The 144,179-nt window shown below is 35.7% G+C and overlaps 2 protein-coding genes across 5 annotated transcripts in view; both read left to right on the top strand.

Annotated features, from left to right (window-relative positions):
• The first annotated feature begins 36,716 nt into the window (after window positions 1-36,716).
• On the top strand, window positions 36,717-113,009 carry HBS1L (HBS1 like translational GTPase). 2 transcript variants are annotated; one of them, XM_063097239.1, is made up of 18 exons: window positions 36,728-36,934; window positions 38,943-39,008; window positions 47,755-47,883; window positions 50,735-50,929; window positions 83,535-83,643; window positions 87,799-88,055; window positions 88,512-88,677; window positions 91,367-91,484; window positions 94,149-94,295; window positions 96,005-96,079; window positions 96,629-96,746; window positions 97,129-97,197; window positions 99,815-99,919; window positions 103,111-103,201; window positions 103,589-103,697; window positions 108,475-108,575; window positions 110,998-111,142; window positions 112,356-113,009. In XM_063097239.1, exons 1-18 carry the CDS (start codon window positions 36,892-36,894, stop codon window positions 112,365-112,367), a joined length of 2,055 nt encoding a protein of 684 aa, XP_062953309.1. In that variant the 5' UTR covers window positions 36,728-36,891; the 3' UTR covers window positions 112,368-113,009. The 2 variants fall into 2 exon arrangements, with proteins under 2 accessions (XP_062953310.1, XP_062953309.1); XM_063097240.1 differs by lacking the exons at window positions 83,535-83,643; window positions 87,799-88,055; window positions 88,512-88,677; ... (9 more) ...; window positions 110,998-111,142; window positions 112,356-113,009 and adding an exon at window positions 52,163-53,682 and having other exon boundaries at window positions 36,717-36,934.
• Window positions 113,010-133,147: 20,138 nt separating this feature from the next.
• Window positions 133,148-144,179, top strand: part of ALDH8A1 (aldehyde dehydrogenase 8 family member A1) — a 17,749-nt gene continuing 6,717 nt past the window's right edge. For 2 of the 3 annotated variants that reach the window (XM_063098102.1, XM_063098100.1), the window contains exons 1-4: window positions 133,148-133,285; window positions 136,744-136,891; window positions 138,302-138,457; window positions 140,067-140,216. In XM_063098102.1, the coding sequence (XP_062954172.1) occupies window positions 133,148-133,285; window positions 136,744-136,891; window positions 138,302-138,457; window positions 140,067-140,216 (592 nt within the window). The remainder of the gene's footprint in view (window positions 133,286-136,743; window positions 136,892-138,301; window positions 138,458-140,066; window positions 140,217-144,179) is intronic. The other variant, XM_063098101.1, reaches the window with a different exon arrangement.

The following is a 144,179-nucleotide window of genomic DNA, read 5'->3' as shown; positions in this document are numbered from 1 at the left end:
TTCCTATATGTGACTGATACTTTAAACTTTACTTCTAATTAGATTGTTTTCATGGCTATTACATCATAGTTGAAATATATTGATTTTCAGTAAATATTTATTTAGGATTTTCTTTCTGAATGGGTGAAGGGTTGAGCAGCTGTAAATAAAGCTACAATATATTTAAGGAAATATTTGTTTTTAAGCCATCATACTTATTGAAATTAGCTAGTTATACTAATCAAATCTATGAAAACACTCAATAAAATTATTTTTGTTGATTTCCTTCACAGAAGAAACCAAGTTGATATCTTTAGTGACTAGACTGAAGGATTGGTTACCTTGTGTATTAGCTCAATAGGTACCTCTAACAATTGTGAGCTCTTATAGGAACACCTTGTAGTCTAGGATCACTGGAGAAGTTATTTATCTCTGATGAGTGTACTTGGCACTAATTTGAAGTTTATTCCTATATGAACTCCGTGTTCCATCTCAAAAGATGGGGAAATATAATAAAATGTTTCTGAGAGTGGAGTACAACTGTAGACATTCAGGACAGTAAACCAGAATAAGGACATTTCAGGCAAGAAGGTATTAGGTAAAAATAAATAAATAAATAAAATAAATAAATAAATAAATAAATAAATAAATAAATAAATAAATAAAAGTAGTTTCATTATAATTATTGATTTTTAAAAATTAGAAAGAATAATCAGCTCGTTTTCCCCAGTGCATGCTGTGTATTCCTCTCCAAGCCTGACAATACCAGCTTGCAGCCCCTATTTGAAGCATTTGTCACTGCTTTGACTTTCCTCTTTGATGTTTTAAATAATTCTTTATAAGAGTATAAGCCATATTCTCTGCAGTTAATGACAATGCAAAAGTGGCTTATTTTTTGAGTTTCTCTATATCTTTGCATTTTTTTTCCTTCTGCTATGTCTTCCAGATAGTAGTTGTTCCAAGAATCTGCTATAAATCATTCCTCTCATGTGTCAAGCTTTAAGAAGATAACCATGGTATGCTGTTGATTGCCTTGCCAAAGATCTGACCATAATACTTCTTTACTTTACTTCTTTACTTTTACTTTTAAGACAAAAGTATTTGTGCATTTCTCCAAAGGACAATAAAGTCTATATAGCAATCAAAAGGCATTTAGTATGATACACAATGATACAATGGATAATTTCAGGTTGCATCTAACACAAAGCATGCTCAAAAGAATGTGGTACAAGGAGATATGCAGAAATCATAGCAATTTCATCTCCTCTGTCATAAGAGTGTTTTCTTTGTTACTGTGTGTTTGTTTTGCTTTTAAGGGAAATAATAATGGAGAAGAGATAATCAGAGTTGTTTTTTTTTTTTTAAGTGAGTAGTAGGTTAAATAAACAATAAAGTTCACTGATTCTTTCTTCTGCCAATTCAAATCTGCTATTGAGCCCCTCTAGTGAAAATCTCATTTTAGTTTTTGTACTTTTCAACTCTAGAGTCTCTATTTGGTTCACTTAAAAATAATTTCTGGGGGCTGGCCCATGGCTCACTTGGGAGAGTGTGGTGCTGATAACACCAAGGCCAAGGGTTCAGGTCCCTATATAGGGATGGTCGATTAGCTCACTTGGGAGAGCGTGGTGCTGACAACATCAAGTTAAGATCCCCTTACCGGTCATCTTTAAAAAATAATAAGAATAAGAATAATTTCTACTTTATCACTGATGTTTTTTATTTGATGAGGCATTGTTCTCATACTTTCCCCTAATTCTTTAGACATAGTTTCCTTTAGTTCTCTGAACGTATTTGTAATAACTCATTTAAGATCTTTATCTAGGCAGTCCCATGTCTATGTTTCCTCAGGATCAGTCATTATTGACTACTTTTTTTCAGTGAATGAGCCATACTTTCTAGTTTTTTTCAGTGTCTTGTAGAGTTTTTGGTTGTTGTTGTAAAATGAACATTTAAAATACTATAATGTAGCAACTCTGGAAGTCAGATTCTTTTCCCCTCAAGGGTTTGTTTTTGTTGCTGCTGTTTGTTTGTTTAGTGACTTTCCAAACTGTATTAGTCTGTTTTATTGCTTATAACACAATACTTGGAACTGGGTAATTTATAAGAAAGTGAAATTACTTGCCTACAGTTTCTGAGACTGGGAAGTCCAAAGTCCATCTGATGGTGGTGACAGTGACCCAGGGGTCTCACATTGCAAGATGGTGGAAGCAGAGAGAGCAGAGAGAGAGAGAGAGAGAGACAGACAGACTCTCCTTTTCTTTTAAAGCCCTCAGAACCATGACCTTGATCACCATTTTTAATTCATTCACTACTGCACGGTCCTACAATCCAATCACCTACCTCTTCAAGGCCCCACCTTTCAATTATCATAATAGGATTTCCCACCCTCTTAACAGTCACAGTGGAGGCTGTTTCTACTACATAAAACTTGGGGGGCACAATTCAAGTTTCAATGAGTTTTGGGGGACATAATTCAATCTGCTTCACAAACTAGTTCTGTAAAATCTGTATTTTTTTGTTGTTTGTGGTCACTAAAGTCTCTGCTTGGTTAGCTTAATGGTCAGCTAATGATTGGTCAGAGATTTGTTATTGTTCAATAACAATACCTTGAACAGTATATCTTCTACCCTTTGTTGAGGGGGGTGTGTGTGTTTGTGTTGAGGCACACTTTCAATACTCAGGCAGAGAGTTTGTATTGTGCAAAAAAATAATTCCTTTTTATACCTCATATTTTCTGTCTTAAATTAAAAATAATGTAAAAATCCCTAAAACATTTTTAGAGAACAAATCTCAACACTGCTTCTCTGTAGTCTTTGCATTGTTTGTTTTCTAGTTTTAAAAAATGACTGTCTTACTGTGCTCAGATATCCCAAGGACCATGTGGCCATGCTTACAAACACCTTCTTTCCACCGTAAAATACTGCTGTTCACAGAAATAAATGTGTCAGGCTTACATTAGATTTCGAATGTAAACAATTGAGCAGGCACAAGTCTTGAAGAGACTGCTTAAATATCATTGTCAGTATAAAAAGTATTACAGTGAAACCGTGCTTCCACCAAATCACTAATACTGCAATATGCCCTTCAGCATGTGGACTGGCTGTGTTTCAGAACATTTAAAAATATTCTGTTGCATTTGACGTCTTTTTGTGTATACCCCAAAGCATGATTAGACATTTAATGTTCTTTAGAATTAGTAAAATGAAAATATGAATAGCTGGACAGTGAATTCCTCACTGAGAAATCAAAATGTAACTTCACAATTCATTTGTACGGTAGAAAATAATGAGGGAAGAATCTAGCATTTATGGATGAGCTTATCTTCTGAGCTATTCTTTTAATTCTGCTCCCTATTGGACACTTGCTTTTTCTGATTTTTAGCATTGCAGTGGCAGTGTGTGCTGAGCACCACCACATGCAATTTAGATTTTATCATGCCAGTGTGACCATGTGTGCATCTCAGAAATGGGGGGAGGGCACTCATTTTTACAGTTTGTGATCTACGATATATCCCTAGTGCCCTGTGTTTTACAAAGTTCCTCATGGAAATGGTCTCTTAAACTTCTTTACAGTCTCTGTCTCCCTTTAAGGTTCAGAATTTATCAGAGACCAGATTGGGAATTAAATGCTGTGCTGTGATATTTATTCTCCAGTCTTTCTCCCTAGTCAGTTGGTGACCTGTTTCCTCTTCCTGAGCCACTAAAACCTATTGCCTCCTTGAGCCCAAACAAAGAATCAAGCATACATACAAATAAGCAAGCAACAAAAATAACAAATAAATATATCAACTGCTAAAGAACTGACTTCTCAGGCTGGCCAGTTAGCTCAGTTGGTTAGGATATGGTGCTGATAACACCAAGGTCTAGAGTTCGATCTCTTTAGTGGCCAGCTGTCAAAAGAGTTCATGGAAAAAAGGAATTGAAAGATAAAACATTGACTTTTCCTGGTCCAATCTCACAGGCTCAGTAAATGTGCTTAGATTTTCTTGAGCCACAGTAGTGGACATAGTCAAGGCTCAAGCTGAGATTTCCTCTCTACCTGCTGTACCAGCCAGGCAGCACCCCACCTTACAGTCTGAGTCTCAGCTTCATGAACCTCTCCCTCTGAACTTGTGGGACAGCAGCACTAGCCCGGCAGTGACCCCTCCTCAGAGGCCTGAGTGCCAGCCATGCTGGTCCTTCCTCTAGGATTCTAGATTCTGGTGAAGCCCCCTGTCTTCCTTTTTGCCTTCGGGCGGTAGCTGCTTCCTGGGGTTACTTATCTCTGTGATATTTCAGTGCTCCCTTTTTGCTTTTTTAGTTCCGTAATACCTGATCAATCTTTCATTCATTATATTAAATGGTTTCTACTGATATAGCTAGTGTAGATTTCCTGACTAGACCGCCACGGCACCAGTGTGGGTGCACCACGAAGCTGAAGCCGAGAGTTCCGAAAAAGTCAGGACACAAGCACTGCTGCCTCTGCCAGGCTGAGAGACCTGTGCCGAGACAACGTTAATGGAACAGGAAACAAACAGGAAGGAGCAAATTCTTATTTCTGCCTTTCTGCCCCCCTCCAGCATTTTCTATTGGCTGAGCCTGACAGGGAGCCAGATGGCAAAAGAGTCTCAGCCCCAGCACTGCAAAACAGAGTATAAAGGGTGAGTTTGGACCTGAGAGATAATAGCACATGTAGTTTGATCACTGCTTTTAAATATTAGAAATCTCAACTGGACTTTTTTTTTTTTTTTTAGAAAAACCTATGTATTTTGTCTCTTGTTTGTTTTATAACTTCATTTTTTTTAAAAAAGGATTATTTTATTTTGTCAATATACACTGAGGTTGATTATTGTGGCCCATTACTGAAACCTACCTTCCTCCTATCTCTCCCCCACTCCCTCCCAGCAACCTCATATCTGTTCGCTTGTCGTATCAACTTCAAGGAACTGTGATTGTTATGTCTTCTTCCACCCCCGCCCCAGTTTATTTGTGTATTTATTTATTTAATTTTAGCTCCCACAAATAAGTGAGAACATGTGATATTTCACTTTCTGTGCCTGACTCGTCTCACTTAATATAATTCTTTCTAGGTCCATCCATGTTGTTGCAAATGGCAGTATTTTGGTCTTTTTTATAGCAGAGTAGTATTCCATTGTGTAGATGTACCACATTTTCCGTATCCACTCATCTGATGATGGACATTTGGGCTGGTTCCCACTCTTGGCTATTGTAAAGAGTGCTGCAATGAACATTGGGGAACAGGTATACCTTTGACTTGATGATTTCCATTCCTCTGGGTATATTCCCAGCAGTGGGATAGCTGGGTCATATGGTAGATCTATCTGAAATTGAGGAACCTCCATACTGTTTTCCATAGAGGCTGCACCATTTTGCGGTCCCACTAACAATGTATGAGAGTTCCTTTTTCTCTGCAACCTCGCCAGCTTTTATCATTCTCAGCCTTTTGGATATTAGTCATCCTAAGTGGGGTGAGATGGTATCTCAGTGTGGTTTTGATTTGCATTTCCCGAATGCTGAGTGATGTTGAACAGTTTTTCATGTGTCTGTTGGCCATTCATATATCTTCCTTTGAAAAATGCCTATTTAGCTCTTTCTCCCATTTTTAATGGTTTACTTGTTTTTTTGCTGTAAAGTTGTTTGAGGTTCTTGTATATTCTGGATATTAATCCTTTGTCAGTTGTATATGTTGCACATATTTTCTCCCACTCTGTTGGTTGTCTTTTCACTCTGTTGAGTGTTTCTTTTGCTGTGCAGAAGCTTTTTAGTTTGGTATGATCCCATTTGTTTATTTTTCCTTTGGTTGCCTGTGCTTTTGGGGTCATATTCATGAGGTCTTTACCTACTCCTACGTCCTGGAGGGTTTCCCCTATGTTTTCTTTAAAGAGTTTTATTGTTTCAGGATGTATATTTAATTATTTAATCCATTGTGAGTTGAGTTTAGTATATGGTGAGAGGTACGGGTCTACTTTCATTCTCCTACATATGAATATCCAGTTTTCCCAGCACCATTTGCTGAAGAGGCAGTCTCTGCTCCAGAGTGTAGACTTGGTGCCTTTATCAAAGATCAGATGGCTATAGGTGTATGGGCTGATTTCTGGGTTCTCTATTCTATTCCATTGATCTGTGTGTCTGCTTTTATGCCAGTACCATGCTGTTTTGGTTATTATAGCTTTGTAGTATAGTTAAAAGTCAGGTAGTGTTATGCCTCTAGCTTTATATTTTTTGCTCAGCATTGCTTTGGCTATGCGTGGTCTTTTGTTATTCCATATAAATGTCTAGATAGTTTTTTCTATTTCTGAGAAAAATGTCATTGGAATTTTGATGGCAATTGTGTTGAATTTGTATATCACTTTGGGTTGTATGGACGTTTTCACAATGTTGATTCTTCCAATCCAAGAGCATGGTATATCTTTCCATCTTCTTCTGTCCTCTTTAATTTCTCTCAACAGTGGTTTGTAGTTCTTATTATAGAGATTTTTCACATCCTTGGTTAACTCTACTCCTAAGTATTTTATTTTTTTTGGTGGCTACTGTAAATGGGCAAGCTTTCTTGATTTCTCTTTCTGCATGTTCACTATTGGAGAATAGAAATGCTACTGATTTTTGTGTGTTGATTTTGTATCCTGCAACTTTGCTGAAATCATTTATCAACTCCAAGAGTTTTTTTGTAGAGGCTTTAGGCTATTCGATATATAGGATCATGTCATCTGCAAACAAGGACGGTTTGACTTCATCTTTTCCAATCTGGATGCCCTTTATTTTCGTCTCTTTTCTGATTGCTCTGGCTAATACTTCCAACACTATGTTGAGTAGGTGTGATGAGAGTGGGCATCCTTGTGTGGTTCCTGTACTTAAGGGAGAAGCTTTCAGCTTTTCCACATTCGGGAAGTTTTTGGCAGTGGGTTTATCATATATGGCTTTATTTATGTTGAGATGCTTTCCATCTATACCTAACTTGTAGAGAGTCTTTATCATGAACGAGTGTTGAATTTTATGAAATGCTTTTTCAGCATATATAGAGATGATCATATGATCTTTGTTTTTGATTTTATTGGTATGGTGTGTCATATTTATTGATTTGCATTTGTTGAACCAACCTTGCATCCCTGGTGTGAATCCCACTTGATCGTGGTGTATAGTTTTGTGTATGTGTTGCTGTATTCTGTTAGCTAGTATTTTATTGAGGATTTTTGCATCTGTATTCATCAAGGATGTTGGCCTGTAGTTTTCTTTTTTAGTTGTTTACCTGGTTTTTGGTATCAGGGTGATGTTTGCTTCATAGAATGAGTTTGGGAGAATTGCCTCTGTTTCAATCTTTTGGAATAATTTGTAGAGAATTGTTGTCAATTCCTCTTTGAATGTTTGGTAGAATTCTGCTGTGAATCCATCTGGTCCTGGGCTTTTGTTTGTTGGGAACCTTCTGATAACAGTTTCAATTTCTATTATTGTTATTGGTCCCTTCAGATTTTCTCTATCTTCTTGGCTGAGTTTTGGTAGTTTGTGTGTGTTCAGAAATTTATCCATTTCCTCCAGATTTTCAAATATGTTGGCATATAGTTGTTTATAGTAGTCTCTAATGATTCCTTGTATTTCAGAGGTATCAGTTGTAATATTACCTTTTTCATTTCTAATTTTTGTTATTTGTTTTTCTCTCTCTTCTTTTTTTAGTTAGCCATGCTAATGGTTTGTCAATTTTATTTATCTTTTCAAGAAACCAACTTTTTGATTCATTGATCTTTTGTATCATTTTTGGGGTTTCAATTTCATTAAGTTCTGCTCTGATGTTAATGATGTCTTTCCATCTGCTAACTTTGGGTTTGGATTGTTCTTGTTTTTCTAGTTCTTTAAGGTGAAGTATTAGGTTCATTTGCCATCTTTCCAGTCTTCTGAAGTAAGAATTTAATGTGATAAATTTCCCCCTTAATACTGCTTTTGCAGTATCCCACAGGTTTTGGTATGATGTATCATTGTTTTCATTAGTTTCAATAAATTTTTTGATTTCCTGTTTGTTTTCTTCTTGGACCCATATGTCATTAAATAAAATGCTGTTTAATTTCCATGTGTTTGTATAGTTTCCAGAATTTCATGTGTTATTGACTTCTAATTTTAATCCATTGTGGTCTGAAAAAATACATGGGATAATTCTAATTTTTTTGAATTTGTTGAGACTTGATTTGTGACCTAACATGTGATCTATCCTGGAGAATGATCCATGTGCTGATGAGAAGAATGAATATTCTGAGGTTGTTGGATGGAATGTTTTGTAGATATCTTCCAAGTCCAATTGGTCTAGAATGTTGTTTAGATCTTGTGTTTCTCTGTTGATTCTTTGCCTAGATGATCTGTCCAATATTGATAGTGGGATGTTCAGGTCCCCTGCTATTATGGTATTAGCATCTATTTCCTTCTTTAGGTCCAGTAGAGTTTGCTTTATAAATCTGGCTGCTCCTACATAGGGTGCATATATATTTATGATTGTTATTTCTTCTTGATGGATGAATTTTTTTATCATTATGTAGTGGCCCTCATTATCTCTTTTTATGATTTTTAGTTTTAAGTCTATTTTGTCAGATATAAGAATAGTTACTCCAGCTCTTCTTTTATTTCTGTTTGCATGGTAAATCTTTTTCCATCCTTTCACACTTAGTCTATGTGAGTCTTTATAGGTGAGGTGGGTCTCTTGAAGGCAGCATATAGTTGGGTCCTCCTTTTTAATCCAGTCAGCCAATCTGTGTCTTTTGATAGGGGGATTTAATCCTTTTACATTAAGAGTTGTTATTGAAAAGTGTTGATTTACTCCTAGCATTTTACTGATTTTTGTTTGGATGTCTTAAGAGTATTTTGTTCCTTTCTTTCTGATTTACTGTTTGTCTTCTGTATTTGTTGGTTTCTTGGGTTGTAGATAAGCTTTTTTTTTTTTTCTCTTCATTGTTGGCATTTTTATTTTACTAGTGGGTTTTGATTTTTCTTGAGTTTTTATGGCAGTGGTAGTTATTTTTCAGGTACCAAACCCCGTACTCCCTTGAGAATTTCTTGTAAGGGTGATCATGTGGTAGTGAACTTCCACAGTTTTTGTTTGTCTGAGAAATATACTATTTTCCCTTCATTTCAGAAGGATAGCCTTGCAGGGTAGTGTATTCTTGGTTAGCAATCTCTGTCTTTTAGTATTTTGAGTATATCATCCCATTCCTTTCTGGCTTTTAGAGTTTGTGATGAAAGGACTCATGTTAGTCTGATTGGGGCTCATTTATAGGTGATTTGACGCTTCTCTCTTGCAGCTTTTAAGATTCTCCCTTTGTCTTTGAGTTTTGCCAATTTGACTATAACATGTCTTGGAGAAGACCTTTTTGGGTTGAAGACAGTTGGGGATCTTTGAGCTTCCTGAATCTGAAGATCTGTGTCTTTTCCTATACCTTCTGCCACTATTTTGTTGAATATGTTTTCAATGCAATTTCCTTTTTCCTCCCCTTCTGGAATACCCATGACTTGGATATTTGAGTGCTTAAGGCTGTCTGATATCTCTCTTAGATTTTATTCAATGTTTTTAATTCTTTTTTCTTTTTTTTTTTTTTGTCTGCCTGTTTTATTTCAAATAGCCCATCTTCAAGGTCAGAAGTTCTCTCTTCTGTTTCTGCAAGCCTGCTGGTTAAACTCTCCATTGTGTTTTTTATTTTATTGAATGAATTCTTCTTCAGCTCAGCAAGCTCTTCCACATTCTTTTTCAGGCCATTGATTTCCCTGTACATTTCTTCTTTCAGGTCCTGTATACTTTTCCTTGTTTCATCATGTTGTCTAGCTGTTTTCTTGTGTCTCATTTAGTTTCCTTAGAGTTATGACTCAAAATTCCTTGTCAGACATTTCAAGAGCTTCTTGCTCTATAGGATCTAGAGCTTGAGAGTTCTTACCCTTTGGTGCTGTACTTTCTTGATTTTTCATATTTCTGGTATCTTTCCTTTGATGTTTGGTCATTGTGACAAGGGATTTCATGGTCCACTGGTTTGACACAATTGTCTGATTAGGATGCTGCTGGGGCTGCCAATTTGACACGGCTGCCTCAGTGTCTGCTCAGTCACCTGCCGGCACCTCAGGAGCATGGTCACCTCAAGTCTTGGACCTCTTTGGGAGGCGTCTCTCTGGTCGGCATGCACTCGGCCAGGCTGGGGATTGGGTCCGCCTGTGGTGAGGCCTTCCTGCTAGGTTGCGTGCTGGCACCATGGGGCACGTGGTCTCCACAGGACTCAGGCCTCTCTGGGGGTGGGGGGGTGGGGCGCCTCTCTGGTTGGTGTGCACTCGGCCAGGCTGGGGATGGAGTCCAGCGGTGGTAAGGCCTACCTGCTTGGTTGTGCGCTGGCACTGCCTCAACTGGACTTTTGATTAATGTTGGGGACTTAGTGGTTCTGTGTTAAGTACTAGGAAGAAATGCATTCCACAGTATCCAAAGCATTAATTTTTTTTGTCTTGAATAAGTATAGAGATATACTTTGTTATTTCTTTACTAACAACTTTCATGTAGTCGAAAGAAAGTGTGAATATGTGCCCAAACTTGATGGTTAAATAATCTAAAATTAGGAATCAGAAAGTAATAAAGATGGAATTGTAGAACCTAGTTTTAAGATACCATTGAGAAAGACTTAAAAGTTCATATGAATTGTGAACAGCAAGCAACAAGTTCTAACACTGGAGTCACAATTCTATCATATTTTTATCTTTGCTTTCAAAATATTTCCTGTTTTATTGTACCTATTTATTAAAAAAATACACCTTTTCTTTATAAATATTGAGTTGCATTTATTCATTCATTTATTCATTCAAAAAGTATTTACTGAGCACCTAATGTGGGCCCAGAAATGTGCAAGGTGTTAGGGATATGGTAGTAAACAAAATAAAGATGTTTCCTGCCTTTAAGTCCCCAAAGAAAGACGTTAAGTAAGTAATGTAATAGAATTATTGGGTATTATTATATGGTAAAACTGCCAGTTTATAGCTAGTGTACTTATTCAAGTCTATGAAATTGGAAAAGGTCTCCCTGAAGGAGTGAGGTTTAAGCTGAAACCTGAAGATGGGAAAGGAGTTAAGCAGGTGATGGCAAGTAGGATGAGTCAAGAGAAAGAAGGGTGAAGAATATTCTAAGTGCAGAGCAGGTCATATCCAATGACAACATTGTTAACTCCTTTTGTATTATTATATTTTTTCCTTTTTATTATTTTTATTTATTTTTTTCAATTTTGCATTTCCAGTTTCCAATGAAAGGCTTGTCACATAGTAGGTGTTCAAAAATACATGAAAAATATATGAGTGAATGTATTTTTCCTTTTCCCAAAATACTGAACCTCATCAATTTTCCTGAAGACCCAGATTTCAACTACTAGGCACTCATACTTTTAGGTTTAAGCCTTTCAGTTTTAGGAAGCTCAGTTTAAAACTTGGCAATCCTGTTTCTCTAAAAGAAATGATGCATTGAGTCACAAGTAGTCAATAATAGAAAAATTTCAGACAACACTTGTACTAGTATGTGAAGGTTCACTGATGCATTAGAAGCCTAGAACCTCTAAAGGGGACATCAGATATTGTCATGTTTTAGCTTTACCTAAAACACTCAAATATAAAGTACAAAATCATTTACTCAGTTCTCTAAAATGGAATTAGAAAGCATTGCATTTAATTTATTTAATATTTTTTATGTTCACATTTTTAGTGCCCATAGGAATGGAAATCTATTTGTTAGTCTATACATAAATTTTTCTAACAAAATTCTTAAAGATGGGAATGTGAAATGTTATTCTATAAATATACTAATAAAGTAGCATATGAGTTATTTCACAAGTCTATAATTAAATTTCTAACTAGACTAAACAAATTAATACAAACACATAATAACCAATGAAACAAAAAAACCATGAAAAAACAAACAAAAAAATAAGTGTCCTAGATAAATTTCTAACTTTTTTAACTACAGTAAGTAATGAGAAGGAAGGAAGTTTAAATTATATTTTTGCCACCTAGTATCATGGTAAAGTCAAGCCAAGGTCAAGCATAAGTGAGAAAAGTCAAGTCGAGAGCAATGAATTATCTGTAAGTAAGGATAGATTCCAATTTAGTATAATTAGAAAAAAATTTAGGTTTTGAGAATAGTAGAGCACCGTGACCAATACATTAGATAATCAAATGTTCTTTGGTTTGTGCATGCATGGGTCTGGCTCTGAGGTAAGGAGGGGGGCTGGTTGAATTAATGAGGAAAATGTGGCTTTTTAGGGCCGGACTTTGCAATTTTAAAAAAATATTTCTACATTGGAATTGTTTAATTAGATTTCAAAGGAACAGTTTCTCATGTGAAATTGGACATAGTTAAATTAAAGTACCCTAATAAAGTATTAAGGAATCTTACCTTCACTTTGAATTACAGGCTATTGAACTTGGCCAGTGGTTTCTACAGGTAAAATTATATTACAAATATATTCATAACTAATTAAAGCCTCTGGGGCAAGAAAATATGAGGAAACTGGGAAATGGTGGGAGACAGAACACAATTTTTGCAAGTAAAGTTAAGAGACAGCCAGCCCTTCCTTCCCATTAGGATACAAAGTTGACTACAGTATTTGAAGCAAGGAGAGTTATATTTCCAATTCCACTTGAGAATGGGTCATGACAATATGTATAATCTCAATTTTTAAATAACGATAATGACCAGAGTAAATAAAAGCTTTTCTAAGATGTACTAATTTTTCAGGCAAATTGACAGTTTGCCTCTTTGCACTCATGTCGTAAAGTCTGAAAAACTCATTAGGCAATTTTTTGCTTGCAACTTTAAAAAATGTTTCTTCTTTTCATTTTGTGGCTAATGTTTTTCTATTATCAAGACTTTGCATGCTTTTAACACCCACCCAGCCCCATCTCTCTATTTTTTTTTGGTTGAGTTCTGAGTGACAAGTACATTGATACAACTGAATCATCCTTCTGCAGGCATGTCTTTGTTATCAGATTGGTTTTCAAGTAGATTTATACATTTTAAAAGTGCATCCGTTGAACAAAAATAGTCTTTGTAAGATGTGACATTTATCCTAGCAATGGGATAGAATTTTGTACTTTTGACATGTGAACCGAACTAGATAATAAGCTGACATATTGTAAAGTAGTTCTTTTCTTACTGGTTATCAGATTAAGCCACAAAAATGAAGCTGAAAGAGTGTTATCATCAAAGTTTATTGGATTAAGGCCAAGTTTTCACCCTCCTGTGATGCCAGGATTTTCCAACAGCCAAGCCAAGTTAGGTCTTGCCTTACTACAGAGAGAATTCAGAAAAACTGACAACCAGAGGTGAAGTTAAGAAGCAAGCAGAAGTTGACGTTTTCTTGCATGTCAACTGTAAGCCTAAAAAGCATTTAAAAGACACCCATATAAAATACTAGCAAAACTGGAAAGATGCATTCTATCAGTGTAATTTTAGAAAAGATGTCACATTGCTATATAAAAATAATTATATTGATTTATATTCTCTAATCATGATGCTTTATAAATATATATTAATAACATAATAAAGATCCAAAGTGTTATTGCTGGGGAAAATGCTAACAACCAAAATTTAAAGAGCCTTTTTTGAGGGATAAAGAGTTTTGCGGACATTTAAAAATCTAAGAAACCCATTATACCACATAGTATTAATAGTGTGAACAATTCCAGACATGTTTTATTAACTTTTAAGGAAGTGGAGTGACTTCCCAAGATTAAATAGCAGAGAATTTAGGAAGATAGAATGAAATTATTTGACTTGGAATTTAACCAAGGTTTGGGGATATTAGCACACCTTCGCCTTGATGTAGTGATCAATCCTTAATAAAAACAGATGTGTAAAGGGCCCAGATTTTACTCATTTGTCCAGAAAGGGATTCCCTTTCACTTTGTGGAGAAGTAGTATCATTGTATAAAAACATGTATAAACTCTGCAAGCCTTTTGGAAAGTTCTCTCCCTTACTTTGACACCAGCTGCATGCACCTCCGTTTCTACCCATTTCTCTCAACTTCTCATTTTCCTCTCCCTTCCCCACCACGTACATCATTACCATAAACTACACAAAAACAAATGATCAAGAATTTAGTCTACATCCTTGTCTTTTCCCACCTAAATTGCTATAATCTCAAAGCCACTGGAGGCCTACCTACTGGGCATGTTTTAACAATCCTTAAACACATACCTCTAGGGGGTCATAACGACTTTCTGATATGTCCCCTTTCTTTTCTGGTTAATCTATCAACTTCTGTTGCATTTTGTTTATTTATTTATTTTTAAAATTTTACATACACATTATGTTTATTAAAATAGGATGGAATGATACATAGTGCTCAACAGCCCATTTTTTACTCGAGGTAACTTAGATGGCTTTCTGTGCCCGAACATCTACAAGGGTACTCCAACAAGGTGATGTAAAGATTCGTATTATCTTTCTCTCTTTTTTTTTCTTGTTTTAACTTCTCAATATACATCATAGTAGATTTTTGTGTCCCTTTACCTGTTCCTCTCCCCCCACCACCTCTCCCCTACCAACTACATCATATCCGTTCACTTGTCTTAACAAGTTCAAGGAATTGTTGGAATTGTTGTGTCTTCTTCCCTACCCCCCACCCCACCATTTATTGGCTTGTATATGTATTTATTTATTTATTTTTAGCCCCCACAAATAATTGAGAACATGTGGTATTTCTCTTTCTGTGCCTGACTTGTTTCACTTAATTTTCTCTAAGTCCATCCATGTTGTTGTGAATGGTAGTATTTCATTCTTATAGCAGAGTGGTATTCCATTGTGTAGATGTACCACATTTTTCTTATTTACTCATCTGATGATGGACATTTGGGCTGATTCCATTTCTTGGCTATTGTAAATAGTGCTGCAATAAACATGGGAGTACACATATACCTTGGGCCTGATGATTTCCATTCCTCTGGGTATATTCCCAGCAGTGGAATAGCTGGGTCATATAGGAGATCTATCTATAATTGTTTGAGGAATCTCCGTACCATTTTCCATAGAGGCTGCACCATTTTGTAGATTCATGAACAGTGAATTAGGGTTCCTTTTTCTCCACAAGTTTACTAGCATTTATCATTCTCAGTCTTTTGGATATTAGTCATCCTAACTGGAGAGAGATGGTATCTCAAAGTGGTTTTGATTTGTATTTCCCGAATGCTGTATGATGTTGAGCATTTTTTCATGTGTCTGTTGACTATTCATATATCTTCCTTCAAGAAATGCCTATTCAGCTCCTTTGCCCATTTTTTAATTGGGTTATTTGTTTTTTTGCTGTAAAGTTGTTTGACATTCTTGTATATTCTGGATATTAATCCTTTGTCAGTTGTATATGTTGCACATATTTTCTCCCACTCTGTTGGTTGTCTTTTCACTCTGTTGAGTGTTTCTTTTGCTGTGCAGAAGCTTTTTAGTTTGGTATGATCCCATTAGTTTATTTTTCCTTTGGTTGCCTGTGCTTTTGGGGTCATATTCATGAGGTCTTTACCTACTCCTACGTCCTGGAGGGTTTCCCCTATGTTTTCTTTAAAGAGTTTTATTGTTTCAGGATGTATATTTAATTATTTAATCCATTGTGAGTTGAGTTTAGTATATGGTGAGAGGTACGGGTCTACTTTCATTCTCCTACACATGAATATCCAGTTTTCCCAGCACCATTTGCTGAAGAGGCAGTCTCTGCTCCAGAGTGTAGACTTGGTGCCTTTATCAAAGATCAGATGGCTATAGATGTATGGGCTGATTTCTGGGTTCTCTATTCTATTCCATTGATCTGTGTGTCTGCTTTTATGCCAGTACCATGCTGTTTTGGTTATTATAGCTTTGTAGCATAGTTTAAAGTCAGGTAGTGTTATGCCTCTAGCTTTATATTTTTTGCTCAGCATTGCTTTGGCTATGCGTGGTCTTTTGTTATTCCATATAAATGTCTAGATAGTTTTTTCTATTTCTGAGAAAAATGTCATTGGAATTTTGATGGCGATTGCATTGAATTTGTATATCACTTTGGGTTGTATGGACGTTTTCACAATGTTGATTCTTCCAATCCAAGAGCATGGAATATCTTTCCATCTTCTTGTGTCCTCTTTAATTTCTCTCAACAGTGGTTTGTAGTTCTTATTATAGAGATTTTTCACATCCTTGGTTAACTCTATTCCTAAGTATTTTATTTTTTTTGGTGGCTACTGTAAATGGGCAAGCTTTCTTGATTTCTCTTTCTGCATGTTCACTATTGGAGAATAGAAATGCTACTGATTTTTGTGTGTTAATTTTGTATCCTGCAACTTTGCTGAACTCATTTATCAACTCCAAGAGTTTTTTTGTAGAGGCTTTAGGCTATTCGATATATAGGATCATGTCATCTGCAAACAGGGACAGTTTGACTTCATCTTTTCCAATCTGGATGCCCTTTATTTCCTTCTCTTCTCTGATTGCTCTGGCTAGTACTTCCAACACTATGTTGAGTAGGTGTGATGAGAGTGGGCATCCTTGTGTGGTTCCTGTACTTAAGAGAAAAGCTTTCAGCTTTTCCACATTCGGGAAGTTTTTGGCAGTGGGTTTATCATATATGGCTTTATTTATGTTGAGATGCTTTCCATCTATACCTAACTTGTAGAGAGTCTTTATCATGAACGAGTGTTGAATTTTATCAAATGCTTTTTCAACATCTATAGAGATGATCATATGATCTGTGTGTTTGATTTTATTGATATCGTGTGTCATATTTATTGATTTGCATTTGTTGAACCAACCTTGCATCCCTGGGGTGAATCCCACTTGATCGTGGTGTATAGTTTTGTGTATGTGTTGCTGTATTCTGTTAGCTAGCATTTTATTGAGGATTTTTGCATCTTTATTCATCAAGGATGTTAGCCTGTAGTTTTCTTTTTTAGTTGTTTACCTGGTTTTTGGTATCAGGGTGATGTTTGCTTCATAGAATGAGTTTGGGAGAATTGCCTCTGTTTCAATCTTTTGGAATAATTTGTAGAGAATTGTTGTCAATTCCTCTTTGAATGTTTGGTAGAATTCTGCTGTGAATCCATCCAGTCCTGGGCTTTTGTTTGTTGGGAACCTTCTGATAACAGTTTCAATTTCTATTATTGTTATTGTCCCTTCAGATTTTCTCTATCTTTTTGGCTCAGTTTTGGTAGTTTGTGTGTGTTCAGAAATTTATCCATTTCCTCCACATTTTCAAATTTGTTGGCATATAATTTTTCATAGTAGTCTCTAATGATTCCTTGTATTTCTGAGGTATCAGTTGTAACATCACTTATTTCATTTATAATTTTTGTTACTTGTGTTTTCTCTCTTCTTAGTCTGCCTTGTTGCTAAAGGTTTGTCAATATGATCTATCTTTTCAAAAAAACAACTTTTTGTTTCATTGATCTTTCATATAGTTTTTCAGCTTTCTATTTCATTTAGTTCTGCTCTGATCTTAATTATTTCTTTCCATCTACTAATGTTGCATTTGGATTGTTCTTGTTTTTCTAGTTCTTTAAGGTGAAAGTTCGGTTGTTTACTTGCCATCTTTCCATTCTTCTGAAGTAAGCATTTAATGCAATAAATTTCCCCCTTAGTACTGCTTTTGTAGTATCCCACATGTTTTGGTATGTGTGAATAATGATGTGTCATGATTTTCATTAGTTTCAAGAAATTTTTTGATTTCCTGTTTAATTTTTTCTTGGACCCACATGTCATTAAGTCGAATGTTGTTTAATTTCCATGTGTTTGTATAGTTTCCAGAGATTCATATGTTATTGATTTCTAATTTTAATCCACTGAGATCTGAAAAAATACATAGGATAATTCCAATTTTTAAAAATTTGTTGAGACTTGATTTATGACCTAACATGTGGCCTATTCTGGAGAATGATCCATGTGCTGATGAGAAGAATGAATATTCTGAGGTTGTTGGATGGAATGTTCTGTAGATATCTGCCAAGTCCAATTGGTCTAAAGTGTTGTTTAGATCTTGTGTTTCTCTGTTGATTTTTTGCCTAGATGATCTGTCTAATGTCGAGTGTGGGATGTTCAGGTCCCCCACTATTATGGTATTAGTGTCTGTCTCATTCTTTAGGTCAAATCGTGTTTGCTTTATAAATCTGGCTGCTCCGATGTTAGGTGCATGTGTATTTATGGTTGTTATGTCTTCTTGATGGATAGATCCTTTTATCATTATATAGTGGCCTTCTTTTTCTCTTTTTATGGGTTTTTTTGGTTTAATATCTATTTTATCTGATATAAGGATAGCTACTCAAGCTCGTTTTTCATTTCTATTCGCATAGTATATCTTTTTCCATCCTTTCACTCTTAGTCTATGTGTGTCTTTACAGGTGATGTGGGCCTCTTACAGGCAGCATATTTTGGGGTCCATCTTTTTAATCCACTCAGTCAGTCTGTGTCTTTTGAGCAGAGAATTTAATCCTTTTACATTTGGAGTTATTCTTGAAAGATGTTGATTTACTCCTAGCATTTTATCACTTTTTGTTTAGATGTCTTAAGTATCCTTTGTTCCCTTTTTTCTGATTTTCTGTTTGTTTTCTGTGTTTGTTTGTTTCTTGGGGTGGTAAACTATTTTATCTCTTAATTGTTAGCATTTTTGTTTTACTGGTGGGTTTTGTTCTTTCTTGAGTATTCATGACAGTGATGGTTGTTTTTTAGGTACCAAACCCAGCACTCCCTTGAGAATTTCTTATAAGGCTGGTCGTGTGGTAGTGAACTCCCACAGTTTTTGTCTTTCTGAGAAATATACTATTTGTCCTTCATTTTGGAAGAATAGCCTTGCTGGGTAAAGTATGCTTGACTGGCAATTTTTGTGCTTTAGTATTTTGAATATATCATCCCATTCTTTTCTGGCTTTTAGGGTTTCTGATGAAAAGTCTGATTTTAATTTATTGGGGCTCCCTTATAGGTGACCTGACGCTTATCTCTTGCAGCATTCAAGATTCTCTCTTTGTATTTGAGTTTTGCCACTTTGACTGTAACATGTCTTAGAGAGGACCTTTTGGGGTTGAATATGTTTGGGGATCTTTGGTTTCCTGAATCTGAAGATCTGCAACTTTCCCTATACCTGGGAAGTTTTTTGCTGTTATTTCCTTGAATATGTTTTCAATGCCATTTCCTTTTTACTCCCTTTCTGGAATACCTGTGGTTTGGATATTTGAGTGCTTAAGGTTGTCTGTTATCTCTCTTAGATTTTCTTCAATTTTTAAAATTCTTTTTTCTTTTTTTTGGTCGGCCTGTGTTAATTCAAACAGCTGATCTTCAAGGTCAGAGATTCTCTCTTCTGCTTGTTCTAGTCTGCTGGTTAGTATCTTTGTTGCATTTTTAATTTCGTTGACTGAATCTTTCAGCTCCACAAGTTTCCTTAGAATTGTTGCTCTAAATTCTTTATTCATCATTGCAAGGACTTCCTGTTCTATAGGATCTAGAGCTTGAGAGTTATTATTTTCCTTTGGTGGTATCATACTTTCTTGATTTTTCATATTTCTGATATCTTTCCTTTAGTGTTTAGTTATTGTGGCAGCGGGTCTCATGGTCCAATCATTGCGCCCTGATGTCCGGCCCAGATCCTGAAGGGGCTGCCAATTCTGGGCAGTGGGGACTGGCCTGAACTGGGGGTCCCATGGCACCTGCCTGTTCCGGCATGGCTGGCTCAGGGTGTGTGGGTCCAGTGGCTCTCACGCCTCCCTGGATGGCAGGGACTGGCTTGGGCTGGAGGTCCCATGGTGTGCAGCACCTGCTTGTTTCTGCACGGCTGTCTCAGGGCATGTGGGCCTTATGGCTCTCAGGGCTTTCTGGGCAGTGGAAACTGACTTGGGCTGGGGGTCCTGCTTTACCTGCCTGTTCTGGCTTGGCTGACTCAGGGTTTGTGGGCCCAGTAGCTCTTGGGCAATGCTGGGCAGCAGGGACTGGTCTGGGCTGGGGGTCCTTCAGCACCTGCCTGTTCTGGCATGGTTTTCTTGGGGCATGTGTGCCCAGCAGCTCTCCGGCCTCTCTGGGTGGCGGGGGCTGGCCTGGGCTGGAGGTCCTGTGGCATCTGCCTCTTCTGGCATGGCAGACTCAGGGCGTGTGGGCCCAGCAGCTGTTGGGTCTCTCTGGGCAACAGGGACTGGTTTGGGCTGGGGATCCCATGGTGTGCGGCGCCTGCCTATTCTGGTGTGGCTCTTGGGCCTACTGTTGTTGCTTTTTAATAGTTGTAAACTGGTTGATTTTTGGGAGAGAGTGATGCTAGAAACTATCTATTCTGACATCTTGACTGGAATCCTTCTGTTGCATTTTGGATCAAGGCCCCAATCCTCATCCTGAAGGTCCAAATGCTGTTATGCTGACTAAATATCTTTACTGATCTTGTCTTTTCCTATTCCATACTCTCATTTTGCTTAATTTCCTCATTTATACCCTATTATATTCCCAGTGCTGAATTCTCTTTCACTCTCTATTTTATGCTTGAAATGTTTTCCTGACTTAGCTTACATTTTAATTAAAAATATAATCATAGATTATATAGAGTTTCATGAACTCTTAAGAGGACATCTGGTTCAATCTCCACCCAAATAAAGTAATATTCTTAAAAGTTTCTCAACATGGCTTCCTGTCAAGATGGCAGAATAGACGGTCCCCAGCTTCACTCTCTCCCACAAATCAACCAACTTACAACTATTAAAAAGCAACGACAGCCAAGCCGGGGCTGCTAGAGCTCAGGGGAAGAGGAGGCGAGACTTGAAGTGCATGAAGGCAGGAAAAGCCATAATGACAGAAAGAAAGAATCACTCTGATTGTTTTGAGCCCCGGCCACTTCCAGGCTGGAGCTGCTAAGTGTACAGAGCAGGAGCCGGCAAAAGCCACAGCTGTACCCTTCTGATGAAGTTACTTGGAGGAGGCAGGTGAGAAGAGGGCTTTGGTGGCCCCCAGGCCAGCAAGACCACTAATAGGGTTCCTGTGGACCCACATAGGAGAGAGGAGCCACAAGAACTGAAAAAAAGGAGCCACTCAGAGGCCGTGAGTCATTGCAAGGGATTGGAGCATGGCCCGTCTGATGGGAAGTGTTTAGAGCATGGGCAGTGGGGGAGGTGGGCCACCAGGAGAACACTGAGGCACAGCAAGGACAGCTGATCTGCCACCCAATCAGCACAGAACCACTCAGAGGAGACTGGTCTGGAATATAGAACTGCAGGGGGTGCAGTTTGATGAAAAGACTGAAGCCCAGACCAGAGTTTCTACACAATCCAGGTGCATTGGATCTCTTAAGAGCCAGAAGTACCTATAAAGTCAACCATTGAAACCTGAGCTGCATGAAAAGCCTTCCCCAGGGAATCAGCAGCAAAGCAGCAATTTAGCTCAGCTATAGAGTTCAAGTGCTGGTCCCCACAGGAAGTTCCCCCATTTTAGAAGTAAGCAAAGGATAACAAATAAGTTCCAGTGCAGAGTTTAAGTGGTGGCAACAGCAAATAATCCAATGCAGAGCTCAAAGAAAAAACAAAATACTCACAGATCAGAGACGAAGTTTGATTTTAACTAGTAAAGGTCTCATTTCACCAAAGAACACCTATAAAACCTAGAAGGACCAGAAGTCCACTGGGCTACTAATCCAGGGAAGGGGGAAGGCTGGGGACCTCAGCCAAGCCCCCTGATAACTGCAACCAGCCCAACAACAACTACCAAGCTGCCTCAGGAAGTGCAAGGGACTCTCCCAAGCTGGGGTGGTGGGGGGGCCTCAGGCCTCGTCTGTGACCCCCTGACACATGCAACCAGCCCGGAGATGACCACCGAGCCACCACAAGAAGCACCCCAGGATCCTGAGCTGGGGTGAGGGGGTCGAGGGCTTCAGCCACACTCCCCTGACATCTGCACCCAGCCCAGCAATAAAGAAGCCACCACTGGAAGCCCCCTGGTCTCCCCTGAAGGAATGATGGGGGTGCCACAGGCCTCAACCCCCTCCTCCCTACTTCCTCCTTTGCCCTCCCTATTTCCTTCCCCTTTCACCTCTCCGCCTCCTCCCCAACTGCTCCACAACAACATCATAGAATGTTCCAAAATAATAATAATAATAATAAATAAACTTAAAATAAATGTTTCTCAACAAGATCCTTCTCATAATAGGAAATTCACTATCTCTTTAAGACACTCTATTCCATTGCTGGAAAATTTTGTGTATGTTGTCTTCATATTCTGAAGACAACTGAAACTTTTCTACTTATGAAGCCTACCCTTCTAGGGCAACACAAAATAAAGTGATTCTGTAATGTATAGGACAGTTCTTAAAATATTTAATGATAGCGGTCATGTCTTCCTTTGGTCTTCTCTTCTCTAGGCTAATTACCTCCTAGGCATTCATCCTGTTCGATCATCTTGGTCCCTAACTCTCAGTCTTCATGTACTCTGTGTATACTCATCTGATTCCCATGGTTCTCTGTCTTAGTCCAGGCTGCCATAACAAAAATACCATAGACTGGCGGTTTAAACAACAAATATTTATTTCTCACAGTTCTGGACGCTGGGGGAGTCCAATATCAAGGCGCCAGCAGATTTGGTGTCTGGTGAGAGCCCACTTCCTGTTTCATAGACAGCCAACTTCTCCCCATGTCCTCATATGGCAAAAAGAGGGCTGGAGGGCTCTCTGGGATTTTTTCGATAAGGACACTAATCCAACCTCATGACTTAATTACTTTCCAAATGTTCCACCTCCTAATACCATCACATTGGGGGTTAGGATTTCAACATATGAATTTTAGGGGGATACAAACATACAATTCATAACATTTCCTTTCATTAGCTTTCCAGTAAGCATTTATTTCAACATTAACATTTATTTGCTTATTTAACATTATTATTTTTGCATTTTGTCTCATGTCCAAATTTGTACATATTGCTTATAATCAGTTTTGAAGCAGGAACTATGTTGTCCCTTACATTTCATTTGTATGATATGTATTACAAGACAGAGAGAAATGGGCAAAATTTTCAATTCCAAAATAAGTATTAAGATAGATATCAATATAAGAAACATTTCAAACAGCTTTCTGTACATGGAAATCAGCGTCTATAATACAGTTTATTATTTGCTGTAATCTGTAAGGATTTCTTAAAGAGACATGAGGTCACATCAGCATTTGTTGGCTTTGGATGAACTATATGCCTTTAAGTGTAGAAGCTAGAAACTTGCTCATGTTTCTAGACCTAGTGAAGAACGCTATGTATGTACTTTCTGCTTTTATATTAAAAATTCATAGATGCTGTTATTGCTGTGATTCAAGAATCACAAAGACCTGCTGTGATTCAAGAATCACAAAGACCTGGAAAGAAACTTAGAAGTCATGTAGTAAAATCTGTTTAAAGGGGCTGGCCTGTTAGCTCAGTAGGTTAGAACATGGTGTTACAACACCAAGGTCAAGGGTTTGGATTCCCATACCAGCCAGCTGCCAAAACTGAAACAAAACAAAAATAACCCTGTTAAAAAACAAACAAAGAGAGGCGGGCAAAGTGAGTTACCCTGGCACACAGTCACTGTTGAGTAGTAACTTGGAACAGAACTAGAGTTCCTAAATTATTGTCAGATATTCTTTCCCTTGCACCAAGTTGCTCCTTAAAAGGAAGCAAACAAAGGAGTATTTCCACACCTTTCTTCATTACAAAGTTTTCCCCAGTCATTGCTTGTATTGGTAAATGAATTTCTGTTTTTAGGTTCCCTGGGACAGTGCTAAATACTGGTAATTTGCTGTAATATGGAAGATGCCAGAATTTGGTCAGACCATAGGCTCTAAGTTCCTGATTTACCCTTTACTCTAGAGTGTCTGTCCTAAGGTGTATGAAGAACTTTGAAATCTCTCCCTCTGAAAGATTCTTTTCCCTGAGTAGAATGAGCAGTCAGAAAGGCAAAATCCATATGAAGGGAATTCGATATTCATCAAGCCAATACTCCTGGGTCCAGGGCTGAGAAGAAGAAAGATGGGCCAATATAAAGGCAGCCTACGTTTGACTCTTCCTGTTGGTCTTGTTAACCAAATTGTGCTAAAAAAAAAATAGAAAACATAATTTTTAATATCATTTTTCTCTTAAGTTTTTCATTGTTTTCTCTTTTTCATTGACTGTCAATAGGCTATGACTAGTGGAGAAAGCAATACTTACCTACATATTAAAACAAATTTATGTACACAGTATGTGCTGAGTATGAGAAGAAAATTATCATAGCATTTGCCTGGTCTAAACACCTGGAAGGGGATAATTAATTCTTAAACATTTTGCTAAAGGTTTAAAAACATTCTTATCGAGAATTCATTCTGTTTATTGAATTTGATTAGGACTATCCTAATGATGTAACTGGTTGCATTCTGCTTAATTTCCTGCCCTCTTTCTCATTTACTGGTCAAAAAATGACTTGAACAAACAGTCTTTGGGATAATTCTGAATCAATTATCAGTGCATTTGAAATGTAGTAACACTGTAGTAATTTTTAAAAAAATCATAAATGACCCATAGTAATATTACTTGGGAAGAGAATATTTTATCAAGTTTCTTTGTTGAACTGTGGTTTTTTTTTTAAAAAAGGCATAAACCTTTGAATAAAACATTTGTTCCTTAGAACCTTTCTGGCAATAATGTGTGGGTAACACCTGAAAGAGTGGAGACGACAGAATTTCATAACATATATTTTCCAGTTAGAGAATCAAGTCCTTGTTACACTAGCCTTCCTGAGTCATTATAGTATACAATTTCAATGGGATGGAATAAAAAGATCTTTTGTGATTATTTATGGTATACCTAGGATCAGTTTTCAGAAATGTGGCTAGTGAAAAAAAAAATCCCACTTAAAGCAGACTTTCTAAACTTTCATTCTTTTTCATAAATGCAATCACAATCAATAGTGTTTATCATTAACTCTATTTAACTATCATTTGCATTTTCATGAATTATGAGAGTCTACAGGCATGGAGCTCTTTATTGAAACATACAGGTATTCATTACTGCCTCCTGTGAAATGTTTTTTAGGTTGATGATTATTCTGGTTATCTATCGCTATGTTACAAAATAACCCCAAAACTTAGTGGCTTAAAATAAAGATAACATTTATATTTGTTCATAAATCTGCAATGTGGGTAGGATCAATGAGGACAGATTGTCTCTATTCTACTCAGTACCAGCTGGGGTACCAGAAGTCTGGGTGCTGGGATCATCTGAAGTCTCCTTCATGCATGTGTCTGGTCGTGGATACTGGCTGTCATCAGGAACCTCAGCTAAGGCACTGCTGGAACATCTGCAGATGGCCTTTCCGTGTGACTGCTTGGCTTCCTTGCAATATGGTGGTTGAATTCCAAGGGTGAGCATCCCAAGTGGACCAGGTGGAAGTGGATCACGTTTTAAAGCTCAGTTTTAGCAGCTACATAATGTTTCTTCCACTGTAGTCATCGGAACACCTAATTTTAAGGGGAGGAAATATCTCTCAGTGGAGGAGAGTCAGCATCATGTGGTAAGAAGAGCATGTTGGATGGGAAATACTTGTGTGTAAAACTCAGGAAATTCTAATCTACCACAATGGTGATGAGAAATCTATAGGATCAATTGTTGCTCAGTGTTCTACTTGAAACAGACTATTGTCTCTTTTTATCTAAATGCAACATGGCTATAAAACTTCTAGTTATATCAATGTGACTATGTGTATCTCAATCAGAGTCAAAAGTAACTCTTGCCTAGTTAAATCATGCCCTAGAATCACAACTCAGTAAATAAGGAAAATAAAGAAGAAAAAAAAAAAAAAAAGAAAAAGAAAATGATTAATCACATTGAACCCTCTCCTGAGAGAAACAGAAATTAGGAGCCAAAGTCTTCTAAATGAACCCTGGTCAAATTACATAAAAAGTAATCAAAAGCAAGTGGCCTCTTCTCAGTGTGATTTTTAGTTTTTTTTGGAACTGCGAGCAGATTTTACCAGATAGTTTGCAAAATCTGTGGTCCAATATACAGGCAACACTGTTGTGTGACTATCCCGTTTTCCAGTTTTCAAGATAAGCAAGACCTCCACCCCTATACACATATTGTGGTGAGGAGGAAAAAAACTTCTTCTCTTCGACTTTTCCCATTTTCCAACTTGCCTTACTTAAGAAAATCTAATAAGAACCACCTCAAGTAGCTTACGGTTTTGACTTAAATTATTTTACTCTCGTCTTAGAATTTTTCTAGATTTAGTTTTCTAAACAACACATTGCCACCCTGCCCTATATTCTGCCTTTTCAAAGAAAACAGAGCATGACAGGGCAAGGAAGGGAAATTCCTTAAACAGATCACTGTTCTAAGTGACTTCTAATGAGAGTCTATTTTACCTTTTTAAATCCTATCTTTTATGTTTATGCTTTTTTCTCTTTTAAATTTGATTTGCAAATTTTCTTTGCTCTCAATTTTCCCTTGGGATTTAAAAATGCTTTGCCCTTTGATTTGTCATTAATAATTTGTTGGTGCCTTGGGGCATTTTATACTGTAGACACAACGACTTCCCACTGCTGAAGAGGTGTATGTGTCCCTAAGTTATACATACACAGGGATCATTCAAGATGATACCTAGAAACGGACAGTTTATAGATCCTAGAAGAAGTTGTGTGTACACCAAGGTATGTCCAGCAAGGCCAGATTTAGACCAAAATGGACCCAGAAAAATAAGTATTTCACCTTTTCTCTGAAGTATTCCCACCCACCTTTCTTTCTTAAAGAATATTATGTTCAAAATGGATGGTGTTCTTCAACCAGGGTGGGAGCTGTTGTATTAAAGATTTCCAGATGGGTTGGATAAATCCAGGAATATTGAGAACTATGCTGTGATTTCTTAAGCATAGCCTGATGTATTAGTCCATTTTGTGTTGCTATAACAGAATACCTGAGACTGGGTAATTTATAAAGAACAGAGGTTTATTTGGCTTATGATTCTGGGACAGCTGTATCTCGTGCAGGCCTCAGGCTGCTTCTACTCATGGTGGAAGGTAACAGGCAGCTGTCAGGTACAAGCAGATCACATGGCAAGAGGAAGCAAGAGAGAGAGAGGAGGTGCCAGGGTCTTTTAAACAATCAGCTCTTGTGGGAACTAATAGAGTGAGAACTCACTCATTACTCCCCCACCTAGGGGGAGCATTAATCCATTCATGAGGGATCCGCCCCCGTGACTCAAACTGCCACACTGTGGACCAGATTGCCATGAGTTCTGGGAGGACAATACATCCAAACTCCATCACCTGGAGAGGCCGAGAGTCTGTCAAAAAAGCTTCCTACTTGACATGGTTCAGAATCCAGTGTTGAGGATTGGGTAAGAGGGTGGTGTGGTATTGGGCAGGGGCTGAGAGCAGTGACTGAGAGCAGACTCACTGAGTGTTGCATGCTGCAGCAATGAGCTGAGAAAACATTTGAGAATCATCAGTCCTACCAAGGAGGAAGAAACTGCTAAAAGTTCTGTTGGACCAAGAGGCCTGATGTAAAGATGGGAAGGCCTCCTGGGGCCTCACCACTGGAGGCAGTGATAAAGTTCAAGGGCATCAGTAGTGATGTCAGCACCCAGGCACCAAACCAGACCAACCTCATTTTGTAACATTCAAGGACCCGATGGAATCATCCCACTATAAGAGTGGGAGTGCTTTCTATGTATCAGGAGTTGCTCTAGGTGCTTTCATGAATGAAGCCATTCAAATCCTCACGACTGCTTAAAGTAGTTTAATTTTTATCCTCCATCTTATAGTGATAACTAAGGCACTGAGAGGAGAAGCAATTTGCCCAAGATTACATAGTTGGTAAATGGCGGAACAGGGCTTGTCACCCACATGGCTTGTACCCACTACAGTAAATTGCCACTGTGCCAGACATTTCTCCTTCTCTGCCTCCAAGATACAGAAGTTACAGAAGCTTCTCACTGCACCTATATTTTTCAGAAGGCAGAAACTCTCTGCTTTCAAACTGACTGAATATTTATCTGAAAGAGATTGAGTTTCACTGAAAAAGACTTTTTTAAAAAAATAAGAGCTTTATTGATATATAATTAACATATATAATTATATGTTATAATTATATGATTTTGTACCGGCCACTATACTGGATACTAGAGATACAAGAAAAACTAAAAAGTGTCTGTATTTGTCCGTTTCTGTTGCTTATAACAGGGTACTTAAAACTGGGTAATTTATAAAGAATTAAAATTTACTTCTTACAGTTTTGGAAGCTGGGAAGTCCATGGTCCAGGAACACATCTGGTCAGGGCCTTATTTTTGGTGGTGACACTCTACAGAGTACAGGGTATCATATGGCAGAAAAGGCTGAGCAAGAGAGCTAAACACCTCATTTGCTCTCCTTTTAAAGCCATCAGAACAATGTCCATGACCACTCATTAAACCATCAGTGGATTAACCCATTCATTTTTCTTATCACCTCTTAAAGACTCTACCTTTCAATTACCAGAATAGGATTCCCCACCCTCTTAACACTGTTAGAATGAAGATTAAGTTTCCAATACACAAAATTTGGGGGGACACATTTGACCCACAGCAGTGTCTCTGCCTTTAAGGAACATATATCTAGTTGGGGAGGAGGAGAAGGATAGAAGCAAACATAGACAATTAGAATATTATTAATATGTGTTATAACAGAGACAAACAGAGGTGTTTTGAGCACATAGAGAAAGGAAGCTTTTTCTGCAGAGTCAGGGAAGGCACTGCATAATTTGTGATGCTTGTGTGGCTCCCCCCAGTAATGAAGAGAGATGGAGATAGAAGGACACTCTGAGCAGAAAAAAACAGCATGTTCTAATGCCCTGGGGCAGGGAGAGCATGGCTGGACTTGTAACCATAAGAGTAGGAGCTGGGGCAGAGAGTGCCTTGGGTAAGTTGGTGGAGTGGTGGCAGGTGAGGTGGGAAACTGGGCAGTGGTAAAATCACAGTGGAACTCTTATGTCTTTCCAAGGGTTTGGACTGATTTTGTAATTAATGTAGTTCCACTGGAGGATTATTACTGGAACATTGAGAATATGAACTTTTGAGAAAGTGAGTCTTGTAAAGAACTCCTGAAATATCTTTATTATATTTCCTGATAGAGTGCTTGACAGCCAGAGAGCCTAGGATTGGTGGTTGAAAGAACCTACCTGAGGAGGAAGAAGGGTTTGCTCTGCTGTTATTGTTTTGCTGGTATTTCCCATTTAGTAGTTCATGTCTTTGACTTCTATTTTGTTCTTAAAGGAGATCACTCTCCTTTATAAAGTTCATGACCCCACAATTACCTTTCCAAGGTTTTGATGTGTTCTGCATTAAGCTCTACAATACCACACAGAAATTAAAAATCAGCCACTGAGTCTTCTTTGAAGATCTGTTTCAGCTTCCCTGAATACCTTATTGTTTGTTTAGTTATGCTGTCAGCACTTCTGTCAAACACTGAATCCCAGGATGGCCTCAAGTCCTTTGGGGGCAAGGCTTTGTCTTCATGAAGAACCTGTTTGAAGGATCTTGCCAATTTTTACTCAGCTGGATTTCTGCCCTAAAAGAAAGAAAAACAGAAAGAGAGAGAGAGGGAGGGAGGGAAGGAAGGAAGGAAGGAAGGAAGGAAGGAAGGAAGGAAGGAAGGAAGGAAGGAAGGAAGGAAGGAAGGAAGGAAGGAAGGAAGGAAGGAAAGGAGGGAGGGAGGGAGGGAGGAAGGAGGGAGGGAGGGAGGGAGGGAGGGAGGGAGGAAGGAAGGAAGGAGGGAAGGAAGGAAGGAAGGAGGGAAGGAGGGAAGGAGGGAAGGAGGGAAGGAAGGAAGGAAGGAAGGAAGGAGGGAGGGAGGGAGGGAGGGAGGGAAGGAAGGAAGGAAGGAAGGAAGGAAGGAAGGCAGGAAGAAAGAAAAAGAATATGTGAGGAAAGTCAGGGGAAATTCTACAGAGGAAGGTAAGAATATCGTTAGTTCAGATAGAGGGTTATAGAGCTAATTAGGAAGATCAGGAGAAAAATAAAGTCTTCTATTTATAGATTTCAGAGATATTTGGTAACAATAATCAAGCTGAATAGATTTAAATTATTAACATATAATCACAAATCCTCAAAACAGTCACAGAACTGTAAAGGACTCCAAAGGGCTCTTTCTATACACCCACAACATTTTATAGTTTGTAGTGTAGGCCATACTTTCCTAGACATTTAATTAGCAAACTCCAGAACTTTTCTTACATGATGCTTCTAATGTCACAATTACAACTATCCTTCCTCCTTCTCACTCTTTCTTAATAATTAAGATCAATTCCTTCATTTCTTTTTAATAATTATGGAGTACAGAAGTCACTATAATTTATTTACCAAAATAAATACTCATATGAGTATTTGAATAGTTGCCAAAGGTAGTGCTGTTTTGGAAACAACAGAAAATTTTTAGTTTAAGTCCAAATAGATTAGTAATTTTTCAGTTTAGAATAGAGAATAGATAACAGAAAACAGACTGTACTCTGGGAAATATGGATATATTGCTGAGCAAATTCTAACCCATATATATCAAAGTTCTTAGTTTTTATTTATACTCATATCTTTAAAATAGGATACTAGGAGGGCATAAAGGAACCATTTGAAATACATATATTTAAAATATATATTTTTCCATATCAAAGATAGTTATGAAAGTTTCATTTAAGGAATTTTTGCACTTTTATTTTTATTTAGTTTTTAATTAAGGTACAATCTACACTCTGCAAGGTGAATAAATCTTAAACTTACAGCACTATAAACTTTTAAGTATCTATAAAATTTTATAACCTCATCCAGAGAAATATATAGAACACCTCCAGCACCTCAGAAAGCTTCCTTCAGTTTTCTCTCTCCCAACCCTATTAATATCCACCTCAAAAATAACCACCATTCTGACTTCTGTCACCATAGGATGATTTTGCCTGTTCTAGAATTTCAACTAAATGTAATCAAATAGCACATACTGGCTTCTTTTGCTCATACTATGTCGATTAGATTTATCTATATTGCTGTAAATATCTATTTGCAATACCTGGCCAGATAGTGTTAGTCCTCCAATTTGATTCTTTTAGAGATTGTCTTGGCTATTCTAGGATCATTGTATCCCTATTTAAATTACAAAATCTGACTCTAATTTCCACAAAAAACCTGCTAGGATTTTGACTGAGATAGCATTGAATATAGATTAATTTGGGAGGAATTGACATCTCTCCCATTTAACATAATAATACTGACTCTACCAATCCATGGACATGGTATATCTTTACATTTAATGTGATTTTCCTTACTTCTCTCAGCAATGTTTTCTAGTTTTAGTTTAGGCCTTATGTACCTTTCCTTATATTTATCCTAGGTATCCTAAGATGATATGGTTAATGCTAATGTAGTTAATTTATTTTTAATTTTTATTTTTCTACTGTTTATTCTTATTATATATAAATTATTATATAGTTTTATACAATTATATAGACTAGTTTGTAATTTTATACAATCGTATACAATTATACATAAATTATACAATGTATAAGATATACAATTTTTGGTTTTATTGATAGTATTACTTTATTAATTTTACTAGTTTAATTGCTTTCCTTTACCCTGAAGTTTTAAAAATGTTATTCACAATAGTATCAAGACATACATGGAATACTTAAAATTAAATCTTCAAAAGTTGTATAAAACCAGTCACTGAAAACTAGAAAGCAGTACTGAGAGAGATTAAAGAAGACCTATATGAATGGAGACATGATGTGCCTGTGTTGAAAGCCTCAAGGTTCAAAATATCATTTTCCCCAAATTGATCTATAGAAAAACAAAATACCAGTTAAATTTCCAGAAGGAATACTTGTAATAATTGATAACTTTATTTTAAAATTCATATGGAAATGCCAAGGACTTAAAATAACCAAGAGAACTTTGAAAAAGTAGAACAAAATTGGAGGGTTAAGCTAGGTCAATAAATCAGTAGAGTCCAGAAATAGACTCACACTGGACAATTAATTTTTGATAAAGATGTAGATGCAATTCAGTGGAGAAGGAACCTTCTTTTCAGCAGATGGTGCCAGAACAGTTAAATATCCATACGCAAAAAATAAACTTTGACCCAACCCTTGTACCATACACAAAACTCAACTGAACATGTATCATAAACCTAAATGTAAAATCCCAAACTGTAAAGCTTATTTAAAAATAGGAAAAAAAATTGTGACTTTGGATCAAAAATTTCTTAGATAAGAAATCAATAGCACAATCCACTAAAGAAAAAATTGATAAATTGGACTTCATCAAAATGAAAATTTCTATTCAAAAGACACTGTTAAGAGAATGAGAAGATGAGTCACATGCTAGGACAAATACTTCCAAATTATATATCAGATAAATAAATTTTATCCAGAATATAAAAAGAACTCTACAAGAAAACATAGGGGAAACACTTCAGGAAATAGGACTGGGCACAGACTTCATGAATACGACCCCAAAAGCACGGGCAACCAAAGGAAAAATAAACAAATGGGATTATATCAAACTAAAAAGCTTCTGCACAGCAAAAGAAACAATTAAAAGAGTTAAAAGACAACCAACAGAGTGGGAGAAAATATTTGCAAAATATACATCTGACAAAGGATTAATATCCAGAATATATAAGGAACTCAAACAACTTTACAAGAAGAAAACAAGCAACCCAATTAAAAAATGGGCAAAAGAGCTAAGTAGGCATTTCTCTAAGGAAGATATCCAAATGGCCAACAGACATATGAAAAAATGCTCAACATCACTCAGCATCCAGGAAATGCAAATCAAAACCACATTGAGATACCATCTAACCCCAGTTAGGATGGCTAAAATCCAAAAGACTATGAACGATAAATGCTGGCGAGGCTGCGGAGAAAAAGGAACTCTCATACATTGTTGGTGGGACTGCAAAATGGTGCAGCCTCTATGGAAAATGGTATGGAGGTTCCTTAAACAATTGCAAATAGATCTACCATACGACCCAGCCATCCCACTGTTGGGAATATACCCAGAGGAATGGAAATCATCAAGTCGAAGGTATACCTGTTCCCCAATGTTCATCGCAGCACTCTTTACAATAGCCAAGAGTTGGAACCAGCCCAAATGCCCATCATCAGATGAGTGGATACGGAAAATGTGGTACATCTACACAATGGAATACTACTCAGCTATAAAAACGAATGAAATACTGCCATTTGCAACAACATGGATGGACCTTGAGAGAATTATATTAAGTGAAACAAGTCAGGCACAGAAAGAGAAATACCACATGTTCTCACTTATTGGAGGGAGCTAAAAATTAATATATAAATTCACACACACACATACACACACACACACACAAACCAGGGGGGTGGGGGAAGAAGATATAACAACCACAATTATTTGAAGTTGATACAACAAACAAACAGAAAGGACATTGTTGGGGGGGAGGGGGGAGGGAGAAGGGAGGGAGGTTTTGGTGATGGGGAGCATTAATCAGCTACAATGTATATCGACAAAATAAAATTAAAAAAATAAATAAATAAAATAAAACACACACACACACACACACACACACACACACACACACACACAAAAGAACTCTACAAACTCAAATATAAGAAAACAAACACCTCATTAAACATTGACCAAACATTTAAATAGATGCTTCACCAAAGAGGATATAGAAATGTGAAATAAGCTCAAAATCTTTAGCCCCTATGAAGTGTTGGCTAGCAGTATGGAACTACACTGCTGGTTGGAATGTAAAATGTTAACAATCACTTTGAAAAACAGTTTGGCAGTTTCTTAAAAAGCTACAGATAAGCTATTATATCATCTGACCATTCCACTCCTAGGTATTCAACCAGGAAAAATCAAAGTTTATGTCCATACAAAGATGTGTATATAGATATTCATAGAAGCCTTATTTGTAGTAGCCAGAATTGGAAACATCCAAATATCTATCAGTAGGTGAATGGAAAAACAAACGATATATCCATACAATGGAATTCCCTTCTGCAATAAAAAAGAATGAACTATTGTTGATTCAAGAACCTACATGGTTGAAGCTCAAAATAATTGTGCTGAATGGAGACATATAAAAAAGAACACATACTGTATGATTTCACCTATGTCACATTTGGAAAATGCAAATAAACCTATAGTGACAGAAAAGTGATCAGTTGTTGCCAGGGGCCATGGTGTTGGGGAAGTGAGGGGGAGGAGACATCCTTGAATATTCTGGGATTTTATGTTCTGAACATGAAGGTACTTGAGGAAACTTTTGGGAATATGGATATGTTCGTTAACTTGATTGGGTTGATGTTTTCACTGGTGTATACATATGTCAAAATATATCTGTATTAGTCTATTTCTGTTGCATGTAATGAAATACCTGGAACTGGGTAATTTATAAAGAAACAATATTTATTGCTTACATTTTCAGAGGCTGGAAAGTCCAGCGAACACATCTGGTGAGGGCATTGTGCTGGTGGTGACTACAGTGACTCAGGGTATCACATGGCAAATATGGAGTAGCAGAGAGACAGTTAGCCTTCTCAGTTTGCTCCTTTTAAAGCTATCAGAACCATGCCCATGACCACCATTCACTAGGATCAATCCATCCACTAGGCATAATCCTCACAATCTCATCACCTATTCAAAGCCCCACTTTTCAATAACCATAATAGGATTTCCCACCCTCCCAACTGTCACAGTGGGGATTAAACTTCTAATACCTAAAACTTAGTGGACACAATTCAATCCATATCAACATCAAAATGTATCCATTAAATATGTGCAGTTTATCAACCATACCTCAATAAAGCTGTTAAATTTTTTTCAGTAATGTAGTTATGCTACTTTCACATGATTTTTCCACAAATCAAAATAAAAATGAATTATTTGTATAGTTGTTTATGATGTTTAACTATCCCATAGCAAGAGACATATTGCTATATTTCTTTTCTTTTATTCATTAATTCATTCAGCAAACATTCAAAGTGCCAAACATTTAGGGTGCTAGAGAAACAAAGATAAAGCTTTCTAATTGGTGGAGTAGAGAACTAGCATTTATTGAGTACTTTTTACACAACAGCTACTGTTTTTCCATACATAATTTCATTTACTTTTCACAAAATAGAAGACACATATTTTCATATATATCCATTGTACAGATGAAGAAATTAAACACAAAGAAGTTAATTAACAGAAAGTGGCAAAACTGGCACTGAAATCAGGGTCTGTGAGACTCCAAAGTCATGGTACTTTCCATCAAACCGCAATACCAAACTTTTACAATCACACCTAAGGAGTTCTGGGGGCAGTGGATAATAACCCTGACACTTTCTGAAGAAGTCAGTGAAGGCTTTGCATTTGAAGCCCTACTGCTTGAGATGCAGTGGAGGTTCTCAAGTACTTAGAATTTTAAGGGAGTGCATTTTTGATGGCCCAGAGACAGATTACATACTATCTCTCAGGCAGAACAAATGTTTTCTTATTCGTTGCTCCTGTAGTACCTTGTTCATGTGGTCAATTTATAACTCATTCACTTCATACCTACGTGAGTTATATTTAAGCTTGTAATTGACAATTAATGTGGGGTAGAATCTGCCATTTGTATTTTAATAACACATAGGTAACATAGGTAAATTATTATTCACAACTCTATGAGTTAAATAGTATTATTATCTCCACCTTAGAAAGAAACAGGTTGTGACATAAAAATTATATAAAGGTATAAAATAAGGAAAACACTTAAGCCATATAAAATTAGCAACTACTGCGATTTTTGTGCAAAATTTTGTGTTGGAGCTACATTAAATACCAATGATAGTTAAGAACAACCATTGGTAGTCAGACACATTCAAATGCATGTATAAATTACATTCCAAGTCACTTACAAGTATGAATTAAATTTGTATTACTCTCTTTCTATTGCAGATAATAAAAAGCTGAGTAAGCTTTTAATTCATTTCTAGAATTTGACATTTGCCCTTGATGTAAAGTATCACCATTTCAAAAACACAAGCTAGAACTTAAGGAGTCTGTTCAGTATGATTATGAGGTTGGTTTTTTACATAGCATTATTAACTTCATGTTCTAAGAAATGAGGACATTTAATAGGTTATGGATTTATGCATCAACAACATTCATTACCACCTAATGCCAGTGCTATGTCTAAAAAGCTATATTTAATCCTCTTAGCATGTTACACATGATTATGTGTTCAATGAATGCTCTATGACTCCTTCTCTAAGACGCTGATAAAGATCATTTACATAGCTGAGGGCAGATAGTTGTTTACTAGAGGTATTCATATAGGATCGAGTGCATACACAAAGCCAAGAATTACACGAAAGCATGGTGACCTATTGAGCCAGGTTCTCAATTCAACTATATATACGCATTTAAAAATAGCCGTTTCTCCCCTTCTAAAGCTTGGACAAATCATTATAGCAAATTTACTCAAATTTGTTGAATGCCTATTGTGTGCCTAACTAGGCCTTTAAAATGAAAGTTGAATAAAACAAGGTCCCTGCTCTTATTGAACACACAGTCAGCTTTTTCAGTTGATTATCAGAAATTAATTTTTGGAAATAACCTGGAACACTAGTACAGATCCAGGATCGCCATTCTTAATATTTTGCCCAAACCAATAAATTATAGGTGACGGGATTTCCCCTTTTGGAAACCCTATCAGTCGACGAGCTCGTGGGCGGGGCCACGGCCAAAACCCATCCCCCATGCGCTTAAGTACGCATGCGTCCCCGGGGAGGCGGGCAGTGACCCCGGGCGTTGTCGTCGCGCAGTGCGCGAATAACACGTCGCGCGTGCGCAGAGGCCTGCCGGAAGCCAAGATGGCGCATAGGTGTTCTCCAGGCCGCAGTTGGCGCCTTATCAGGATCTGAGCGGGGTGTTTTGGAAGGGGTTGTGATAAACGCCCTCTCCGCCGCTATGGCCCGGCATCGGAATGTCCGAGGCTATAACTACGATGAAGGTAGGAGGTAGGGTCATGTCGGGACTTCATTTTCGCTGTTCCAGCTGGGATCTCAGCCCATTGGCATCCACTGCGATCTATACTCGTCAGTGGTGCCAGGCTGGAATTCTGGGAAGCCCAATTGGGGAAAATAACAGGACATCTGGGTGCCATAGAATGGCGTTGTTTTAAGTCGTGATTTTTTCTCTCTGGGATTGATCTTAGGTTGGGAGGGGAAGGTGCTGCACAGCGTCATATGGCCTCTTCCCAGTTAGGCTCTCCCTTGGAGTCTCAGAATAATAATTTAAAAATTCTCGGAATTCATATAACCTTATCAGAGAGGGTTTGTACCCTAAAACCTATTGGTTTCTCCGTTTAATTCTCACATTGTTTTTCTCTGTAATTTTGATAGTACTTTACACGACTGCCTCAGCTACTAATTTAAAAGTCCCAGTAAGGCGAAGTCTATACTTAGTTTTATATTTACTCCAGTAGCTGACACAATGTGTTCCATTTAGTAAATAATCAAAATTTTGTTGTAGAAACAAACTGCTTTACAGTGATCGCAGGAAAGATTTCTCTTCATCTTTTCATATTGTGGTACTTTGGTCTCAATTTCAGTATTGACAAACTGACCTAGTAAAAAAGATTCTTGTCTTTAATATCTAAAAATACATTTTTGTTTGTGAATGATCTCATTTATTTGCTGATAAATTATTATTTATTAACTCAGATTGTTATGTAATAATTCATTGCATGTTACACATTTTTATCCAATATAGCATATATCTAATTATTCTTTGCCATAAGCATTTGGTCTCAGCCTTTGAGCATGCTGTTCCTGCTGCATGAGTATGGTTAGAAACTATACCTTTGGATATTATATTCTTGTGAATCTTTCCTTAGCCACTGCACTCCCAATTCTAGTTTTGTTCTTCATGTGTCTATTCCCAAATTGCTTTGTATTTCTCATGTTCAGCTCTTGTCATATGGTTTTGTAATTGCACATTTTTTTGTCTGTGTTCCCCAGCAGATTTTAGGTTTCAGGAGAGCTGGGAATATTCTCGCTGTTGTACCACAAGTGTCTCTAATAGTCCCTGGAATAGTGTTAGTATTTGTCAAATCAATGAATAAATACATTTAGGTAAATATATGTATGTTCCTTGTGGGTTTTTAGTTTTAAATAATTTGATTCATTAATTTATAAGAAAACAAATATTAATTTAGTGCCGAATATGTGTCAGGTAGTTGGCTAAACCAAGTCTTGTCCTGAAGGAGCTGATAAGCTCGTGGAGTGAAACAGGTGTTGTGCTTTGAAGACAATAAATTGGAGGAGTGTGCTAGAGGGTAAAAGTGGCAGGGGGACTTGCTGCTTTACCCAAAGTGGTCAGAGAAGACTTCTGCAAAGAGGTGACATTTGAGCTGGAACCTTAACTAGGAGAAAGAAATAGCCTTTGGAAAATCTGTCAAAGAGCATATTCCAGTCAGGAGGAAAAAAAAAGCCAGTTAGCCTTCAGTGTGGTGATCACAAGGGAGTTTAGGGTAAGCTTGTTTTTGTAGAGGTTGCCTCACTCTACATGAAGAAAAACTACTTTCATGGTCTGATTGTATACCCTGTGCTAGTCAGTTCTGTGGAAAAGAGGTTCTTTGGCTATAGAGGGCACTTGGTGAAAAAAATGGATGGAAGCTTATTTCAGGTTTTTGTCAACACTGGAAAAACAATTCAAGTATATTGTTTGTAGGATTATTATTATTTTTTGATCATGAGGTGAAAACTTGGAGAAATTTAATAAAAGTCAGTTAGCTTAAAAACTGAAGAACCATGTATGTCTTCATAAATATAGAAATGTCAGTAAATATCTATTTTTGTGGGTGAAATTTTTAGAATTTTTTGGAAAATAGACACTCTAGATTCCTTTAACTTTGATAAACAGTTTAATTTTCTTAGGAGAGAATTCAGATACTTCCTCATTAATAACTAATAATATAAAAAAAGTTTGTATGAATTTATCTCTTGTTTTTATTTTAGATTTTGAAGATGATGATCTCTATGGCCAGTCTGTAGAGGATGATTATTGTATTTCGCCATCAACAGGTGAATTTTTTAAAAAAAATTTTATTTTAAGATTTACTTGTACGTTTTTGTGGGGTACAGTGTGTTGTTTCAGTACATATCTATACTGCACAGTGATTCTCACTTAGGGTAGACAGCATAGTTCTGTACCTGTTAGTTCACAACTTCTCCTCCCCCAACCCCCTCCCCTCTTGGTCTCTGGTAACTGTTCCACTATTCTACTTCTTACTTCGGTGAGAAGCACTGTTTTTTGTTTTTTTTTTTAGATTCCACATGAGTGAGATCATGTGGTATTTGTCTTTTTGTGCCTGACTGACATCGTTTAACATGATGGTTTCCAGTTCCATCCATGTTGCTGCAAATGATGTTATTTCTTTTGTAGCTGAATAGTGTTCCATTGTATGTATTTGCCACAGTTTATTATTTATTTATTTTATTGAATTGTGATTGATTATACATATTTTTTGGGTTCAACATTAACATATGTTGGTCAAATCAATATTATTAGCATATGTATTATTACAAATTGTACTTACCCAATCTCTCCCCATCCCCCTTTTTCTCCCCCCTCCCAATTTTGATAACCCTAGATTTCTTCTCTCCTTCTGAAAGAGTAACGGCCCCATGGCAATGGTGGTGTGCCTGGCTACGGGAAGAGGGGTTGGTCCCTGGCTCCACACCTCAGGACCCTGGGCGGGCCCCGTGCCACAGTTTTTGAATCTATTCATCCATTGATTGGCATTTAGGTTGATTCCATCTGACTATTGTGAATATTGTTGCAATGAACATGGGAGTGCAGGTGTCTTTTTGATAACCTGCAATTAACCTAAATGTACTAAAATGGTAATTTAGTCAATAATGAAATTCTAAAACTTCTGGAGGCAGGCAGCAGTTAATTTTATATCCCTAAGTATCTTTTGAATATTAGAAACATTGGGTGTTATGCATGGACTTCCATTATACAGTACTTTAGTTTATCTACTGTTAAATAGTTTAGCAAATAAACCAAATATGTCTAGTTCAGACATCTGGTGAGGCCACAGAGGGATTTAGAGTTCAAATTCGTGTATGATTCCATATCATAGCTGCATGTTCTATGTCTCCTGCCCAAAGATTTTTTCTCTTCCACAATGTAAAGAGAACTATCATGTTTCTTTTTAGCAAAGACTGAGTCTTTGATCTGCTTTCTCTTGGTTATTTCCCTACCAATACATTTGTCTTCAAATTTTAACCTACTATGTATACAGTTGGTTTGAATGCCCCACTAAATGTCAATATGGCATAAAAGGGGGTACAATTAACATGTACTTACATATGGCATAAATATAATTCGTAAAAGTCATTTTTCACAAGTTTAGAGGTTTTATATAATTAACATTTCCTTCAAAGTCCTCTGCTATGAACTGAATGTGTTTCCCCAAAATTCATATATTGAAATCTTAACTCCCAACATGATAATATTAAGAGGTTGGGCCTTTTGGCGGTGATTAGGTCATGATGGCAGAACTCCCATAAGTGGGATTAGTGCCCCTATAAAAGAGACTCCAGAGAGATCGCTCACCCTTCCACTATGTGAGGACACAGCTAGTAGGCACCCTCTCTTAAGCTGGAAAGTGGGCCTTCACCAAACAGAATATGCCTTGATTTTGTACTTTCCAGCCTCCAGAGCTATGAGAAGTAAATTTATTTTTATGTTTTTAGTGGCTTCTTTTTTAAAAAAATTTGTTTTTTATTAGCATATGCATTGTTACAAATCATTCTTTATGCCCCTTATCTAATCTCCCCCTTCTCCCTTTCCCCCTTCCCCTTCCCCCTCTAATAACCATAGATTTGTTCTCTCCATCTGATAGATTAACTGGTCCTCTGTTGGTTTGTTGCCTAGATGATCTGTCCAGTACTGAGACAGGTGTGATCAAGTCCTTCCCTATTATTGTAAATCAGATGCTTCTTCTATTACTCTGTAGTGTGCTTTGTGGAGAGAGAGGACCTCTTCTTCTTTTTTTTTTTGTTTTGTTTTGTTTTGTTTTGTTTTGTTTTGTTTTGTTTTGTTAGTCTCTGCTGCTGCCTCTCCCTATGTCAATGCAGTTGACAGTCTGGACAGTGGCTGTGACTAATGCTATAGTGACTAGCCACTTTTGCAGCAGCCGTGGCAATTGCGGTGGCTATGGTGGGCTACCTGCATGGAAAGGTGATTTTGGTATGCTCTTTACCAGGTTGTGGCTGGGTTTAGCTTCCCCCGGCTGCACGTGTCAGTACCCCAGTGGGGCTCGGGGCGGTGACAGCAAAATTTCTGTTGTTTGTAATCTACCCAGTTGATGTTATTTTGTTATGGCAGCCTAAGAATGGAGTAAGATATTTTCCTTGTTTTAATTACCCTATAGTCTGCTGGGCTATTCTGTAAACTGTACCTGCTTTAATCCCATTTTTAGCTTCTGAAGACCAAATATAATTTGCCCTTTGCCCTTTATCATTCTTTTTTCTTTATAAAGGCATAAATGCTGTAGAAGTTGTCTTTAGTACCTCTACTCTTTCTGTCATCTTTTTCCTGTTACTTGTTATTCTGAAATGCATCTAGCTTTTTATTTGTAGGTCTGCTCTTCAGGTCAAGTTCTTTCCTCATTTAGCTTAATAATGGCCTTTCCTTTTTTCCTTTAATGTCTCACTATTATCAGAAAGTATTCTGTTAGGAGATAAAAATTGCACCAGTTATTTTGCCAGGGAGAATTTAATATAAAAAGTCGTTAACCAGGTATTACAGAACAAAAAAATGGGAAAAGGACAACCAAAATATCAAGAAGGTAGTAACTTCAGGAAACATTTACAATCTCTAGTTCTTTTTTTTTTTTTTTGGCTGTTGCCTGGTACCTTCCCTAGTTCTTAGGGGAACAAATGGATGAAGTTAAAACTGACCTTTTAGAAGCTTGTGGGGGCTCCTTGGAACTGGCACTTAGACCATGAGGAGAGGGTTCTGCTTTGCCTCTGAAGTTTACAGGAGGAACTGTGGAGCTGGGACTCAAACCTCTAGGGATGGAGGCACTGCATAGCTGATGCTGGTGCCTCCAAAGGGACCCTGTGAAGCTGGGATTCAGCCTTTCAGAGAGAGCATTCCAGCTTATTGGCTGGTTGTGGTGTCTGGGGAGTGAAGGGGCGAGTTGAAGCTGCTTCTGGGAGTTTTGGAAAAACTGAAAATTGATATTAATTGCTCTTTACTGGAACAAACCACTTCTACAAGGTGAAGTGTTGCTGGGATGACATTGGAACAAGAAGCGTAAAGGAAGGAACATGCACGTTTCTCCTCCAGCCTTCCAGTCTCCCTTTAGCGTCTCCTTGTTGGCTGATCCTAAAAGGGAGCCAGTTGTCAAAGAAGCAATATGCTTTGCAGAGACTTTAACCCCAGCATCACAAACAAAACTGAGTAAAGAATGGTTGGTTGGAAGCTGACAGATGTCTTGATAACCAGCATTTCTTTCTTTTTTTTTTTTTAAAAAAAAAAAGAAGATGACTGGTAAGGGGATCTTAACACTTGACTTGGTGTTATCAGCACCACACTCTCCCAAGTGAGCCATGGGCCAGCCTGATAACCAGCATTTCTTTAAAGCTCCTTATGCAGGGACTCAAAAGAAGACATTTTATAGGGATGTATTAGTCCATTTCTGTTGCTTATAACAAAATACCTGAAACCTGAAACAAAATACCAGGGAACCTCCTAGGCACTTGCCCTTTGGGACTCCTTTAATTCAGCATCACAGCTGACTAGTAACTTGAACTTTAGAGGTGACAAAGTGATGTCTGGTAGCACTATTCTTACCACTCGTGTTCTAAGTGCAGTGGAGAATGTTGCATGTTCATGGAACTGAGAAGATGATATGGGTATAATATCATATTTGTGTCTTTTAAAAAATCTCTCCTACATGGTAGAGAATAGATTGAAGATGGTACATGAGTGGATGTAGATAGACTAGTTAGGAAGCTATTATACTAATCTAGAAGAGATGAAGTTATTTTAGGACAGTGTTCTCCAAATGTGGGCCCTGTACCATTAGCGTCACTTGAAGGTTTGTTAGAAATGCAGTTCTGGGGGCTCTACCCAATAGTCAGAAACGCTGAGAGTGGGGCAGCTGTTTTAACAAGTCCATTAGAGTATGCTAATGGCATGCACTAAGAACCGTTTGTTTGGGACAAGAGTGGTAGCATTGGATTTGGAAATAGATTCCTAAGAAACTTCACAGGAGTTGAGGTCCATAGGACTTGGAAGTTGGTTGAATATGGCTTGCATAAGAGTGGAAATCTTCATAGAGAGAGAGATTACTCTCTAAGTGCGAAAGACCTTAATATTTCAGGCTAATGCAGTCATTTATCTAATCTTCTCTGGATAAATAACATTTAACCATGAGTAATGAGCTAACAGCACACAAAGTCAGACCTTTGGAGGGTGTTTTTCTGAGATTTGCATTTACGGCCTAGCTTTCTTGAGGACAATGTCAACTCGTGTATCTCTCATAGTTCTTGATGTGTGCCTTGAATGTGGTTTATATTCAGGACAGTCTGACTCTGAGAGTTACTTTTGTACACACCAAGAGGTCAAGTAACATTATCAAAGCAGGAGATAGTTAAGTGGTTTTGTTTCTTCTGTGACAAACTGTATTTTTAACAAAAGCATGTGACTTTGGATTTTTTTTATTTTTAAAAACATTTATAAAATAGGAGTAACATTGTATCAGAAATTTAGTTTCCTCTTTAGTTGTATATTTTCCAAGTAATTTTCAATAAAAAATGAATAGTTTTAGAATACTTTCTGTTCTTAAAGAAGCAGCTCATGTCATTGAAGAAATGATCATACTCATAGTCTAATGAGGTCTGATAATTGAGTGAATTTTCCAATTACTAGGAATTTCTCTCTAAAATTCATCAGCACATGTATTTTTTTCAAGTCTACTATGTACAATTTTTCCGATGGATAGATGATTTCTAAATGTTACAGCTTTTTTACTTCCTTTAGATAAGGTTGACTTTGGTACTGAGTATTGAATATATGTCAAGAGTGGGGATAGCAAAAAAGAGCTTATATGTAAAACTTTATTTGAATGGTTATATATTTTGTTTCAGCTAGTGTGATTGGAAGTGGTTCTTATTTGGTCCATTTCAATTCAAAACCTTTATTGGACATCAGTTTATGTATAAAAAAACACTATTCTAATAAATTTATAAATTAGTTTGATATAAGGCAGTTTGTTTAAAGTCTCATTCAAACAGTTTGCTACAACAGTATGTTGTGTAAAGAAAATAATCCAGACTGAAGGAACCTGGGAGTGCTTCTGGAAGGAGGTGGGATTGGGGCTGGTAAATTTGGGAGTAAGAATGGCATCCCAGGTAGAGGAAACAACATTGCTTAAGTAATTTCCTCTAAGTGAGGCTTCTTTTGGAAGACTCACAGGATTAATGCAAGTTGTAGCAGGAAAGAGGGCTATGAAAGGAAATAGGAACCAGATTGAGGAAGATGGTTTTAAATTTTGTGTTTGTAGTGTCCACTTCTTAGAGGTTTTTGAGTAAGGAGGGTGGTATTTTAGGCAGGTGACTGATGATGGTATACAAAGTGTACTACAGATGGGACAGATGAAAGGAGAGACTGTAGGCCAATGTTTCCTAACCTTCTCTGATGATATGAATCAGCTGGGAGTAATTGTTCTGCTCCATTCCAGCACCACAGGATCAGAATCCCCAGGGGAAGAAGCCTAGAAGAGAGCTGTATCTTTAATGAGTACCTCAGATGATTTTTATTTTAAGGTTTTTAGGAAACAATTTGAGGTAGTTTCAGGAGATAGATTTCGAATTCTTTGAACTTTTTTGTTTTTCAGAATGCCTTAAATTTAAAAAATCACTGTTGGTGTCCATTTTTTTCAGAAAGCACTTCCATCAAAGTTTGTGATTTAAAATTTTAGAGAAGAATAACATTTCGTATTTACTGTTTTTTCATCGTTGTTTTTTTCTCATTCCATTTTTATTGTATTTGTTGCCTTTTGGGCTCACATTTCAACTTCAAAGGTTTGGACCACTTTTTTTTCCTTCTCTAGTAGCTATTTTTGTTGGGGGAGTTTTCCTGCCCTTGTTCCCTCCCTGGCAAACCCAGCCATTACTACTTCCAAACAATGGTCACAGTATATGTTTCTGAATTGGATTTGTGTGTGTGAGGGGCATGATGGTGGTAGGAAAACCCCCAGAAAAAATAGCTCTTAAGAGGTAGAGTAGAAGCCTGTACATTGAAAGAACTTCCTCTTCCTTGTCAATATTTCCTAAGTGAAACTTGTTGAGGGAAGCATCTGGTTTCCTGCCTTACTTAATTTTTTTGATTTGTGTTAAGTCTCTTCCTCACAGTTCAGATGTATGAGAGAATGTTAGGGAAAGTGTATTTGTTATTTTTAGGCTAAACTGAAATCAGTTTTTTAAAGCCAGGAAAGCAGTTTGTAAACCACCAGGTAAAAAATGGTCCAGTTTATTACATTTTTTGGTACTACCACATTTTATTAAATCTAAGTTGCCATGGATTGTAAGATATATCATCATTTTATGGACCACTTTAAAACAAAAGGCTATCAATCTAACTATTACATAATACCCAGATGCCATTTGATTGTAAGACACATCTCTAATTCTGAGACTTTAACATGTGAAAAAGTGGTTCCTTTTAGAGAATTTATGAGTAGAATGATGTCTCTTCTGCTATTTAGTCATGCTGACTTTATAATGCCACTATTATTATCTCCTTGCACAGAGGGGGAAAAATAGGGATGGAGATATATATATATAATCAACATAATATGCGCATTCCTGAAAAACTTTGTGGTCTTTAAAATTATATACTAAAAATAACTTCTGGGAAAAAGTAGAATCAGGACAGACTACTCAACCTATAGAGTACTAACAAAAACAGTAATTGTCTCAAAAATACTTGCATATTTAAAAAGCTACATTAAGTTCCTATTAAATACTCCAGTAAATGTAGGACTTTATGTTAAAAAAAAGGTGAAACCTTGCTAGAAGGAGGTATAAGAGGGTTGAAACTAATAAGTAATATTACAAGGCAAAATGCTGACAGATCTTGGAGAACGAAGCAGTAAGGACTTCTAGAACAGGGAGTATGGCCCAACTGAGTCAAGAGGAGGAATGTAAGGCTATGAGACATTACAGTACAATTATAATTATAATATAATATAGCTCTGTGGTTAGTGTTATTGGACTTTGTGTCTGTTGCTATTATGCAGCGATGCAAAACATTGAAGTGATGGGGCAAAATTTGATAAACTACGGCATCTCCAGTGTTACACTCTAATCATTCTCTCATTTACCAATCAGTGTGAGCTAATTTGTGTTTAAAAAAACCCATGCATTATAGCAGAATAGATTGAATTCTGCCAGCTGCTCTGTATTTCTCTTACTCTGTTCACCTTGTTCAAGATTTCTTCCATCTCTTCTTCAGCTCTTCCTATGTTCTCACCTTCTTTATTATAACTGTTCCAGTCTTTAATGATTACTTAATCTTCTGTGCTTCTGCAGAACTTGTTATCTGTACAACTCATTTGACTTTTAAATTATGTGTGTCATTACATTTTTTTTCTTTGCCTTCCCTGCTAGTCTGTGAGGCCATTCACTTATACTGTGAAATAGAGCATTTATGCTGTGGCCTTCTGAGTGTAGATGTTACACATAGGTCATAGCTTTATATTCTGTGCATTATCTATGAATTTTGAATATAGTTTCCCTTTAATAAATAATGCCTTCCAGAAAACATGTACAAAAGTCAAATGTGGGGACTTTAAGCAGTGGACTTAACATGTTGGTTACATGCTCTTACAGAAAGCTGAATAATGTAAAGCCCCTCATAATGTCTTGCCTTTTGAATACTGTATTTATATTTCTGTCCTTCTTAACATATTTTTAAATTTTATTTCTTCACAATTGAACACAGTCTCCAGGATTAAGTTCAGTGGGCATCCAGGATTAACTTCAGTTAAGGCAGAAACATCAATACTTTGGGCATGCCTGATGATTTTCACCTTTGCTTACTTGTATTTCATTTATGATACTCAGGCATATATTGGCACTTTGCTCCTCTTATCTTTCCTCCAATTAACGAAATATATAATACCCAGTTATATGTTGAATGCTGACAGCCAGTATTGCAAAGTAGCACAAACCAATGTCTGAAAGTCAAAGTTAGTATATGATACTAGTTTACAGTGTCATTGTATGATTGAAAGTATGAATTGTTTAAAAGTTAAGGCCTGTGTTTTCAACAAATCCTTGGATTCAGGCAAAATCAACAATTTTTAGGAAGTGAAAATTAGCCTAGTGTTTTTTTAATTATGCTTATAAGTAAGCTTGATATATGGTTTGAAGTATTTGTACCAAAGAAGAGAAAATTCCAGGGAACACAGAAGGCAAGGATAAAATATTAGGAAAGGTGGTTTTTGAAAACAGTAGAGAAACTAGGCTCAGTGGAATGGTCTTAGAGATTGGGGGAAGAAGGAAAGAGATTATAAGAAATTAATAAGTATGTAGTTAGTAAGGACAGTTGAGCAGGATTTGGGGCATGTTTTGTTTTGTCTTGGCTTGTTTTTTTTTTTTTTCCTTTCATTATAATGGAATGTGGGTAATTGTCCGTAAGTGGTAGATCAGAATCTTTAGTTCTTACCTTAACTTTTGTTAAAAAAAAAAAAAGTTAATGGGAAATAGCTGTACTACAACATTCTTCAATTATTTTATATTCTAGCTGCTCAGTTTATTTACTCACGACGTGACAAACCTTCAGTTGTTGAGCCTGTTGAAGAATATGATTATGAAGATCGGAAAGAATCTTCCAGTTCTTTTTTGAACCATCAGCTAAGTGGAATTGATCAAGGTATAGTAAAAAGTAGTGTAGCTGTGTTTCTCACCTGAAAATGATTAATAACCAAATATAACAGAATTTGTCGATTTTATTGTGATTGTTTATAATAGTGACTAGACGTTAATGATTCAAACGTATCTTAAGGAAAATTTACGTTTTATTAAGTATATTTTGTGAGGAGTGTATTTAATTGTGTAGTTGAAAAATTGATTGTATGGGTGTTGTTTAGTAACTAAAATTTTTAATTGACCTATCCCATTTTTTTCATCTTTTCCATAGGAGAGAAACAGCAGTGATTTGTTATAAGAACTTTTTCAGAATATTTATTGTTTCATAAGCTCTGTGTGAATTACAGAAACTCCTTTACTTACAAAAATGTTAGGTCCCAAAAGACTTAAAAAAAAAAAAGTTGAAGTCCAAAGTATACAAATGTCTTGATTGTTCACATCTATGTGAATTAAGTTTCAAGGCAGAACTTGTAAATGTTAATGACATTTGTCTGAGGTTGCTTATTTTCAACTCAAACATTTTAACAAAGATATTTGTATTTTGGCTTCTTTATAAATAAGTTTCAAACATGACATTGTTTCAAACATTGCCCAAGGCATAGATTGATAGCAGAACTAATATGACCAGGTATAACATATAAAATTAATGCCATCTGTTGATAGTGAGTAGGGCTGAACCAGTTTACTCTTTCTCTGGAGTGCAGCTTTGTCCTATAAATGTTTTTAAATTGAAAATTTATAATCATTAATTTGAAAACAGAAAGAAGAAATGTATGAATCTGGGAGCTGATCTCTGAATAAATCAATAAAGTATCTATCATCTGCTAACCAAATCAAGAAAAATGGAGAGAAATAAAGCATAAATATACAAAATTAGAAAGCAGATACAGAATAAAAAGAATTTCTTTATCAACCCCACAAATATATTTGAAATTCTGAACAAAAGTGTGTAGAGGAGCTGTTGTATGACATACAGTATAATAGTATTTAATAAATAGTATTTAATTGTATTTTTAAGGAAAGGGTTATAGCTAACATTGTGGGGTGAGAGGGTAGGAATAGAGTAGAAGTCTTGTCCTTTGTCTGCTGTGCCCCAGTGGACAGTGATTTAAGGACTTAGTGAAACTCAAAGTTATGTTAGAGAAGGAAAGTTAATCATTCCACCCTGACGTGTGTAAGTAATTGCATGATGACAGTAATGATTGTAGCTTTAACTACATGCTCTCCAGGTACTGTTTTAAGTGCTGTTCATGTGTTAACATATTTAATCTTCACAACAACCTTATGAGATAGGATAGTTATTGTCCTCATTTTACAGAGGAGGAAAAGGGGATGTAGAGAAGTAACTTGTCTGAGGTTGTACCAACTAGTAAGTGACATTAGGACATGAACCAACCCAGCCTAACTCTGTAACCTCTTCTTTTAACCCCCTCACTACTGTGCCTCTTTGTGTATATGTAGAAAACAGTTCATATAACTAATTAGAAGAGGCCCTGATGCCAGCTATGCTAAATATTCTGTTCCAGTTTCAATAATTCATGTATTTATCAAATAAGTATTTTTTTCTCAGCATAGCTTATTAGGCTTTTAAAATTGATCTTGGACTGAAGCAAAGCAGAATTGCCCAAATATTTGAGGAATTTATTTTTAATACTTAAGAAACGGAGCAATGGAAAAAAGTATGATATACTTTCTTAAAAAAGAAAGGGTATTGCCAGTAGATTCTCTGTTCAACTTGTAAGCATGTAAAATACGATATAAATTGCCTTCTGTGAAATGGCTTCATGGGACAGGGAGTCTGAAAACCTGGTTGTATTTTAATTATTGCTAACTTAGTAGTGCCATGATTTTCAATCTTCTTATCATTATAAATTAGAATTTGCTCATAGAGTTATTGTGAGGATTACAAAAGGTGTATATATATATATATATATATATATATATATATATATAAGTATTGTGAAAATTGTCAAGTGCTACACAAATGTCAGTGAATATATTTATTCATATTTATTTACTGGCTCCTAGGTACCAGGTGTTGTTTTAGGTTCTAGGGATACAAAGCCTCTGTTCTCATGCATTTTACATTATTAATTAATATTATTAGTAATTGCTTTTCATAATAATGTAGTCATCATAAAATTAAAATCCATAAACAGTTTAGACAATTCCAGGTTCAGATTTTTTATTTTTAAAATGAATGTCCATTCTCCTTTTACTCTACTGGAGTTCCTTGTTTTTATGGCATTTTAATATTAGATTATCTTGCCTGTTTTTTTAGAGTCATTAAGGATGATTTTAGTTGGCTGGGAAAAACTGAAGTTAGCTTAATAGAAAACTTAAGGTGGTACGGGTAAATTAAGAAATGTAAGAAATACACTTAGTGATTAACTGGGCTTACTAACAAGTTAAAAATAGTTACACGTTCACCCTCCCTTTTTATACATGTGAAAAATGGTTAGTGGAGATACCATCATTATCAGTGACTAAAAATAAATATTAGTGTATACAATTTACATTTTTTTTCAAGCATTAGTCAGTATTATTCAGGGGACATTTATCATCATCATTGACTGAAAATAGGTATTAGTGTGTAATGTACAACTTACACTTTTTTTCAAGCATTAGTATTATTCAGGAGATAGTTATTATAGTGATTTCTCAATTAATGAAATTGTTCCTCTAAGGGAATATAGGTACACTGTAGATAAAAATAGGATCATTATAAGTAATTTTTGCCAAAAAGAGAGGAGGGTTGAATATCTTAGTTTTAAATCCTTTTATAAATTCTGAAGATTGTGAGTTCTTTCATGGCACCATTTAGTGTAGCTTTTAATCATGGCTGTCTGTTCTAGCTCGTCTTTATTCATGCCTTGATCACATGAGAGAGATACTTGGAGATGCTGTGCCAGATGACATATTGATTGAAGCAGTTCTGAAGAACAAGTTTGATGTGCAGAAGGCTTTGTCAGTGGTTCTGGAACAAGATCACATGCAGAATTTGAAGGACAAGAGTGAGGGAACAATATCTACAGGAAAGATAGCAAAAGGTATGCCTTTACTTGTTCTCTTTTAGTTGTTTTACATAGTTAATGTTTAAAGAGAGGCTTTCATTTGCTTGAGCTTAAGAAAAATTTTAATTTGTTTGAGCTGTTAAGAAAATCTTTCATGTTCCAGTCAATTCTTGATTATTATCAATTGATTTTCTGTTTGTGAATTTTTAAGCTGAGAACTGTGTTCCCTTCCCTCTGGTACAGCCTGTTTTTGGTTATTTCACTACTTGTTTTACATAACTAACAGAACATAGAGGAAATAAAATCAGATAAAACAAGACTTTTTTTTCTTCTTGTTAGTAGCTTAGAGAACTTTTTAATTGCTGTTTTTTAACTCGAATGAGTTTGGAGATACAAGTTAATAACCAAGCAATTAATGTTAAAAGAATCCCTGTATACTTCTATCATGTATAAATATAAGTTCATTTTATTTAAAGATCAATTAATATTATAAGTATCATGATTATACTACTCTTGCATTTTATAGCCAGATCTTTCATTTTAAATTTTAGTATTTGGGGTTAAATTTGGAATTTAGTGGATTTAAGAAGGGAATTGAGGTGCCATTATATTAATTGGTATGATACCTGTCAGTATTTGGTGATTTGTTAATTGGGTCAATATTTCTTATCATCTGTGGGCTAAATTTTGCTACAACAAAGTTGCTTACAATCTGTTTCCATGAAATAAGTGTGTTTTTCTTGGTGGAGAGAGAGCAGATGTGCACTTTTAACTGACCGTTATGGGAATGAGCCTGTAAAATATCATCTGTATTAGTAGTGTATTCCAGATCGCAGAAATTATAGGTTGTTAATTGTTTGCTTGCTTGTTCTTAGTGCATTAAAATACAGAAGACAATGAACCTAGTTTTTTTTTCCAAGTTTTGAATTTTGAGACAGTTCTGACTATAATTTAATTATATGGTAAAAGTTCACATTGTTAAAGTCATGAAAATTAGAACATTGAGTTGGTACTTACACATATATATCAGTGAACAAAGTATGAAGGTCACTTTAGGTTGTTAAAGAATGGTAATATTCCTTTATTATTATCTTTTTAGAGTGTTCAATTAATGTTAAATAATGATCAGTTATCACTTTATTCGTGTCATACTCAAAAGAAGCATTTAGTAATTAAATGCCTCATTTCATGTTTCCTTTTGGTTGCTGTGACTGTCTTCTGCATGTGTCAACCTATTCATCTGAAAATTAATGGCTCTTGTAAGGTAAGGAGTCTTATTTTCTTCCTCTGAAGTTTCAGCTGATAATGTTCAAAGTTCTTATGCTCAATCAGCAAGTCATTTGGATTACAGTAGCAAACCTATTGATTTCTCTGGCTCAGTAGTAAAATATGGATTATATCATAATTCTTCAGTTCCGAGTCACTATTTACTCCATAGAAAAAAGAAACTTGACAGACCTAAAAGTGAAAAGAAACTAGAATCATGTAAGTTAAAAGAGCTTTCACTAGCTGACTTAATTCATGATGTGCCAAGAGATTCTTATAAAAGTCAGCCATCAGTCAGATTATCATCCACACAAAGTCTGGAAAGTCTACTTTCAAAGAATCTAGATGCTGATTTCTTAAGACCTCATACCTCGGAATGTGTTTCCAAAGATGATTCTGCATTCAAAGGAATACCAGATTTAAAATCCTTAATGATAAAGAGTACAACACCTAATAATTCTGTATTTATTCAAAATAGTTCACTACCTGATTTCCAAAACATTCCAGTACATAACAGCTTAGGAAGTTTAAATAATCCTTTGCAATTAACTAGCTCTTTGGAAAATACAACTCTTGATAATTTAAATACTAGCAAAAAGACTAAAGTTGGAAATGTTTCTTTTGTTGAACAAAGTGTCAAGAGTTACATTTTAAAAAATGACAACTTGCAGTTTTCCCAGTGTGAAAGTCCATCCCTAGCTGAATTGCTTCAGGAACACAAGGAAAACGATCCAAGCCAATGCTTTACTGTATCCGATATTTGTAACCAGTCATCTGCCAGTTTCACAGATCTAAGTTTGGGATCCTTTCCCCTGGCACAGCTAGCAAATCACTGTCAGTCTTCTACTGGGATATCAGAATTAACAGGATCTCTATCATCTTTGACATTTTGTAAAGCTTCTCCCACAAGAGACCTTGAGAATTTGTCACTCTCTGATTTGATTGCAGAAACTATTGATGTTGACAACGCTCAGATTAAGAAAGATTCCTTTGAGCTCAGTTTATCTGAAATGAGGTCTCCTGGAATAGATTTAAATATTGATCTTAGTGTCCTTATAAAAACCCCAGATTTTGTTCCAAAGCCTATAATAGACCAATCCGTTGCTCCAACAACAGGAACTAAAGTTCTAAGTTCCAAGTTAGGAAAAAATTCCAATTTTGCTAAAGATAATAAGAAAAACAATAAATGCTCTTTGACTAGGAAACCACCTTTTTCTGTCTCTTGGACCAAGGCCCTTGCTGCTAGACCTTCAGCTTTTGCTTCAACACTGTGTCTTCGATATCCACTGAAAAGCTGCCAGCGACACACCCTTGACCTCTATAAGACTTTTCTTTATAGTAGACAAGTTCAAGACGTAAAGGACAAAGAAATAAGTCCTCTGTTAGCAATTACACCATTTGACTTCAAATCAGCATCTCCTGATGACATTGTAAAAGCTAATCAAAAGAAAGCATTTACTAGAGAATAGGAACAGAAGGAAAACTTGATTACTGTTGTAGAGCTTTTTATTTTTAATTAATTTAGTCTTTATAGGATTGGTTTATATTTTGAGATTCAAGTTGTGATTTTTATATTCAAGTTGTCTTAAAATCAGTTGATAACAATTCTAGTTGATATGTACTTTGGCACTGAAAATTTTTTAATTTTATCTTTTAGCCATAACTGGCTTTATTTAAGTTGATAGCCTGTGATGAGTATATGTTTACAAAGTGTATACGGAAACCTTATATTGGGAAATCAAACCTCAGATATTTTCGTTTGAAGCATTCAACTTTATAAGTTTTTATGATGAGATATCTTCTTCTATAAAGTACTTTTATGCTTTCTTCTTAAATGAAAATGCTGCCACTTAGGATTATTATAGTTTAGTGTGAAGATTATTCTTATACGTGGCATAGCATAGCTGAGATACAATTATATTTTAAAATATTATAGATATCAGTCCCAGTTTCATTATTTTCTGAATACTAAAACTTTTCTATTAGAAATCTTAAAATTCCTGACTTATAAGAATACTGTGGAAGTTGTTGAAATACATTTTTGATAATAATAAAATAAAAATCTTTTAAGTGACCATGTAAATATAGAAGTTGGATTAATACATAAATTATTTTTATACGTTTTCAAAACCATTTGTCCTAAGCGTATTCTTTAAAATAAATATATAGAAAATGTTCAAGTGTGGTTGCATGTTCTTCAAGTCAGTAGAAGGAGTATGTAATTCAAAAGCAGTGGTCCTCAGTTAGCAATCAGAATCACCGGGAGAATTTTTTCAAAACACAGGTAGTATGGCTTCGCTCCAGACAGGCTGAATCAATCTCTGAGAGATGGCACCTGGGATTGGGTATTTTCAAAATGATTTCCTAAGTGATTCTGATGTGTACTTCTGCTTGAGAACTGCTGCTTTAGAGAAAGAAATCAGTAGAATGGAATTATTAATGCTCAGAATAACATCTGACCAACTTGAATTCATAATTTCTAGAAATCCGGAATACCAAAGAAAATTACTAATTAGGAATTACGTTTTTTTGCATAACACAATGCAGATATTATTAGTATTTCTTGCAAAAAAAAAAGAATACAGTAGTTTCTAAAATGTTATATCTTAATGAAAATTAAACAGCTGTCCTTTTCCCAATAAGGAAGTATTTTTCTTTGGCAGCTACTTCACTGTGCATTTGATAATATTTTTGTATTACTTCTTGTCTCTGATTATTTTCAGAATGGCATTCCAGTATTTTTAGTCTGTATGGTGTTTTTATATTCAGTATTTCACTGGGAAAAGTTAAGATGGCATTATGTCCTCATTGATTTTGACCAAACATGTCTTGATTTCTTGTGATGTCTGCTGATTTTGTTTTTAATTGCATATTTCAGTGTTCAGTAACACTGATACTTAGGAGATCATAAACATCACAAAGCTCTATTTTATTTGAATTGCCCCAACTGCTGAGTTTGTTTTTCTAGTCTTGAGCCTTGATCAAACATTTAAACAATTTTGGACTATTAGAATATGACTCATCAACTCGTCTTAAAAATAGGCAGTCTTCAATGTAGAAGTGAATTGTATTCTAAGAGTTTGTTTCTAACTGCTGATAATTCCTGACATATTAAGTGCTAAATGAGTGGTCGACTTTGCACATGAATCCACAAATATTTATTTAACCTGTCTCATAGTTGAATAGTAGTACTATTATTTTACCTTCTTCTATAACTAGTTTTCAAGTGGAAATACCGTTCTTTTTTAAGCCATGTCTTAAAGCAGACATTGTAGAGTGAACTAGGTCTCCCTTTGTTGGATGATTAAGGTTGTAACTACCATTATGAGATTCATTTTGTGAGGGAAAAAATTCTGTATTATTTGCCTTGTCTTGGCTACTGTCCTGCCAGGCATTTGGCCTGTTGGCTAAGGGAATGTCATAGTCTCTGAGATTCAGAGGGTGGAACCAAGGACTTCTTTCATCCTTGGCCCTTGGCTCTTGGTAAAAAGATGAGTGCCTGCTTGTTGATGAATACACTCCTTGTGACGATGATTGTTCACACCAAGTGCATATTCTGTACCAGCTGCTGTTTATTGACAAGCTGCTGTCTTGGTAGCTCAGGTATGCTAAATGTTTTTGGTTTACTTTATTTTGTAGTTCAAATGTCAATTTTGGAGGCAAAGCCATTTTTATTTGCATTATGACCAAATGCATTAATATTTTACTTTAGGAATAGAAATAATGTAATTACATTCTAAATGACATAAAATATAAAGGACTTTCAAAAATTACCATTTTTACTATGCACTTTTTTGTTCTTTAAAAGATCTGATGTTGTTACGGGTGTTTTGTTCTTTCGTATTCTAAAGTCTATAGTTGGCTTTTTTGGATATGGTTCATCTTACTATTAATTGCCACAAACCAGGGTTTTATTTTTGTACAGAACACTTTCCTTAACTTTTCCTTACTTTTTGTTTTACCTTTCCTCCCTTTCCTAGTTACTAAATTGATACTCTAACCTCTTTTCCTCCCTTTAGCTTTGTATCCTCTCTCTTGAACGTCTTTTTTACTGTTTTTCTTCTCATGTCAGTAGTAATAACTATTCACAGTGCTTTATATTTAATTTTCTAATTGTCACATCAAGGATAAAACTAGTAAGGTGCTTTTCTTTGTAAAAGGAAGCATTTAAGATAAACACAATTAAGAGAAAAATAATGAATTCTTACGTGATTATTTACCTTTTAAATTGGCCCTGAATCTATATGTGGACCACTGCGAATAACTAAGTAGACATTGTATGTTAAGAAAAATCTGTGTATTGAGTTTTCTGTTCACACAGTATATATTTGGTTATAAAATCAGTTTTATAGTCGCTTAGAAATTGTTTTCTATTGTTTATATAAATTGTGGAATGTATATAAACAAAGCTATTGTTGACTAGACAGGGAGAGTTTAATATGAATTTCTATAGTAGTTTCTTTTGTCTGTATACATATAATTAATAAGGCTCAGTTTATGCAATATGTATTATAATCTTAATTTCTAGGTTGTAGAAGACTTGTCACATTTTGAATGTTTATACAGTTGGCCCTCTGTAACAGAGGGTCTACATCCATACATTCAACCAACCTTGGAGTGCAAATATTAAAAATAAATAAATAAATAAAAATAAAAATTACAACAGTAAAAAGTAATATAAATAAAAAAATACTGTATAGCAACTATTTGTATAGTATTTACCTTGTATTAGGTATTATAAGTAATCTAGTGATGACTTAAAGTATATGGGAGGATATGCACAGATGATATGAAATTACACCATTTTATATAAGAGACTTGCGCATCCACAGATTTTGATATCCTTGGAAGGTTCTGGAACCAATCCCCACAGATACCAAGGGACGACTGTATGTACATTTTTGTAAAAGCTATACTACACTGAAAGGAATTATAATTCTGAGGTTTTCTTAAAACAAGTGTGAAAACACACTATTTTTCCATCAGGATTTTCTGTATAAACTTGATATTTCAGAATGGTATTTTAATAATTTATGCTGAAGATACTGCTTTATGTTTCTATAAACGAGTTAAAAAACAAACTACCTCGTTGTAAAGGATTTCTTCTAAGATGTTTATTATTTAGAATCCTTGCTATTCCAGGAGTAAAATTTTATATACTCATATTCTTTTTACTTTTTAGGACTCTCATAGAAATACTAATAAAGTATAGTTATGGTGAATATTGGTAAAGTAATTTCAGAGATGACAGTGGAAAGTAAAAAAATGGATAAAATGCACATTTCTGATGTTGACATGCCTGTTTTATATGGTGCCGCTTAAAAGAAAGCATTTTAGATGTAGGAAGTATACCAAGGTGAACAAAGATATGATTCTTATTCTTAAAGGGAATGGGAAGTATGGACACTTAAACCTCTAATTATATTTATTACAGCATGATGTATATAACAGTACACTCTCCAAAACTGACATCTTTGTCTTCCTTTTTCAAGCTGCCATGTCCTCCTCTATTTCTTAATTTTTATTATCAGTATCAGCATCCTCCAGTTGCCAAAACCAGAAACCTAGCATCATCCTTGATTCCTCTCTCTCTCACCTACTACTTATAATTGATTACCATTCCTGTTATTTTTATCTTATAAATAAGTAAATGTATGTGTATTCTTGTTATTTGTGGAGGTATGTTTTATAAAGTCATGGTGAACACTGAATTAGCAAATACTGAGCCATTGCTCCTACAGGAAATAGAGGTTTAGGTTCCTGTGAGCCTGTAGTTACAACATTCTCATCAACCAATCAGTACATAACCTTTTTATGTGTCTCTATTTAAAGATACCTTATTTAGGGCCGGCCCCGTGGCTCACTTGGGAGAGTGCGGCGCTGGTAGCGCCAAGGCCGCGGGTTTGGATCCTGTATAGGGATGGCCGGTGCGCTTGCTGGTTGAGCGTGGTGCAGACAACACTGTGCTGAGGGTTGCAATCACCTTACCGATCAAAAAAAAAAAAAAAGATACCTTATTTAATATATATTATTTACATATCATTGATTTATTAACATTGAACTAATGGTGAGCAGCACTATAACTCATGCCTTATCTAACACACATCTTTTATTTTGTAAGGCACATCCATCCCAGCTTTCTTGTGCTTAGGAACACTAGACAGCACTTCAGCATTACACTTACTTGCAGGCCATTTTAAACAGCAAAATTAACAACAAAAAGCACAGAATGGAAAAATAAGCCATGTAAAGGACACCTGTTTACAGTACGAGAGCTGAAACAAGAAGCGTAGTGCTGCCTTCTTTGACCTCCCCTGAGAACTCGCATATTGGGTGACTCAAATATTTTGCTGCTCTGCACATGTCTGTGAGTGACTATAAAAGTTCTATGAGTAGTGATTTTGGGGTTACAAATAAACTGTAATGAGTAGGTGAATTCACACATGTGCAATCTGAATAATGAGGATCAGTTGTACACTTTTGGGGCCACCTTTGGTCCAACCTTCTTGCAACTTTTTCTCTTAAATACCATTAGTTTTGGCAGAATTATTGAAACATCTAACTGGTTTCTTGACTTTTCCGTTTATTTCTCCCCTAAAATTCTTTCTACACTACAGCCAGAATAATTTTTCTAAAATATAGACCTAATTTTCTGTTTCCTTGTGTAAATCCTTTTTTCTTTTCTTTTCTCTCTTCTCTTCTCTTCTCTTCTCTTGCTCAGAACTATCTGCTCTTAATCTTTGCCCATTTTTCTGCTGGCTTATCTTTCATTTAGTGTATATATATATATGTTTATGTGTGTGTATGTGTGGATCTATACACACATACATATACATATATACATATTATATTTACATTTTAAGGAAACTAGCCCTTAAAAATTTTTGTATGCATGGAGAATACTTTTTCTGATTTCCAGTTTGTCAATTCTTAGAAGATAAATTTAGAAGATAAAGTTTTTAAAAGATAAATTTTTAATTTTTAATATATTCAAATTTATCAGTGTTTTTTCTTTTGGGTTTTTGCTTAAAAGTTCTGTTTTATTTACTACAAGATAATTAAAAAAAAAATCATTCTTGTTTTTTCTAATACCTTTGACAAGATTCTTTTTTTTACGTTTGTATCTTTGATCCAGCTGATATAAGGGCTGACATAGGAATCAGTTTCTCCACCAGCATCTTTCCTCAGTATGGAAGGGTGTATTTATCACAGTACCTTTTGTTGAATTATACATCCTTTTTTTTTTTTGAAATGCCATCGTTGACATATACTAAATTCCTTACTGTTTTGGAAGTCAATAGTAATAAATTTTTAAATTGTAGCTTTTTATTACTGTTAGGTTTTAATATTTTGTAGCCTGTCTTGTTTTTTCCTCTCACTTTTCATAGTTTTCCTGTTATCTCACTTGACTCTTTTTCCCATATGAGCTTTAGAAACAGCTTGTCAAGTTACTGAAAAAAATTCTGTTGTAATTTTTATTGGGATATTTAATAATTTCAAGAGATTTTTGGAGGAAAAAAAGCGCTGTCTCCATAGATGCCAAAGGTTTTGGAAAACATTAAACATTACATTGTTATTATCTTTAAAGGTTTTCTAGTATTGATCTAATGTGAAACATCTCCAATTGGTCATGGTGAATTATTCTTTTAATGTGATGGATTTTATTTGCTAACATTTTATTTAAGATGATTCCATCTATTTATAAAATCAATTTACAGTTGTGTGTATTTGCACACTGTCGGATTTTGGTTTTTCTTGTGATGGTTTTATGAAAAATGTAGGAAGTATTTTTTTATCCTCAAATAATTTAAATAGCGTTGAAATTACTTGTTTCATGATAGGATTCATCTTTCTGAACATTCTGGGGTCAGTTTTGAAAGTTATAATTGTTTTAGAAAACTGCCCATTTCATCCAGGTTGACAAATGTATTTGTAGAGCATTGTACCAATGTCTTCTCCTTTAGATTCTTTTATACCACATGGTTAATTCTCCATTCTCATTTTAAGTATCATTTTCTTTCCTCTACTCTCCCTTCCCACTCCACACAGCTTTTTTTCTTCTCAATTACCTTGCAATTAATTTATCTTGTTATTTTTTCCCCAAAGATTGGCTCCTAAATCAATAATTTGTTCTGATTATAATTCATTACATTGTGAATTTGTTTATGACTTAATCTGTTTTCCACTTTCTGCTTTCCACCTTTCTGAATAGAATATTTAATTTAACTTAAATGCGTTTATAATTTTTTATCTTAAATGTATTAATTTATGAAATTTAAAACACAGAAAATAACAAACACCATGGACTACAACCACCTGCTTAACAGAAGCTAAAATTTTGCCATACCCCACTCTGTTTTAAAAATTGTTGGGCCGAGCCTGTGGCGTACTTGGGAGAGTGCAGCGCTGCGCTCCCGCCGCGGTTCGGATCCTATATAGGACTGGCCGGTGCGCTCACTGGCTGAGTGCTGGTCACGAAAAGGACAAAAAAAAAAAAAAGTAAATTGTTAGTTTGGAATCCTAGTCCCATCTTTTTCTCACTTCTTTCTACTTCCTACAAGTTGATATGTATCACTCCCATTCTTTTTTATTTGCTTATATCTCTATAGTCATTATTTTTCCTATGAATATTGCATTGGCTGTGGTTTATGGGTTCCTTTAGAGTTACTGTTGTTTTCTGGATAATCCACAATTTTGATTTTGATTTCCTTTTTAAGCCAAGAGTCTGAGAGAGTTTTAAAATTTTCAGGTTGTTGTAGGAGTTATATTTGTTATTTTCGTATGATTACTGGTTTCGTTTTACTATTATTGGAGAATGTGGTCTGTATGCTTTAGTTTTTGAAGTTTATTGAGTTTTTCTTTGTAGCCCAATGTAGTTTTTTAATGGTTTCATAGGCACTTGTCAACAATACTGTTATGTTTGCAGAATACAAAATACAATATATTTCTGTTAGTTACTTTTTGAACTGTTATAGAGTTCAGTATTCTTACTCATATTCTGTTTGGTTACAGGCTGAGAGACATGAGTTAAAATATAACACCCTTGCATTTTTATTTCATCTTATTTCCTATAGATTTTACTCTGTAAATTTTGATATGTAAGGATACATGATCTTTCTGTGAATTTGAAATTTTAAATAATATAAAGTTCCCTTTTTGCTAGTTTTGTGCATTTTGTCTTAAATTTAGTTTGTTTAACGTGACTGTCATGACTGCTGCTTTCTCTAAGTTGTGTTTTTCCATCCTTTTGCTTTCAATGTTTTGATCACTTTGGTTCAGTTGTGTCTCCTATATTTGTGTACACTTGGGTTTGGCAGAGACTCCTTGTTTTAATAGATGGTTTTCCCCCATATATGGTATTGATATAATAGATATAGTATCATCTGTCATTTATTAAAAAGTTGTGATCTGCTGTATTTACATATTTTGATATATGATCTGTGTTCATTTTTTTTTTCCCCGTGTTCGTTTTGATCTTTGTATGTACTCATTGTTACTTTGGAAATTTTATAGTTTATCTTTAAAACAAAATTACATACTTTAACTTTTAAAAAATTTGGCTTTGTTAACAATGTTGATTTCTCACTATGAAAAATGAAGAAATTAACATATTTATACTTCACCTCCTGTCTATTTCTTATAATTTTTATTAATTTAAGTTCTTAGGTAAGATATTCCCCTTTATACCTTTGTTAATATATTTAAGCTTCCGTTAACTGAATTATTAACTTTTAAAGTTATTTGATATGTCCTAGCTTTAAAAATGGAGCTCATCAGAGTTATACTTTCTCATACTTGCCCTCTCCCCTTTTATAACCTTAGATTTTTAGTCATATTATTTATTATCAGGATGTATAACATTTGTATTTTATTTTTTACTCAAAATTTTCTTAGTTTTAAACCATAGTTATTTTAAAATTGGTTGATTTCTCATGATTAGGCCTCTGTTTGCCTGTTTGACCCGATTTTATATCTGGTTCAACCCTTCACCTTCTCCTTCCCCCAAAATAGGCATGTGCAAAATATTTCCTGAGTTATTAAATGTTTGAAAGTGATTGTGGCCTGTATTTGCATGACAAGTTGACAAATAGTAGGTTAGAGTCACTTTTTCTTTCCTAGAGGGCTTTGCACATTCTGCTCTACCGTTTTCTTTTTTTTTTTTTTTTTTTTTAATTTTATTTTGTCGATACACATTGTGGCTGGTTATTGCTCCCCATCACCAAAACCTCCCTCCCTTCTCCCTCCCCCCCTCCCCCCCAACAATGTCCTTTCTGTTTGCTTGTCGTATCAACTTCAAATAATTGTGATTGTTATATCTACCATTTTCTATTACTGCTAGCAAACCTGATTCTGCTGCCTCCAGTGTGGCTTTTATTTTTAAAGTAGTTTCCCATTTCTCCCTGTTTTCCTCCTGAGCTCTGCTGGTTTACTTTTCAGCTTTTCTCCTTGTTTTTAATCATCTTTTCTTTCATCCTCTGTGCCTTTCTTCTAAGCTCTCCTCTCAGAGATTATATATTCTTTGCTATATTTGATATCATGGAACTTAAAAAAATTGTTCTTTTTTGATTCATCTGCTTTTGAATTGTTTTCCTTTCATTATTTATTCTTAGAGTATCTTCCTATAGCTTCTATGTCAGGTCCTGTTTGATTGTTTCTCATATTTGGAAAAGTGGGAGTTCTTTTTTTGATAGTATTTTATGAAGAAAAATGTGGGGAGGAGTATGGTGATTGAGCTTGGGCCATCTTGTGCTCTTGAACTTGCTGCATACTCTGCCCTTACATCATGTTTCAGCACAGTTGTTTCAACATTCCAGATTTTCTCTCTTTGAGTCAAAACAGAAGCTTTAAAGGGCTAATGATGAAATTCTATTACGAAGGTTTTAATGATTTCCTTTTCCTTGGTGTGGATGGATTCTGAGATTGTTCCTCAGTCTTCATACATACATCTCCAGGTTTTACTGTTTTCATGAGGGCTTTTTTTTTGTTAAATTGGGTCCTTCTGAGGTACGTCTTGAACTTTGGAGAACTATGCCTTCTGGACGAGATCTGCAGTCTTTGGTACCCCTGTGTCCTCTTGGTTGGTCCAGATTTTTGTTTGGTAGATGCTCTTCATAGTTTTTGCTTTGGTGTTAGATTGTTTCCTACTTTCATTGAAGGTGGAGTGTTCTTCTGTTTCTCTCCCTCCCTCCCGTTTTTTTTGGGGGAGGTGTTTTTTGGGAGAAGAATGGGTTCTTCTTTGCTTTGGCTCTTTAACTGGATTTTTTTTCCTAAGGGCACTTGATTACATTAATACCCCCTTTTCAACTGTGAAACAGACTGATGATATGACAGGTTTATAAATAATTTCTGTCTGGGCATGTGATGTGGTGGGTCTTGTACCAAAGGTTTAGGAGCTTAGGTATAATGATTCCATTATCCGTATCAATCTGATGCTACTAAACAGTCTACAGGGAAATTTCTTTTACTTCTCATTTAGAGAATTTTTCAGTATTTTTGTATTTTTAGAATTTTGGAATGAGAACTTCTTAGTATCTATGTAAAAATTAGCCTTTTTATTATGGTAATATATTAGAAGTCTAAAGTAATTTATTAAATGTTAATGTGTCTTAATTTAGATAATATTTTAGTTCATTTAGTTAATGTGTATTTTGAAAGTCACCAATAAACTTAAGAAATAACCTAGAATAGGTTATTATGTAATTTTGTTATACATTCATATGAATGAACTACTAAAAGAGCATATATTTGGGGAGTAAAATCATAAAATAATCTTCTGGTTTTCTCATGTTATTTTCTTTGCTACGTTAAACCTACCACGGAGAAAACACCCCCAAAACTGTAAAACTGAGTAACACATACTCTTATTTTTTCTCCACAAAAAACCCCTGGAAATTAAAATACATATAACATTATTGTTTTAAAGGAAAATCTTGGCAGAAAAAAACTTACTATTTATGTATTAAAATTTTATAATTAATTAACCTAAGGAAGATGAATAGTATTCAGCAGAATGGATATCATATTATGTGAAGTAAGGTTTTACTTTTGTGATTGCTATTGAGCTTTAGATTCTTTTATAAAAATAGTTGATGTTATAAGAAGTAAGCATTGAGAAAAAATAGTTGGTCTAAAATCTTAAAAAAGAAAAATGTGTAATTTAAATTTAACATTTTTTACATTTCTCAAAATTGATATCTTTATGATATTATCTATAACTATAATCAGGTGATATTTGTCATATTTTGGGTTTTAATGGCAGGTTGTTCCCAAGAGAAGATTCAAGAAATTATAAAGCACTGTAAACACTTGCAACAAGATTATTTTTTCCTACTTCTTTATTGTGCCGTATTTGTGTCTGCTTTAGATATCGCCAGAGTAACTAAATGGGAAAAGTAGTGACTTTATATTTTTAATGAGGAGATGCAGCCTCCTCTTTCTCCTTTCTCAGGTCAAATGTATTAGGAGATTTTATCATTATCTTGTAAATAAATCCTATGATGTGAAAAGTTTATATTATAAAGAAAGATTATTAAGATAAGATATTATTAATACTTCTAAATCTGTATGAAATTTTCAGTAATTCACTTAAAATATATATTTCATTTTACTTTAATCCTTTTTTGATCTATTGTTAAACTAGGCATATTTAACTGCAACTTTTTTGGTTTGCCTTTTTAAATATATTTTTCTTTGAAAAAATATTTTCGCTAATTATCCATCACTGAGTATTTTTATTCAAGCAAGTAGAGGAATAATATACTTCTTGAACAGATAACTTCAGAATTAATTGGCTTTCTGCTTAAAATTATGTGGGTTTTTGGAGAAAGGAAGTGGTTTATTTCAGTGAAAAAACTTAAGTAGTTCAGAATGTTCTCAGATATGTTTTAAGATTCTCTTTGTATGTACACCTACACTGGAAAAACTGAAACACTAATTGCTTAATTTAAACATAATTTGCTTTAGACTTTCAAAACAACTTATCTTCTTCATGAATAGCGAGTACCATGTCTGAAATATATGAATGTCAAATACAGTTTCTCTTAATCCTAATTACCTCTACTTTTTTGTTTCATTCTAAGGCAATTATATATATATTTTTCTTTTTGGGGGCTGGCTGGTACAAGAATCTGAACCCTTTACCTTGGTTGTTACAACATTGTGCTCTAACCAACTGAGCTAACCTGTCAGCTCAATTGTTTCAATAAAAATATTTTTGTGTGATTGTTATAGACTAAGCATTGCTAAGTACTTCAGCAAGGGAGAAAGTGGAGGGAGACCATTCAGTTTACCCAGCATTTATTGTTTGCCCCTTTTGTTAAATCAGAGAAATGCTGTTGGTACTAAGGACAAAAAATTGAGGCACAGACTTTTCCCTAGAGCATTATAGTGGCCCTCAGGGGCTAGGTCTCTGATTTAATAGAAGTACCAAATACAGTTAAGTGCTTTCACTCTGAACATGTGTTCTGCTTCTTTTTCTTGTTTTTACCTAAAATTTTCTGTTTTGGGAGCTGATACCTCTCAAGGAAAGATAGGGAAGTATGAGAGTACTTCAGAAATTTCATGTAAAGGTAGAATTAAGATAATACAAATCTTTCCATGAACTTTTTGAAGCACCCTTGTAAATTAATATATTAATGTCAACAGTGTGTCAGATTGTATGTATTTTATTTGTTCATTACAGGAACTTAGGAGGTAAGTGAAAGAAACTGAGACTCATATGAAATAAATAAGTTGCCTTATTTTATGTGGGTGTTAAGAGGCAGTTATAATTTGAACAGAGTTTTCTGGATCTCCAATGCCGTTTTCATCGTTACTGTTACTTCCTTGCAATAAAATTTCATTCTGTAACAATTTAAGCTTGTTTGGTGTTTTATCTTAAGGATACTTGAGTACCTTGTTAGGGAAACCGGCTTTATTATTAGTGAGGTATTTAACAATTATTTTAAAGTTTTTTTCTGCTAGTATTTCTTAACTAAGAAACTTGTCATTCATATATAGAGAATTAGTATCAATTTCTGAATTCTTGTAAATTTGCAGTCCTAAGAAATGAACTCATTTTCTAGTCTATTTAAATTTCAGATCACTTTGCAGTCTTTGAACCCTTAAAACAACAATTCTGTTTGATTTAAAATACTGTAGAATTTAATTTTTTATAGTTGCTAGCTTGGTGCTATTTTTAAGCACAGTTTATAAATATATAATACTGTTTATTGAGAAAAACTAGAAAATTCAAATGAACCAATGTAAGAAAAAGCACACACCTAGTTCTAATGTAGGATTTAGAACTATTTAGCTTTTTGTTGCATTTAAGCAATACTAGGCAATATTAATGAGCACCTGCTATACACCAAATATTGTACTAAACTCTTTATATCCACCATCTCATTTAATATTCACAATAATCATAAAAGGTAGGGATTATTTTTATCGTAGTTTGGAGGTAGTGGATCTAAAACTCAAAAATGGCTAAACATCTTGCCAGGGCCACAAAACTAGTAAGTGGTAGAACAAACGTTTAAAGCAATAAGTTTCTAATATCTGAATCCTCATTTTTATGCTTTGTGTGTTTCTACATATGGGTAATATTAGTTCGTTTTTTAAAAAATGGGGCCATATCTCATTTTTTAAGCCCATTTTTAACTTAATCGTGTGCCATAGGCCTTTTGATTTTTTTTTTAATGCTTTAAGATTTTATTTGTAATCATGGTAAAATGCACATAAAATTTCCAACTTAACCATTTATAAGTGTACAGTTCAATAGTGTTACATTGTTGTGCAACCAATCTCCAGAACTTTTTCATCTTACAAAACAAACTCTGTACTCATTAAACAACAAATTCCCATTTCTCCCTCCCACAGCCCCTGAAAATCACCCGTAGGACTTTTTTTATACTGATAGATTTAGACTTAATAGTATTCCATTGTTTAGTTGTCTGACTATTTTCTTTAACAAAACACCTGTTATAGGAACTTACCTTATTCAATTTATTTTTGTAAAAAGTGCTTTGGTAAACATTTTTGTACATTTGTGCATTTTAGATTGTGAAAGAGATGGTTCTGGAGTGTTATTGCTGGATAAAAAAGTATAGGTATTTTTAAGGCTTTTAATATATATTGTGAAGTTGTCCTTGAGAAAGATTGTACTAATTTATTTCTTGCATTTAATTACGAATCATAGCATTATTTTATAAAGGATAATTACACTCCACTTAAGGATTTTGTATTTGTATTGAAGTTTTCATTCGTTAATGAATAGATGAGTCAAAGATAAAGTATGCAGTTTTTCTTGGGCCTGTTGGACAGTCACCTGTGTGTCCCTGAAAATTGTGTTCATGGTGCATTGAGCATGCTCTTAGGTTGGCATTGCCAAAAATACCCTTTTTCCATTAGAAAATAGTATCTACCGTACAAGTTTCTATGACAAGTAAAATAACCCATGTGATATAGTTAGCACAGTGTCTTACACATGGAAAATGCCCAAGAAGTGATAACTGAGCTTACTTCAAAGAAATAGTGTTTTTTTTATTACTACTTATGGAATAAGTACTGTTAAAAAGTGGATTATTACATTAAGGTCTAATGAATTAAGGTGCTTAAGGTACTTCCACTTTTTTGGAGGTTTTTTTTTTTTAAATCATTCATGTTGCTTTTATATAGGTCCCTTTGGGAGGTTACCTGTTGCCTTTTTCTCCACTTGGACACTTTTAACAGTCTGATATATACTCTTGCATATAATCATATATACAAATAGAGATTTTTGATTATGCTTTTGTAACAAAAAGTATACTATATTTTTTATTTTCCTTTCTTTTCATAACACACTGTCAACTAGAGTAATTCCAACCTACTCTTTTTGGTGTTTATATAATATTTCATGATATGGTTGTACTTCAGTTTATTCAAGACTTCCCATATTGGAGCTCATTTTATTTACAATTTTTGCTTCTATGAACAGTGCTCTTCATAGAATATTCTTGTATGTAACTTTACGAAGTGGGGCTTTTATTTCTGTGAGGTAGTTCCCATGTAGTGGAATTGCTAAGTCAAAGGTGTATTGTTCACTTTCAATACGTACGGCCATTGCTTTATGAAAAGTATTATGTATTATTCCTCCTCCAGCAGTAGGTGTCATTACTTTCCCTGATTTAGGACAATCAGATAGGTAAGAAGTTAATGTCTTATTGTTATTTTAATTTGAATTCCTATGACAAAGTTGAGTATATTTTTGTATATTCATCATTTGATCTTTCTGTGTGAATTGCTGATGGTATCCATTACCCATTTTTTTTAATGGGTTGTCTTTTTCTTATTAATTTTAAGCCTGTTTATTTTACAAATATTAACCTGTTATTAGCCATAGTCCTTATAAATAATTTTCCCAGTCTTTCTATTTACAACCTTTTTTCTATAAGAAAATTTAAAGACTTTATTTCTCTATTTCTGTCTTTTATAACTTACGAATTTTCAGTCTTGGATGAGAGAAAAATGACAACCCTCAGCCTGTAGGTTACACACATTCTAAATTTTCTTTTGAGAGAATTATTTCTTTCGAGAGAATTATTATTTGAGAAAGTAAATTTTTAAATTTAAACTTAATTCCTTTAAAATTTGTTTTTGTATGGGGTGTTAAGAAGGGTGGAACCTTATTTTTTTCCATATTTCCATTATTCTTTTAAGAATGCATCAGCATGTATTCTGTGACTGGTGGTGTGTAATATAGTAGAAGGGGATGGTGGCTTTGAAGTAGACAGTATCATTTTGCAACCTACCTCTGCCATTTGCTGTCTGCATGACTTTGGTGAGTTAGTGGATTTCTCTCAGACTTGGTTTCTTCTTTAAAATGGTGATAATATTATCTACCTGAGACAGACTGTTAATGATGATTTATCCTTTAACCCAGCATCTACTATATAGTAGTCCCTTAAAACAATGTTAGTTTCCCTTTTTTCCTTTTACTAATGGCTTTAAATTTTATTACATTCGTTAGCATGGAGTTATTTCTGGATATTGGTGCCATTACCAACTCTTCTTAAAACACTTAGGAATAACTCTTGGTCCCATATATGAATACCATTCAAGATGGTATTTGGAGATACAGTATTGTATCTGGAGATATACAACGATCTGTTGTAAATCTTTTTAAAACTTAAATTTGCTTAGGATTATTCAAATGTGGTAGCCTTTCCCTGTCTTTAAGGCCATGTTTCTGAAAATCTCAAAGGTAGAATTTAGTAAAGAAATTGAAGATTAGGTTGAAGTAAGGGTAAGGTTGAATCTAAGAAGGCCTGTGTATGTGCATTGTATTGTTACTAAAAACTGTAAATTGGCCCCTAAATAAAGAGAATATTAATGACATTTAATGACTTTTAAATTTGATTAATACAGTTTAATTTTCATTTACCATCTCTTACAAGTTTGGAACCTTTTCTTGAAGTTTTGAACAAGGTTCGTGTAGACCTTTTTCTTATTTCAGCTCATGCATACTATGAGATCTCTATTCCTTCTGAGCCTTCTCCTCTACCCACATGTTCAGTGTTTTTCTGATTTTATTACCAGAAGTTGTTGATTCTCACTGCTTGTTCCCACAATAATTTAGAAGAGGACAGGCACTTTTGTTAGACTGCTTGGAATTTAATTCCAGCTGAACCAACTACTAGCTTTGTGACCTTTAGCAAATTACATAACAACATGCCACAGTTTCCTTGTTTGCAAAAGTAGGGTATAATAGTTCTTATTTTTTAGGGTAGGTGTGAGTTGAATGAGGTCATATATATTAAGCCATTGTAGCACTTCTTGGCATCTAGTAGAAGCTCATTAAATGTTCATTGTTCTGCATTGTTAAGGAGGTATTTCTCAAGTATACTTTGTTAGCTTTACCCATAGTATTATTGTGCCTAGGCTTACGACAGAAATTATTAACATGATTTGGTAGGGACAGGCTCAAGGATAGATAATTCTGGAGATGGGGATATACAGCGATCTCTGAGAGTGAGTTTAGAATAAGTGAAACAGAAGGCCTAGAGCAGAATGGCGAATACCACCAATGTAATTTTCGTGTGTGTGTGTGCGTGTGTCTGTCTGTGTGGTTTTTTTTTTTTTTTTTTTTTTAATGCTACTATTTCATTCTGTAAAGTAAAAAGGCTTTGTTTTGTAGGTAGTCCTATTTCTGGTGTAACAAACAAGTTTTCAATCACAGCAAAAATATTTACAAATAAAATGTAATAGTGTTCTTTCTCTTTTTTTTTTTTCTAAAGGAAAATTATTAGAGACACCATGCTGGCCTATTCCTTAACTCTCGAAGTACCAAGAATTCTTATTGGTATAGAATGGTCATAATATCATAATTTAAATTCATTGCATGTGTTAGATTATAAATTTTGTGTATACTATCTCAAGGTATATAATCTAATCTAATGCACAGGTTAAACTCTGTTCAATAAATTTAAAAAAAAATTGCTGGCTCAGCAATATTTACATAAAATTGGAATCTGGTCCCAGTGAATCTTTCTGGGTTTTTTTTCCTTCTGTGTGATAGGAGATGGATGCTGCACGATGGATATGATGAGGCAAGTTATGCTATAAAGGTGTTTTAAGTGAAAAAATAATTCATACTGATTAAATCACAGTGAGTGCAACTATACTATTAAAGGAAGTGGTTTATTCTTTGTAGCCTCGTTGGTGTACTTTCTGAATATACCTCTGTAACTAGAATTTAAATGTTTAGTTAGATTCAGTGAAATGATTTTATATTTGAAGTAGTTGTTTTCTATTGAAAATTTAACGTCGATTTCTTTGAAATTTTCAAAATCTTAACTTTTGTGTGTGTGTTTATCTATATGTACTGGCATATTGAAACATTCATAGGAAAAATAATGATTAATGGCAAAAAGTGCACTTACCTGGAAAACCTCTGGTTTTTTGTTTTTTGTTTTTTCAAATAACCGTAAAAGTTTTTTAAACTCAAGATGTTTTGATCTGAATGACTTCAAATTGTGAATTTGTCTCCCACGAAAAGTCTATTGTGAATTTATATTGAATGTTTCTAAACTATATAAATATAAAAAAATTTTTCTCCTTTTGAAATCTTTCAAATCAGCCTTCCACAATGTCAAAGTAATATATTCTTTATTATGTAGAAAAATGAAAAAAAGTCACACATGATTTTCTTACCCAAAGACAGCAATCATAGTTTGTGTTTTACCATATTTTCTTTCAGTTTTTTTTTTCTCTGTGCATTTTATCCTTTATGGTATTAAGGTTATATTGTACATATAATTTGGTATCCTATATTTTCTTCTTTTCATTATATCTATATATTTATATTTAAATGTGGAATCAATTTTTAGATCCCAATTTGATTCAGAAAACACTTGAAAAACATAAAATTATAAAGGCATTAAAAGCCTACCTTAGAAGTAAAAAAAAAAAATATATATATATATATATATAAAGACATTTATAAATTTAAAACAAAAACTAGTGTTCTGTACTAGTGTTTTTGCATTTTTATAGGTACTACTCAAATGTGAAATTTCTTAATGCAACAGGTTTACTTTTTAAAATTGTAATATTTCTAGTTGTGGATTTTATGCAAAAGAAAAAACACAAACCTTTGTGTATAAGCTAAGTAGTTATTTTTAAAATTAGCATTATAAAGGAATGAACCTAAAAGGTTGTCTGAACTAGTTTCCTGACTTAAGGCAGGTCTTCAAACATCTTTTTAGTTAGGAAACCAGTCAACAAGAGATAGGTGGTTATAATTTGTAAAGAATCTTAAACTGGCATGGACAAATTGTTTAATTTACATGAGCCTTGCTTCATATATAATATCAATTTTACACCAGATAAGTAGTTCTCAATTTTTTTTTTTCTGTCCCAGGACTCCTGAGAGATACAACACTTATCGGCATCAGTGTCTCCAAGTAAGGATCATTTACAAAAGGGGAGGAGCAAGGATGTCCCTGTGCTTCTCATAATAATTGATTTTAACATTAACTTTTATTCAGAAATATCTGAGTAGGTATTAGTGATAATTAGCCTCACTGATCTCACAAAATTATTAAATGAACAAAGCATTAACATTTTCTAGAAGCACTTGTTTAGCAGTTTTTGTGTACACTTAACTTCAAAATGACCCTGGTTCGGTCATCTTGAGAACACCATTTCCATTAGGTCCTTAGGAGGTACAGCCAGATGACACACGGAGTGGAAAGGGGAGGGTGCCTTGGAAGCAGCCTGGAGAAAAGAGCAAAAGTTCCATTAATCAGCCATGTGGTCTTTGGAAATTTACTTTAATTTTCATTTGTAAGCTGATGGACTGGACCAAATGGCCCCTAAAATATGGCCCCCCAAATTGCATGATGTATGAATCTCAGTTCCATGTAAGGACTCCACAAGGAGGTGAATACTTATTTTCTGCCTCCTCCTTTATTGAGTATTAGAGTTCCTTCTTTGGCTGCCTTCTCACCCTTCATTTTCTGTTAGCTGTCTAGGTCTTGAGTGCTTCATGTGTTTTAATAGCACTCACATTTCTTTTGTTGTGTAAACCTGGTTATCCAGCTGTTTCTGTGGATTTCTATCTATGTTTCTTGAAGGAATCTCACACTTGATGTGTCTGTATTCATTATCAGCATCTGGATTAGAGTCTTAGCAGTCATTTAAAGTCCCATTTTTTGCCTTCCTAACATTTGTCACCATGTTCTATTAATAAATTGTCTTTCTTGCCTGTCCCCACTTATTAATTTCCTGTATTATAGTATTTGTTCAACTGCAGTCATTGTGCTTTTCTCTTCATTTCCCTGTCTCTGTTTTCTTTCCATCTTGTCTATCTTGATGTCCATCATATCTGGGGGAATGAAAGCCTCCTGAAAACATCTTTGTGTCTCCAGTGCTAAGAACATGTTATAATATTACTTGGAAAACTGTAAAGACCCAAGAAAGTATGTAAACATTGTTTAATAAAATAAAATCTTTGGTGGCAGTCCCCATCTATTTAGGAGGAAGAAGCAGTTTCTCTGTGAACTGCTATATTTTGCATTGTGTGAAGGGGCCGTCCAAAAGAAGCAAGATCCTCACCAGCAGACTTTCTTAGTTCCCTGGAAGATATTCCCCATTTGTTAATGGCACCACCATCCCCCATTTCTTCTTTGGCAGAAAATCTGGGGACTCTTCTTTCTCTCACCACCTTCATCTATTCAGGTACCAATGATTCCAAGTATTATTACAACAATTTTTTAACTCCTGTCTCTTCAGTCTTGCCTCCACAATTCATTTTCCATTGGTGGTCAGAGTAAGTTTTAAAAGCACAATATGATATGTCACTTCAGTGGTTAAATACTTTCAGAGGCTCTTTTTATATTTCAAAATCAAGTGCCCTAAATGTTACACATGGCCCTAAAAACTGCTTTTCCAACCTTATATCTCACCACTTAATCTCCTTCCTTGTGTACCAGCCATGCTGGTCTCTCGGCAGTTGTATGCATTGTGTCAGGCTGCCTGATCTCCTTTTCTCTTATTTATTTATTTTTTCTGCAAGGTCACGGGTTTGGGTCCCCCTACCAGCCAGCTGCCCCAAACAAATAAACAAAAAAGAAATATATGAGGAAAAAGTTCATTGATTAGATAAAGGTTGGGGGAAAAAGGGGAATCAGAAAAAAAATGACATTGCAGTTTCAAGCTTGGATAGATAGGAAAAGAATTAAGAATTGCTGGTTTTTGTGGGCAAGAGGATGAGGGTAGGAGGTGATGTATGTATTTGAGGTGGTGGTTGTATGTGTGTATTTAATTCTTTTGCTAATAACTCTTATGAGAACTTTTCAACTGGAGGCAATTTTGTTCCACAATGGACATTTGGCAATAGCTGGAGACCTTTTGGGGATGCTGCTAAGCATCTTACAACTCAGAGGACAGCCCCCAAAATAAAGGATTTTCCCATTCAAAATGTCAGTAGTGCCAAGGTTGAGAAGTCCTACTTTAGAGTATCTGATATTCAGATAATAGCTAATGATATTTAGAGAATCTGATATGTGAAAATCTGAATTACCATGAAATTCTTATCTAGTAAGAAGATACATGTTCAAGGAAGTCCTGGCCAACTGCCAAAAAAACCAAAGAAACCAAAGAAGTCACATTTACAATTTCTTTCTAGTTTTTACCTTGCACTTAAGAATATTTTTTATTATAAAAATAATATGTAGTCATTGTAGCATAGAAGTATATAAAGTTTGAAATGAAAGTCACCTGTCACTTCCTCTCTTTCCTAGTATCACTGCCTAGAAGAATCACTTTTAAAAGCTCACTTAAATTTTGGGGGGCTTTTTAATGCCAATAACGTAGGGCTGTAGGATCATTGCTATATAATATTGCAATTGTATTTTCCACTTGGTGGGTCATGGTTATCTTTTTATGCATATAGGTCTTCTATATCCGTAGTATACTGCTATATTCCATTGTTTGGATGCATCATAATCCATTTAACTATTCCTTTATGATGTGCATCTACAATTTTGTGGGGTTTTTTGCCATTACATACAACAACACAGTAAATAATCTTGTTCATAATTGTTGCACAGTCGTGTAGACCACATTCTCAGAAATACAGTGTACATAGTAACATTTTTGATTTTATCAAATTTCTCTCTGCCAAAGGTTTTACCAGGCTGCACTCTTGCCAACATTGTCAGATAGTGCTCTCCTTTCCCTTTCCCTTGGCAACTCTAGATTCTTATGAAAAAGTAGAAACACTTCTGCTTACTCCTACTCCCTTCTTCCCTTCTGTCTCCCTCTTCCATCTCCTCTTTTCACTCCCTCTCCCATTCCCTTCTTCCCTTTCCTCTGCCACATTTATTTTTGACTTGTGTTTATTCACCTAATCTATTTATTGCTCACTTTCTTTTTCTGAGTTGTTTTTTCTTGTTGGTTTGTAGGAATGCTTATAGTTTTCCCACATACTTTGTGTTCATTTGTGGTATCTTTAATCAGGGAGAAATTTTAAAATTTTTATATCAGTTTTGTCAGTCTTCCTTACCTGAAAATTATAAATATATTTTTATGTTTTTTCTTTTTGCTTTATGTTCATATTTTCAATCCATGAGAAAGTTATATATGATACACTATAGACATATAGAGTCTTTTCCTTAAATGAATTGCCAGTATTCCCAGTACAGTGTGTTGAATAACCCATCCTTTTCTCACTGATTTGAAACACATCTGCATATAGTGAATTTCTGTTTATAATTACATGTAATGTCTATACTCCTATTCCTATATATTTCTCCACATACTCAATTCCTATTCATTTCTATTTGCAGATGCACTGTTCTAGTTGATTGAGCTACTCTTGTGCCATTACCACATTTTAATTTACTTTACTTCAGCTTTATAGTAGGTCTTGATATCTGGTAGTTCAGGTCCCCTACCATTATTCTTAATTTAAAAATTTTATTGGTCATTTTCTCACATTTACTCTTCCAGATGAACTTCAGCATCACCTTGGCAAATTTCCCCCCAAAATAGTCCCCATTGGATTTGTACTTCTAGATCATTATTTTTCTGTTATATACTCTTGAAACTTGTTTCCAGGACACTTAAGCAAATAAAAACACTGGGTTCTAGCCAAAGTAAGGTACTTTGTGTTACTGTCTATGGCTAGGTGCATGTTTATTCTGACACTTCTTGATCCTATTATCACCTAAAATCACTTAAAAACTAAAAGAGGTTAATGGGTGCAAAATATCCAGTCAAATTAAAAATAATGCAGGAAATGTGTGTTAACCACAAACTCCAGCAGTTATTTTTGATTTAAGAGACATTCCAACGATATTATTTTATAAGTAATGATAAGATAATTTCAGAGAATAAAGGTCAGATTTTCTAGTTTTGCTTGAGAATAGTTTTTAATGCTTTCACGTTTATAATGTATATTACAACATCATTGTGATGTAGATGGGTACATTTTGCAGATGGGGTAAACTCAGTCTCTGGAGTATTTGATGACTAGGTCAAGGTGAGTTTTCTGGTGGCAGAGCCCTCAATTTCTAGCCATACTAGACTAGTGAGAATTGCTTTCTCTTGGGTAGAAGATAACTGTAGAATGTAAATAGGATCCTAGGGCTGAAGGTTGGGGAATGCCTTATTACTCACTTGGAAAAAGTGAAGGAATTATAGAATGATGAAACATGGAAATTTATTTTATGGTGAAATTATCATCACAAGTAAGTTTCTATGGTTTTTCTCTTACGTAATCTCAACATGGCCCTCCCCATTTCTAAACAGTTTTGGTAATTGTCCTTCCTAAGAATATATATTTTTTTAATTTTTAAAAAATATTTTCACAATTATTCGTATATATTTGTGGGTTATAGTGGGTTCTTTCAATACATGCATATATTGCACAGTGATTTACTCGGTACATAGCATAGTTTTGTATCCATTATCCACCATTTTTCTTTCCTCCTCCTGCCCCCCCATCTCTAATAACCAATATTCTACTCTCTACTTCTATGAGAACCACTTTTAATATTTTTTAGATTCTATGGATGAGTGATATCATGCAGTATTTGTCTTTTTGTGCCTGACTTACTTCACTCAACATGATGGTTTCCAGTTCCATACATTTTGTTGCAAAGGATAGAATGTCATATTTTAAATAGATGGGTAGTATTCCATTGTGTATATATATCACAGTTTTTTTTCCCATTCATCCATTGATGGGCATTTAGGTTGATTCCATCTCTTGGCTATTGGGGATAGTGCTGTGATGAACATGAGAGTGCAGGTGTCTTTTTGATATATTGATTTCGTTTCCTTTGGGTATATACCCAGCAGTAAGATAGGTGGGTCATAGGGCAGATCTATTTTTAGTTCTCTGAGGAACTTGCATACTGTTTTCCACAGTGGCTGTAACAGTTTACACTCCCTCCAGCAATGTAGCAGAGTTCCTCCCCCCTCCCCATCCTCACCAGCATTTGTTATTTTTTGTCTTGTTTTGGTAATTGTCCTTCATAAGGATATTTAATACTACTTCTGTTTTACTTTCTATTTATAAATGAGAAAAGGAGTCCTTGAACATAAATCTATAAAAGATCTTTTTTTAAAAAAGGGCCTTTCATTTAAAGCCTCAATTACATAGTTTTTAAAAGTTTATTGATCACTGCCCAGTCTTTTTCAGAATTTTTCCCCATTGATCCCTACATATGCTTTTTCTTATGTTGTTTTTGCATCCTCTTTGTTTATTTTTAGGTCAGATCTCATTTCATTTGTTAAGGCTTCCATAACTTCAGTCAATAACTCAGGCACCTACTTTGAATTTCTTTTGCTTATTGTCTCTATACCTCATCTTTTCTCTGCAGCTTTTATAACTTTCTCTTAGAATAGTGTATAAGCTCTTTGAGTATAACCACCATGTGATTCATATCTTTTTTTTTTTTTAATAGCCACGTCACAGGCCAAGATTGTATGCCTGTGGCAAATCAGTCTCTCTGAACCTCAGTTTCTCTGAAGTAAAGTAGGAATAATTATACCTATTCTCTATGGTTGGTATGAAGATAAAAGACAATATAAAGCACCCAGCAGAAGAGCGTATGAGAGTGCCCATGGCAAGTACCAAGTTGGCTGTCTAGAATCCATATTTGTAAACCTTTGGATGTGGCTGGTACTAAGTGCAAGTAGGTGTTAAAGAGTCAAGGAGGTTATTGACTGAAGAAGAGATCTAAGATAACTTATAAAGACAGTAGAGGTCAACTTGCAGTTCCAAAATTTAAACCCATCGAGGTTAATCATTAAACTGTATTTATTGAGTGCTTATTATGGGCAGAGCACTGTGTCATGTTCTAAGCATTTCCTGCCCTCAACGAGGTAGTCTGATATTGAATGTGCTTGCAGATCAAAGGAATGAGTCAGAAGACAGCAAATCGTGGATTTGCAAACAGAGAGTTTTATTAAATTCAGCAAGAGTCTGTAACAATTGTGTGATACTAGAAAGATCTAACTGCATCCTTTATGAAGGAATATACATTGAAAAAAGATCTTCGGGATAAGAGATCTAGATTAGTTCACGTTCAAGAGAAAACCTAGACTTCTATTTAGATCTTAGTCCTAGAAAGGAAGCAATGGAGACCTGGAAAAAGCAGCTCATGAAGGGGTAACCACTAGGGACAAAAGAAGGTAGTTCCTAATTATGCTTTGCTACAGAGACCTTAGAGTATGAGAAAGGTGAACTCGACAGGCGGCTGAGGTAATTTGGTTTAAGTGCATGCCCTGCCATTAAGGGGAAGTCACTTATCTTCTTTGTCCCTTGTTTGTCTTTAAAATAAGATGATCAATCAGGTAGCTGTTACTTCGTCTGAATGAAAACTGTAAAAGATGAGCAATTCTTTTCTGTTCTACTAGAGACAATGCTAATCACTAATACATGAATCTTCAAAATGTATTTTTTCTGAGTGATCATGATTTGGTGGGAAGGTTTTGCATGACTTGGGAGAGGACATTGATAATTGTCTTTTGGAATAACACATTTTACTTTTACCTCACAGTGGGCTGTTTGACTTAAAGGATATCTTAGTGGTTTGGGAGTCAGACACATACATTCACAGAGCTAGAAATCATTTAATTCACTTCGTTATATGAAGTAGGTACTTAATACTTATAAAACTTCAGAGGAGACTGAAATTAATGAAATTAAATGAACTGTTTAAGCTGTAAGGAAACAGCTAATTCGTGCAAGGCAGGGACCAGAATCAAAGCTCTATTTTTTTCATCCAGTACTTATTTCTAACTGCCATATTTTGGGTCTTAACTGAAAATTTAGTGCTTAATTTTTGGGGATTATTATACAGTGAATGAATTTCCAGTTGGTTGGGGAAGATGGGAGAACATAGTAAATATTTTTTTTAAATGATAGATTTGAATACTTATTTATGTATCTTTTATTGATCAGTGACTGCTTATTTTAGTTATTAGTTCATTTCTGACCTGTGCCTTCCAGCATGATGCTAGTTATGAGGGGAACTTTGTAGTGTGGTTGGATAAGTGAAGTACATCACATTGCTGTCAACAATAGCTCAGTGGATAATTTACTGAATGTATGTTTTCCTTTGAATGTGGATAGCACCATTAATTTGAATTAACATATTTCCAAGATAGCCTGAGCCAAAGTTATCTCTCAAAGGGAGAGTTCTAGAATTGAACTTATTGAATTCCTTGAAATAATAGCATGCAAAATTTTGTCTGTGTGCATTTTTCTGTCAGGAATGTCACATGGTTTTTATTAGCTTTTTAAGGGGGAGCGGGGTACGTGATTGGGAAAAAGGTTTAAGAACCACTGTTTTAATGGGTGGTATTCATATCCATAATACTAGACTTTTCCCCTCTACTTTTTCACTTAAATAACCAAATCTTTGAAATGTTGCATCTTAGATTTGATGTCACCAAAAAGAAAAGTAATCTTTATTTCATCTCCAGAAATTTTGCACTATCCCATCGTGATTTTCTTTATGCCTGGAGGCCTTTAATGCCATTTTGTGACCCACCCACTTAAGTCAAAATTACAGCATTTCAGTGTCCTAAATGTATATATAAATGGGTCAAGAAATTTTTTACATGCAAGACGGTTGGAAGATATTAAAAATGAAGCTTAATGGGAAGTTGGAATTAGTCCTGTAGAGCCTGGATTGAGACGTTTTTATGGCTTTTAGGGTTTTTTTCCCCCTTATTCTTTTGACAGAGGCCAAAATCTACCATGCCTTTTTTTGTTTGTTTTAATCAGTCAGATGTCTCTCTCTACCTACACACACACACACACACACACACACGCACGCACGCACGCACGCACGCACGCACGCACGCACACACATGCACACATGCGTGCCCACCCAATCATCATGATGACAGTGCTGTAAGTATTCTTCGGTTTCCCCTCACTCACCTCTCACTCCTCTCCCTCTTTGCTGTAACTCTAGGAATTGCTTTTTTCATGAAAAGCCAACTCCTTTATAATTCTCAATCTGTTCTACTAGTGTTTTTTCCACTGCCTTGCTTCATTTATATCCTTTCAAACCTCAGAGCCTGGAAGGTCAGCTTTGATCTCTTTCCTGCCTTTCCAACATCGTTTTTCTTCCAGTTCCCTGCCCGTCCCCAATTTCTGCTCCTTTGAAGTTCTTGTCTTTTTCCTGAACCAGCCTTTTGTTAGTTCTTACTGCTGTCATCTACTGAACAACCTCATGGCCACTTTTTCTTATTCACCAAAGGCTTTAGCAGCTGCCTTACAATTTTCTTCTTCAACCTAAGCTCTTCATGATCATAACTTACTTGTGCATATATATGGAAAAAACACCAACAAATCCAACACCTTGGACTTTTAGTTCCTTGACTTCCTCATTTCCAGTGACCTTTTCCTCTCATCAGCAATTCATTATAATTTCCTCCTTGAAAATCACTAATATCACACATGCCATTCTGACCACAACCACTTCTAGTGTGCTTCTCATACCATGATCTTTCTTGACCCATAGACCCCTCTACTTCCTCCTGATGCATCACCACTCTTCCTTTGTCATTTTGTTTTTTAAATCTAGCTTAGATTTCATGATTTATAATTTTAATACTTTTTTTTTCTTTGGCTAGTATCTATCAACTGCCTTGTTGCTTTCTCCTTGCACCTGTCGCTTTCTCCTTGTTCCTTAACTCTGAATGAAGCAGTTAATGCCTTCTCAGTGCCTTTTCCTAAATGGCTGAACATTGCTAGAGAAAGTAACACAGAAAGGCAGATTGATTCCACTATAAATTCATTATCACACATCTGAAATGGGCCCTCAATACTGTCCAGCAAGTCCCCTAATTTTTATGTCCAACTCATCCTCCTTTCTGCGACAATTATTGAAAACCTTATTCACTTCTCAAATCTTTTTACTTTCACTGTCCACTTTCAGTCTCAGCAGGTAACTAGCTGCTATATTGTGGAGAAAATAGAAGCCATCCATTAGGAATTTTCATCTTCCAGCCCCTAACCATACAAAGCTGTCTTCTATTGTGCTAAAAGAGCCTTTCTCCTATCTTAGTTCACTTTCTACCTCTCTTTTCCTATTCCTAATATATTCAACCAATACCTCTCAATTTTGTCTTCTCCATCAGCTTGATCCCACAGTCCCCTTCTACCATCATTGTACCACATTCTTCCCTTTCCAGCCAAACTTTTAAAAAGAGTTGTGTTTATACATATACAATTCCTTATCTAAAGTCATTGGGGCCAGATTTGATTCAGAATTCAGAATTTTTTGGATCTAGAAAAGCATTAACATGTACATATCATCTGTGGTATAATAGCTCCACTGGGTTGTGGAGCAGTACCCTGTAATTAAACACATTGCTATTTTTGCCCTGAAATGTATATGTAGCTTTTCACCATAAGTCAGATAAACAAAGGTTATAGATAAATAGCCTTACCTCAGTCCACTTCCACATTTTACTTCCAAATGAGTTATTAAAAAAGCAAAAACAAAACCTTAATATTTCACTGCTTTTGGATTTTGAAATTATTGATAAGAGGTAGTGGACATGTACTTCTGCCTCTGTATTCTGACCTTTCCTATATTTTTAAACCCATTCTGGCATTTACTTCCCTCACTTCTCTAAAGTGATCTTGTCACCAGTGAATGTTTTCACTTCTCATCAAAGTTGACCAGCAGTTTCAGATCCTGGTGAAACCAACTCCATCAAACACTGTCTTCCCTTAGCTTCCTTGACACCACCCTCTGCTGGCTAGCCTTCACCTTTTTTGCAGGCTCATCTTGAGGTTAAATGGTAGAGTTCTTCCAGGGCTTTGTCCTAGGACCATTTCTCTTACCTATACTCACTCCCTTGGTGATCTCACTTATGTCTATGTCTTCAACGACCAATTATGTGCTGATGAATCACAAATATACTCCAGCTCTCCTTCAAACTTGACTGATATGTTCAACTACCTACTTGACATTCCCTTTTGGAAGTCTCATATGGTCCAAATTCCTAATATGTCTCAATCTCATGATGTTTCCATCCCCAAAGTGGTTGTTTCAAATGTTGATCTGTACTTTATCCTCCTCTCTCTTTTTCTCCTTTCCCCTACTTGATTACCTCATTTTGTTGGTTAGAACAAACATTAGGATCTTTGCTATGACCTAAGCTGGCCCTGCTCACGTCTCCAGCTTCACTTAGCTTCCCTTCTGCTTTCACTTCCTTTGAAGTACCATGCTTCTTCCTGCAGCAGAGCTGTTATATAAGCTGTTCTCTCTGGAATGTTCTTCCTTTCTATAGTTAATTTCTACTCATTTTTTTGCATCTTGGCTCCAATTCTCACTTTCTTAAGGAAGCTCTGTAATTCATGTGTCCTATCATTAAATCTCATGGCACCATATACAAATCTTTATAACACTAGTAATAGTTTTTAATTTTAAATTTTTAAAATCATTTAGTATGTTTTCCCCACTAGACTGTAAGCTCCCTTGGCATAAGTATTGTGTCTGCTCTTGTTTACCATTATATTTTCAGCATAGTGCCTGGCATATAGTAGGCAAATACCAAACATTTTGAATGAATTCTGTTCATTAATTTATCTTTTCTAATTTTTTTAGTAGTTTCTGTATATATATTTACCAGTGTAGCACATGCATTTTGCATAGTTTTATGTGGACCTAATCCTGATGGTACTTTATATAAAAATTGTAAATATACATTTAAAAAAACTCAGTGAATTATTATAAAAGGATCAAATGCATAAAAATCTTACTTTAATCTAGCTCATAATTTATTCTCCTTCATGTTTTTAATTCATTTTTTCTACATTGACCTTTTCCCCCATATTCTTTGTAGGTATCAGATACAGATATCTTACTAAGTCTATTGTTGTATGCAGGTAAAATATATACAGTATTCCAGCACAATTCAGCAGACATTCAGCATGTTCATCAGTTCATAAAACTCACAGGATTATAAATAGTTTAGCCATCTGCTAACTGACCAGACAATTTTAGTATTGTGAAAGGGTGTGGTAGGAGAGGGAGGTATAGGGTCTAGGTATAGTGTCAGAACAAAGTTCATAGCAGAAACCACCTTGTGACCTCTTAATACTGAAACTTAACAGTCAGTTCAAAATTAGGAAGAGATTTGGTGTAGGTTAAGCATAGAAGAGCCCTGACAATAGGGGATTTCCCAGAATAGGGTGATAGAAGAATTTCTTTCATCATTTTTATATCTCACTAAATAATTTTTTGAGAAAAAAATTTGTGTTTATAAATAAATGAATTCTGTGAAAGTTATCATAATCTATAATTTACATGATATGTAACATATACTTCTATAAATCAACTTTAAATAATTAACGTTTTATATTTTACTTTATTAGGAAAATCAGTAGGTTCCCAGTCATCTCGAAGTGAATCTGAAATTGTGCCAAAAGTTGCTAAAATGACTGTATCTGGAAAGAAGCAAACTATGGGATTTGAAGTGCCTGGGTAAGATTTTAAATCTTTCTTTCCCCCCCTTTTTTGAAACTGGTATTGTCTCCTATTAATCAGTTTGCATTTAAGTATCATATGTCCTCAGTATAACATAGTACAAAGAGAAGGGGTTGAGAAATTAGCCTTATCTATGTGTATTATTTACTTTATCTCACCGTCAGTTTCCTCACATAAATTAAATAATTTATTTAACATAAAACACCTCTAGTGCTGTGAGAGGGAATTCTTATACCGCTAGGTGGTGTAGGCAAGCAGGGTTTGAGAATTACATGTAACCAGTGAATTATGGAATCATTAATTACATTTTTTAATAACTAAAATATCTTTAAACTCTTTTAGATTTTCATGTTGAATAAAATGGATCATTGTCGCAAAGACATGTAAAATGAAACATACCTAGAATTTCAAATATCTAATGAAAAATGGTAGTAAGTCATACATTTGTAGTGTTCATGTGATCTTTCATATCATAGTTTCTAGAATTCTTCCAGGAGTTTTTATAGGCAAGAGAAGTGACTTACTTGAAGCTCAAAAATACAGTTTGAAAATATTAATTTTTAACCTCTTTAAAATTTTTCAGATTTTTTAATCATTCCCTAAATCTATTACTTAGAAATTATATGTATTTTGTGTGCCAAAAAGATAGAAAAGAAACACTGTTATCAGATATAAACAATAGAGGGGTTTTTTTAAACTTCAAGAAACATAAACTCAGCAGCCTTATTTTTTCTCCCTTATAGCATTCTTTTATCTAGATTAATGGAAGTATCATGAGTTTTGGTTGGGAAGAATCTTAATGAACACTTAATTTAATTTTTGGATTTTATAAAAGCAAGACTTTATTCACTAGATTTCAAATTTAGTGAGGGCAAGGACTGTGTCTAGGACATAGTAGGCATTCAGTATACATTAGTTGCATGATTGGATGAATGAAAAAGTTAATTTGTATCTTGTTAACTTTAGCCCATTAAAATAATTTTGAATTCTGATCCAGTCACAAAAAGCTTAATGTATGTCTTTCTTCTCTCTGAATTGGGTTGTGTTGTCAGAATCATAAATGCTCTTTTTATCCTTATGTCTTGAGTGCCATTTAATTTTATTCGATTATTTCCAGTGAGAGAGAGAAATAAAATTGTACACAATTCCTTGATCTAAAGCTTTTGTAATCTTAATGCAAAAGGTTGCTGAAGTCTTAGAAAGCAACATGCAAATAAGCCCAAATCACTATATTAAAAGTAAATGCATAGTTATCTAAGTGAATAATTATAAAAATAATGGGTAATAAATGATAAAAAAATTAAAAATAGTCAATACAAGTAAATAATTCTTGAAAACCCAACTCTGTACTTTATAAGTGCATTCTGCATCTTTCGGAATTTTACAAAATTATATGCTTCATGGGGACAGAGACCATTATTGTTCTCCACTGAATTCCTTTCACAGAATAGTCTTTTAAATATTTATTGATCAGAGTCCTTGGAGAGATACTTATTATTTTAAAAATAAACTTGGAAGTAGTATAAAGGTAAAAATATAGCCTTGAGCCTACATTTTGATGTGGCCCTATGGGAAAAGTCATCAGAATGTGAAAGTTCTGTAGTTACAGATTGAAATACTAAGAAATGCTTATTAGAGCTCAAGGCCAACCAAGCTATACTTCCATACAATTTTTTTTGAGATTTAAAATAGATATAATAATTAGGCTATTCTGGTTTAGTCTCAAGAAAACACACAAACATAATGAAACACTTTTGAGTCAAGATTTCAGGATCATAGTGTGATTCTCAATGGTGTCTTATAAAAAAATGGATAATGCATTGCTTGGAAGGAGCTAAAACAGCAAACTTTTTCTTTGCTAATATTAAAAACAGTAAATATCTCTGTAGAAGATACATGTAAGTAAAAATGCCTAGAGTATAGCACATAGATCAAATACTCTAAGTTTAAGCTTTTAAATCTGAAATATTAGTTTCTAAGTATTGAATTTAAGAAGAAAGATTAAACCTGTAGATTCATGTATAAATAGTCCCACTTTGGGAAAATGGTTTTTTAAAAAATAGACTAGTCATTTTGTAATATTAAATAAAGTTTCAAAATTATACCAGAAATCACCTGAAAAAAATTCAACTAACTTATTCTTTCATTCATACCAGTCAGTAATTATAGGCCTGAATCCAGAATGGTCATTTCTAGACCTCATATTAGAGACTTCTCAAATCTTAAAACATTGAATTTTATTTCATAATATTCAGAAGTTTTTATTAAGTACGAACTTTCCTAGGACACTTTTCTAATTACTTTGGTCACTTCTCTCTAGTATTATACAATTTTAGTGAATTAATTTGCAGTTTACCTAAGACCCACTTGAAACGGAATGTTAACCTGAAAGCAAGAGAAAAACACACCTTTCATGTTGTTGAATTGGAAATGAAATTATAAAGTCAGTTGTATGTTTTGGGAACCCTTTCCTATGCCAAACAACCCTTCTCAGGGCTGCCTGGATTAGTGGGCGAGCTGGGCTCAAGCCCCTGCCTATTCTGTCAACTATAGCTGGTCTGCTTGTGTCTGTTTTCCGTATTAGATTCATTATAAGCTTTCCTCTGAAGAAAAGATTCTGTAGCTAAAAACAAAAAGATTTGAAGCCAGAGATTGTAGTTTCTCCCAGGTCTGATTGGAATGTGAGCCTACGTTTTGTCATTCTGGTAGAATACTTTTATTGTAATTTGTAGTTTTTTTTCACTCCTCTAAGTGCAGAGTTGTTGTGTTTGGGTTTTGGAACTGGCTGTGGTCATTCAAATAAATGGTTCAAATTATAGCCTGCATTTGATTTTACTTCATTTAGCCTGCTAGAATCCTTTACAAGTATGGGAACATTTTCCACATACTAAATTTTTTTCCTAGTGGTTCAAGATGAAGTTAATTTGTCTAAGCAGTGCTAAAAAGTGAACACCTAAATTGGTTGGTGGAGATTTGAAAAAGCAAAATAAAATGAGAATGGATATAGGGTTTTTTAATAAAGTTGGAAATTTAAGGAACATGACTCTTTTCCTGAGGCATAGGATAAAGAATTAACATGAAGCATATAAAAATGCCCTGAGAAGGGAAAACTAATCTGTTTTTTTGTTACAGTGGGCAAGAAGAAAATAACCTATTTTTCTTGTACATTTACATTATACTGCAATTTTAAGTGATTATTATAAACTGCTTTTTGTATGTACTTCTCTGATAGCTCCACATTGATTTCGATGTAATTGTCTTCATTCTTAATAACTTGCAATTTAACCTGCTCTTTGTCCTAATTCTACTTATCTATAGTTATCAGAGGAAATGTAAGGCATATCTGGTTGATTAGGTCATATTCTTTATAACTGTTATGTGGGATAGCACTGGTACTAGTTTCTACAGAGAGTAGTCAAAGAGCTGATAAAGACCTAAGGTAAGTGTTTCCTTTTGGAGGCTTCATTGTCAAGGAGAGAGTAAATTAAGTTAGGTGGTCTTGTTTCTACTTTATCTGAATCCCTCATTAGATTGTATGCTTTTGGGAGTGGTAGCTAACTTTTTTATTTCTATATCTTCTTTTCTTCTCAATATCAGTACCTACTATATGTTGTAGATTTTAGTAAATCAAGTGTTTGTCAAATTAATGAATTACGCTCGTTTTGTCAAAATATTAAAAACTATAAACATTTAAAGATGTCTCCCTTAAGGTTAGTCTTTGGACAGAAAAGATTTTAAGTCTTTCCTGTTGCAAGGACAAGTTAGGGGTGAAACTAGTTTTTAATACTAATTTATCTCCAGGCACACATTTGGTGCCATTTTTACAAAATATGTCCTTTATGCCATTTATTTTGGTAGGATTGATTATATGACTGAGGCTATGGGCTTAGATTTTAAATTTCAGTTATTTTACAGGATATTTTCTTCTTATCTTAATTTTTGGTGTTTTTCTCCTGGGATCTTCCAAGTCTGTATTTGTGTGGTTTGGGTCTAGTGACTTATTTCCATCTTAACAGATTTTAGCGACTTAGCAGAGATCATTTTTGGTCTGGAGTGTAAGGGATTACAAAGAGAGAACTTCTGTATCCTTTAACATTATAGAGCATCAGTCCAGTTGGTTTAAAACACTTTTTTCCTATCTGCTTTCCGCAGAGTAACTTTTGAAAATGGTCATAGTTTCCACACACCTCAAAAAGGTCCTCCAAGTGAAGATACCAGCATTACTCCTGATGTTCTTGAGACCGTTTCTAGATCAGCTGTTCCATCCCACATTAGTCAAGCATCAGAAGAGCAGAGTTCAACACTAACACCAGTGAAAAAGTCTGGCAAGCTGAGGCAGCAAATAGACGTGAAAGCGGAACTGGAGAAGCGGCAAGGAGGAAAGCAGCTCCTCAACTTAGTGGTCATTGGTAATTCCCTTTCTTCCTCTGGACTGTCGGTCAACCGTACTTCAGCCGACAGCTTTCTAGTGGCAGCATGGAAACTCTGAGTTTCTGTATGGGTATAATGGCCGTAAAGCAAGGAGACATTTCATCATAATGCTTTCTAGTCACCCTGGGTGAAATAATGCCAAGTTACCACGGTCATCAGACTTGGTTGTGCCATTTTCATTTCATGAGCATTTTGAAAATGGCATGTCTTGTTGATAGTTTTAATTTCCAAAAATCGGGGAAATTTCCCCGTTTGTAAAGAGACATACTCTTTTTTTTTCTCCATTTAGATTTTTTAACTGATGTTTGATAAAAATTGGTGTTTATGACTCTAAACACTGACATGAACTATTGAATTACACATTCATGCAATGCCTCAATGTGAACAACATCTGGAAATGTACCTAGTATTAATCCTGAATCAATTTTCCTTAGGTCATGTTGATGCTGGGAAAAGTACTCTGATGGGCCATATGCTTTATCTTCTGGGTAATGTAAACAAAAGAACTATGCATAAGTATGAACAAGAGTCTAAAAAGGCTGGCAAGGCTTCGTTTGCATATGCATGGGTCCTGGATGAGACGGGTGAAGAAAGGGAAAGGTAGTCACTATATTTCAAAATTTTCAGTTTGAAACGATACAGTCTTTAAAAATAAGTATGTAATATGTGTTGAATATATGAAACATACCATAAAATACTTCAGAGACTTATTTTTAGAAAACTTTTCATTATCAGGGAAATATTTTTATTGTATTTTTCATTGCAACTTATATACTTTTAAAATCTTCCTAGTTCTCTGAGAATAGATTAAAAGAATGTTTATCAAAAACAAAATAAAAACCACACAGAAAGAAGCAATAAAAACCCTAAGCTAAGTATGGGAGAAGTTTCAGTTTTCACTTGCCTAAGTATATGTAAAATTGTCTTGATTTTGAATTAATATTATGAGTAAGATTCTTAATTTTATATCAGGTTATAAAAAAATGGTAACTCTGTAGTAAACTCTCTTCTGTCTGGACTCAAAATGACCAGTAAATCCGAATTACCAGACTTAATTCATTTTTATACTTTATACTCATATAGTATATTTTTATGAGACAGAGTCAACAAACAAATAATTAAACCTATATTCTACCATATGGATGGTATGTCAGTTACTCCTTCTGTCTCTCTTACTGTGTTCAGTGCTAATCTGGGGGTGGATTCTAGCAGGAGAATGCAGCTACTCATATACCTCTGACCAAAGAATATTATTTCTTTTGAAGTCTTTTTAGAGTGGCAATATATATCATGTTAGGGCTGTTAGGGATGGGAGAGCCAAAGGACACCTTAATAATTAAGTGAAATGGCAGATATAGCAATTGTGTCAAAATAATAACTCTAAAGACCTGAGAAGTCCTGTGTATGTTTATTTTCTTGCAGTCTTGGATAGTTTACATTACAAGGTATAAAGTGATTCTCAATGAAGCAGGTCACAATATTCCTTAGCTCTTCTGATAAATAGGAATTTATATTATAGTGTTTTTTTTTCCCTTGTAGATATTGTTTTAATTCTGTATAGTGTCATAAATCTGTTTTCCATTCTAGTAAAAAAAATGAGCTGGACAGTTCTCTATTTTTGGAGAACAGTGGAATTGTGTATGATATCAATATTAGAAGCCTAAATAATTTCTGCCTACTAGCTTAATAAGCAGACTGCTTAAGTATATGGCTTTTTAGTTTTCTTTGTGTCATCTAGTAAGTAGGTAAAGAGATTGAGAATGGTAGTTTGAGTTAGAATGAATTGTTTGAATTTACTTAGTATGTGAGTTGGGCTGGCAAGTGAGCTAATAATCTATTCGGTTCCTATAGTGATCCCTCATTTTAGTTTTGTTGATAATATATCTGCTGAGTAGCTATAAAAATTTTGCTGCTGCTCGTTCTCTATTGCTCAGCTTGATATGATTTTTAGAATACTCCTTCATTCTGTAGGTAACAGAAGCTTCCAGGTACATAATGGGAGTATTAATTTACCACTATATGTTTGTTAATAGCATTTTAAAAATATAATATGTTGCTTGCCCCAACATGTTAAATATTTGTAAGTCCTTTGTTCTTCTGAGATGTTGAGGAACAGAAGTTAATAAACTGAGTGACATTTTCATACCCTTAGGGTTACAAATCTAGACCAAATCTGCATCAAAAGAGTATATGTGAGTTAAAGCAGTCTAGGAAGAGTTTAGAATAAATTTTTGGTCATTACTATTCTGAAGGCCCCTGTGGTCCCTAGATTATTTGGGGATTATTAGAGAATTAAGCATCAGCTTGGCAAACTCAAATGACCCATAGTTTTAGATTAAACACGAATGGCTTGACTGAGACCTACAGTTACTTTACCACTATGGTGAACCAACCTATAGTTTATTATAATTATTGGGACTCTTGGTAGTAAAAAGGAGTGTGTGCTATTATTCATTATTTTCTGTGATGCTGGGGCAAACTTAGTTTATTGGCCACATGTTTTCTCCTTCTAAATTTTTGAGGTCTAGAATGACTAGTGCCCTTATAGACCTTCCCTGGGCTTTCTTATAATATGAATCTACATTTCTGTGGCTGAACAGAGGCGCTATGTTGGTCTCCAGAAGGATGAAATGAGGTACAAAGCAAACTCTTATTCATTTCTCTCAATTTTTAAAAAAATTGGGCATCTCCTTTGTTAGCTCCTTTTTTCTAAATTTGTAACCTACCGACCGACTTTGCAAATGAAAAATGTATGTTTATTTCTAGAATTAGTGAAGCATAAACATAGAACATGAAAAAAACTACCTCTACATTCCAGTCATTTTTCATTTTATCTTTTCTTATGTGCAATATTTATCTTTCCCCTATCTAGAGATGTCCCCATATATTTTTCTTTATTCACATTTTACACTGTTTCTTATTTTAAAAAGTAAGGTAGTGGGAAATAACTATCATTTTGATTAGGTTCTTGCTGCGTCCTCAACCTTGTTTTAAAGCCACATGGTTGTAACTCTATTACAGCAAAAATTTAAGCCCCAATTGAGAGCTTAATTATTCAAAATAATGGTCTATATAATAAAATTCCCATTATCACTTAAGAATTTAGATTGTCATTTAGCTTATTATTAAATAACTTAATCCAAAGCACATTCTAACCATTTATATAGTACATTCTAACCATTTTATGCTTATATATAGTACATTATTTATTTATATAGTACACTCTAACCATTATTTATATAGTACCTGATTATATAGTACATTCTAACCATTTTATGTTTTGTTTAAGGGGAGTAACAATGGATGTTGGTATGACAAAGTTTGAAACCACAACCAAAGTTATTACATTAATGGATGCTCCAGGCCATAAGGATTTCATACCAAATATGATAACAGGAGCAGCCCAGGTACCAGATATTTCCTTAACTATAGGACACTGATTGTATGTAAAATTTCCTGATGCTGATTTACAGTTCTAGGATTTTAACTTTTAAAATATTTAAAATTAAAATTTTAACTTTTAAAAGTTTTAAAAAGTTTTTAAAAAATAGAGGAATATTATATTTTTAAGATGTCTTTATCTGTACTTTATGAAACTTTTTCTAATTTATTACAAAGAAGCATATGTATAAAAGCTATGAATTTCTTTATAGTAAAAATAATGGTAAAGTACTTGAAAAAAGGCATAGCTTTATATTTTATTTATTGATAAGTTGGAGTGAATATTTCAAGATCTGCTTTCTTACTCTATTTTTATTCAAGTCTTGTATCTTTTTAAAGAGCTAATTTATACAGAAGTAATGAAGCTTGGGGGTTCTCCCCCCCAGTGTTTTATTTACTTTCTTTATGGGATTAACAAGTACTTGCAATTTATAAACTTACGTGATTCTTAATAAGAATACTGAAAAAATCAAAGATATATAACTTTAATTAAAACAGTGAAAATAACACTACATACATGGGACATTGATTTCTTTCATAATGGATGATTATTGGAAAACATGAAGAGTTAAAAAATTTGGCTCTGTTATGTGGCAAAAGTGTGATTTCAATGAATTGGCCATTTTCAAGGTTTCACTCATTAAAAAGGTCAACCTAAAAAGGATATTGTATGAATAAATTAGAATATATTTGAAGATAAATGAGAACTTAATTCTGTTTTAGAAAGTTGATGTATAATTTTATAATATTAATTTAAGACTCATGGACTGAATGTGATAAAAGATTGAAATATAATAATTATCACTGTTGATCAAGTACCTAATATGGACCAGACATTATACTTGGTGTTTTGTATGCATTTAGTTTAAATACAGTCCTTATATATATAATATTATGTATATATATACCATAATATATAATCCTTATAATGAGGCATATATTATCCCCATTTTAAATTAAAGTATACTTCTTATTGCAATTACCAAAGGATACAGTATAGTTTTAATTTCTTTTTATATCCCTATATGTATGTATCTATGTGTATATGTGAGAGTACTTTAAAAAGTTCATGGAAATATTCTTATTATCTTTTAATTCTCTTTTTCTATAAAACTTTTTGAAGTGCCTTCATATATGTGTGTGGGTATTTTTTTTTTTTCATTCAGTGAATACTTATTGGATGCCTGCTATGTGCTAAGCACTGTGGTAGGCAGAGTGGGGAATTCAGTGACTACAGAGCACATTTTGACAGTTTAATGCAAGAGACAAACACCTGAATAGGCAGTTATAGTAAAACTATGTTTTTGAATTCTAGAACCTTTGACTCCAGAGTTATCATAGAGATAATTTATTCCAAACTCCTTATGCAGTTAAGGTAGGAAAGGTTTTAGAGATTATCTAATTGAAATCCACTATAAAGAAATAAAACTCGAAGACATTACGTAAGTTAATACTATGTGCAAAATACTGTGGTAGAGTTTGGGGACACAAAGAAGCATACAGGGCGTGCTGCCTTTCCTCAAGGAAATTACAGTGTAGGAAGATAAGACATGTAAAGATGAAAACTCTAACAAATGCAGTACAGGAAGAATGTACACAGTTTACATTACGAGGAGAGATCGCTTTATACTGCTTGACTGTGCAAGGCCTCCTTGAAAATGTGTAGGCATTTGAGTTCCCAAGGACAAGAGCTATTACATAGAAAGAATATTGATAGAGAAATTGCCTAGTAATTTTTGGAAGATGGTAATAGGAATGAAGGTTAGATAGAACACTTACAGCCTTAGACATCTTAATATCAATTTAATGAATTTCAAATTTTAATCTAAGAAGGCAAGTATAATTTTACAGTTATCAGCAAAAGCTGAGGAGAAAGAGATCTATAATTATTGAGCCCAGGATTTGCAAGCTCAGGGCTGGATGCTTTATATAAACTATATTTACCGTCCCAGTATTTCTGTGAAGTTGGTAAATTGATAACTCAGAGAGATTAGACAATTTGCCTGATGTATGAGACATGATAGTGACTGCAAGCGTGAGTGAAAAAGCCAATTTTCAAATTGATTGCTCCAGTTTGTACTAAGAATCCTCGATCAAAAGAACTGGATCTCATTGAAGAAATTAGAGTTCAGCATTATAAGTCATGAAGGATTGAAAATGAATACTGCACTTAAGACTAGAAGTAAAGCAGGACTACTTGGGTAAGAATGAAAGGAAAAAGAAATAGCGATGACAGTATGAATTGGCCCCACCAGACAAAGCATATGGATGATACTTCTAATTTAAATAATAAAGTTCTGTTAAGAGCAAAGTATGTAGTATGTGATAAATTCTTGACTTACAAGATGCCCATTTTATTTCCCATTATGGTGAGGATCATATGTGATAATATGTGTGAAATTCTTTAATAACTGAACAGTGCAAACATAGAGTATCATGAGGAAGCAATAAAGAGAAAAGCTATGTGCACTCTGTTCTGACCAGAGGCTGGAGCACGTAATGATGTGCATGGAATATGTAACAGGACCCTGGAGAGAAAGTGATTATCAGTACAATTAATTGAATAAGCTGCCATTTGAATTAAAATGTTGTGACATTATTTCTAGTATTGATTATTTTTTCTTCCTTAGGCGGATGTAGCTGTTTTAGTTGTAGATGCCAGCAGGGGAGAGTTTGAAGCTGGATTTGAGACTGGAGGACAAACCCGAGAGCATGGCCTCTTGGTCCGTTCTCTCGGGGTGACACAGCTTGCAGTTGCAGTCAATAAAATGGATCAGGTATTTAAGGGCTTCGTGAGAATTATTTTTAGATGCTAATTAAGATAGCATTCTGCCCAATATAAATGACTTAAGATGTTACTAGTATACATTTTATTAGTCAAGTTGCTGCATTTTTAAAAATAAATTCATTATCCTGACTTGTTAAGTCAACAAGACATTTTAAAACAAGTAGATGTCTTTTTATTTTCAAAATGAATTTTTAAAACTTAAAAATTATTTTAATTATAAAATAATGCATGTTTGTTGTAGAATGAAAGTATAAAAACCAGAAATAACCTTTATTTCCAACTCTTTCCCTCTAAAAGTACTTACATTTCATTTTATACATGGTTCCAACTTATTTTTATGGATAAAAATCTTTTCTTTACAACATTAGGTTATAATCTGTTTTGTTCTCTGCTTTTTAAAAAAAAAACTGACAGTATTCTTGTGCATGTCTCCAAGCAACTAATAATTCTTGGATAAAATTATTCTATTCTATTTTAAAGACATAATTTATTCAAACAGTCCCTTACTTTTGAACATTTCCAGTTGTGCGTGTGTGTGTGTGTGCCTGCTTAGAAATGGTTTATCTATGGCTGTTTCTGGGCCTAAGGGCATATGCCTTTTAAGACTTGCTGAACATGATCAAAATGCCTTTGAGAATAGTTCTAGTTAGTTATTCTTGGCACATATGGTATATTTACTTTCCCAAACTCATCAACACTGCTGTTATTAAAAAAAAATATTTTCCAATTTGATATATAAAACATTGTATTTCCTTTTTTAAAATTCACTGTACTATGAATGTTAATAATATTTACATGTATTTTGTACATTAAACATTTGTTTTTTTCCTTTGGGAATTATTTATATAATTTGTTCATTTTTTTTTCTTATCAATTTGTAAGCCTACTATTCTTATTAAAGGTATTATCCCTTTATCTTCTCTTTTAGATGTTTTTCCCAATTTGTTATTTTACTTTTAATTTTGTTTATGATAAGTTTTGGACATATACTCAAATTTATAAATATTTCCTTTTGACCTTTTTAAAAAATGCTTAGGGATTTTCATACCTTGTGGTCAGATAAATATTTACCTACATTTTCTGTGTTCTTTGTGGTATCACTATTACATATACTTTTAATTTTTCCCTGGCATTTTAGTATGAAAATTTTCAAATATAAAGAAAAATTGAAGGAATTTTATAGTAAACACCCATATTATGCCCATTACTTAAGATTCTGCTACCTGCTTGATCACATTTTTTTGTCTGTCTACTGCTGTGTCCATCCATTAATCCATTTTACTTGGCATGCATTTCCACGTAAGGTGCACATATTGTTACACTTACCCGTAGGGACTACAGCATGCATATTGTTATATTACATATACTTTTTTAGTCTGCTTGGTTTCAGAGGGATGTCAGTAGTTTAACAGTTGGTCCAAGCACAATTTAATTAATTATTAATTTTTTCTTTCCAAATTTGAAATCACTTTTAGCATATATAAAAATTCTAAATGTATTGGAGACTGGTTTAGGAAAAGTTATTTCTAGGTTATATGAATAGATCTAATATTGAGTTTTTGTTTTAATAGATTTCATATTTAACAGATTTAAAAATTTTTATTTTATATAGTCTTGATTATTTACATTTTATTGTGGAAATTTAAATTTTATATGTCATGTACTGATAGTTTTAAAAATAAATTGGATCTTTATCAGGTTAATTGGCAACAAGAAAGGTTTCAAGAGATTACTGGAAAACTTGGGCACTTTCTTAAGCAAGCAGGTTTTAAGGTAAGGTAATTTTAAATTCATTTGGTATTACTTTCCTAAAGTCATCTTACTGATGTGGGAGAATAAAATCTAATATTCTGATATTCCTGTTAAATATTTTTAATTTTTGATTTTTTTTTGCATTTATTTTCTCATGGTATCATGTAGATAATATACTCTCGGGATTACTTCACCTTAGAAAATTGTGCATATGTTTAATATTTGGCTTGGATTTTATATAAATAAAAGACTTTTTCCCACCTATTTAATCAGATAGTATAGGTTTAGGGAGGCAACAGAGGAATGTGGAAACTGATAGACAAGAATTTCTCTAGCAAAAATCTGTAACATGCTTGTGTCATCAGGTAAAAATGCTTGAGTGCAATTTGCAATTTGCTTACAAAATCAAAAACGTTGAAAATGGGGATGTAGTTCTGTGATTTCTATTACTTTTTTAAAAAGTACATTGTTGTTGCTTTTGCAGAATTGGTGTAGTTATGGTAATGGTGAACCTTTTAATTTTTTTTTTAAACAACGTATTAAGTTTCATACATTCAATCTTCTTAATAGGAGAGTGATGTAGCTTTTATCCCTACAAGTGGTCTCAGTGGTGAAAATCTAATCACAAGATCTCAGTCAAGTGAACTCACAAAATGGTATAAAGGATTATGTTTATTAGAACAAATTGGTAAGTATACTGTCATTCTAATTTTAATGCATTATAGAGTTCTTTAAGGGAGACAGTAATGTGTTTGAAAAAGTATAGGGTTTGTAGTCAGAAGAGCTAGCTTACCTATTTTGAAGTCGTGCAATATTTAAACTAATACTCAATTTTCCTCGATTAATGGGGCTAAGTGCCTGCCCTACTTATCTCATAGACTTGCTGAAATTAAATAAGATAACGTGTGAGAATACATTCTATAAACTGCAAGGTATTATATGAATGACAGTCAGTTTACTACTATCATTTATAAAAAGTAATTTTCTAGAAGTAGGACTATAATGGGTTCATTGGAATAAGTCAGAAATTATGTTTTAAATCAAACCTTGCTCTTTGCCATTTTTTCCAGATTCCTTCAAGCCTCCTCAACGATCTATTGACAAGCCTTTTAGATTATGTGTGTCTGATGTTTTCAAAGGTAAGCGCTACCTCTACAGTGCTTCTTCATTATGGCCCCTTCCTTTCCATTCTCTCCTGACTTTCTTTCTTGGACTTAGTTATTATATTGTCTCCAGATTCTCCCTTCTCCATGCCAATGTAAGGATCAAATTAATCTTAAAATGCGCAGTTCTAGTCACTTAGCTCCGCGGCCAAGGAAGCACCTTCAGTTTACTCACCGTTCTTCATCTTGTACTCATCTTGCAGGCATAAGAAAACCTTACCTTTTATTTTTCTAACCTCATGGTTTTCTTTCCCATTAGATCCCTTTAGTTTGCATATCCTCCAACCTAAGTGAATTGTTTACTGTTTCTTAACCACATAGGGTATTAACTGTGATATAAGAGTAACTATAAGATATAAGGAAATTCTATATGGTAATCTAGGGCTGAGGATGGACAAACTTAGAAGAGGTTCAGACTTCGTTGGATAAGGTGCTGCATTAAATACCTGAGAATATATCTAACTTCATATGTACAAGACCCTATACAGAAACTAAAAAATGGAAATAGAATAAAAGATCTCAATAAATAAAAGGATGTAACATTTATATATCGGAATAATCAGTGCTGTAAAGATGTCTGTTGTCCTCCCAAATCTCCATTATCACAGACCAGTGAAGAGTTAATTTGGAACTGAGTGGCAATAAATTGATAACTGGCATGCTCAGGCACTCACATACCCCAAAGCGTCCCTCTGTATTCTCTGTACCCCTTATTATTGCATTTTTCATGCAGTATTATTATTGTTTTTGTGCTGTCTGTTCACCTAGATTGTGAACTCAAGGGCAAGTAATGCCTCTCTTATATCTGCAGGACCTAGCCCCAGTGCCTGGTACAAAATACATGTTTAATAAGTGAATAAGAAATGAATGAATGTAGGTGCTTTGAAAAAAATCATGCAATGAAATTGAAATTTATCATTATCATTATTAGCTTCCAGTGTTCTAGTAGTAGAAGAAATATGGTAATGGCTTCCAAAATGCTCATTACCTAATAAAAATACTAGGGTTGGTTGCTTTCTTTTAATTTAACAGTGTTTACTAACTCTATGTTCTTATCTCCTGTTCTGTCTTCAGGCTGCTTCTTGGCTTCTGCTTATACTGCTCCCCTCAATGTGTTCTAACTGAGGTCACCAAATGACCTGTTGGTTACCAAAGTCAATACACACTTTCAATTCTGTCTCGTATCTTACTTAAATTTGGCATTACTTCTGATTCTGGTAGCCACATCCACCTTGAAACTTTTGTCCTTTGGTTTCTGTGACCCACTTTTTTCTGTTAACCTATTTTCTCTGACCTCTCCAGATCTTCTCTGTGGGCTCCTCATTTTCTGTGTCTTAAGTGGTATTCTTTTGCCTCAGTCTTCTTCTTACTCTACATGCTCCTTTTGAACCGACATCCTTGAGTTTCTCTGCCTCCTGCATCTTGATGCTTGCCATATTTGTATCTCCAACCCAAACCTGTTCTCCCATCTCCAGACACAGAGTGCCTGCTACTGGGCATTTCCCCTGGGACTGTGCTCTTTGGGGGTATCATTCTTGTGGAATTTGGTGTGATGGGCGCTTCTTGGAATGCAGCTTTACACTTGTATTCTCATAGACACTTTAAATTCACCAGTGCTAAGATGGATCTTGTTCCTTAATATTTTGTCTCACAGTTAATGCATCATTATTTCAGATTTCTCCCTTGTTGTCATTATCCTTCACGTACCTTATCACTCCAAACTTGTCTTCCTTATTCCCAAATTCTTGAATTTATTCCCTTTTTTGTAGTCAGTGTGCATTTCTGTCAGCCTCCATTTGAACACAAAAATATCATGTCACTTCTCTGGTTTACAATTCTTCACTATCTTTCCATTACTTAACTGCAGGATGAAATTCAAACCCTAAGTGTGATTTATGAGGCTCCTTTATTACTTCTCTCTTGCCTGCCTCTGTTGCCTCAAGTCTTGCCTTTCCTTCACTATTCCATATTGTATCCCACCCCCCTGCACCCATAAATGACACATGGCTCTTAGCACATCCAGCACATCTACGTTTGGTTATGCCTTTGCACAAGCAGTTTCCTGGGGCAGCAAGTCTTCTTTCTTCCCCTACCCATATACACAAGTTGCCTGGTAAACTTCTATTTTTTCTCCTTCAAAGTATCTAGATTAAGTGTGTGTTCTCTCTGTCATGGATTCTTTGGTGTACCTGTTTCTGTTTCCATTGTATACTTGTGTTTTAAATAGCATTTGTGTAAGGACAATGTAATTGTTTTTGTCTTTTTCTTCACTAATGTAAACTTTTATGGATAGGGACGTGTATTTTCATCTCTCTGTCCCCAGAGTTTAGTATGGTGCCTGGTATTTAGTAATCATTCGATAAATATTTGAGAAAGGAATGACCCTCTGCTTTTTTTTTATTTGCGAGAAAAAATAGTAGAGTGTGGTATAATATATTTAGTAGAGTTGTTAAAAATTCTGAAGTGATCATTACTTTATGTCCATTGAACTACTAGTTTAATATAACTACTTGGGATCTAAATATAGTTAACAGTATTAATCATCAGATAACATTGCTATATGTAAATCATGAAATTTTGGCATGTTTTGTAGATCAAGGATCTGGATTTTGTGTAACTGGTAAAATTGAAGCTGGTTATATCCAGACTGGTGACCGTCTACTTGCAATGCCTCCTAATGAAACTTGTACTGCAAAAGGTATTCATCTGCAAGATGTTTTTGCTAAATAAGCCTTCAGTTGAGATAGCAGATTTTTAAAAGTAGTTTAGTTATAACTCCAAAGTAAGAAACCTCTTACTGAAATTGTAACTGACTGTCAAAATGATACTAACTGTTGAAGATTAAAATGTGAAAACATTAAACGATTTTTTTCTGTTGTGACTGTGTGTGTATATATGTACATAAAACATTCTAACTGTGGTAGTATTTTTTGACACTGATTCGAGAAGCTTGGTTAGGATTTAACCAGATGTGTAGCTACCAGACAGATACATTTAAAATTGTATTCTGTAGCAGAAATTAAATCTAAACCTAACCTGATACTAACTAGTCAGTGGCAAAGCAGAATGCTACAGTCTGTTGTCTTGAAATGTGTATTTCAGAATAACTGTAAGTTAACAGCTTTGATCATGTTTCTAGCAAAAATATATATGTATTTTATGGGAAGACCTAAGTAGAAAGTAAGATGCAAATGCAGGAAGACCTAATGTTGAAAAGAGAAACTGAGCTGGTTTAAATTGCCAGTCACTGCTTCTGCACATGGATCTAATAAGCGTATTGCTACTATGTGTAATATCATGATGGCTGATAACTATTTCTGTCTTCTAATCATTTACACTTACATGCATACATGCTATTTTTTTCCAAATTCTGACTTAAAGTTTATAACTCTATACTTACCTTAAGGTAAGGCTTCCACCTAAGCCTCTGATTTCAATGTAAAATTGAAGATCTGTTTTATACTATAAAGTAGTAGTATTTGTAACAAATTTAAGCTGAAGTATATAACCTATTGGGAATGTTAAAATTTTTTGAATTTTAGTATTTTTCCCCGTTGCTCTTAATTTATAGTTTATATACAGAGTTGTAGCTGACTGGTTTATAAGTTTGAATGTTCATTTTGTTTGAATTAATTTGCTCATTTTAAAAACAGATGTCTTGAAGAATATAAGAAACTAATGAATATCTGTAAAAAGTAACATACACTTTAAAAATAATGCTGTTTTCCATAGATCTAGTGTTTGCAAGCACAGCTCACCATTTTTGCTGTTTTAAAGTGGTCAAGAGATACAGTACTTTTGAAATACTAATTTTTTTTATATATTTAAGTTTTTCAGAGAAAAAGAATTTTTTTATAATCAGCCATGAATTCAAACCATGATCCTAAAATTATCACAGACCTTAAAATTGGCTCCCTTGTGATGTCTAAAATCCTTATTTATAACCTCTGAAAGTCTCACATTCTTTACCTCTCTCTTCTATATCCCTTCCCCACAGAGAAACTACGAACATTATCTTTCATCAGTGGATCTTAAAAGAGAAGTCTTATCAGAAGAAGTACCAGGGAGAACCTCCCTACTTCTTGATTGCCACTCTTCCAACAACTGAGATGTTCTCAGTCTTTGATTTCTAACACTATTGCTTTTGCTTAATTTACTTAATTGTTGAGTGCACTGTTCTGTCTGAACACTTTAGGTGCTACTGTGGCTCTTTAACCAGTAGTGTCCCAAAAGGCTGAATCTGCTTCCAACAAATACAAATTCCAGATTACTTCATAACATATCAAGCCCATGGACTATTAAAAAAGATCATCTTTTTATAAATGTTTGTCCAGTGAGAAAAGTTCTTAGGAAGATAAATATCATATGTGGGACAATGTCACATGACTGGGGGAAAGAAGAACCAGATAATATAATTACCTTTGTGAAACTTTATATTGTTAATTTTACTTGTAGTATGAAAGCTCTTCGGAATCTTAAGCCAAAGGCAATCTGTGTTGTACGTAAGAAGCTAGCTCCTGTTTTCAATTTCATATTTCATACCAAAAATCATATATGGTCGTTTTAAATTCACATTTAAAAATTAAATTTAATTAGCTGATATTTAACAAACATTCCTTAATACCGTAATTGTTAACATTTAAAAACAAAAATTTTTTTAAAAGATGACCGGTAAGGGGGTCTTAACCCTTGACTTGGTATTGTCAGCACCACACTCTCCCAAGTAAGCTAACCAGCCATCCCTATATTAGGGATCTGAACCTGCCGCCTTGGTGTTATCAGCAACACACTCTCCCAAGTGAGCCACAGGCCGGGCCTTGTTAACATTTTTTGAGTCAAGAGTCTCTTTGATACTTGAAAGTTTTGCCCTCTCTTCTCATATTCACACAGATGTACACATACATGAAAGTTTGCATAAAACTGTAGGTTGTCTGAGAGGTCTTGAAGTGCTCCTTGAACTCCCCCAAATTCAGAAACTGTCCCCTAAGAGTATGCTACATGGGAAAAAATGAGTATTTTTAGAAAAGTATGGATAAATTATAATTTAACTAAAAATGTTAGTCAAGTACTATTACACAGTTGTTAGCCTACACATTCTCTTCATTAAAATTTAATTTAAAAATGATCCCAGGTATTGCTATATACCTGGAGATATATATACCTGTTTACCGAGAGATAGTTCTGGAGGTAATCCTGGAAAGGAGTTCCCAAGGGCAATACTCAGCTACCTTTTTCAAAGTCTTTTAAAAGATATCCCATAATTTCTTACCACTATTTCCTTGATTCTTTCTTTTCATATAACCAGTTATCAGTATGCAGAGCTCTCTCTGGGAAGAAATTCTCTTTGAATCAGGAATGTTTAAGGAACCCTCTGAGAGGATCATTAGACATTCTTACTGAGTATTGTTGCCATATGGATTACTTGAAGAGCATAGGCTATTTTTCAGGTGGTTGTCTAACTGAAAGTAAAGCTCAAGAGAATAAAATACTACTAGGCATCTTCCCCAGTCAACATCTTTCGTGTCATTAGGAATACCTGGAACTGTTCAATTATACCTTGCAGCCATTAAAATAACAGATATTTGAGTGAAGCTTGTGTAATGAATATATCAGGTGTGTAAATGAGTTTTAAAATCTTGATTAAATAAGCAGAAGTCAGCCTCTTATGGGCAAATGCAAGTCGGTTTATGTTTAGGGTGGTATTCTAGAAGAGTCAAGTCTAGAGGAAGTGTTTTCCTCAACGCTCACAGTTACACTTCTCGCTCTCAATCCATTCATATTGAAAATGATGAGTAGTGACTGATGAAGCACAAATCAGCCATACTCTCTTGGTTATTATGGTTTGATATCGAGGTGTCATTGTATGCTTTGGTTCTTACTCATTTCCAGGAATCACTCTGCATGACGAACCTGTTGATTGGGCTGCAGCAGGTGATCATGTTAGTCTTACTTTGGTTGGGATGGATATCATCAAAATCAAGTAAGTGAGAAAATGAGTTGAAGCAGCCATTGTCTTGGGTATAGGACCTCAGAACACATAAATTTTGCAATCCACTAGCTCAATTTTTAATCTCATTTGGCCAAAAATAGACATTTGTGGAAGTATAAGCGAAACCTACTTAAAATCAGAATTAATGCCTATCAGCACAAGTACACTTGGAATGTTCTTTGAATGAAAGCAGTAATGTATGAAAATGATGTAAAGTTAATAATAGTTTAAAGCCATGCTTTAACCAAGAAGGGAATACTTAGAAAAAGTCCTTAATTTACCTAATTATTTTATTTTTTTTGTAAATGGTTTGAGAGGTATTCCTATTTGATGTAAATTTATTTGTCCCCCACCTACCTACCCTCTTTTTTATTACAGTGTTGGCTGCATATTTTGTGGTCCCAAAGAACCCATTAAAGCTTGCACTCGATTCAGAGCCCGAATTCTCATCTTTAATATTGAAATTCCTATCACTAAAGGATTTCCTGTAAGTGTCGAAGTGTTTTATTTTTATTCTTGTTTTTATAAATTCGAAGTAACTAATCCTAAAAAGTAATAACTTTCATTACAAGTGGTGATGCTATATTTATTTTCAGTTAACATCTTATTACTCCAATATAGAAAAATGTAAATTAGAATTTGGAAATCATTTTTATTTTGATCCTTGATCCTGAGGATGTTTTCAGAGATACTGAGAAGATATTTCATAATCTATTAGATACACATTGTTGTTAATGATGAAATTTATCCAGGGAAAATGGTAGATATGTTTTCACTGTGTTTTAAAGATTACCTTACTAATCTTTTTAGATTGGGTCTTTATGTTTTTTGTTTCATTTAATATGCTTATCTATAGTTTTTCTGATTATAGAAGTAATAAATTATTTTAGAAAATTTTGGAAAACACAAAAAAATACAGAAAAGAATGCTCTATAATTGCATAATCCATAGAGATCTACTCTTTACATGTCACTGTATTTTTATGTGTATAAATTATCCTGGGGATCCTCAACATGTGGTAAACTTTAATTGTGCTGAAGCAACACAGTCAGACCCTGTATGCTGTGAAGTTGGTTTGCAGGTCATCGTTGACCAGTGTCCTTTGAACATACACATTTTATGGAAAGAGGGGGATTTTATGCCATAATCTAGGAAAGATACTACTTGTGAATAGCCTGAATTCCTTGTTTTATGTGTAATTTTTTCCATATATTAAGGACCATACTCTTTATAGTTTGGTACCTTGCTTTTGTCACTTAACAGAGAAGCATTTTTCCATTAGTTTTTTTTTGTCTGATCCACTCATATAGTACAGACTCTGTGTGATGGTAAACAATGTTTCTCAGTGGGACTAAATGCTTTGCCTTTGAAATGAATCATCTTCACCTTTTGATACATCTTTGATATAAAAGTATGACAGATATAGTAATTGACCTTTAAATTATTTTACATTAGTGATAGTGTTTTAGAGGTTGGGAATAAATTTATTTAGCTCATTTAAATTCATTTTACAATTATATGCCATATTCGAGATAAGTACTTTGCTTATAATTCTTTGTAATTATTTCCATATAAATTTGATTCAATAAAACCTGTATTTGTAAGATACTGTTTAAGTACTTTACTTGTATAATTATTTTCTGTTTCTTCCATACACTAAAAAAGGAATAAAAGCATCTCTCCAAAATTATAGTTGAAAATATTTAAATATTCAGAATTCATGTTTTGATCGGCAAGTTAACTACAAGTTAACTGCTTATGAGTGAATGGAACTCATTCATAGAAAGCAGTATGTCCTATGGGGAGAAGGCGGAGAGGTTGGTTACTGCATGTTTTTACTCATGCAATGGTATTTGCCAATGGAGAGGTAGAGAGGTCAAGAGGTGAATAGTTACTTTGAATAGTAATACTGTCTTCCTGTCTACTGTAGTTTCTTAAAAATAAGCAAGAATAGAAAGTTTTTCAGCGTCACTATATGTGTTTCTACCCGCATATATTGATTCACAAATACCAGGATGAAATTTGTTCAGAAAAAAGTGGTCATATTTTGTCAATCAGCCTGCTCCCAAAGGGGAAAAAACTTCAAAAAAATTTCGTTAACCAAGAAAAGGCTTCCTAAGCAATTAAAATTTCACTGTTTAGGGACTAACTCCTTAACGCTACATAAATAAATTTAGGTTTCCCTTAGTTTATATGGTAAACCTTATTTTTTAAGAAGAAACAATACAAGGATGGATTAGACTTTAACTGAATTTACATTTGATTTTTTTTTTTATTTTGATAAAGTATAAATGACATGAACTTTACCATTTTGACCATTTTTAAGTGTTCAATTCAGTGAATTAAGTACATCCACAGTGTTGTGCAACCATTACCACTTTCCATCTCCAGAACTTTTTCATTATCCCAAGCTGAAAATGTGTACCCATTTAAACATTATCTCCTTCCCCTATCCCCAGGTAACCATTAGTCTACTTAATTTCTTTCTGAATTTGCCTGTTCTGGGTCCCTCATGTAAGTGGGATCATACAAATTTGTTCTTTTGTATTTGGCTTATTTCACTTATTATAGTGTTTTTATGGTTTATCTATGTTGTAGCATGTATCAGAATTTCTTCCACTTTTAAGGCTGGATAACATTCCATTGTATGAATATACCACATTTTGTTTATCCGTTCATCTCTTTGATGGACATTTGAATTTTTTCCATCTTTTGGCTATTGTCAGTAATGCTGCTGTGAACATGTATATGTAAATATCTGTTCAAATCCTTGCTTTCAGTTCTTTTGGCATTACCTAGGAGTGGAATTGCTTCATCATATGGTAATTCTATGTTTAACTTTTTGAGAAATTGCTAAATCATTTTCCACAGCAACTGTACCAGATTCCTCCTAACAGTGCACAAGAAAGTTTTTTTTTTTTTTATAATGGGTATAAAGTGGTATCTCATGGTGGTTTTGATTTGCATTTCTCTAATGATTAGTGATGTTGAGCATTTTTTCATGTACTTATTGGCTGTTTGTATATCTTCTTTGGAGAAATGTCTATTCAAGTCCTTTGCCCATTTTTGAATTAGGTAATTTTTTTGCTGTTGAGTTGTAGGAATTCTTTGTATATTTTAAGTATTAATCCCTTGTCAGATACATGGTTAGTGAATGTTTTCTCCTATTTTGTGGGTTGTATTTTCATTCTCTTGATAGTGTTCTTTGATGCACAAAAGTGTTTAATTTTTCTTTCGTTGCCTATGTTTTTGGTGTTATATACAAGAAATCATTGCCAAATCCAATGTCATGAATTTTTTTTTTTTACCTCTAAGAGTTTTACAGTTTTAGCTCTTATGTTTAGGTCTTTGATCCATTTTGTGTTAATTTTTGTATATGGTATAAAACAAAGCTTCACCTTTATTCTTTTGCATGTGGATATCCAGTTTTCCCAGCACCATTTGTTGAAAAGACTGTCCTTTCCCTAATGAATGGTCTTGACACCCTTGTTGAAAATCAAATGACCATATATTTGTTGATATTTTAAAAATATGGGTTACCTAAAAGTTTAAAGAAAATAACTTTCATGGTTCCCCTTGCACTTCTGTTTTCTAAATTTCAAACTGTTTTGACCAGAAAATTTTAGCAGTGTCAGTGTTTCTGCAGTCAAACAGCATCAAATGGTATTTACAAACCAACTAAACTTTCATAGCTTTTCTACTTCCTGGGAAGGTATAGTCTTTCCACTGTACCTAAACTATGGACATATTGCATATTTATTTATTTATTTATTTGCTGTGAAGGTATTTTTATTTATTTGTTTTTAATACTACCATTCACAACTACATGGATGAATTTAGAGAAAATTATATTAAGTGAAACAAATCAGGCACAGAAAGAGAAATACCGCATGTTCTCACTTATTTGTGGGAGCTAAAAATAAATAAGTAAATAAATATACAAACAAATAAACGGTATGGGGGGAGAAGACACAAGAATCACAGCAATTCCTTGAACTTGTTAAGACAAGTGAACAGATATGAGGTAGTGGTGGGGGGGAGGTGAGGGGGGGGAGAGAAATGGGTAAAGGGGCATATTGCATATTTAATACTTATTAATTGAATGAGGATAGTCAGTGTAACTATGTTCTGGTTTGGATTAGGATTTATCCAAGCCTTAGCTTCCTCTTTTATAAAATGGAAGGTTCTATTCTTGTGATTTCTACAGCCCCTCAGTAAGGTAAAGAGGGAAGAGCTTGGGATTTGTAGCTCCAACTGGCACGTAGCATTATGGCCACGTTAAGTTACTTAATCTTTTTGATATTAATTTTCCTTAAATATAAGACGTGAATAATAATAGTTAATATATAAGCTAATATATAAAGACATCAATTAAGAGAATATTTACTAAGCACCAGGCACTACTTTAAAATAATATTATCTGATTTTCCTCATTTTAGTAATAAGGAACCTGAGACTGGGAATTTTGGGTGTAGAGGATTGATAAAGAACTTGTCCCAAATCATACAGCTTGAAAGTGATTTGAACCCAGGTCTGTCTGACTTCAAAGCCTGTATAAATTAGATTAAATAGTGCATATATATCATGTCATACAATGCTTGGCACTCACTGTAACTTAAATATTTATTTTTCTTTTCTTTGTACCTCTATATTTGTAATGTATTACTCTCATTATTCAGCAATGAATACAGTAATTACTGCTGCATATGACATCCCCCTTCCCTCATTTTTATGATGAAGCTATTCATACTTGTTGAATATCTAATTTGCCAGGGACTGTGTTGATCCTAGTGAATTCTCTTCACAACCCTGTAAAAAGCCTACCTATTTTATAGCTAAGGAAACTGAGGTACAGACATATTAAAGTGAAAGAGTTGGGATTCAATCCAATTCTTTCCTGCTACTCCTAATAACAACAACAACAGCAATTGTTCTGAATGATAAATTCTTTTACTTAATCTTTACAACAACCCTGAGATGTTGTTATCCTTCACCTTTACAGATGAAAAAACTGACAGGAGGGTTGTGCGGTTTACTGAAGTTTACACAGTACGAGGTGGGGTAGGAATTTGGACTGCCTCTCATGGCCTTTTTCCCTTATGTAAGTTAAGTGATTAGAGTGGTGGGACTTAGAGGAAGCAACTGGAGATCCTGAAAAACTCCAAGCAGTAGAACTGAATTGAATATAATTAAATGTAAGTGCCAAAGAAAAGGCCAGAGATGCTATGGTAAATAGTTTTTAATATTACAATTTTTTATTTTAGGTACTGTTACACTACCAAACTGTCAGTGAACCTGCCGTTATTAAACGATTGATCAGCATCTTAAACAAAAGCACCGGTGAGGTCATGCAAAAAAAGCCCAAGTGAGTGTTTTAATGCAGAAATCATAAACACAAACAAGTTAAGCAAATTCCTTACAGATTAACTCATTTGTGTAGTATTTCTCTTGGTGGTAAGTGAAATCTATTTTTACTTGTTCCAGAAATCATTTTTCTCAAGGACTAGATTAAAGCAAACATAAAAACAAACTCCTGTTTAGGTATGAGTGCTAGATATAATTTCTGTTATCTATGATGGTGGGGGATGTGAATCGTAAATAAAAAAATGTAAATATAAATTTATCTATATGTATACTGATGTAAAAACAAGGACATTTCAAAAACCAGTCCTACATTTTTAAAGATGAATTTGAATTATGTGTAGCCACTGTTTCCAAATTTTAGCTGCTTAACTTTCTTATCAACTCCTTAATGAGGTCATTCCCTATGCCAGGGAGAGAATGATCTGCACACTCTGTAGCACCTAGTTTTTCCCCACCTGCAAAGTATTTGGTAATCACCTCTGTGTTGTATTCCCTGATTACCATTAATGTCCAGGCCTGTGTATGGATAGTTCCTCTTTGGCTGAGACAAGCTCAGAATTTTTCAAAGGAAGTACTTCCTGAGAAACTAAGTACTGTAAATAAAAACGAAATACAAAAGACTAGAGATGAATGTTACAAAATACTGATTTCTTACCCAAATTCAACTAAAGGCTAATGGGCTTGGCTGGTTCAGCTTTGGGGTTTTCCTGTTCAACCATATGGGGAATCCCACCCAAAACCCCCCTTTTTCAATCCTTGGGTGTTCTTCGTCTTCTGCACCTGCATAAGAGGCAGTGGGTTAATGGGTTGGCTGCAAGTGGAAGAGAACATCTCCATACTGCTCTAAAGTCATGCCTTATTCTCTGTTAGTTAGGAGAAAGGGCTGCTTTACCTCTCAAAGGTAGTTCTTTATTTTTAACCTGAGTCTTTGGCTTCTAGCATGAGTGTTTGCTATAATGTTCTGACTAACATTTCATGAGGACCACTATTTTCTAGATTCTATCATGAATGCTTTCATATGATTTATATTCTCAGCAATCATATAAAGTAGCTAGCAAAGTGACACAAAGCTCCCAAGTGGCAGAGGCAGGATGCTAAACCAGTCAGTTGGTTTACATAAATTATGTTCTTTTGTGCAGGAGCCAGGTTGGTGGACGCAGACAATTGATTTGGAGAATTTTTAATCTGAAATTGGCTCAGTACATCTAATCCTGAGTTTTCTCCTCCCTGTTCCTGCTACAGAATCCTAGCTCAGTGATGCTAGGGTTTAGTAATATTCTCATGTTAGTTTTACTTGTCCCCTTATGTATAGCTTTGACCTTTTCTCTCATCTAGCAGCAACACCATTTGGCCTTTCTCCTTCACTCTAGTTCAGGGATATGATAGACTCTTGATTGCTTCATGTGGAATGGAATTGAACTTTCTAGAAACTAAATTAAGCATAAGTCATGAATATATTATATACTCTCTTTCCTACAGAATTGGACTTTGGGCTGAAATCATCCAGAGCCAATGTTATGAAATGTTAGTCTATTTTTAAAGAAACTTGCTTAGTCTATCTGTCTTCCCTGAACTAATCTATTAGAAGGAGAGTTTACAGTTTCTGTCTCTATCCTTCAGAGTATATGAAAACTAAATTAAAGAGCATTTCCAAAATGTGCCTTTTTAGGTTCTCCTTTCAGTAAAACTGAGTGGGGCCCATGCACAGGGATTTTTGTTTTTTTGTTTATTGAATTGTGTGAAACCATTTATAATCTGGCCAATGCCTTATCTCCCCTCCATTTATAAGTTTCATATTGTAGAAAAGCTCCTTATGTTATTTTGTCCTGGACTCCTGCTAAGGAACCATTATTCCTATGTGGAGGGAGAGAGAGAGAGAGTGATTGATTGGTTGATTTAGAGGAGTCTTGGCACCAGGAGATTGTCCTCTTTAAAGATAACTTCCTAACCCACTTTCCACAAATTAGAATTTTACTGGGAAAGACATAGGGCATTGTATACCTCTTTTAAAATGCAAATACCTCCTATAGTATTAAGCCTTAGTATCACTTTCTTTATAAGATAATTGAACTTCTTAATTTCTTGAGGAAATAAAAGGGAAAGCATTGATCAGGAAGGGCCTTGAGCATTTTAGGTTATAGTTAGTACTTCAAGGGATAGAGTTGTATTTGGAAGATGGGTAAAAATACATGTATGAACTACCTAAGGTTTCTTAAACCTGGAATTACTCCTCTCATTTATTTCAGCTAACCTAGAAAAATTCAAAAGCATGTATTTTTATTAAAAAAATCTTTTTCTTTTTGGTTTTTGAAAAACTAAGTTGATCTGTTGATTGAATGTGAAATAATTATTTTTCAGGTAGTTTTCACATTATTCACTTCTATCGTATATCTGTTTGTTCCCTTTTCTTTTTTCCCTAATAGGTTGTTGACTAAAGGTCAGAATGCATTGGTAGAGCTACAGACACAAAGACCAATAGCTCTTGAGCTATACAAAGACTTTAAGGAACTGGGGAGGTTCATGTTGCGTTACAGTGGTTCTACAATAGCTGCTGGTGTTGTCACTGAGGTATTTTAAAGTGACAGATTATATATCCATGATTATGATGTCTTTTCTTTTTTACCTTTTATGGATGAGTACTGAGATGTTATGGCTTAAGGGAAACACAGTTATGGTATTAGAACAAGAAATTAAAATTTATATAAAAAATTTAAAAGAATGACAGGGAGAAAATGTTTGGTATTAGACCTTATCATAGTGAGAATTCCAAAGTATATTCTCCACCAGTGATATGGCTCAAAATTAAAGGAAGTCTGTTGAAAAATAGGGCTGTAAGTATGCAATCTAAATTATGAGAATACAGACGTAGAGTCAGATGAGCTGGGACTAGTGATTTTGTTTAATAAAAGAACCCTCATTCAATTTTTTTCTTTAAATAACTTGCTTTCAGTCCACTTGAGATGATTCACTCAAAAAGTTTAATTAACATTTTAGTTATGTTTGTGAAAGGTACAGTTGAGTTTTGGAGAAAATATACAGGAATGAACCAGAAAATTTCAGTAATTTAAATTTTCTTCCACATAATCATAATTAATATGAATATTATATTTTAAAGGTGACTTCATTACTTCATATGATTGTTTTCTGCGTAAAACTAATTTAATTGGATATATGCTATACTTTGAACACAGAGCTTTAAGTTGAATCATAATTCAATTACACATGTATCATGTAAAATCTTTAAAGCACCAAGAAATGTGGTGTATATCATTTATACAAAGTACATGTGGAAGACAGTGTGAGGCTGATGTGAAGAGAACCACCTCTGGAATTAAACTGCCCATTTGTGTTCCTGCTCCATCGACTTCTAGCAGCACAAGTACATTTCTCCTTCAATTTGTTCATCTATAAAAATAGGGTAGTAGAATCTGCCTTCTAGAGTTGTGAAATGAAATGATCTATATAAACTACTTGGCACGGTAATTGCATTCAATAAATAAAGCATTCAGTAAATGTTACCTAATATCATTGTCTTCAACATCACATTTAATCTGTCAAGGCATTCTTTATAAAGATCATTCTAAAGATAGGATACAGTTTTCTTGGGGAAAATAATGGAGATATTATAGTAAATCTTAGAATGACTAGGGAAGGGAGAAAGTTGCAGGAAAAAGTTTCTTGATATAATAATTATTTCACTGTCATTTTCCCTGTTTTGTTATTGTTGTTCTTATAATGCAATTGATTAAATTATAGCAAATATCTTCTTTTTTCTTTACAGATAAAAGAATGATGGGTCAGAATTTCTACCATGTTTTCAAATGCAATGAAATAGCTACCCTTAGTTTTTAAAGAATCCAGTTATTCAGTTAAAGGAACAATGTGCAATTGATATTTTTTTAAATGAGAGAGAATATGAAAGCTATAATTAGCTGCAAAGAAGTATTAATAATCACTCCTGCAAAAATTTCAAGTTTCCAACTGGCAAAGAAAGGCTAGTATTGCACTTTCATTTAAAAAACCAGCTTTCCATTTGAAATGTTAAAAAGTGGATTTTCTTTGCTGAGATTTATGGAAAGTATCAGAAATAGAAGATATGAATCATCATGAAATTAACTCTGTTTCCAGCCAAACCATGAAATATTTGTAGTTTTCTCTTTTGATTCAACTATACTGCACATGTTTTAAGGAAAAGTACATAAATTGGGTTTTGGATGTAGTTGATATTTGACTTGGGAACTTCCTTTAGTTAACTCTAAGAAAAGATTTGCTGAAGGTTGTAAAAAAGGTATTTTGTGTTGAATGTAAGAATGTCCCTCCGAACAAGAAAATTTTTGAAAGTTTAATTTGGAATTAGTGGAAGCTGTTCCTTTGGTAACCAAGATATTATTTAAGTTGTAAAGCCAGCTAATAAAATGCCTGCGTTTGAGCATAATGCAAAGTGTGTTTTGTTCCTTAGATATTTATAAGATTCTCGATCACTATCACTGAATATGACTTGGGGGTTTTATGGGATTTTTTTCACCTAAGAGTTTTGTGGCTTTTTCACATGAATTCTTGTTTTTTATCCTAACAGCAGATCAAAGTTATTCTCATCTACTTCTAACCATAACTTGTAGCATTCGAACTTTTAGAATTACATATATGACTACTATATCTTTATCTTGTATAGCTTGTAGAATGTAAGTCCCCCGTGAATAACAGTCATGTTTTTCTTTAAAGTTTCAACAATAGACCCCAAGGTTTACTTACTTAGCAAGTATTTGTTGAGCTGCCTCCTGGGTACAAGGAGTTTAAGAGTAGTTTTTTGTCCTCAGCTGAGCCTGAGATCAGTACTCTGATGTAATGTACTGTTTATGGTAAACTTTTTTTTAAGTTAGACAACAGTGTTATTGATGGCTTACCATATGCAACAGCATTTCTTCTTCTTAAATGAAGAATAACATCTCTATGATAAAGTACACAGATCATGAATGTGCTACTTGGTGAGTGATCACTGAGTGAACACACACATACAACATGTTTCTTTACTGTAAAAAGTATTTGTGTGTCACTTTAGAGTAGACTTCCTGAGGTAAGAAAGTTTTATTTATATATTATATTAATCAGGAATTTCACAGTTACGTGTGACAGAAACCTAACTAAAGTGACTTAAGCAACAAAGAACATTTTTTGGCTGACAAAACTGAAACAATTAGAGGGTGTCCTATCTTTGAATCAGTCTAGACTGAGCAGTTTACACAATATCAACAAGAATTCATCTCCACTCTGCCCTCTCTGGTGTTGGTTTTTGCCCTTAAACTCCATACAGAACTCCCCTGCAATGCCAGGTTCTTGAAAGGATATAGCGATTCCACACTTACATCCTCAGACCCTCTATCCAGGGCAAGGACAGGCTAATAGAGCATGTCTTTTCCAGAATCTCTAGAAACATCTCATCACTGACTATGATTAAGTTTTCTTTCTTTCCCTGGGATATCATTATAGTTGGGTATAAGGTGAATATCATCCAAAGCACATAGCTGAGAGTTGTGGGAGGTTTGCAAATTCATGGTGCTGTTAAGGGGAAATGGATTGGGGTGGGGGAGCAAAAACAAGAAACATGGCGCTCTGTATATTACATAGGTCATGATAGAAATAAGAATTTGCATGAAGAAATAGTACTAGTAGAAATGAATGAGTTTGTTTCTTCCTACTTAACTTGCCATAAAGTGCAATCTCTTTATTTGCATTATGTTAGAAATTGATTGTTGTCAAAGGGAGTGGTAATGTTATTAAGAGGACTCTCTGTGCGAGAAGAATGTTGACAGTGGAAGGGCGGGGTTAATTAAGTGACAAAAAGGTACAGTAAACATGCCCATGCTTGGTTGTGGTCCAGTTTCTTCACTTCTATCCATACCTGATAATACGTCTGTTTTTGTGTCATTATGCTTCAGGTATGGCTTGTCTTTTTAAAAATTTTTTTTATTTTCATTGTTTCTTCTACCAATGGCTTTGTCCTCTGACCTTGACTCTGTGAGGTTCCACAGATGAATTGCCTCTAGGGTAGCTTGACTTGAAAACATTACCAAATTGTGTTTTGACTTGTAAGAGTGTTTTTTCACACATTCATATATGACAGTATTTGAGCCACTCTGTATCATGAGAGATGTTTTAGAAAACAATTTGTAGACAAAGTCTTTTTTTCTCCCATGAATATTCAAATCAATAATAATTTTAACCATTGTTAAAATGCAATCATATTCACTTCAGAAAATTTGGAAAATACAGAAAATACAAGGGTACCTCCAAAAGTTCATGGAAAAGTTCATATTATAATTCTATTTTTCCATGAAGTTTTTGAAGTTCCCTCATATAGGGAAGAACATAATCCTTGCATAGTTCTGTCACTCAAATATAACTGATGCTTCTGTTTTGATGTATTTCTTTTATGTCTCTCCAGTGCATTTTTATTTTTGTACGTAGTTGTGGGCATTAGTCAAGGTTTTTTCACTTTATAATACAATGAAGATTTTTCAATAAAAATATTAGTTCTTTGATGTTAAAAATAACAAAATTACAGATCTTGATATATAAGAATTAGGCAAGATTATACATCATAAAGAAAATCCAGATAAGAGGTCCCAATAAAAACTATTGGGTCATCATCTTCCAATTTCCCTCTAAAATATCCACAGAAATATATGAGTAGAAAAACATTCATTCTTTCCTCACCTACTTATGAGCCTGCCATAGTCCAGGCACAGGAGAAAACACTGGGGCTCAGGTCTTCACAGGGCTGACAGTCCAGCCAAGGGGTTCTCTGTACCATAAAACTACAAGGAGAATTACCAGCATGAAAGCATCCAGGAGGAAAGTGCCTAAAGACAATGCAGAAGGCGTGAGGTGAGGAGGAAGCGCCATTACTGCTGATTTAAAATTTTACTTACATAAAAGATTCTCCAGAGTCAAAGTAATTAAACTTGTAAATAATAATCAATCCCTCCTCTGCCAGTTCAGAAACATGGTAGGGTGAGAGAGAGGGGCAGGTTTTGCACTGGCAAAATCTTCAAACAGGGCAGCTTTTGGCCTGGCCTCCAAACTGGCAACATTTTAAATCCCACTAACAGTAAAAAAACATACTTTAGAACCCATCCACTCACTACCAATAGGAAGAGCCACACCAATGAGAATGTAGCAGTGGGACCAAATCTGGCACTCGTCAGCAAAACCCCAAACTTATGTGAGGGATGGGCCTAGAGGCAAGAGGAGGAACTCAACAGTAACTGTGGACTGCTTTTGGATGTCTTGTCTGGTGAGCACAGCCCCAATTTGGAGCCTTTCCTGAACTGGGGTGACCCTCTTGAGCCTGGGGAATTTAACTGTGCTTGCAGTTCAGGAAGGGAACCAGCAATCAACTGGCTGCCAGGGATTCTACTAGCGCTCAAGTGGACTGTGAGGTGGTTGCAGCTAATTTATACATCTTGTTTTTCAATACTTGGCTTGGATGTATTTCTTTTTATTTAAAGGTGAATAAGAAATAAAGTAACAGGCCTATGGAAAATTTGCCGTACATGAAGAGTAAAGTAGCGTTTGAGCACGTGGCGGGCAAAACTTTTCCTTTGGATTTACTGTAGGAAACAAGTTTTCTTTGAATACCTGCTGCATTGTGTCTAAGATGTAAGAGAGTGTTTCTGTGTTGAGAAAAGAATTGGCTAGTTAGAAGAGACGACATGGGAACATAAATCATAATAGCTAAAACCAAATACGAGGGTACTTCAAAAAGTTCATGGAAAGATTCTTATTATCTTCTCTAGTTTTTCCAGGAGCGTCTTGGAGTACCCTTGTACTCATTGAAAGCTATGAACAATAGATGATAATTGCAGAAAGTGGTGATGTGGAAGGTGACCTTGGAAACAACTTCTAGAATGCAGATGGATGAAAATGAACAGGAAGACTCCAAGATAGCACACCATATTTTATGTGAAAGTCACAAAGGGATTACAAGTGCATTTTCTGTTATAACTTTTAAATTGATAAGATTTAAACAAATCTGGGAAACGAAACTCCCAAAAAAGTTGTCTTCAAAGGAACAAAACATAGCCTCAGACTTTTCTGTAGCACTGAATTCCAAAAAATAAAGATACACAGGAGCAAAATGCATAAAACTTTAAGATAGAGTTGTTGTAACCCCAAAATTCAATACTCAGCTATGGCATTGCTTATAGGTGAAGGTAAGAAAGTCTCAGAAGGTGTTCTAGGAGAGGGGTAAAGGGTATGAGCAGGCAGGATTTAAAAATGCCCAGATCATAGAGAATTCAGAACTTTAAGACTGGGGAGATGATGGTAGAAAATTATGCAGCAAGTATTTGTTGATGTCATCAGTCCATGACCACCAGGACACAGCTGTAGTCAAAATTATTGGTGCTTGCTGCAGCAAGAGAGACTGCGTACCATCAGGGACTGTAGGCGCTTCTCAGTGAGAAAGTGTGAAGAGGAGCTTGTTATAGAATTTGAGCATGTGTAAGTAATTTGGAGGAGGGTTCAAGTGAGCTAGAGTTTCTTCTAGATTGGGTGCTGTCAGAAAATGAGGGTAATTTTGCAGTTGGGTATCTTAATTTTTATCTAGTGGGTGAGAGGAATGGAAAAAAGCAGCAGTCACTCATGATAGCCACAAGAGGGGGTTGTTTAGTCTCTTTTTTTTTTCTTCCCTGCTGCTGGCGGGTAAGGGGGATCCAAACTCTTGATGTTTAGTCATTTTTATGGTTTGCACAGTGACTTTGCTTTTGTCTGTGCTCAGGTATGATTACAGTATCAGGATCACAGAGTGATCTCGTCTGATGTCAGAGATTTGGGAATTGTTAATGTTCAACAGGAGAACACCATGACAAAGCTGTGAGTGCCAGGCCAGCTCTTAGCTGTCAAAATCTCCTTTTTCACACTAACATCGAAACAATTTCAATATGTAGAAGTGAATTAATAGTGTAAATATAGTTGTAAAATATAATCCAAAACAAAGAAGCAAGCGAATTGATTTATACCTCCAAATATGGAGACATGAAGTAGGGGAAGGAAAAGCACAGTGTTACTTATAGTCCATAAAGGGACTACATTATTTTATGTGTTATTCTGATAATCATATAAAACAAAGTTGAAGAATGTTTAGGGTAACCACTAATGGAATTAATAAAACTATTCATATCAATGCAAAAGGCAAAGGCAAAGAAACAGCAAAAGATAAAAAGAAAATAACAAAATCAATCAAATAAAGACAAAGGTACCAATCTTACAATAAATGAAAATAGTTTAGATTTTTCTCTTAAAAAGGTACACTCAAATTACAAAGCCAATGATATGATGTTTACAAGAGATATGCCTAATATAGAACCATAAATTTAAAGAAAAAAAGGCACACATGTATTGGGAAAACAAAAATAACTATGATTGGTTGGGTGTCTATCATGTGCCGGGCAATTTTTAGATGATAGTCCATTTAATATGACATTTCTATAATTATATAAGGCAGGAATATTAACCTCGGTATAGATGAGAAAACTAAAGCTCAGAAGGACGAATAAAACTAGTAAATTTAAAGAACCATGATTTGAATTTAAATTGAGGTTTGACTGAGGCACGTTTCACTATGCTACACTGCATCTTGAGAAATCAGGAGTAACTATTAATATTGGACTAAGGATTTAAATCTACCAAAGCTCTAAGATGAAGAAAATTTCATATCAATAAGAGGTGTAATGCACAATAAGTACAAAAATGAAACAAAACCAGATAGCATCAAAATGCATAATGACAATTTATTAGAAATTAAAAATTAAAGGACAGAATTACAATTATTCAGGAATTCTAATACTGCTTCATTATGTGAACAAAGAAAAAAGGTCATAAAGGATGTAAAGAACAAAGCAGAAAGAATGAACATATGTACAAAAATAATACACTGTTATAAATCAAGTTTTCTTCAAAAATTTTATGAGATAACACTGTTCTTGAAAAGTTATGTTATAAAGTCAACTCAATGGATCATACCATAGTTGTGGAATATACTAAAAAGCATATGTACTTCACAGGGCCTGGTTTTCCAAAGCCTTGCAGCAAATATTGACCTTGTGGAGGACTGGAAATTTCCCTCAGGCTATAAGTCTCTGTTGCAAGATGAGGATTGTGGCACAGCAGGTTGCTGGCTCAAAGACAGACTAGTTACTGGTTGTTATGTAAAGATACTGAGAAATTGCTGTTAAGAAGGAATGTTTGCTAAGATCAAACTGTTGTTGATAGGACCACTTAATTGCCTTACTGGAATGTCATCTGGCTTGTTTCGCTGAAAGTTACCAGCCTATATTATTAAACTATAACCCCACCTTTGTTCTCTTCCTGTAACTTCCTGGTCTGGAAAATAAATGCAGGAAGAGAACCCCAATTCAGTGTTAATTTCCTGAGGAAGGGAAGTTAACCACTTTGGGGCTTCTCACTGCTCAGTAGAGATGGGCTTTGAGTAGTCCTTTGCATCACTGTCACCCAGGGGAAGTGGGGTGACAAATCCGTGGGGGGCAAAGCAACGCAAAGCAACAAAATAGTGTCTCGTGTGAGGATGTTCTCCATGGATCGGAGACTGACCTGCCAAGCATTAGAGAGGAATAGGACGTCTGTTCATCTCGGCAAGGGAGTCCCTAATATGGGAAATGCATCTCGGTAAGAGAATCAGAGGTGGCTTTCGATTAGCGACTGCACACCTGCTGCAGGTCAAAGTTAGGCTTTTTCAACCCTGGAGATTTTTTTTTTCATTTTCTTTACTTTTAAAATATGGATTATTTGTTAACAAAAGGGGAGACTGAACATACAACTGCAATGTCTCCTTAAAGCAGCAGGCTGTAAGTAACTAAATGGCAGCTTGTAAAACTGTTAGTGGATATTAAACAACCATGTCCTTGATACCTCAAGAAAGGAGCCTTAATATAAAAATTTGGGAACAAATTGGTCACTGGTTAATTATGCAATGGGTCTTGTTAAGGCTTCCCACCTAACAACTAGGAATCTATGTCAAGTCGCTCTGAGACCTATCCAAGACCTTAACAAAAACTAAGACATGTTTATGTCACCAAAAAAGGATAAAACAATCTTTGCCAGTGACTAAGAAAATTTTAAATTGGACAATCTAAAGTAAAAGAAGTTAATATTTCTTTACAGTGTTGGTATTGTTTGAGCACGCTTTTCTTTCTTATCTGCACAATGGTCCTCTCCTCTCTTAAAAGCAGTGGTTCTTTTCTTAACTGCATGTGCTACTCTTTTTCTCTGAAGACTCTGGGATTTTATGAAGAAAAGCAGCCATGGCACCAACCAGACCCCTTTTGGGTCTACTGCTCTTCTCCTAAAAACCTCAAGAGTCAAATGGTTTCATATCTGATTGGTGGCTCAACTCTTGAGCTCAGTAAGCTGTTTGAGAAACAAAAACTAGACTAAAATCTACCTGTTTAACTAGATGGTCTCAAATCTTCTGGCATCCACTTGGTTATCTTAAACAGACTTCTAAATTCTCTTCTAGTCTCATCTGTACTTCTTCACAAAATTCTATGGTAGAATTCTATGCTATCTTCTAAAAGGAAGAAAATCTTCTCTGCATCTTCTTGACAAGGTTTGCATACTTTGTTTTACAATGTAAACTTGTTATCTTGCTTTCTTTGAGGCAAGGGGAAGCCTCACCAATAAGTCTTTTGGAAAAAACACAATCTAAACCTGACTGTCCTTTTTACTAGTGAACTTTTTTTTACATCTTAAACAAAACTTATAAGATCTTTGTTCTTGTTGTTTATGTCTGCATATATGCATATGTAAGATGTATGTTATGTTTATATGTTCATGTCTGTGTAACTGTTTTATGTGCAAGGTACCAAATTGGCTTATAATTAATGCGTGCTCATTAAATAAATAAGTATACTTTTTAAGTTCACATGACTTAAATCTTCTGAAGTTTTGATAAATATATTTTCAAAATTTGATTCAAACCTTTTACCTAAATTTGTCTCCAGGTCAATGTGTCTCCTTGTTATCTCAGCTCTGCCTCCTGGCCATGCTGGGAGAAACAATATCTTTTAGACATAGATAGTGAATACTGCCTTCTGCCTCTCTGGATTCCATGTGGCTCCAAATGCCACATGGAAACCTGAGACCTGATATTGCTAGTGAAAAGAAACCTATGCCAAATATCGCATAGGCCCTAGTTAGCATTAACTGATAAGGGTATAAATCTAATACACCAAGTTTTTGGCTGGGAAACCATAAATATGTATTTGGTAAATGTACCTAAATCTAAAACTGGGCTTTGTATAATTTTCTTTGACAAATGGATGCCTGTTTAATAACCTGAATGTATAAAAATATTCTTATCAGCACACATCACTGACTGGGTTTACTAGTCAAACAGGATTACTAAAGTTCTTTTCACTTAACTGCTCTTAATGCAAAATTGTAAAAGGTTTTCTTCGTCCCTTAGATAACTGGTTTAAAAAACTTATTTCATGATAAGTTCTTGTGCTCTCTGCCTTTGCGACCCTTTGTCACTTTGGTTTTATTTTTTGTAGTAATTTGTGATCTTATTCAACTAAATGTTTTAAGCCTTTTTGTTATTTAACAAAGCTTTCCAACACAAAATTCTAAAAGTTTAAAATAACAGGAATTCCAAGGGCCCTGGAGTTTCTCAAAGGATATATAAAAGAAGTATCAAAACTAATTGGCTTATTTAATAAATTAGACTAATATGGGAAAGCATTGTCAGTACTGAAGGTGTTACGGATATGTGTTCCAAAATCTTGTAAGGTTCTTAAATATCTGTTTCTTGATATAAATGCTACCAGTCATAATCTTGGTTTAATAATAATTTTAAAATGTTATGTCTTCAAATATTTCATGAAAAAACTCTGAGAGGTACAGTTTCCCGATAAACTTTGAGTTCATAGCTTTAAACTGAAGTTGCAAAATTCTAATGAAGAAACTAATGGGTTTGTGAAATTGTTCACAAAGGTCAAAACAACAGAAGTTAATTGGTAAGCTAATTAAAAAGTATTATGGGATTTTACAATTTCCTTATTTTAAAACACTGCTGGTTCTCCTAATGTTTTCCAAATGTAAGAAAACTTTCTCTCTCTCTTAAGCTATCTATAACTAACAACAGTTTGGTAAAATGTTATTTAAAACAAAAGTAAAAGTATTTGTTTTCTCCTTATTTGATCCCCCCCCAAAATTTAATAACTTTAAGAAATTCTTATGATTATTATGGCAAGATGGCTATTTTTATAAGTTCAATGAAAATTAACTCTCTCTCTCTCTATAACAGAATATAATTTAGAACTTTGGATATAAGATAGCATGTCTCATTTCCAAGCTCTGACCTCTCTTTTATGTTGCCATAAATTTGGCCTGGTGCTGCTTCAACCTGCTGTTCATCCCCCCCCCCCCGCCTCCGATGTGGGACAAAACACAACCTGGGAAACAGCATTCCCAGCAACATGGGACAGATCACTGAAAGAAAGTGAGCTGAGATGCTTCTTTCTATCACCACCTGGGAAAGAGCCTTCCCAACATCGAGAGATTTATGCAACGACAAGTAAGACCTTTTCAATCTAGATATTGATCATCAATGCTTTTATGAGGAATGCCTTGATCATAAAGGGGGAAATAGCGTCTTCCCTACAAAAGCAGTTCTCTAAATTTTCCTGGCCTTAAAGAGGGTGTTTGTAACTTGGATGAGACATCCTGTTCTTAAACAAAAGACTAGTAATTGATCAAAAATTTTACAAAAGACTAGATGCTTTGGAAACAGTAATGTCCTGGACAGTTTTAACATTAACAAACTCCCTGAACTCAGAATCAACTATTACATGGAGCAGAATCCATTTCCCAGAGTTTCAACAATTGCTAATTACACGCAATTCACAGCACCTGGAGTGATGCAGCTGCAGCCACTGCTGAGACTATGACATCACCAGTCCTCACCTGAAGTAAATTAAAAGGACTTGCCATGCTAATTGATACTAACTTTGCTTTAACAGAATGCTTTTTGTCTTCACTATGCCAACCTGATCTATAGCTTTTGCTTTTCCTTTTAAATAAATAAAACGGGGGAAATGTGGAAAATACTAAAAAGCATATGTACTTCACAGGGCCTGGTTTTCCAAAGCCTTGCAGTTTCAAATATTGACCTTGCAGAGGACTGTAAATTTCCCTCAGGCTATAAGTCTCTGTTGCAAGATAAGGATTGTGGCACAGCAGGTTGCTGGCTCAAAGACAGACTAGTTACTGATTGTTATGTAAAGATACTGAGAAATTGCTGTTAAGAAGGAACATTTGCTAAGATCAAACTGTTGTTGATAGGACCACTTAATTGCCTTACTGGAATGTTATCTGGCTTGTTTCACTGAAAGTTACCAGCCTGTATTGTTAAACTATAACCCCACCTTTGTTCTCTTCCTGTAACTTCCTGGTCTGGAAAATAAATGCTGGAAGAGAACCCCAATTCAGCATTAATTTCCCCAGGAAGGGAAGTTAACCACTTTGGGGCTTCTCACTGCTCAGTAGAGATGGGCTTTGAGTAGTCCTTTCATCTCTGTCACCCAGGGGAAGTGGGGTTACAAATCCGTGGGGGGTGAAGCAATGCAAAGCAACCCATAGTTACAGGAGTTATTTTTTACCTCTAAAATGACCTCAACAGATTAAGCTCTCCACCTTGGACTACAGATACTGGAATTATTGGTTACAAAATATAAAGTAGCTGAGTGAAATATTTAAATCTTTCATGTTTACTTAGAGGTGGGAATGTGAGGATGCGGGGGCTCAGGGGTGGCGGGCCTGGAACCTCCCAGTAGCCCCTTTTATCCGCCCGCCATGGGATGAGCAAGAGAGGGAACTGGTAGGATTACTCCTTCCACCCTACTGGCCAGGAAAGCCTGGGAGGAAGGTGAATATGCTGCCCGCCTATTCAGCCCCAGAAAGAGACATTCAGGCTTGGCATGGGTTCCGTCAAGCAGTTCTGTTTATTTTTACACAAGCACCTGCTTTTATAAGCATATGGCAAGGGGATTTCCTAACTTCAACCTATCATCTTAAAGGTCATGTGAACATGCATCTTGCTCTAATGCTTTGCTATTGCAATCACGCGGTGAGCACGAGCACGGAAATATCTTTTATCCAAGAATTTTAAACTATGTCTTTCCTTGGCCACTCCCCAGTGGCTTCCGTCAGGCGCCATCTTTATCTCTTTTGTCCAGGCAAATGTTTTCAACAGATTACATACTTGTATGTGGGTGGGGTCATGGCTAGTTCTCTGCCCCGGGAGGAGGTGTGTGGCCTCAACATCCCAACAAGAAGAGACTATAGAAAATGACTAGATATGTTTTAAAATCAACCAAATGCAACTTTTAAAAGTGAAATAGATAATAATGGAGACTAAAAACTAGTATTTAGATTAAACAGATTAGGTACAGCTAAAGAAAGAATTAGTGACTTGGAACATAGATCAGAAAATTTACTCAGGATACAGCACAGAGAGATAAAGATGTGAGAAAAAAATGTTGAATGAAGAATAGAATGAAAAGGTAGATATTATATTTTAAAAAGTTTCAGAAAGTGGAAATACAGAGGACGGATGTACAACAATATTCAGAGCTATAATAGTTGAAAATTTTCCAGAACTGATGGAAAGACATGAATCCAAAAATAGAAGAAGCACAATATATTCCAAGTATGGTGAATAAAATGATATTCACATCTAAATACATAATAGTGAAACTGCAGAATACCAAACACAAAGATTCTAAAATTTGTCAGAGAGAAAAGTCAAATCTAGAAAGTAACAGCAATTAATGACCAAGATGAAAAACAGAAGTAGCAGAATATCTTCAAAGGGTTAGGGAAAGTCTGTGCCAATCATAAGAATTTGATTATTCACAGAATCTTGAAAAAATTCACAGCAGCAAATGCTAGCCATTCAAAGTCCTGTGTCTCAGTCCCTTCCTGCTGCTATAACAAAGTACCTTAAACTGGGTAATTTAATAACAACAGACTTATACTTATGGTTCTAGAGTCTGGGAAGTTCAAGTTCAAGGCACTGGCAGATTCAGAGTCTGGTGAGAGGCCTTTGCTTCAAAGATGGCACCTCTTGCTGTGTCATCACATGGTGGAAGAGCCAAAGGGATGAGCTCACTCCCTCAAGCCCTGTTATAAGGGCACTAATCCCATTCATGAGGGCAGAGTCCTCCTGGCCTAATCACCTCTTAAAGACCCACCTTTTGATAATGTATTAGGGGTTAAATTTCAACATGAATTTTGGAGAGGCACAAACATTCAAATCATTGCACCCTGTCTAGAAAAGAAAGGCTCCCTGGCTACCTTGGCAAGGCCAGGCCCAGTAAGTAGATGGATGCGTCATGCTGAGATAGATTCAGATAGTACTGAATTTTGATTTGTCTAACAGCCCTTCTGGTTCCTTGTTGGTTCTTTAACTTTTGGATTATGCCTGAGCTTCATAAGTCTCTCTGCTTAAAATGAGAATAAATGTGCTGATATATGAACTTTGGATATTTAGTTTCCAAGTTTGATTACTTGGCAATTCAAGTAGTTTGATCAGAGGAAGGGAATGTGCCAGGAATGAGGACACAAATATCTGGGTTTTCTGATACCTACTTCACATGGTGTATAAATAAGTTGGAAATTTGGTGTTAAATATCTATCTCATAAGTAGGGTTAGATGGGCCTGTATTAGTGCTTTTCTGTTGTTTTTAACAAAATACAGAGAACTGGGTAATTTCTAAGAACATGAAATTTATTGCTTACAGTTTTAGAGACTGGGAAGTCTTACAGTCCAGGGAACACATCTGGTGAGGGTCTTCTTTGGTGGTGGTTTTACAGAAATGCAGGGGTCTTACGTGGCAGAAAATGGCAGACCAGAGAGAGAGAGAGACTCACATGCTCTCCTTGTAAAGCCCTCAGAACCACGCCGCTGACCACTGTTATTAATCCATCTTCTAAAGCATAGTCCTACACACTTATCACCTCTTCAAGGCCCCACCTTTCAATTACCATAATAGGATTTCCTACCCTCAACAGTTAACAGTGGGGGCCAAGTTTCCAATACCTGGAACTTTGGGTGACACAATTTAAGCTTCAGAGAGTTTGGGGGGGGGCATTCAATCCATAGCAGGACCTATTTTTAGTATATTGACAAAGTCAGGTCTCAACGCCTGTAAGCCTCATGTCAAACCACGGTAATTTCAACAAAATACTGGTTGATGCGCTGTGGAGCCCCATGGGCGACACCCCACTGGCATTTTCATCTGAGGAATTTTATCTGTCTCTAGGTTTATCTTTTTACACACCTTCTAAAATGTCCATTTACAAAAATTGAATATATTCTTAATGATGAAGACCTTAGGTTATCAATAGCATAACATACACAGGTTCTATATAATAAAAGTAGAATAAAATAAGAGTTAAAAAATAATATCTTAGTCATGTTAAGTTTAAAAGATACGCTTTTCTAAATAACTGCTAATAAAAGAGGGAAGAAAATTTAGGAGTATTTAGAATAAAATGAAAATGAGACTACTACTTACTAAGTCTTCAGAAAGCTGTACACTGATGAGTTCCCTCTGTTTTGGCTGCTAGAAAGCTTTCAGCCAAATTTGAGGCTCAGCCCCAAAACTGTACAAAATCTTAGGCATTTTGTAAACTATCCATTTTCCTGGTTTGATCTTGTTTGCAAGTCTTTAGTTTTTCATTCTTCCCAATATATCCTCCTCCCCAACCTATTATAATGTGTGTATTTTTATTTCTGTAAGTCATCTCAAGTCATTTGGGGAATGCAAAAGAATATAAGTAAATCAATCAACAAATCAACAAAATAAAAAAGAAAACGTAGGTGTATAATACATATGATACATATTATATGTAGGTATATTTATATTATTTAACAATATATTTATGCATGTGTGTATTCATGTATAAGTTTAATATATACATTTAATAGAAAAAGGGCCAGAGTATAGCCATAAGTGTTTTAATTATTGACATGTATAAAAATAAATTTATTGAATAAACATTTAGTTAAAGAACCTACGAAAGAAACATGACTATCCTCAGGAAATATATCCATTCATTCATACTAATATATAATTGAGTAAATAAATAAAGCAAGGGGAGAAGAGACAAATGTCCCTTCATGCTTCATTTCAAATAATTTATGTAGATACTTTGACTTCAAGGAGTTGAAACATAGCTCTGCTCTCCTTAAGTCTGGGCTTAGCAGGGTAACTTCTTTTCAAACAGTACAGTGTGGAAAAGCAGAGAATAATAATTTTATAGTGGAAAAACCTGACAAGTACTTCCTCATCCAGGTGATCGAGGTTAACATCAACAGTGCTTATAAGTCATGTTGATAACATATGATGATGTGGTAAAAATGGCACTTGACTTCTTTGGTCATCCTCTCAAAAACTCATAGCACCAGTCTAATCATGAGAAAAACATCAGGCAAATTCTGGTAGAGGGGCACTCTACAAAATTCTTGACCAATAACTCATCAAAACCATGAAGGTCATCAAACACAAGGAAAATCTGAGAAACTCATTGCCGAGAGGAGCCTAAGTGTCAGGTCTGCTGCCGACCTGAACAGCCCTAGCCTCGTTCCTTTATGGTGGGTGAGCGAATGGCCCGGATTCCTCTTTCCCTCCTGTCCCCTTTGGAAGGAGACGGGGGAAGAGAGCCGTGAAGAGAGGTGAGCACACCGCCGGCCCCAACCAGCCCGGTTAAAGGACACTCAGACGTGGTGGGGGGTTCTGTCAAGCAGTTCCGTTTATTATCACACAAGCACTTGCTTTTAAAGGCAAATGGGGAAGGGAGGTTTTTTACATAATCCTATCAGCTTAAAGGTCAAGAGCATGCATCCTGTCTCAATGCCTAGCTATTGCAACCACGCAGTGTTCACGAGCGCAGAAGCACGTATTTGGCCAATAAGGGCTAAGGCAAGGTTCCCACAGACACTCCCACCCTACTTCCTCCTGGCGCCGTCTTAGGCTGCCACATTAATACGCCCTCATGGGCCCATAATGGCGCCACTTGTAATGTCACTTAAGGTGGCATTAGTTTTTAAGGCCCGACACCTAAGGAGACACCAAATGTAATGTGGTATCATGAATGAAATCCAGCAACAGAACGTTAGGTAAAAAATTAGGAAATATGAATAAATCATGGACTTTAATTAACAGTAAAGTATCACTACTGTTTTATTGTGGCAAATGTACTGTACTAATGCAAGATGTTAATAATAAAGGAAACTGGGTGCAGGGTTGCTGTAAATATGAAATTGTTCTAAAAATAAAGTTTGTTTTACCTTCTTTAAATTTTTATTATGTAATATTTGATACATGCAAAAGAATATATGTAATTAATATGCAGATGAAGAACAATAAAAAATCCATGAACCCATGCCCGTACTAATGAATCAGTAATAAGTACCATTGAAGCTGCCCTAATTCCTCACTCTGCCTTTCCCCATACCTGACATGGTACTTAATTTTGAGTTATTTTTTAAAAATACTTTTACATATCTATGAGTATGGTATGAGTATATGTGTATGATATGAGGTAAGAATCCAACTTCAGTTTTTCTAGTAAGGATTTTTTGGAAACTATCTCAAATAAATGGATGGAAAATTTGCAAGTACAGTACAAAGAACTTTTTTCCTGAACCATTTGAGAGTATGTTGCCACATGATGTCCCATCACTACTAAATATCCTGAATGTGTACTTCCTACAAAGAATATGTTCTCCTGCATAACCACAATATAACCATCAAAATCAGGAACTTGACATGTACAGATTACTGCTCTCCAATCAGCCCCTATTAATGTTTCACCTATTGAAGCAAATGAAGCAAAAATGCCTTTCATCTCACTTTTTTCCTGCTGCTGTTCTCCGACTGTCTTGGAGCTCAGCTAGGTGTTGGGGGAATTCCATACCCAGTCCCACCCCCGACTGCCCTAGTTCTTCCTTGGATGGAAGAGTGTTGCAGAATGTTACCTCAACTTTTCTGGCTCAGCTTCCAGCTACATCTTGTATTTCAGTCTTAAAGAATCCACTCCAAGATCTGGAGTCTCTTTCTGGAAGACTCCTGTTTGTGTTGCACCTGAATCCCACATAGAGAAACTGTCTCAGGTTTGTTGTTACTGGCACTGTAACGGAGTGTCAGTGTAGATTTCTGGTACCCATTCTGCCTAGAGCTGGTCCCTCATTTTAGCTATACAACTGGGCAAGTCATTGCCTCTGTCCTTTGTTCTCAATCCCAGAAGGGTAGTCTAGGCAGCCAGAGTTCCTTCTCAACATGAAGAAATAAGGAGTGAAATTTGTGGCCTCATTCCTGGTGAATTGTAAACATAGACAGAGAAGCCCATGTTATGAGGTGTGCACCTCTTCTTGAAAAAATCCTATTAAATCTCTTTGATAATAAGAAGTGGTCCCTGGCCAAGTAAAACCCTTCTTGTGAAAATCAATTCTCAAAATCCTCCCTTGGTCAAATTGGGTCTGCCCAGGGTGCTAGGAAGCCTAAAGGATCTGCTGCTGCATGAGAGCTGGCAGTAAATGCGATCTGATATCCTGGTATATTTTTGAAAAGAAAAAAAAAAAAAAGAATACCAGTCACACTCATCTTAAGATTTTGTGGGTCAGAATTATTTCTAAATAGTCCACTTTGCTGAGCAATTCTTTTCACTTAATGTCTTTTGTGCAGGACATCATATTTTCTCTGATTATCTTTAGCCATTTGACCCAGAACTGTACCTTAATTGATTCTAATATCTGATCTGCTTTTAATATTCTGATATCTGATCTGATTCTAATATTCTAATATCTGATCTCCCCAAGCATCCAGTCACAAATATCAATCAAGGGAGTTGGACGGTAGTAGCTGCTTCCATAGTTTGTGGCCTTTGTAATATCAACTTGATACCCCATTAACTGGGCTTAATTTTGTGACCTCAGAGCAGTGTCCCTCTACTGGTCGAGTTGCACACCTTTGCCCTTGGGGGTTCCCATCTTCCTCCACTGGCCGCAGCTTTAAGTCTTGCCTCTGAGCTGGGCACTGGGCTTTCACCTCCTTGGTTATGTAACTAGGCTTAGGGTTGCATCATTAACACCTACGTGTGAAACACCTGTAGGATTCTAGGCATTTAGCCATGACCTTTTCTTTGGGGAAAGAAACCCCTTCACAGGGGCCCAGCCTCCTCACAGAAGGTTCCCTCCTTCCCTAGATACGGGGTCAGTGCCTGAGGAGTGGTGCAGAGCAGAGCAACAATGAGAAATGGTTGAATTTTGGTCTGCTAAAGTTGCATGTCTGCTCACCAGGGTAGGTTAGTTTATGCTGAGATTGGTTAGGAATTGACCTGCAAATACAGAGGCATAGCAAAACACGTCTATTTCATGCTATGCATCACCCTACAGTAAAACCACTCCAGTGACTCAGCAGTCCAGGCTGACACCTGGAACGCATAGCCTCCTCCTTGGTCTGCATGGCAGTGGGAGAGACAGTGGGCAATCCCCAGCGGGCTTTGCTTCTATCCATAGCCCCTGGCTAGAACTATTCACATGGTGCCACCTAACTGCAAAGGGCTGAGGAGTGCTTAGGAGGAGAACTGGATGTTAGAGAATGTAGTGGTGTCCACCACAGGGGGCTCTAGCATTTCCCCAAAATGGCTGAGTTCAATATAGGCATATGCGTTAGAGTGTTTTCTGTTCTTGCTTCAAACAGAACCCCATATACATACTTCTCCTAGTTTTTCTAGTCCTCAGCTCTCTCTTATGGGGGTCCGGCAGCCATCATGTTACTATTCCTTATGGTAGAGGTCAGTTGACCCCATCCCAAGACCAAGGCCGGTGGTCTCATTCTGAGCTCCAACCTTGGAGGGCAAGGACACATCCTGGATTCCGCACAGGGCAACACGTGCAACCAAAGAACCCCCTAGCATTTCATACTGATCATCTTTCATAGCATAATTGTGATGGGTGATTGTGCTACAATACTTCTTCCTTGCAGGAATGAGGCAAAGAAGACCAGATGGCTGAAGGGGAAAGAGAACAACATCCTGCCACATAAACCTTAAGGTAGTTGTTCCGATAAGGACAGTACTTTCCTGCTCATTCATTCTGTTGAATGTTTTCCGTGGGAAAGAAAGTTTAAAGACAAGGGAGGACAGAAAGCCAAGGAAGGGTTCTTTTAAAATGTCATTTCAGGCTGGCTGGTTAGCTCACTTGGGAGAGTGTGGTGCTGGTAACACCAAAGTTACAGGTTCAGATCCTCATACTGGCTAGTTACCAAAAAAAAAAAAAAAAATCATTTAACTTTATTATATTATATTCCTTATATGATATTATATTAGAGAGACTAGAGCTCATTTAAAGGCTGAAAGAGCCAGGAGAGAGGAGGAGGATGAAGAGTCAGAGAGGAGATAATCCAGTGATCAGGGTTCTTGTGGAGGCAGAAGGAAGATAGAACCCCAGAACAGATATATTCTTGGCTTGAAATTACATTCTTCTTGTCTAACTTCCTTCCTATGCTTCCTCGTCCACCTCCCAATCCATCTCCAAAGTCTCATCCTCCGATCACTTCATTCCACTGCTGCGGAGCTCCCTGTTGCCTGCCCTGTGTTTCTCCTGAGTCTAACGTATATCTCCAGGGAGCCCTCACGTCACCCTATGGTGATTTTTGTTTATCTCTCTGTTTCCCCTAGCAGAAGGCGAGTTCTTCCAGCATCGATTACCCACATCTTTCCGCATGACTCCTGGCATTATAGGCTCAATTAACAGACTTCCTGTACTTTCTAGAACTGCAGCCTAGCTGCAGGGAATGGATTGCCTATTGCTTTGCATCATTGATTAGCAAGAACTTTGCAGAATATCTTGAGAGAGACCAATTAAGATGGAAGCAGGGAGAGTCTAAGGAAGTGCACAGCCAGCAAATGTCCCCATATGATCAATGAATTTCAGAATATTGATATCTAACATTCAACTAAATTATAAGTAAAAAAAAAATATGTTAATATAGGCTCATCATAAGATATCCGAGCAATTTAAAAAGATGTATAGTAAAAAGGGGAAGAAACCTTCTACTGCTCCCCCTCAATCCCCTCAACCATCCAAAGAGATTGTAGCATACATATTATTCATTAAGAGTCTTTTTTCACTTAACAATACATTCTCCCGAAAGCTGAATAATATTCCTTGTTATGGATGTAAAAATTAATTATAAAATTCACCAAATGATGGATATTTAGGTTGTTTTCAACTTTTTAATTATATTAAAAACGATATCTTATGACTTATCCACTTGTTCATGAGCAGGTAATTCTGTAGGAGAGATTTCTGCAAGGGGCTAGACCAAAAGTAGGCACATTTACATGTTGGCACTGACAAATTGCCCCAAGTAGTGTTCTGTGAACTCTTCATCAGTGGAGTGGGAGAACATGTGCTTCTCTACCTCATTACAGCATGGACGTTATTCATCTGGAAAAATGCTCTCTGGTCTGATTGGTGAAACTGGGCGCCTCTTTGTATTTCACATTCTTTGATTAACAGTGAGTCTGCACAAGATCAAGGGTTTGGATTCCCCATACCGGCCAGCCACACACACACACACAAAAACAGAGCAAAAACAATGAGGATCTGTTAATACATTCATTAGCCAGTTTTGTTGTCTTTGCTGTGAATTGCTTTTTTATGTCCTTTGTTTATCTTTTCTGTTGGGTTGTTCATTTCTTCTGCCTACACCACAGATATGATTCCCTTGTTTGCTCTCTATGTATTATGTGCATTTTTGGCTTGTATCTTCATCTACATGGCACACCTGGGAAGATGTGAGCTGCTGCTGCAACCCTGGCTTCAAGATGGAGAGACAGCTCTGCAGAGAGAAGGCAGCAAGTTAAAGAAAAACAGATGAGCTATGGGAAGAGGAAGTCTGTCTGCAGTCACTTCTGCGGGGTGAGAGCAGTAAGGCATTGAGAAAAAAGTAGGTGGTTTGGAGAGCAAAGGGCTGTGGTTCATGCCTTGCTAACTATGTGACCTTGGACAAACTGTCCACCCTCTCCAAGGCTCAGTTTCTTCTATGAAAGGGAGAAATTAATGATATTTACTTCATATAGGATTATTGTGTGGAGCAAATGAGTATATTTATGTAAAGGACTTACTTCAGGGCCTGACCTGTAGTGTTTGAGCAATGAAGTTTATGGTGTGACCCCAATAAAATCACACACACAGATGCCTTCTGATGGTTTTAAAGGGCTGTGAACATATAAGGTGATATTAGTTTAGCACATTATTTCTCATAATGTACTGCAAGCCTGTGTAATATTTGAGAGTTCTCTTAGTTCTGAGTTTGGAGACTGGAATACTCTCTGAGAGTGTCAGGTCACCTCCCACTTTCGCTGATTGGCAAGTGAGGATATTGGGGCTGGAAAGAGGAGACTAAGTCAGGAGTAGAGGAAGAGCGGTGGGGACAACCTGAGCAAGCAAGGGTAGAGGGGAAAGGCTGAGTTTTCCTTGCTATGGCTGGAACAAAGGCACTTCTGATGCTGGAAAACTTCATAGGTGGAAAATTTTTACCTTGTAACTCATATATAGATTCTTATGATCCATCGACAGGGGAAGTGTATTGCAGAGTGCCAGATAGTGGAAAAGAAGAGGTGAGTATATTCATTCACTTATAGAAGACTGAAATGTATTTAATATATTGGCGAATTATAGGTAACTTAATTTTCTAAAAGCAAAGGGTGTTGGGGAAAGGTGTAGAATTGTTAAACATTAGGAGAACAAAGATTCTGGATCTAGTTCTAAGAAGGTTTACCTTGTAATTGGACATATATGATACACTGAACAAGGCTCAGCTTACTGTATTCAAAAGCAAGTCGTTTTTCTAGCCAACCTAACATATAACCGGGTGCGTAGGACATTTTGTAATTCTCAGACATTCCCTATTAGGTGTCGAGTACAAAGTATTATTTGTAAGAACTATCACTATTAAGTGCGCCCTTTCCTCTACCAAGAGTTGTCTAAATTTACTGCTATACTCATGGATTTCTTTAGAAATGTGTCATTTCACTATCACAAGCAGCACAAAAAAACCCAGGGCTTTATTTCAGATTGCCTTTTAATAATTCCTCATGTTTTCAAAATACCTAGTAAGATAAAATTAATCATTTGACGAATGATAAAACTCAAAATCAAATTCCTGTATATTTTTGGAATTAGGTTTAATAGTACCTTTTTTCTTACTCAAAGTGTTTAATGGCATGCACATTACATTAAAAAAAATTATGTAAATTAATTTTACTTGAGGAATTTTGTAAAGTGTTTGATTATCAATTATTGCACTGAGATTGCAAATGTGTCTGTGGTGACAAATGTGGCTGATATATGTATAGTCATCTAATGCCTAATGGATTATAATTCTTAAGGCACAAAGAACTAGATTATTTAAAATATAATTTAGCCTTCATAATAAATATATAATATGCAAAGTTTTTTGAAGAATTCAGCTATTTTTTCTTTGTTGTTAATAATATTTCAAATCTGTTTTGTATTAGTAAAACCTTTAGACTTAGAGATTAATGTTTGCAAATATTGTGTAATTTATTGGTTAAACTACAACCAGCAGTTTTGTTTGCAAAACAAACAACCTAAGATAGATGTGGGAAATCCAGCCTTCTGTTTTCCACTCCTCCTTGTCTCAGAGTGTTTTCCAAAGTGAAGTTAAAAAGACAAACATGCCATATTCAGTTGAAATATTTTCTGCAGCTAATGGCTTATGCCTTTTCAGAAAATAGAATGAGGTATACATCCATCAGCTAGGAGAGTAGTAGACATTTTTGATTTCCCAGCAATCCAGCTTGCAAATATTCTATCTGACCCCATAAGTGCCAATTTTTTCCTGGCTTGAAAAATATGGTTACCATACAAACTATATGGTTCAGCTCTCAACTACTTAGAAAGTCGCTCATGGAAAATGGTGCTGGTGCTAACAGTGGCTGCCATATATTCAGCTCTTGTTATGCACTTTGCATGCACTAAGCCCTTTAACATGGATTGTCCCAAGTGGAAAGTTGTAAAAACCTAGAAACTAGAGTCTAACATCCTGATTTTACAGAGGACAGTGTGCAAACCATGTCATCTCTGATGCTTGGATCAATGGGTGCACATGCACATGCATGCGTGTTTGTGTAGCACATTTGCGTGGTAGCATGACAGTCATAAGCACAAACTGCAGTCAGACCGCCTGGCTTCAAAGACCAGCCCCACCACTTGATATCTATGGCCTTGACATAGAGCTGCATGCCTCAATCTTCTCATCTCTAAAATGGGGATAATAATAATACCTACTTCATAGTGTTGTTAAGAGGATTAAAAGAACTAGTATATGTAAATCTCTTAGTATCTAGCATATAGTAAACCCTTTCTAAGTATTAGCTTATGCTAATATCATTCTATATAGTAGACTAATATGTATTCTATATTATATGGATATAAGACTTAAGACAAATTAGAAAATATGAGTGGATGTGAATTGTCTGAATAGCAAAAAGATCAGATTTTTACATTGACTGTAGAATTGAGCTCTCCTCTTGCTGGCTGACAGGAGAGCTTCCCCACGGCTGCAGCTTGTGGTGGAGATCACCAAAGTCCACATTGCTTTTCTCATCCTTTCTAGAGGTCCACATTAGAGATTCAGTTTTTGAAGTGAAGCCATCATCTTTCCAGAAATTTCTAATTAACATGGGAATCATTTTATACCTTACTTCAGCTCAGCTTAAAGTGACTTTGTTTGCATGAAGAAAATAAGGAAGGTGTAGGTCAGGTTTTGCATGAGAGGGTTAGTGTAAGCTCAGGAGGCTAGATTTTTGTCAGATGATGTGATATGAGAAAGGTGCTTGTGGCTGCCTAAAGCCTGTGGGAAAGAATTCTGAGACTGAGCTGGGGCTCAGTGGTGGAAGAGAGCTGTATGTGATTATAAATTTTTGTCATGCATGTGGGAGAAAAGAGGAGTGAGATGCAGGCTGGGGATTTGCCATCTCTGGAAAAGGCATTACTTAGATGCTGCCTTAGAGAAGAGAAAGGCAGATGAGGACTTGAAAATTCATTTTACCTGCATCGCATTTTGACCATGAGGTGGCCATGTCCATACCTTCCCATTGTTTCCTTTTGCCTATAACTCCAAAACCAGGTCCCCAAGCTATCTGTTCAACCACAGATCACCTCCTCTTCAACAGAGTCCCCTTGGGCAGAGCTGGACAGAGGCAGGGATGGTGGTTATGACATAGCAGGTCAACTGTGGTCTTGGGAACCACAAAGATCTGGGTTTGAATCCTGATTCTGTCACTTATAAGCTGTGTGCCTCTGGCAAGTTACTTGAGTTTTCTGTGCCTCAGTTTTCTCATCTGTAAAATGAGCATAGAAATACTCATGTTGTAGAATTTTAAAAGGTGTTAAATGAAATAACTTGTGTAAAATATTTGGTATGTTCCCTTATGTAAGAAAATTAATAACTGACTAATATGATTAGTTATTCCCAGTGGGAATGGCAGTCTGAGGATGAGATATCACACAAAACTTTACATTACTCTTATTTATTTATTTGACAGCTGGCTGGTATAGGAATTGAACCCTGGACATTGGTGTTACCTGCACCATGCTCTAACCCACTGAACTAACCAGCCAGCCTTTTTCACACAAAACTTTAGACTTTATAAGATATGTCAGAGCTGGATTAAAAGCTTTAGAGATTCTACATATCTAAATTAAATTTCTTCTCCCATACAATATTTTAAAAAATTCTTCTTTTTGAAATGATGGAAATGTACATCTGTTAAAATTCAAATAGCTTCTTTCTAATTATCTGATTGACACGTTTTGGGTACCTTATTTGAAATGAAGCGTTTTTCTTTGTTTTTTATGGCGCCACTGCTTTGCTCATCTCATAAATACCTGTGTCATCTACTCTGTGGTTAGCTCCGCACTTAGGACATGTTGAATATTTGAAGTCAGGTAGGGAAAAAATCAGGTGTGTCGGGACCTGTGGATTCTGGATTCATCCAACTCCTCAGGGGAAACAGCTTTCAGATGACTCTGTCTTGTTTGCTCCTCAAAGATCGAAGCAGCAGTTGAGGCTGCCAGAGGAGCCTTTCCTGGCTGGTCATCCCGCAGCCCCCAGGAGCGCTCGAGGGTCCTGAACCAGCTGGCGGATTTGCTGGAGCAGTCCCTGGAGGAGTTGGCCCAGGCAGAATCTAAAGACCAAGGTGAGAGCCGTCTGAGGCAGGACTGTCTGTCTTCCATGCTCTCTCTAGCAGAGCTGAGGTTAGAGTGCAGTGGCTCTTACCTAATGCTTTTGAAAACTGTGATATATTACTCAGATATTGGCCATTAATACCCTCATTCCAGTGTGTCAGATGATCGCTTGCCCGCTAACTGTAGTGGCTGGGACTCAGGACTCTCCTAGGACTGCCAGGACAGCCTGTGTGTGCAGGTGCTTCTCCTGGCAATGGTAGAGGTAGACAGCAAAACCAGTCAAGGACCCGGAGGGCCAAGGCTTGCAGCTGGCTCACTTCTGCCTCCTTCTGATGGCCAAAGCAAGCCATGTGGCTAAACACAAAGCCAGGGGGCAGGGAAGCATACTCTGTCCATTTGGTGGAAGGCTCTTCAAAGACATATGGCAAAGGACATGAGTATGGGGAGAGATGGAGAACTAGGGCTGATTGATCATGCAATCTTTTGCTCATTCTAAGCAGAGAATTTCAGAGCAAAGATAATTTGAAGAGCAGTTGCACAGCCAAATTATTTTAGAAAGTTTTCTGACATGTCAGCCACTATTCCACTTCCAACACAATTTCTCAACTTGTTATCTCCTTCCCAGAGGTCAGGGTAATGGGGTTACCGTCTGTAAATCTTTGCAATAATATCTGTTAGGAAAAGCCAAGATCTTTAAAAATTATATGCATGCTATAAACCAGTCTAAAAGTTAGGAAGCAGCCTGAATTCGAGGCCTTAAAAAGACAGTTTCCTCTAATGGAAACTCTGACTGCAGAGTTTCCCTGCTTCACTAAGGACAACTCAGTAGCAATCCAGGGAAACTTATGTTTTCCTTTCTGTTCCTTCCGGGAGCTAGAACATGCATGTGCACGTGATGGATGAGCAAGTGGTGTAGGCCATCCTGTATCATGGTTCCTGTCAGTCCTTCTGATGACTCTACCATGGGCTGGGAGGACATTTCATATATGTCACATGTTTATAAAAGTGTTTTTGTTTTTTTTGTGATGTGCAAATACAGCTGTCTTAACACCCATTATTCCAACCCCTTTGTCACATGTACAAATCCTGGTGGTTTTGAATTGTAAGAGCTTGTATGGGTGAAGCAGTAGCATCTGGCAAATTCATGACAGCTATAAAGTGTTCAGTCCCCAAAGCAAAGATTATTTGACTCAACTTTAACCCCCATACCTCATTTTATAACCTCATACCTAGTCACTTCCTAGTTTTATCAGACTATGATCAACTCTTTGTATAGTCAAGGAATACCTACCCCAGGCTGGAAGGAACTAGTCCAGTGTGAGTTGGGATACGTGCATGGTGAAAGCTGACCAGTAGATAGTGTCTCCACTTACTCTGTGTGAAATGCACTGACAGCGCTTTATGTGGTTTACATCTTACAGGGAAAACCTTGACACTGGCAAGAACCATGGACATTCCCCGGTCTGTACAGAACTTCCGGTTCTTTGCTTCCTCCATCCTGCACCATACATCAGAGTGCACGCAGATGGACCAGCTGGGCTGTCTGCACTACACTGTGCGGACCCCTGTGGGAATCGGTAGGTTTGTTCAGTGAAAGCCTGCATCATCATCTATAAGACTGACCTCCAGGAACAGACTAAGGACAAGGAAGGAGCTGATTTTTTTCTACTTTTACTGAAAATTCATTGGCCTCAAAAATCCATTTCTAGTTTATTCTATTTGTGTTAAATTCCCTACATACTCCTGAAACATCATCCTGGAAAATCACAAGGAAAAGAATGATGCTAAGAGTAAATTCACATGCCAGAAAATTTTTTTGCTACCTACAATTAAAAAACCTATTTCCAGAGTGCAGTGGTTAAGACTGTAGAAATGTCTGGGTAAATCACTTAACTGCTGTGTGCTTCATTCAGTATCCTATCTGAAAATCTGGGATAATAGCTTAATTTTATCTTTATATGTTTTATATGAATTAGGTAAATTAATAAGTGTAAGGCACTTAGGATATTGGCAGGTATGTGGTAGATAAAGCGTAACTGAGAATGATCCACTTCCTCACTCATTTCTTTGCCTCTTGCCCTTTGGAGGAATATATGAATATCTGCAATGACTTAAAGTATCCACTAGATGTCATCGTTTCCTTTGAGAAAAAATATCAACCACATTTTATTAAATAGCTTCATTTTCTGAATGTAAGGTAAAAAGAAAGAAAATGGGACATTTTACTGCTTTGATTCTTTGGGCCCTTCAGAAATTATGTTTTTAAGGCATTGTGGAAAGCTCTAACCTCTTCCTAAGCAGTATTTTGCTGAAAAAATATTCTGTTATTTCCTATAGAACAAATTTTTCAATGGGAAATTTAATAATATGAAATGTACACTTATTTTCATAGCACAGTCTTGGGAGAGAGAAGAAACTAAGGTATCCATTTTCTTATTTATAAGGTAGATTTTATGCTTGTGTGTTTTGTTGTTGGAAACCTGGACAGTTTCAGAATATTGCATGGAGACACACCCTAGATGTTGGTTATGTTACTTTATCCAGCAAACCTATCTGGTCAGGTGACAGGTGAGAATCTAGAGAGAATTTTTATTAAAAAATCTTCTGGATAGCCAAAATTGATTTCACAGTGCATGCATCAAAGTTAATTGGCCTTACTGATAGCAGGGCCCACATACGAAACACTCAGAACGTTTTTGCTCCTATTTTACAAATAATTCTATAAAGCTTGTCTCAGTCCACAAAGGATTAGAAACAGAGGCGGAGAGAAACTTGTTAGAAGAAATAACAATGGGACAGCTTAATAATGAGGAGGGAGAAGTGTTTTAAAAAGTAAAGATCAGTCTATAAATCTCAAAATGCATCACATTCTGGAACTGTGTAGTGGTAGGTGACAGCCTTTCCCCCTGGAGCTTCTATTGCTGCTGTTCATAACTGTCATTGTGAAACATCAAGAAATGGTAAATCATACTGATTTTACTCTGCTTTAAAAGGTGTAGTTGTTTGTAATGTATTTTAGAACTAATCTCCCTACCGTTGGCTACAAATAAGCAAAGTTTGGGGTTTTTAGAAGAGTCGAATTTGGGGCAGCATGCAAGAGTTCTGCCTTAATAACCGGTCTGCATCGGACGGTCTGCTTCTGAGGGGCATGTTATCACTGGCAGTGCTTCTGTTCTGGTCCTTTAGCTGGTCTCATCAGTCCTTGGAATTTGCCACTCTACTTGCTAACCTGGAAGATAGCTCCGGCCATTGCTGCTGGGAACACTGTGATAGCCAAGCCCAGTGAGCTGACTTCTGTGACCGCGTGGATGTTGTGCAAACTCCTGGATAAAGCAGGTAATTAGGTGTTGGTATTTGAGGGGAGGCACAGAGCGGGAGCAAAGTTATATTGTATAGAAAAATCTTCTACTCAGCAGCAGAATCAATTGCAGCAACATCTTTGGGTTTCGTCTCCCTGATTCCTTTCTGAGAAATCCCCGTCATCCATAGGGTTCTTCATCAGTCTGCTCCAGATAGTATCTTCAGTAGTCAATTTAAATCTAATGTTTGAACCACACGTTAATCTTGATGAAAATGAGAATATTGCTAGGTACTCCTATAGTTTGTATAATAGAAACAGCCGTCTTTTCAGATTTGAATTGTACATCCCTCAGTTTTCCCTGTCTTTGGGACCACACCTTGGGAGCTGACACAATGTGGCCTCTTACCCATGTGTCAAGGGTTCTCATTTGCTCCTTGTCTTTTTCCTGTTAGTAGTTTAATGGCCACATTCAGGTTGTGTTCCCGGTTTTGTTCTGGGGTGTAACTCTGCACAGGACAGCTTTATACTGCACCAGTGTTCGAAGGTAAAAGGTGGGTGACCCCAGCAGGTAACCTGCGAGAAGGTTCCCTACTGGTAAGTCTCTCAGCTCCTGTCCCCCCACGGCCAGGGTAGGAATGATGGCCGGATGGTGGGGACGTACCTACCGTCCTTCTGGTTGTGACAGCCCCTGCTGTGCCTGCTGCTTTCCAGCCCACAGAGAGGGTCCTGCTGGGCTCGCCCACATCCACGGCATGGGTGGTGGATGAGTGCCTCTCTCTCCCCCTCTTCTGGATAGCTTTTCTCTCAAAGCAAAAACATACACATTAGCTTCCAGTACAGTTTAGCCAGTTCTTTACTCCAGCATTTAGATGACAGGTGAAAACAGGCTATTTAGGGAAGGGTGTTGAGCCTTATGACCCTAGTATTCTACAGAGCAAGGAGACCTCCCAACCTGGGTCTTTGAGATGATGTCTGTGGGTGCCCCAGGCCCCTGGGGGTGTATGGCATGGATGTGCCTTCCTCTCCCAAGTCCAACAGTATGTCAGCTCTTCCTTACAAAAAAGACCACATTCGAATCCTGTTCTTTGCAAAACTGAGCCTCTGGTGTTTGCAGAGGTCTAAGGCATTTCTTTATAGCCTGGTGACTGCAGGTTCCCTAGAGTGAGGTAGGATTGGGGCTTACACTCTACTTTGATCCCGTGTAGGGAAGGGGACACGTGGAGGTGGGGTGTCACCACAGAGCCATGTTCCATGACCACTCTCTTGTGAGATCAAACACATCTTGTTCTAAGTTGTTTTTCTTAACCACTTCCCCCAGAACCTGGTCCGCACAGGAGTTTTCTGTTTCTATGTCTGCACAGCACTGCTCTTATTTCTTGTGAACTAATAAGCGTATTATATACCAAGACAGCCCTTCTTTTCTTTCCTGCCTAGGCTGGCTTTGTCACACTTTCCTCCCTTGACCCACACTGAGAGTGTAATGCCCAAACTGCACCTCTCTTAAGCCCTCAGTTTCTCCGCTGGGATTAGGAGGAAGCGTGGATCACATACACGTAAGGGAAACTTTTAATACAGCAAGGGAAAGAAGGGAAGATAAACTGGTCATACATTCTGGGTGTGTAAAGAGCTTGCTCCTCTAGTGCTGGGCCTTCAAACAGACCTGACAGATGACCTTTTTGTGAAATAAAATCATTTTTAAAAGTACACAGTGAATACCTCTTTGGGAGTCCTAGAATATTCATTTTCTTCTTAGGGGCACCAAATGTTTGCCCTCATTCCTGGAGTGTCCATGGACTGAAATTTTCTGGCCTTTCCTGTTAGTTTCTTGTACCCTGTTTAAGCTTCAAATCCTTCTCGTTACCACCCTGCCAGGCACGTGTGTGTGAAGGGCTTCTCTTTGTCTGTTCCTTCGTGTCTGTTAGTCACTTACCCTGAGATCTGCTGTGTCACTATTGGCCAATGAAACTGCTTTCCTTCTCTTATAACCAGACTCTCTTAAGGGTTAGAGGGCAGATATCTCTAGAAAAGTTTCGTTAATGTCTCGATTTAGTGGCAAAATGGTACTGAGAAATAATGGCCAGCAGACGGCTCTTAACATATTAACATCAAACAAACAAAATAAAAAACAAAGGAAAAAAAAGAAAAAAGAACAAAAAAAAAAATATTAACATCAGAGCCTGGAGAAATGTAATCTAAATTTTAATCCCGTTGGGTAGAAGGCAATCAGCCTGCTGAAATGAGCTCATTTTCTTGTGGTGACAAATATGTGATATTCCTATGTTTTCTCTCACCCTCTCAAAATGCTTCTGTAAGCATTAGAAGTGATTTGATCCTTTTTTTTTTTTTTTGCCTACAGGATTTACAAAGCCTAACAGTCCCCTGTCTTCTGCCCCCATCCACTCACACACACACTGATGAGATGCAGGCCCCATCAGGGAGCGCTGGCAGCATGTCCTGCTCTCCTCCCATCGGCCACTGGGAGGGCCTCTCCTCCCACACTCTTCTTTGCTCCAACCTAAAGCCTGGATGCTCTCACAAGGTGCCAGGCACTTCTTGGCAGGACCTATGATCCAGGACTGACTGAAGCTAGATTTCAGCAAATGTGCATGTTGGGTACAGAAATGGGGCCACTAGAAGTGGGGCTCTGCCAGACAGCATGGTGACTTATGGGGTCTTCCCACCTGTCTCCTTGGGGACTCACCTTGATGGGGCTGCTGTTGGCCCCTCAGGGTGATCAGGCTAAGGCTGTGGCTCTAGCGGAGGGTGTTCTGGATGATAATGGATCATCAATGTGAAATTGTTATTTAACTTTAAAAGTGAATTATTGAAGAGATGGTTTGAATCCAAGAGAGTATGTTTCTAATGAGGAGAGAATGTCTAACCTGGAGTGAGGGAAGGACAGCAGGAGCAGGGGTGCAGCTCTAAAAGCTTGCACAGTGGAGGGTTTTTGCTTCCACTGTGGTTCGACCTGAAGAAACAGAGGGAATAAATCTAGCCACCTCCAGGCAAACCCCAAGAACTTCCCAGGGATATCAACAGGGTTACACATAAGATTTTCTTTTTGGACACTCAAAGCTTCCTGATTTGGATAATGTATGCTAAGCATTCATTTACTGTGACCAGTTGTGCTGCTTCCTGGTTGTTATGCAACCTCACTGTGCCTCAGATTTCACACTCGTGAATGAGCAAAGTAATGCTCCGCAGCTCATAGGGCTGTCATGAGGTCTGAAGGGTGTGAATCACTTATAGCAATGGCTGGCCTGCAGTAAGCACCCAGTAAATGGGAGCATTTACTGGTGTTAATTCTATGTGCCAAACTAGGCTGTGGCACAACATAGAGCAAAGAGCAGCTACCATTTTTGCCTTAGCTCACACACTTTCTAGTGGTAGGCAGGTGGTAAACAAGTCAATCCAGAAAACACATAAGTAAATACATGCAGATATAGAGTAGAAGGGTCTTGTGATAGAAAAGATTGAGGCACCTATTTTTTGATTGTTCTTAGTACTTGCAAGTTGGCCCTAGTGGGTAATGGTGCTGTCCATATCATGGGTCACGAGACCTCCAAATAAAACTCACCCTCCCTGGGAAGCTTCCCCTGCTCCTAGGCCAAGACAGTTCATCTCTTCTCTGCACCCTGAAGCATTTACACACCCTCTACTCAACATTTCCACACTGCACTCCTGGAGACCAAGTTGGAGTAGGGCACTGCTTCCTCACTGGGCTTGACTTGCCTGGGGATATCTCTGCAGCCAAAACCCCTATGGCCTAGTCCATGTTATGGAATGAGTTACCTAGAATGTGTTCTATCCTACCTCTCTCCAGGGCAAAGCACCCAGAGAAATCCCACTTAGTGTGTACTGCAGGCAGAAGTGACTCTGTAGTTTTTGCTGTGCTCTTAAACTAGAGGCAGCTGTAAAAGTTCCAAGTGTTGTAAAACCCATCAAGTGCTCCGCGCCCCCCGTCCCCATCCAAGCAATTGGACTTTCAAGGAGAATCT

The sequence above is a fragment of the Cynocephalus volans genome, chromosome 5, assembly GCF_027409185.1.
Source record: "Cynocephalus volans isolate mCynVol1 chromosome 5, mCynVol1.pri, whole genome shotgun sequence".
NCBI classification, from domain to species: Eukaryota; Metazoa; Chordata; class Mammalia; order Dermoptera; family Cynocephalidae; genus Cynocephalus; species Cynocephalus volans.
The sequence above is the reverse complement of the archived record's forward strand: the minus strand, read 5'-3'. Positions and strand labels throughout refer to the sequence as shown.

Coding starts and splice junctions, on each gene's coding strand:
- HBS1L (XM_063097239.1), top strand. CDS start 36,892: ATGGCCCGGCATCGGAATGTCCGAGGCTATAACTACGATGAAG. Junction 50,930..83,534: donor TACAGGAAAGATAGCAAAAG/GTATGCCTTTAC, acceptor TTACTTTATTAG/GAAAATCAGTAGGTTCCCAG. Junction 97,198..99,814: donor TGTGTCTGATGTTTTCAAAG/GTAAGCGCTACC, acceptor CATGTTTTGTAG/ATCAAGGATCTGGATTTTGT.